Source organism: Tinamus guttatus, unplaced genomic scaffold (assembly GCF_059628265.1).
Source record: "Tinamus guttatus ecotype Peru unplaced genomic scaffold, ASM5962826v1 Tinamus_guttatus_pri_ptg000288l, whole genome shotgun sequence".
Lineage (NCBI taxonomy): Eukaryota > Metazoa > Chordata > Aves > Tinamiformes > Tinamidae > Tinamus > Tinamus guttatus.
Genome location: NW_028288822.1, coordinates 4,233,846 through 4,349,476, shown reverse-complemented (window position 1 = coordinate 4,349,476; position 115,631 = coordinate 4,233,846). Strand labels below are relative to the sequence as shown.

The window sequence follows — 115,631 nt, the reverse complement described above, 5'->3', positions numbered from 1 at the left end:
GTAATAGGTAGTGCTACACCTGCTCAGCCATGGTGTTCCATTACTCTGCTTAAGCAGCTCTGTGTGCAGCCATATCTTCACAAGGGCACCGTCATTTGCATGTCCTAAGCAAATTCCAGACACAATGGTCAGGAGGGAGCTGCTGCTATCCGGAAACATGGCAAGGGCAGGAAGGGCTGCCCAACCTCTGGGAGCTGGTGGGATCACTTTGCAAGGTCTGTGCCTGACTTTCATCCTATGAAGAAAACCAGATAAAGGCAGGAAGGAAAAGCAAGAAGCAGCAGTGGTGTCAGGGACCAGTTTGTCCAGGGTTGTGGAAAGTCTTGATACAGAATATAAAACTTACTTTGCTACAGGCCTTCAAGTTATTTTCTGCAGTGATCTCTGAAACATTTAACATTTTAGGTCTGTTAGCTTTTTGAGTGCCCTTAGTGAGGCTGTGTGGCTTTACCTGGGATAAGCATGGACTGCCAATAGTGTGTGCTGAGGGTAGCAAAAGAAAATCCTGTGTTAAGTGTAATGGAAAAACTAGGTCGCTGGGATTGGAGAAGGTCACCTCAGCTCATCAGTGGAAGCTGTTCAAGCTCCAGATTACATGCAGGTTAAATGGGTTTTGAGTGTCAGCTGCGGTGGTGCTTCACCATTTTTTGTTTCCAATGAATTTCCATTTTGTCTTCTCTGGAAAATAAAAAAGTTGAGGGAAACATTTCTCATTGAAAGGTTGGAAGGGTTTTGAGCAGTTCTGTGATTTCATGTTAGAAGGTGAAAATCGGCTCACAGAATCTTTGAAATTCAAAGAGGCTGCACCTAACTGAATTTCTGTAATGTTGGGATAACTGGGGAGATGACATGTGAGTGTTTACTAAGGTTATCTAACCTAAGTGCCAAGCGTTTGCTTTAGCTTCTGTGACTTAAACCCTGTGACCAGCTTGTTCATAACAAAACAAAAGCCTCTATGTAGGTGGGAGAGTGTTTTCTGCAACTATGCGTTTTACAAATGTTGAACAAAAGGGAAGGTAGCAGGGGTCAAAATCTCTTAAGTAGTTTGAGAGTGCAGAACAGGCTACTTTTCTTTAACTGCACTAGTATAGAGCATTCAAAATGCTGGAAGTTTGATGGTGAAGAGCAAACTTGCTTCTCTGGGAAAAATGGCCAAAAGCTCATATACTTGGAAGAAAATGAAATCATGGTATTTTCAAGAGCACCTGTTTTCACTTAAGGAAACCCACAGCGAGATTATCCAGCTGAGCTTCCTGCATCTGTTCATATATTATTCACAGAAATCATGAAGAAAAGTTGTAGTCAGCGCAGCAGTTTTTATTGTACACACATCATCAGGCCCTTTGAACAAAAATGCAAATGGCATAACATAAGATAGTTCCACCTCGTTAGAAACTAAAAAGGCCTGCTGTCTGCATGAAAACAATATTGTAACATTTTCAAATCTACTTATTAAAGCATCTTAGGAAAAGAGCAAGCAAACTAAGCAAAAGTAGCAAACTACTATACTAAATCTTAAGTGATTTACTATGCTTCATGTGCAGACTTGGTTTTTTGAAGTATAATATTTCTGCAGTGTAACTTTTAAAAGCAAATCATGATTTCTCCTTAACACATCACACACAACATATTGCACTATATAGCCTACTTCACAAGCATCAAAATAGCATGCCTTATTAAGCAAAGTTTTGATGGTACAAGTAGATTTTCTTCTGACAGATGTATTTCCTCTTCTATCATTTTAATTAAGAGGTCTATAGAAGCAGTAAAAATACGAATGGATTTAAAATTCACCAGCAGTGTTTCATATGGGTCTGACAGGCGGTCATTGTACTGTGATTTTTATTTTAGGTTTTTAAATAAAATATTTCATACTATTCCACTAGTGCAGAATTACAGAAGGCTTTAAATATGGTATAAAAGCACCTCATGTATTCTAGCTTAGCACCAAATCAACAAGGTATTTAAACTAGTCATGGCCCTTGAAAATCACTTTGAGGTCTGGAGAGAAATTGAGGACCAAGTCTTCAATCACATGGGATATTACAAAATTATCACCATTTTTTGCCTACAAGCTGCTTTGGCTAGAGTTTTTGTTACACTGGAGGGGCATGGAAGCATACAGAAATGGACGGTAACCCACTTAAAATGCGAACACAAGCATCCCACTTTGTGCACAAAAGGCTGGACAACACTGTCAGAGCTGGAATATTTGGGGAAAGGAAATGGAAAAACAGTAGCTGGTGGTCACAATTTGTACAGTTGCATACAGTATGGTGACACAACTGCACAGCTGCCACATCTTTCACACTGGAGTGTTCCTTGGCCTGCAAAGCATTTTTTCATCTTGAAGCTGGTCAAAATGTAGTACACAGAGTACATTTACAAATAGTCAGAATGGCCTCATGAACAAGGGTTGTTGGTGTAGCACTGATGCGTCCTCTGTTGACTGTGGTTCTCGGATATTTTTGAGATTAACTCATTACCGAGCAGTGTGTCCTGCAAACATAATTACTTGTCTTTCCCATGATAAAAGAATTTAAATGGGATAATTCTTTCTAAAGGACTACTAAATAGTTCTTTAATACATCTCATGCTGTACTAAGTAAAAGTCACTTTCTATCAGTGTAATTTTATAACAAATGATTAAGGTTTCCATAGCCTTGGGAACAGAATCTATGAAATGAATTGACAAAGGGAATCAAGGTATGTTAAAGTTTGCCCCCCTTTATTTATTTATTTTTTTAAGAAGTCTTTGAAAAGTACCTTTTTATGTTAAATATTGTTTGGAATGTAAAAGGATGCTTGGGACTGTGTAGCTTAAACTATTTTTTCTTATAGCATCATAAATTACAATGAGAAGGGTGAGTAATTGCTAGATGAAGGATACACAAGTATTTTCCAGATACTGATTTTGGGTAGCTCTGCCTTTCTGGTCAGGTCAGATTGAATTGGTATTCCACCTAACAAGATAGAATTCCTTGTTTTATATAACTTAAATTTAAGATTGTAGACCTTTTAAGACGGGTATTAGCTTAACATCTCTAGTACTTGCATTCTATATACTTACACTTAACTTCCTTGTAGGATCAGTAGAGGTTTCTGATGTCACTTTAGTGAAGCCCCCCCCCCCCCGAACCAGTCATCTATGAACTTTTATTGATTTTTTTTTTTTTTTTTTTGGAAATTGGATTGTTTGAGGGCTAGTGGCAAGTAAAAAAAACCTCAATGATCTCCAAAATGTTGCATGTATGTTATTATGTGCATGTGCTAAAAATGAGGAGGCGGCAGGGGCAGGGTCCCTCTGGATAAAACGCATCGTCTTTCTGAAATTCAAAGCAGGTAGTGTTTTTGATCTAGCTCATGCAACTGTGCAGGGTTTTTTGATGAGAAAGTAATTGCTTCCAGAGTCCTGTCCACTTTGCTTGGGAATGTGCTTTAGAAGCTAGGCTGTGAGAACTGTTTATGAGAATATCTGGGATTTGATTGTTTTCCTCTAACATTCTAATGCCTACACAGAATCATCGCCAGGAATTAACCTGTGAGTGATCTCATCAGCTGAATGAAACATGAGACAAAGTTAAAGGACTTGAATATAAGACATAGGAATAATAAATAGGGAAATTAATTTTGAGATCTGTAACTCCGAAAAAGCTTGGAGCGTGAATAACTGCTACAATAGTCGTCTGTGAACAGTGAATCTTGTAGTGGACTCTCTTTAACGTTAACACTAAGGTAGAGTTCACTAGATTTCCTGGTAGATTTCCATTATCTACATGGAAATTTGTTCATGCAGTATAAACTTCCTCAAAGGGATTTTGTCTGCATCGTAATCCCTAGCTGGAAAGGTTGTGTGTATACAGCTTGGATTTAACAGAAAGGAAGACACATGAATTGTGAAAATGTCTGTTCCCATGTGTTGTGGGACCCAGCTATGCACTGTTTGTGCTGTCATAAGCTGTGCTACCTCGAAACGTATTGCCACATTTTGGTTAGGGACGTTCATAGTTTGGTCACGCTCTTTATCCAGGGCACAAAAGATGCGACTTTTGTGTAGACCCCCGGCGAGTCTTTCACTCCGCAGCCGTAGCCCCACGAGGTCACGCCGTACACGGCCCAGCTCTCGCCGGGGCGCTCGCACACGAGCGGCCCGCCGCTGTCCCCCTGGCAGCTGTCCACGCGCCTGCGCTCCCGGCGGCTCCCCGCGCAGAGCATCCTGCCCGTGAATCGTCTGCCGTAGCGCTCCTCGCACACCTTCTTGGGAAGCAGAGGGATGGCCGCTTGTTGCAGGGTTCTTGAATAGGCCCGCCCTGGAAAGAGCACCCCAGTGATTGTCTTGCGGTGCTTGGTCTCAGGAGCATGAATACAATTTCATCCAATTTATACTGTTAGCCTTCTTGCCATCTTATCATTAAATAAAACGACTTTAAAGAATACTAAAATAGCACTGAAAATCCACTGCACTAAAATAGTGCTAAATAGATTTTTTTAAATATGAAATACAAATTGAATACTTTGAGAGCTTAACATTTAAATAAGATTTAGTTTTACACTTTACATATGCTGGAACTGTCCAAAGCTGGATTTTTTGTTTGTTTGTTTGATAAAAGACAAAAGTATGTTTTTTAAAAAATATGCTATAATATTTAAATGGTGTAGCTAGTCCTTGGAGATGTGAGGAGGAAAGACTAAAATTGTAAGATACTTCATTTCTAGGTCACCAGTTCAAGTCCCTCAGCTTCATCAATGGCAGGTGCTGCACCCTCCATCAGCTTCCCAGCTGGAGCACCATCATCATTAAATACTGTAAGTATATGCAAGCTGTTGGTCACCTTGGCTGCAGAGTTCATGCTGCCGAGCTTCAATTATGTTTTGTTAGAGATGGATAATATTTTACAATCCTGATACTTCTATACACCAGAAAATAAATAAATGTAGCCACAAGAATGCATCCCTCCAAAAATCTGTTTCTTCACCTAATCCATTTTTTTCTGGGAATAGAACCTGCCCTTGTATTCTTTTTTTCTGTAGTCAATCCTGCACTGCATAAGCAGGAATGTACATGGCTTATTGCAGTACTTTCTTACTCCTCTGTGTGTTGGTTTTCTGCTTGCTACTGCAAACTTAGAAATTTTCATTGATGCCACGATTAGAGCACCTTTCCTTGCTCTTAATATATGGGCCACAATTAGAGCACCTTTCCTTGCTCTTAATATATGGAGAAAGTTTGGATGATTGCTGTCCTTGGGTGGAGAGGGTGGGGCATGTTTTACCAATGATATAATCGAGGAAGTAAATTTGTTCCAGCTCTTATGAGTAATACAGAAGGATGAGAGTGGTGGGAAGGCAGGTCGAGCTGGGACTGGGCAGACATGGCATAAACATATACCTCTCAGCTTCAAAATTACCCATATTTGAAAGTGTGATGCTACTGTGGTTATACTTTGCCTATCATCGGGCTCTTTTAGGAATAGTTCCTCCAACATAGAGTTGAAAGAAGGCCTTTTTAAAAAACAGAAAAAAAAATGTAATGTATACTGTGTAACACGACATTTAAAGTTGCCAAGCTAGCTTGTTTTAGGAAATGTTAACACTAAGTAAAAGCTGTGCAAGAGACAGTATTCCAAACCAGTAGTATTTCTATGTGCTTTCAGCATATGCTGAGCATGTGTGCTTAGTAGTAGAAGACAAATTTTCTAGTTCCTTTCAAGATTACCTGCATGTTTTTAATGTTATAAACAGTTATTTTCTATTTTTTTTCTTCTATTTTGTTTTCTACAAGCAGCATCAGGCACTATGGTCAGTGGGTGGGAATCAGGGAAATGCGTTTACTTTACCGGTGTCGCCCCAGCCGGTGATGTAGCACTTGGGCGCCGTTTTCTGCGGTCTCTCTCGCCGTAAGGGCAGGCAGGCGGGTAAGACGTGGGTGCTGAATCTGGCACACTGCTCCTCCGGGCCCTGCAGCCGCACCAGCGCGATGTCGTAGTCGCTGCTCTCGGGCCGGTACTCTTCGTGCATCACGATCTGCTGGACTCCGATTTCCTCCTCATACTCTTCGGGTACCAGCGTGTGATAATCTCCAACTCGCACGACGTAATTCCGAGTGTTATTGCCATACCTGAAATGCAGGTTAAAACAGAGAGGGCTCACTCACGCTGTTCGCATCCTACACACACTGTCAAATTTGATCAGTGCCTTTTTATTGTTCGGGTAAATAACATTGCCAGCAGTTTTTTTACAGAGCAAAACTGCTTTCTCAAATAATTCAAATGACATTCAAACATATCCTAAACATATTCACGCATCTTTTTCTGCAGTTTCAGGTAAAGCAAAGTTACTTTAACACGCCGTCTTCATAGGCAGGGCTGCTTAGGAACACATGCTACAATTAAGCCAAGTATTCAACCAAATACATTGCTTATTTCTTCCCCAGAAAAAAAAATTGTGGATCACTATTTTTATCTCAAAAATATTTATTTAAAAAAAAAAACTATTGTGTCACATTATTAATAATGTATCTTTCTGTTTTGGCTATAAAAGTGCAAAAGTTTTATAGCTGATGACTGACTCAATTTTTATTAGAAAATCTCCACAAGAGCTTGAATAGGAAAAGAACATTGGAAAAACACAGAATTGTGAATCCTGACTCTTGAGGCATTCTCCAAGTTTCTAGAATTGAAGTATTTCTTTGGATGTTTTTTTAACAGTACTTGAATTTGTCACTAATAGTTAGGCAATACTAAATAGGTTAATAATTTTTGCTATAGTCATAGTTTATAATTGTTAATTTTAATTGCATTTAAAAGCTATCTATTCAAAATGGAATTCTGTATGCCACAACAATCCACTAGATATACTAAAGGATATTATTTCAGCATTTTTTGATATACATCTTGAGCATCATCCTATTAGAATAGGAATATATGTGGTCATTAGCATCAAATATAAATGCTTTTTGCCTGCCTGGCACACCTGAGTTCACCTGACCATTCCTGCGAGGCTTAAGAGACGTGAGCTTTAATGTCAGTTTTTCCTTTGGTCTCTGGCATGTTGCTAGCTAGTTAATACCCCCACATCTCAGACTTCTCAGTTCTAAGCAGGTTTGCCTGCACTGTGCTGAAGTGTATGTGGGCGTACAGGTGTGCTTAAAGAAGCCAAAAGAAGAAAATTTCCCTATAACTGTCAGAATGATTTAGCATGAAACCTGGTAACACAATGGGCAGGTTATAAAGGAAAAAAAATAGCTTCAAATATTGCTACAACTTGGCATGAAAATCCAATTCTTTGTGGATGAATTAACAGGATCCAGATAATGCTGCTATCTGCTGGGGAACAATTCCTACTGTCATGTGTAAAATTGTATTTAATTCTTATCCATAGTATAATTGAGCCTACGTTTATTTAAGCAGTACTCTGGTTTTCAGATAGCGAAAATGGTATATTCTCTTTGGTCAGTCTGGAAAATATGTGAAGAAGGCACTTGATCTATAGATAGGTCCCTAAAATCATTCTGAGATGATTAGGAAGTTCAGCCCAGTCGGTCCAATGACAGATCAGAGCAAAAGGTGCCTTCCCTCTCTTACAACAAACTTGAGCGCATCTACAGGCTGTGTGTTGCATGGTTAGTTTTATGTTGCATAAATTGCAAGCCCAAAATCAGCACAAATAACATTGGTGATAGGTTTTTTTTTAAAAAAAAAAGTGTGCCTTTCACTAAAAGTTCAAATTCTTAGACTTGATTAAGCTGCCTTTCACAGAGGACTCTGAGGAAGGAGCAAATGTGAATCTTAAAATCTAAGTGGGGGGAAAACAGTATTTTGGCCTTAGCAGGTGGAGTAGTTGTAAAAGCCCCTTGAAAGGCTGCCCAGGTGTGGGAGTATCAGTGTGACAGCCACGCTGCTCTTGTCCTCTAACACTCCCTCAGTATGTAGGTGTTGAGAAAAGTATGCAAGTGAACTGCTCGTGTCAGAAATACTGAAGAGGATGGACAAAAAAGCATTTAGTTTTTTTCACAAGAACTAAATAGAATCATCAGTAACAAAATAACTGTTTATGCAAAAATGGGAGAAGACATTTAGAAAAGCCATATTGTACATTAATATAGAGAAATGTGAAAGAAATCAGACCAAGTAGATCACTTGTGTTTGTAAGGACAATGTAAGTTGCAAATGCGTTGCTAAACATATGGAAAGAAGCTGAATTTGAAACAGTTTATTAGACATCAATAATAGAAAATTAGACAAGTCTAGCAGTTGGACAATTATTAGCTTTGCTGAAGGTGCTAAAGGGGACAGGATCTTATTTACATGGCTACCAAAACATATTTTTTTGTGTACTGGGAAATTACAGAGTAAAGCAGTTGCTGTAGCTTGTTTGTAAAGAGTAAGCAAAACTGCTCAGTCTGAAGAGCATCCGGAGTACAGATTTACTATCCTGTTAAACTCAACCGAATAATTAATAATGCTGTGGCCTAAAATGGGCTTTTGTTGACCAGTTCAGCTAGTCGGTAAAGTGATACGATAAAAATATCCATCCGTTGCCTATTGCCAGAAAGAACATCAGAATATAACTTATGGTCCCTGCTTTTAGGATACGCTCACTTGTCCTCGCTGTAACCTGAAAGCCTAGCGTGTGCAGAAGGTTTCTTGGAAGAGAAGGCTCCGTTAATATGTCAGAGGTATTTATATCTTTCCTTGGAAAAGCTCAAGTTTTGGATATAAATCTGCTGAATGATGACAGCAGGCTCTGTAATGTGAAAATGAAAACCCAGAATAGTTTCAGTCTATTAGTGTTTTTTATGTATTGTGTATTTTGGGAGGAAGAAAAAAAAGAGGGTTTTTTTTTGTTTTTTTTTGTTTGTTTGTTTGTTTTGTTTGTTTGTTTTTTGTAATCAAAATCCAACTCTGCAACAATTTTCAGCTGGGCTCAGCCTAGACTATTTTGCCTATTCCCGTAACAGCGACATAGCTTGAAAATGTGGCTCATTATTGAAGCCTGAGCTACCTCTTAAAGCAGTGGGCAGCGGTGAGGACCCAGCAGCTGCTGATGAGAGTGGCCCCGCACAGGAGCCTTCCATCGCCGTGAGCGGACTTCAGCCGCAGAGCGACCTGCCACGGCCAGCCGCCCCTGCAGAGAGCGCCACACGGTTACTGCGGGGAGCTGAAACAGGAAAGCTGGACAGTTTGTCAGTTACCTTGAATGCAAAGCCCATATAGTTTTTCAGCTGGAATAGCTTAAAATGTTGTTTACAAATCACCTTTGATACTAGGGGAAAGGCGAAAGAAGGGAGGGAGGGAGAGGGATGTGATGCATGTTTGAGCAACAGCAATGTGCCGGAGTAAGCAAGCAGGTAGACTTAAGTCCTTTCTGGCTACTGTCAAACTAGCAGGTAAACTGGAGTGCTAGAGCTGTGAGGTCCAGCATCTCATCTCTCATGGTCAAATGTTAAAAAAAAAATGGAGAAATTTACTTCCCCTAAAACAAGTTATAGATTTTCAAATTTGGGAAAATGAGTTTTAATATCTCGTTCCAAAACATAGAAATTAAAACAACTTCGTATTTTCTGGTATGCATACAAGTATGCAGTTCCTTTCTGAGCCTTATCAAGTTGTCTTAATGATTTCCTGTGGTAAGTAGTCCTTTTCTGAATTTGTTCATGTGGTTTTTGTTTGTTTGTTTTTTGAATTATTTCTAAATGGTGCTATATTGAGTTTCTCTCACCTTTTTACTTCTTCTAGTGTCCCTGGTGGTTTATTATGAGATTGAAGTTCTTGCTCTGACTTCACTGAAGACCTTCTAATTTCATCCCTTTAATAATTCCTTTAATAATTCTTTATCTGCTTTTTCTATACAATGCTTTATTGTTATTATTTGTCTCCTTTTTAAGAGGAGCAATACTATTTTGCTCTATCTGGCTGAATTTCTGTGCCTTTTTTTCTGGGCTATTGCTACTGTTCTTTCTTCCATTTATATGGTATCTTTTTTTGTGCCTATGCTTCCCATTGTAGCAGCATGTGATGAGGGCAAAGATGGTAACCGTACATAAACATACGTCACTAAAGGTTAGGAACAAAGTTTTAGCAAACAGCCCAGTTCCGTAACTATATCATAAGAGAAACATATTTTTGAAGGAAAATCACATATTGGGCAGGGAATAATAATCATCATCCATACATAAATTAGGCAGTTGGCTTATGGCAAACATATCTGAGGCTTTATGTTGAAAATGACTTGTCTTTACCAAATATTTACCGTAAAGAGTTTTTCCCACCAATGATTCGCTTCTGTCGACGATGTAGTAGCCTCAGTCCACAAACAGAAGCAAGAGAATCTAAACGAGAAAGGGGAACTTAGACAGCATTAAACTCACAAAAAGTATCCAATTTACAATGAGACTTGACTAAAAAACAAGGAGGCTGAAATTATTCTGTGTTTCATGGCAGTTTTTAAAACTCAGATTTTGCTCTGGGGAAATATGCTGGATTCTCTCAGGCTTAGTAGTTCTGGTTAAGATTTTTTTTTGACTGTGATCACAAATCAGTTTACACAGTTGTGCTCTGCTTTTCAAGTCTAAGCCTGGAGGTATTCCTAGTGTTTTTAAATGGGGCTCTTCCTTACTTACTTCGATGTAAATAAAAGCAGCACTTGACAGCTAAAGACAAACTGTGCCCTGAGAAGTTAGAATTTCAGAATCTGCTCTTCTGCGAGTTGCCTTGACAGACGTCACCTTTATTGCTGTTTGTGGGGGCCTTCTTGCCCGGGTGCTCACAGATCACCCCAGCGTCCTCGCTGTGGCGGCAGTTGTGGGTCCCGATGTCCTCTTTGATGCAGTCTGCCAGGGATCTCTCACTTCCTGTGCACTTCACATTATCCACGTGGATCGGACCTTTGCCCTCCCCGAAATAGGCCATTGTCCTGGCTCTGGCTGGACCTCTGGAAACAGGACATCGTTTTGTAATTAAAACATTTTAAAGCCTTATTCTACGTTTGACTCACTTGACTTGAACTGAAATACTCCAGTGTGAGTGTGAGCCGTGAAATTAAGACATCTGAGGTTTCATTTCAACTCCCTCATTCATTTGCCTGATTACAGTGTTTCTTCTTGTTGCCTATATTAATCTGGTAATTGGAAAAAAATAGTAATGTAACTTTTTTTTTTACAATTCACTAATGTTCTTAAAATGCCTTTATGTCCTTACATAGTGCTGTGCAAAGTATTTTTATTGTAATAGCATTACAAATATCTACAGCAAATCAAAGTATGTGGAAGCTGCTTTTTTCATAATCTCTTTAATCCTCTCATAAAATCACATCTGTGAATGCTAAAAATAATTTGTTCTGGTCTGACTCCCTCAGAAAGATAAACTAGTTAAATAAGGTACACTTGCAGTTTAGTTTGGACTATGATTTACAAATCTTTTAGACATTAGTAATAATTACATATTTCATAGTACTTGTTACAGAAAATAATGTGTGCAAACTATATGCCATTTTAGCGTGTCTCCGTAGTTGAGCTCTAAAACTGTAATGTAATTGGAAAAAGACAGTAGAATATCACTAATACTACTGCAATAATACTTATGCAATTGCATTACATTTGTTAACTTTTGTCTCAGATGTTTATATTTAATTACTTAATGCTTTGTAATATATTAATGGCAACTTTGTTGGATATAGTTGAAGAATAATGAAGAAACTAGTGGCACACCACATGGCTGTCCTTACAAAGTAGAACTAGAAGCCGGAGCATCTTCTAGGTGTATCTGAATTACTGTTAACAGTTAAGAGTGATTTACTGAGATTTTACTGTGATAAAAATATTGTGATAAAATTATACTGACTACGATATAACAGTAGCGTGTTAACCTCCTCCATGAGTTTCTATTTTGTAAGAGTATCTTGCAGATATACACTGTAAAGGGCAGGACTTCTGTGTATATGAAAGGATAATTGCACATGCAGTGAAAAGCTAGAAACAGTTTAACAATGAAAATATACTAGGCAAGAAGACACTTCTTTTTATACCTCTTTTTTTATACCTGCAATGTTGGATAAGATAAATGAGAATGCCATAAAGAGTTTGTGGCTTTTCCTCAGCTGGGGATTCTCTGCTGGGAAGGAATTTTGATTTGGCTTACTGTTTTTAAAGCTGGATCAAAGTTAGAATATCTGGCCTTGAATTGCCCATATCCATATAATTTAAACATGAAAATAATGCATGCAAACTGCTGCTTTTTTCAGACATTTCTATGAAGAGCCTTGGTTATTTTTTAGTTTTAACAGGTATTGAAGGGGAGGAATGGACAAGGTTTCTAAGCAGGGAATGTTATTTAGAAGATACGAATTGTAAAGAATCCAGGAAAAAAAAACATGCGAAACATGTGACAGAGTTGATACAACAAGGTCATTTGTCCGTGGACATTTTAATTTCCATGGCTAGCACGTATCTCCCAGATAATCCAAAGCCTTAACTGACTTTGGGAGCCACATAGGGACAATCTTGCCTAATGGATTTAGTATGATTTAACTTGTTAGCTGCAAGCGATGTGTCTCTTCTTGCTCCAAATATTTTTCTTTTGTGAATGATGCTCTGGTGACAGATAACAACAAAGAATGTCCTGCTCTCTGATAGCCACAGGCAGCTGCTGTGTCCATGTATGCGGTGTTACAAAACAGTGAGACAGAGCAGGCACTGTTGCAAGATCGTACCTGATTTTTGATCGCCCGTGTCACAGAGCAGTCCCTGATGCTTGCTGAGTTTCTGCTTTAGCACATTGCTCTAAAGCTCCTCAGGATATTCAAAGTTACTTTGTTGTGAATCACAACAGTATTCTTGCTGTCTGACTTCCCAGAGAGGTATTTATTGCTGTTAGCTGTATGTTTGTCTCGACAGTCTTTTATCAGATAGGCACTGTCTCCAGTGATCTGCTAGATAAATCTCAAAGACTGTCAAAGATACATGTGAGTTTGCATACTGTAAGTGTTACAGGCGAGAGAGATGCAGAGAGCGAAGATGAAGGAAAGAACTTAGTGCATATAGATTGCAATCATGCTTTGACGTGAGCTGAATCATGATGCTGGAGCTTCAGACAGCTCCTTTTTATCTCTTTCTGTGCATTGGTAATTTGTCAAGAAGTCTCTATTCAGTATACCAACTTTTAACAGGAACTCCCTTAAACCAAAAAAAGAAGTATTTTTAAATCAAATGCCTACAAGGAAACAAATGTAAACACCATGTTCTAGAGCAAGAAGTCAATCTTAATAAAAAAGTAGCTCCATATAACTGGGAGATCTCTAATGTAGAGATGTTAAGTTTTGTGTGTTTTTTACGTGTTTGAGTATGATCTTACAACTGGTTTTAGTCCCCCTTTACCCAGTGGTGCATGTATCACTTAATTGCAGCTTTTGGAGACGGCTATTCGTGCACAGATGGCCATGCAAGGAACAGCCCTCCTTACTTGCCCAGATCTTTCCCTAGGAAGAAAGGAGAGTTCGAGCCTTATACCTCAACTTGTCCTTTCTTGGACACAGGACTGTGCACAGTAATATGCTGAACTCTTTAGAAGCAGTGCTATCATTATTCATAATGCTGTTAATTGTAAAATCCTGTTGATTAGCACAGAGGGCCAGCTACCATAGAACACTTTTTTTTTTTTTTTTTTTTCCTCCTGGAGTAATTCATTTGCATGGAGCACTAGCTGTGGGGTATTTGTACATTTCATGGACATCTGTGTGTGCCCCTATGTGCTCTTAGAAGTTTATTCTAAATAAAAGGAGTCTGGCATAGCCCTAAAATACTCCTTTGTATGCTGAACCCTGTCAGATATTAGCCAATACTTCAGAAAATGTGCATGTTCCTTCAGGTCTTATTCTGCTACAAATATACTTTGATTAGGACATTATTAATTATTATTAAGGGTTCATGACTGGTTTTAGCCTATTAGTAGGCCTGTTCTGACATAAAATCAGAAACAAAACAGAGAATTTATATAGATCACAGAATATATAATTATCTGTGCTTATCTAAATGTTATATCACTCCTTCCCTCAATTTTTCCAGAATAGAAATTTTGGAATGTAACTATAGATTTTTATACTTTCAGAAACCTGGAAACGAAAATTCACAGATGTAAAAAAAGAACGGTCGAAAGAATGAAGAAGAGGGAGAAAGAGAAGAGAGCAGGTACTCTAAACCAAGTTCTCTGTTACATTAGTGCAACTAACAAAGTGTAAAAGAAAATATTTGGTGTAGTATGTGTATATCATATGATCATAAGTGGCATAGAAGCATAAGGGACAAAATACAGTATTTATTCTGCAGTTTAGTTATTTTGGAGTGATTAGCTTTAAAAAATAAATTTTAATACTAACATTACTCTGCTTTACGGTTGGCAGTGAAATACCGTTTTTGTGTGTGTGAAATGCCTTTGAATATTGAATTTCCCAAAGGTATTTATTAACATATACTCCCTTTGAAGACATAGCCTGCTGTTTCTTACTAACAGTATAAGTGTGCTTTTCTAGAGCATACCAAAAGAATACCAAACAGATAGCTTTTAAAAGGCATATATTATGTGTTCGGCATAACTTGAGTGATACTCCCTTGCACAAGCTTGATGTAATCAGATCTAGCAAACAGCTAGTGAGATGGCTGGGTGAGTTCTCTTACTTGTAGCCAAGCTGTCGGCAGACTACAGCTGCATCCTGATCAGACCATCCGTCATCACAAATTGTTCCCCACTGGCCATTGATAAAAATCTCTACACGTCCTTCCTTCTTATTCTCACCATCCATCAGCCTGATGGGAGGGCCTGGGAATAAATTGCCATTGTCAATCCACAAGAACAGAAGTACAAGAACAAGTACATCAGTTCATTTTCATCACGTTCAGGGTGAAGGGTCAACTCATGTTTATGTTCAACAAGCCTGAAATTGGTTGTTAAAGTAGTTGCATATTCTACCCTGGCTGGCAAAAGAAGGCAGTGTTTACCAGTTACAATGCAATATGAAACAGTACGTTGTGCCTGCAATTTGAATTTCAGAATTCATCTTGTAACACCATTTCATATAAATATGGGGCATAGCCCAGAATTCGACTGAAAAGACACAGACCAATTCTCTTACTAATGGCAGAGAACACCTAAGGTGTATGGTATCTTTCCAGGCTGAATACACTTTCCTTGCAGCAACTTTATGGATGATTTTAGCCATATTTCACTTCATAAATCCACGTGCCAACTGTCTACTGTCTCTCCTCTTCCTCCTGTCTCAGCAGAACTGTACAGCTTTGCGTCTAACTTTTGCTTTTGGCTATTTGTTATACTTGATACTTCGTATCATGTTTTGTGTGATAGCATGATATTCTAGATATTCTACAACATGTTATTCGAGTATATGACATATAGTTTGCCAGTATTTATAATTGAATACTTTGTCAAATATAGTCAAAAATCTCATGTGGATGTTTATGTTAAGACTCCTTCATAGCATGTTAGCAATCCAAGTGTCCTTAAAACAGTTGTGAATTACTTTGAGGACTCTTTAGAGAGTTTAAGTGAGAATCAGCTTCTAAGTCTTGTAGTATGCCATACTTTATAATCCTTAATACTCCAATTAAAGCTTCTTTTCCTGAATAATTTAAAAGACTGTTCCTCATCATCTTCACATAAGTGGAAGATAAGTAAGTTCATTACCTAATGAAATATTATTCTAGCCCCGTAAGGATGAGAAATTATTTAATCCTGCTTTAAAATAAAGCAGCATTAGGAGACATTTGCATTTGAAATTTAATTCAGATTAAATCAGGTTATGAATAAATTTTGTAGACCTAACCTTATTCTGGAGTAAAGCTGGTTGAACATGGCTAAATTCATTGATTAAAAGAAGAAGGGCTTTAACATAAAAATACAGTGCTTTTGCTTCAAATATAACTTACAGTTTACACTGTAGTTTATACTGTCTGTGCTGTTATATTTATTAATTTCTCTAACTTTCTGTTTAATTGTAATTTCAGGATCTCATGGTAACATATTTTGTCATTATTGTAGTGGACTGTATTTCATTTTTAGTATTCCTTAACATTTGCATTTCCTGAAGTTATATCGTCTATTAATTTCTCATATTTTTCTATAGAATTTATCTTCAAAGGGAGAAAAAAAATGCTTTTTCAAGTATTGTGAAGTAAGTAGTAACAATAGAGTCCTTGTCCCCTGTCCAACCAGAAAATTTACAGGAAATGTCTTCAGCATCTTCACTTTCCTGTTGAAATGCTGTGGCTTTCTGGAAGAATATTTGGGTGTAAATTATACTACCCATATAGAGCCACAGGATATTAGTGGTACAATGTATCTATTATTATTATTGTCTCTTTTTTAATATATCTATCTGTGAGCAGGAAATAAATATGATTTTCTGGTAATCAGGGATATGAGAATGTTACCATATGGATGCGTTTAACTGAACCAGACCTCCTTCAACTAAGATTATGTTTTATAGGAATTTGAGCAAGCAGCACAGATGGTTTGCATCTGTAAAGGCAGCAGTCATAATGTGAATCCATGTTATTTTGGGTTTGAAAGAATTCTTTTTACCAAATGTGATTCCAGTTCATCTACTAATAATGAAACACTATTACAATATAAAATGTTCTTTGGATGGTTAGAGGTCAGAAGGCTTTAAGGAAGAGACTAAAAAAGTGTGCATGCAAGTGCTGGCGGTTATAGGAACAGGTAGCAATATAGTGAAGTAAATTCATATTTTAGATTGCAGGATAAGCCCTCAGTCTGGGAACCTAGCACAGTACTAGGACTAGGTACAGAACCTAGCACTTCTCTCAGATCTGCATCCACAGCAATACTCATGTTGTGAAATTATCAAAGAGATACTTTACCGAAGGAGAGTTTATGGCTGTCGTTATCTGGATGACAAATTAATCTCACATCCTCCTGATGGCTGCAGTCATGCTTTCCCCACTCCCTTTTTGAGCACTGCAGAATGTTTGACTCCTTCCCTGAGCAGCTGACATCATCCAACCAGATGGGCCCAGAACCTCCTTCCAAGTAGCTCTCGGGACCACTTTTTCCATGCCTACATAGACAGCAGGTATGCATGACGTTTTGATCTATAGTGATCAGAGGGTTTGTGATACTCAAACACTAAAAGAAATAAATTATTTCTGAAAAAATAAATATCTCAAACACAATGTGAGCGGTATTAACAATGACTAAGTACGTTCAGTTAGCATTAAAATCAGTGACAGCACTATATGCTTCTTCCCTGGTACCTTTGATTAAGGCTTTAATTAAACCAACTACAGGTTTGCCTCATTGATTTTGGGATTAAACATTCTTAATATTACACAATTGAATGTTGCATCTGGGATAAATGAGACAATTCTCTGATTATGATGGGTTTTAGCATGAATATAGTTATTACGTCAATGGATTGTGGTATCAGTGAAAGAATAGGCAAGAGAAAGATGGCTTAGTGAGAGCATGTCTTTGTAAGCAGAGTGAGTAGGAAAAGAAGTGAAGAATGAATGTATGGAGCTCTAAAGGGAACTTTTCTAACATATATTTCAAAAAATAAGAGTGTTCTAATTAGCGTGACCATTATGATTTTTTTAGCTAAGTCCAGTAAGCCTGATACCTTCAAAATGTCAGTGTGTTTTAATGGCTATTCCACAGAATAATTTGAAGAATTAAACTTCTAAGGATAAAATTGAATAAAACGAACCAGTTTTTCTGATATGCATTAACCTCAACCAAAAAGATAATTGGAAGGAACTCAGTGAATAAACACTGCTGAATCACTGGCTGAATCGATACAGAATCTTTCTTCTGTGTAAGTCTCAGTCTCATAAATACCTGAGAGAGGCTGAGTGAAGCAGGCTTTAATATTTTTTGATCCAGTAGTTTCTGTAAAAACACTCAGCTAATACATAGAAGAAAAAATGTAGGATTGTATAAATGTCTATCATCATTGCCAAGTCAGAGAGTCAGATACCTAATATCAATGAATCTTACTTAAATCCCAGCTGCCGGCAAACCACCTGTGTGTTCAGCTCGGTCCACCCGTCATCGCAGATCGTGCCCCACTGCCCGGTATAATAGACCTCGAGGCGGCCCTCGTGACTGCCTTTCCCACTTGCTAGTCTTAAGGCACCATCTGTGTCATTGACAAGTAAGGGAAAAGAAAAACAAAAACAAGAATCAGTTTTCCTTAGGTTCTACAAAAGATAGCTAGCAACATTACATTTACTGCATTGGATCAGAATATTTGACTACAGAACCTAATACTGATCCCTTAGGTTGTGTTTGATCAGAAGATGAAAGAATTGTAATGCTTCCAGTTGGTTGTGCAGTGTTGCATAATGCAGTGGGGAAAGTACAAGGGGAAAGTGCAAGATGACCACCCCCCTGGCCCCTATTACATGCCTGGTTCATGGGAGAGGACTCTAGCTGCGTGCTTTTGTTATATAAATGCCTTAGCTTTTGCTTCATATATTCTGCTTATTTCCCAGTGTTTGTATTGCTGAAATGTCTATTGTCATTGGTAAGTACAATACAGAATTATGGCAGCATGTGTAATTGTCCTACTTGAAAGAAAATGCCCCCACGTGATAAATGGCAATTAGCAAGTTGATAACGAAACAATGAAACAATAACAAATGTTATTCTTCTGAATAACAAGATTTTCTGTAGTTTTAAAATTTCTATAAGCAGCATCTAATTCTTTGTAATACTGCCAGAACGTTTTACTCCTGTGGGGCTTTATGTGCCTGAGGACTTAAAAAAAAAAAATCTTTCCAGACCTGTAAATTCTGGGCAGACACTTACCACTATTTTCCAGTGTGATTATTCATCATTGGCCTACCTGCAAGAGGTATACAGGAAACACCAGCATCTTCTTTGTGGCCACAGTTGTGTTCTTGCCAGGAGCTTTTAGGACACTGCTCTATAGATAGTTCATTTCCTGTACAACGCACTTCATCCAGCAGCACTGGGCCTGAGCCCTCCCCAAAGCGGGCCTGGCTCCAAGCCTTGGCAACCCCCCTGCGCAAACGTAACAAACACCGAGTCAAGCTGCGGAGTCCTGAACGCAACGGGAACAGCTCTAGTGTTGCACAGCCAGCTTCCAAAATAGCAGGCGGCATTGCCCGACTACTGCCCGCACTGAGGGCACGCAATGCAGCCCATGTTATGTTGCCTGATAAATGTGGTTCTGCAGTCAACTTCTGTCTCTGCTGAGACTAAAAGAGTGGACTTGAAACATACTGTTTCCACACTTCCACAATCTGAATATACTTATAACATCAGAATCTATTGTACTGGATTTAGGACATTTTCCTTTTAAGCATTATGTTCCTAGAAGAGATTATAGATGTACAGATGGGTATAAGAGTTCTGACCTTAATTTTCATTAATGCTTATGTACAATAATAATCCTATATCTTTCTATAGTGACTTTCATATGTTGAACTCAAAGTACCTTAATCAAATACCCAGATGAGGCAGATGAAGGTTATTTTGCCATTGTCTTTAAATGACGAAATTAATAAAGAATATAAGTGACTTGATAATGTCATATAGTAAATCAATGGTAGAAATAAGAGCAGAAGGCAGACTAACATCTGGCCTTGTGTTTACTGTAGAATAGGTCTTCTCTTTATGTCTACATAATGGATTCTGAGCAGAAAAACCTACATAAATTGAAAAAGCTCTATTGTTCAAACATTACAATAATTATGTAGTATTTTACACTTGATAATCTATCAGGATTTTTTTTTTCAATTCTTAGTCATTAACTTTTCTTCAGAATGACCTTCTTAATTCCAAGTAACATTTTTAACAGGTAATGTGTTCTACTACTGGGAATACCAAGAAGAATTCCAGACAGTTCGGAAATAGTATTTTTCCCTGAGATTTGCAAACATTCACTTTCAATTCCAGATAGTTCGGAAATAATATTTTTCCCTGAGATTTGCAAACATTCACTTTGCCCTTAGCCTCCTTCGATTTAGGCTGTTAGGTAACCATGCCTTCTTATATATGGCATTGATTCATTGAAGACTTACAGTTCGCAGTGCTGGTCATGGGAAGAGACAAGCCCTCCCTCGCTTCTATTTCATTATGAGCTGCTTTTCTGTTTGGAATTGTGATAATATGCTGTGACTACATGGTAAAGTAAGAAAATATAAGGCACAGAATGCACAAAGGCTAATACTTATTTTGAAGGCTAATTCCTATTCCAAATGTAGATATCAAATATAAGCATCTAAATAAAAAATCTCAGTTTTCAAATGTTCTCTGTATTTGCATTCCCTAAGATAGGTTCAATAAATTCTCAACACTGGGCTGTTTTAGTAGGAATGGATAAATATGGAATAAAGAGCCTAGTTTCAAGATAACTTCTTTTTATCAGTTTAACCCTAGATATACTATAGGCTTATTGCAGAATGCCTCATTTAGTGTTAGTTGTTTAGATAATAGTACTTTGAAAAATTCATATGTATATGGTACATATTCATATTATGTGAATATGATACCATATTCATATGCATATGATAAATTATCTTAAGCTTATAGAGTAGTATTTGCATGATGCAAGCTAAGCACAAAAGGAAAATTCTCATACACAGCTTCCTATTTCTTGTATATTTTATTCTGCTGCTGTTGCAGATCTATAGATCAAGATAGAAAAAAAAATCTTATCCATTAGGAACCTGATAGAAATCAAAGAAATAAGGCTTTACTACCCTGAATGTGGAAGACAAATTATACTACAATCTAATGAGATTCTCTGGAGTTCTAATAAAACAGATACCACAAACCCATTATAGTAACAAGGGCTGTTTGCAACTACCAGAAAGTATTTGTGTAGCCAAATAATAAAATTAATTATAATTATTTTCAGCCATTATTTGAAGAGTAGTATTTGGAAGTTTTATTTTGTAGGGTGCTACAGGATACTTGGAAGTATGTGGGAAGTTATTTGCTAAGAAGCCTTATTTTTACAATTTGTCGTATATTTCCAGATTGATTACCAGAATGTAAATTCAGATTGTTTTTGTTACTTCATGACTACTCTACTTTGTCACTGTTGGTAAATTTCAGTTCACAGATAAGGAGTGTTCTTGTCGAGACATCTTGATTACTTAAGAACTGTTCCAAATCTCTGGATGTATTTCAAAAAGACTTAGCACTATCTTAAAATGATTTAGCCACCTCTACCTAGAAAACAGAATAAAATTAGAAGAATCTCAGAATTGCAGTTTCTGAATATTAAATCAAAGATTCAAATGTTTTACTGTAATTGGTAAGGAGGCAGGTTAGGAGCACTGCATTTATCATTAGTATGGAGAAAATTAAATAATCATTTAGAAACTGCTATAATTATTAATAGTGGCCCAGTAATAGGCTTTTTCTGCTATTGAAATATGATATATGCTTTTTATTAGGTACTCCTAATTGGATATGCAAAGGTATATAGAAATACCCTTATAGCCATTCTACACTAGGACTGAAGGATGTACATTGATTTAGTCCTGAAAGAACACGTTGTACATTAAGGATACAAAGAAATACTAAACAGCACTAGTTATTTGGTGCACAATAAGGGAAAGTTCCTGTGTGGGGGGAAAACAAACAAAAAATCTTTAATTAAAGATCAATACCTAAAAAGCATTAGTACTACTTTAAAGAGGAATATTTTGAAATCTCAAAGCCGTATAGATTACTAAGTTTTCTGCTTTGCTACTGAAGTAGAAAATGTTAGGAAATACCCTAGGCCAAGCTGCCGACAGACGACTTCAGCATCTGCATCATCCCACTGATCATCACAGACGGTGCCCCACTGGCCAGCGTGGTAGACTTCCACTCTTCCTTCATGAGCGTGGCTCCCACCCGCCAGGCGGATCGGAATAAACACAGAGGCTGTGATCAAATGCAGAACATAGAAAAGGGTCATTTTTTTCTCAAAATGTTATCCTGATAGTAAAGAAGGAAGAAAAAAAAAAAAAAAAAGGAAGAAAGAAGAAGGGTGTGTGTTGCGGGGATTCGAGGGAGCACACAATCGTACTTTTACAGATGAGAGTTCCCTTGGGGGATTTTTGCTGCTTCACCCTTTCTCACAACCTGGATCTCAAAGCAACACTTTGCTTGCTAACTATGAAAAAGAAAAGAGCGGTGCCACTAGTAGCTGCTTTTGTGGTGCTGAGGAATTTGATGTAAATGATACTATGAGTCAGGCTTTTTAATTTCCTGTTCTAAGAAGTCTAATAAAGTGATTTTTTTTTCTCTAGTTTAATCATCAGCAATTATGACTACTTTTATATATATAAGTTGAAGAGGTAACCAAAACATTTTTTTTTTTTTTTTTTTTTTTTTACCCAAGGAAGAGCTACATGAGACAGCAGCTGCCATTTTTTGAGGACATGCTCCATCCTGCCAGATGTCTTTCTCACATAACAGTATATTTTCTTCATCACCACGGCAACGTACTTCACTCCAGTAAACAGGGGTAAGGCCCAGTCCAGCAAATGGTATGTGTTTTGCTGTACCTTTTTCACTGTAAGAATAAGAATAATCAGGAGAGGACATTAGGAGGGGTGCAAGGAAAATGAAATATTTGTTCCCGAAATCTGTACTTTCCTGGTTCCATATATAAAACTTGGGATAGAAAGAATGGGCTTTCTTCAAAAGGATAAAGTCATTCCATTTTCATGCAGTTGAGCATTGTCATCTTCACTAAGTACCAGATGTGACCCAGTTCTTGCCATTGTGTTGTGGGATATTTTAGTACAATGGTCTGCATTGCTGTAGGGCCAGTGATATTCCTGTTTCATTTGTTCTTAAACACAAAAATCAAAAAAGAGATTTCTGTATAAAGTCCATAGGAGGATCTACAGTACCTTTCCACTGCAGAGGGACTTTTCACATTCCTCTTCTGTCCGCTGTTAGCATTGGCCAACACCCTGCCCACACTCATGTCGTGCAATACCCTTGTATGGCCCTTAGGCAGTGAAGCCGCCTCGTACTCCATTTGGTCAGGTCTGTTCCCTGTTTAGCCATTGTCATCCATCCCCAGCATATTTAAAAAGAGCTTCCTTTACATTTCAGACTGAGTCTATTATAAGTCAATTATGGACTTTCTTAGCCTCCATATAATGCCCAGTGAAATTTAATTAAAAGCAAAGCTTAAATATTGTAAGAACAAAGGAACAGAAAGATGGAAGCGGCTGAAGAGCTCCAATAATACCTACTGAATTCACCTCATAGGATATAGCTCCAGATAGCTGCCAAACAGGCATTTGGCAGTTTAGATAGTTTGGCAGATAGTTTGGCAGCTCCAGATAGCTGCCAAACAGGCATGGTAGCATAAATTGTTTTGACTGTCATTTAGGAGAGCAGGAGGGGTGGCCTGCTCTGATTGAAGTCATGCCCTGCCATTCCCTCTTTATCAGTGAACTCCTTTTGCTACTAAGAGTCTAGTTCAACCAAAATATTTAGGATGTGGAAGGCAAGAAGAACTTAAATGAAAATGAGGAAAGGAGACTTATATAGAGACAGCTGAAGGCATAAGCAAAACCCCAGTCTCCAGATGGCTGAACTTTTATCTCATCTAATCCTCATATTTTTATGAGTTGGCTTGGTGTGTCCAGATTAATACTGAACACTATAAAACAGCTTAGATTTAATTCTGGCTAGCACTCTTAAAAAGTGGAATAATCATTAGGAATGCAAATACAGTACTCCAGCCCTCTAGTGCTTGTAGAAGACAAAATCGCTTCCTTGATGGAAAACTGAAAGAAATATCAGAAAGGCCTGTGGCCTGTGGAGAAACTGCAAACTGAACTGAATGCTAAGAGTGTATTCAGGTTAATTGGGTTGCCTAACCTGGACTGAAATTGTGTACTAGAAGCTGAAATTGTATTTGATTTTTTCAAATCCCTATAGGTGGGGGTATTTTCTTCATTACCAGAGTTTCATCTTACTATTGCAATTACACTATTGCTATAGGTATTATCTAGAACTAAATGACCAAATTATTTTAAAGGATCCTCTTAATTAACTCTGTTCTGACAGACAACAAACCTTAGGTAAGAGGGGAGCATTTTCTTATTTAGAAATTCTTACTTCAATGACAGCTTAAATATTACTGTTTTTGGTTATACCCTCCAAAATAATTTCTTTATTTAAATAGAACACTCCCTACTTGTCAGGTAAGAGGCAAATTATATAGGTAGTGACAGGTAAAACTTAAATAATCAAACAAAAATTTGAAGTATTCTTTTCTCTGAAGTTTTGGAAAGCAGTAAACAACAATGGAAAGCTGTGGTCAATGGAGAGAGTGAGTAGTTAGCATAATGGTGCCTTTCAACCTGTGCAATGCTACTCTAACTTGCAACAATGATTCCATGAAAACATAGTTTCAAAATTTTTCTGGTTTTGGGATGCATTATCATTGTGCAACTCTGAAAGTAAATCATACAAATCATCTGGTTGCATGAAGACAGGCACGGCAAAAATACTACATTTCCCCAAAACCTAGAATGAGTTTCATGCTTCTTGACAGGAGAGAATAGAGGATTACCAAGGTATCCTTATGTTTCTGGGAACCAGGAATATTCCTGTGATTAGAATCTTGTCTTGAGTCTAATTTTGACCACCTTTACCTTTTTGTAGATTCAGTTACTTCACTGGAGCTACTATTGATTGACACTTAGAAAGAAAAGATGAGAACAGAAACTGAGAACAGGATCAGACCTTGTATTTCTGCCCTCATGGACATGTTCCTGATGCCTATTAAAACAGTCTGCATTTGCCCTAAACGTGTCTGATTAAGTCCCAGTTTTTCACATTGAATGAGGATCTACCTTTCCCTGTTCCTCCCACACGTAGCTTTCAAATCAGATTCTGACTCTCATAGTGACTTCTGTGAAATACAGCAAAATTAAGCAAAGAGTTTGAGGGAGAACAGCTTTAAAATGCAAAACAGAGAAGGCAAGAGCCTAAGACCAAAAAAAAATCAGGAGTTGAAAAATATATTGCCCTTTGCACTGTAACATCATTAAAATAGGCTGAATGGTTTTCTCTCAGACTAAAACTTACCCAAGTGCAAGCTGTCGACATACAACTGTTGCATCATTATTATCCCAGTGGCTGCCACAGATTGCTCCCCAGGCTCCGTTCAGATAAACCTCAACAGTACCTTCAAACTCATTCTTGCCACCTTGGAGTCGCACTGACCCTAGTTAAAAGAAGTGAAGATGAATTCTGCAAGAATTTCCATGGCTAGATTAGCTTATGTTAGGCAAAACTTAAATTCAATTTTCCATCTGCAAAGAGAATCCCTGTTTCATGTATTATCATCTTACTTTCTGTTTCTTGGGGGAAGCAGTCGAATAAGCAGTGCTCTGTCATGTGCAACGTTCTTGCACTCTGAGGTACAAAAGCAGATAACCTTATTCCTTACATGGCGAAAATATTTTGATATTTTCACTGAAGTTGCATTGCAATTTGATGTTTGTATGTGTAGACTACATAGTTGCATCTACCCATAGGAGAAAAGATTGTATAAATGAGTGCTATATTTTTTATCTTTAATATAATTCCATCTGATTTAGAGGAATTAGAAAACAGCCACATGGATTGCATAGCTTCTGCTCTGACCCATATAACATGTCGTGGATGTCAGCAGTTTATTTCAAGCCGAAGAATAAATTTGTTCATACTTGCTCACAGACCAAATACCATTAGATATAAATTTGCTAGGAATCTTTATGCTATTCCCAGACAAAACATTGTGAGTTTTCTTAAGTCAAATAGGTCTGCCAGCAAACTGTTTTGAGAGCTGCACAAAACCTAGAAAATTATTTTTTATATTCCAGTAAGTAAGTAAGCTGTTGAAGGTAACCGAGTGCCATTGATAAAGGTGAGAGTCAGTAATATATATAAAAGCAAGATAAAGGGTGCAGTAATTCAATAGGAAACAATGCATTTCTGTTAAAATACCCAATATAGCATAATCCTGTGCATCAATAGTGCCTGAAATCTCAGTTAATTTATCTGTCTCTGCTCTGCAATCTACTTAAAATCAGATGCTATACCATCATCCAACTTTTTTTTTAGCAAAAGGGGGAAAAAAACTGTTTGTGTCCGCATTCTTTGTCCATGTGTTCACATGTTTTATATGTTCACATATATATAATGGCTAGATCCATTTATTCTTACCCTTGGTTTTCACTCAGACTATGTTCTGTTTTTAATTAAGTTCAATATAGTTTATAAAACCACAAGTCAAATGCTGCCAAATAACTCAAGGAATTAATTAACCTTAAACTTGGGTTTTATGTTCCTTTTTGCCTCCTATTTATTTTCTCAGCAGTAACTTAATTGTGCAGTAAATTACAAACAAAATTTATTAAATTCATGTTACAGACTTAGCTATCATTCATAATAGAGGATTATTAATACTAATAATTAAAACTATACTGTATATGCTTTGCACATTCTTTTTCTGTCTTTCTATTTTTATTATTTTCCTCTCCATGCTTTTCTGCAATATATAGACAGATAAGACTCTGGAATTTTGTTTTTATTCTTTATGAGATGTTTGTGGGGAAACAGTGAATATTGAAATAGTCCTAGCAAAGTGACATACCAGAGTGTTTTAAAGTAGCTGTCTCCAAAATAAGTGTGCTTTTTGTACATGATTGTTTACAGTGCTACATGACACCTATTGAAATCAACACAGTGTTTCCTAAATATACATTACCAGACATTTGTATTCAAATATTTGGATAAGGGAGTACATGAAGGATAAAATTCACTTCTCATGCCTCCATGGTAGAAACTGAGCACTGCTCTTCCTATATTTACAGAGTTCAGTGTCAACAGTACAAGACTTTCCCCACAAAGAGAGGATGGTATGAGGGAACTTCAGCACATCGGAAGTTTTTTTACCAACAATTAAAAATGAAAGAAATAAAAAATTCTTTGTACCTCTAGTAGAAGCCTCATGGGAGAAGCCTAAAACACAGATCTCACTGTGGACACAGAACACTAAACAAAGAAAACAGCTTCCCTCTACCCTCTTTCCCCACTTTCCTGTTCCTTGTCCTCACCTTACTTACAAAAAAAAAAAAAAAAAAAAAAAAAAAAGGAAAAAGCGCGTTCTAAGTAACTTCTGGTTTCCCCTTGGAATAGGAAACAGCCTGCTATAGAGAGGTATCTTTTTTTTAAATTGTGTGTTGTCACCACCAAATGTTTTAGTTTGCCCTTTTCCTTTAGATTTACAGCTGCTTATAGGAACACAAACATCTTCTGAAAGGTATTAGCATGCCTAACAGACTTAGTTCATCTCACAAGAAAATGCAGTGAAGAACTGGCCTTTATCAGATGGGAACAAAAAAGACACATAATGGTTACTGAAGGCAATTTTTAAGACACTTTAAATATTCTCCATTTTCCCCTGAAAAAAAAATCCATAAAGAAATAAAAGCTTGTTTTTACAGATAACTAATATTAGATCTTTTACTATGACAAATGTTTAACATCTATCTGAATACATAGCATAACTCAAATATGCTCTTTGCACTGATGCATTATAAGACAGTGATGATAACTACAGCTAGAATTGACACACTACTGTTTTAAGAAGGTGTTGATACCTACCGTTATGAATAATCTAAAACGTCCGGGGCAAAATCTACGTTTTTTTATTTTTTAAGGAAAAATTTAAGAATTAATGAAAGGTGATATAATTAATATCTTTTTCTAAGTGTTTCTAGTTTGGTATTTCAGCACTGAACCCAACAAGAGTAAAATGATACTGTATTTTATGTGCTTAATATGCATCTTGAAGTATGTATTAGCATATATCATGTGGCCTAAGTCATAATTATGTTGCAATCAAATCTAAGAGCAAACTAATGAGAAAATTATTGCTGCATAGTTTATTCAAATTTTTGCAGTATTTATACCGATAGTTTCTTTCCCAGATTAAGAGTTAATTTTTAAATACATTAATTGTAATGAAACAGGTACCTCATGAAATATAACATAGTAGAACTTGAGAATATAGAATTTCACTTCAGTAGATTATTTTTCCTTTCCTACAGACAAAACTCTTGCTTTATAATGAAACATACATTTATGCTTCATGTGCTAGTTGAAGTTGGAAATCGCAAGCTGACAAATATAATCTACAGTCAGGTATGTTTATATTGTATTACCAAGTTTCTGTTTATTATTCATGACTGTTATTAGGATCTTCATTGCAAGATAATTGGTGGTTACATTGTTAGAGTGAGTGGGAAACACTCTTTTCTTCACAGAAGTAAATAAAAGAAGCAAGAAAATTAATATTTAGCATGATAAACTTTGTTATTTACTTTTCCAATTATATCCTAAACTGAATGCAGCTGTAGTCTCTCTCTCTTAGTAGTTAGAACTGAAAGCCATAGGGAAATTTCTTCAAAAGCAATAATTTCTGCTGGATTTTTTTCAGGATTCTGCAAACATTACCATGGGCTTTAGATTAAAAAAAAAAAAAAAAGAAAAGAAAGAAAAAAAAATTATCTCCCAGGTTTATGTTGACAAAATCCTTTTGGTACCAAGTGCTGTTATCATCAATTCTAGTAAAACTTGCTTTGAATTTTGCTTAAGTAAAAGTGAAAGATTTCAGAAATCCTAGAGCAAGTGTTCACATTAGGACTTTATCTTATAAACAGGTATGTGGATTTGTGGACAGCAAACTCAGCAAGGGGAGGATGTGAATGCAGGGAGGCTGGCCAAGCCCCCCCCTTTCCCACTCTTTCAATGCCTTTCTTGGCACAAGTCAGAAAGGGGCAGGATCCCCTGTAGGCGGGTGAATTGGCCGTACTGGATGAGACAAGGGCACAGGACCACAAAGCAGGCCCGCTATACATCTGTTAGGACCCATTGGTCTTAAGACAGTCCTGAATATATATATATGTATATATATTTTCAGCCTTATAATGAAGAATGCAGATCTATTCTCTTGACAGAAGCTCATTCATATATATAGATACTCCAAAGAAATTAATACTTACTTTGCACCAAGGTTACTGACGGTCAGTTCAAGTTGTTTACAAAGAGTTTGGTAATTTTAGTTGCTCTGGGATTTGCACGAGTCACAGTCTTTCCTATCTGCTATTACTGTTTAGAAGAGATTAAGTTATACTTGAAATGAAAGGAAGAAAGGGTATCCAATGGTGCTGCTGAGACTTGCTCTGCAACACCTGCCATATAGGCTCAAGATGAGATGCAGAGGGAAAAAAAAAAAGGAGAGGAAAACCTCTGAGCCAACTTTTAATTAACTCCAAGAAAACAGAAGAACTTCAAAGGATTTGCACTGAAAACAATGAGAGCATCCCACTTTCACTATGCTTTTCCCACATCTAGAGATGCTAGGTAACTTCAAACCCTGTTTTATTTTCCATTTTTCACTAGGAACAAGCATTGTCACGTTGTGTGGTTGAATTGCAAATAGAACGGGGCTCGCTCACACTTTTGCTGTATGTATAAATACTGTATTGCTTTTTCCTGGTGTTGGCTAAGGGTGTGCGAGTAATTTCTTTGTAAACACCTGCATTCAAAGGTCTGCAACTTGGCTGTAAATGTAAATTTCAAAAAAAAAAATGGGATGGGAGAAATAAAAGTTACCTCTGCCTTTCACCCTAATGCTGAGTATTCTGAAATTAGTTTTTTTTTTCTTTCTTTCCTAAGATTGTAGTTGACATTTGGAAATCTGAACAAACAGCTAATGTCTTTCTTTCTGCTTTCATTTGCAAGGTCTTACAACATGGGATGATTTAATTTTGTTAAGACTTCTGGAAAAAAAAATCAAGTGATAGAGGAATGCCATAGAAAAGTCTCGTGCTGATATTTCATCTCTGAAGTTTTGGAGTCAAATGTTAGGTAGGTCCAGGCTTTATATCTCAACTAACCACGTAACTTGCAGTATGTCAGTACAAGTTCAAATTGAGAATACATGTACAAGAGCTTGCTCCAGTTAGAGAACGAAATTAATTCATTGGTTTGCAGGAGGCACTTGTAAAAATCTACCTGCACTACAGGCCCAATCTAATACCACTCCAAACTGATGGAAGCTTTCCCTCTCTTGCGGGATCAGGCCTGGAATCAGAGAAATGAATTCTGCTGGCTTCAGCTAAAGTATGCTGACACTCTCTGTGATCAGTGCTGTTGTCCGTCACTTCCCTGAGCAGTGCTCTCAGCCTAAAATTACATCTATTTTCTCCAGGTAGTTTAACCTTGGGAAAAGGGTGCATCCATTAGAAGCACTTTTTAAGAACTATCATGGGAGTGTTAGTAGGTAACATTAGGGCGCATCCAAATATCCTTAAAGTGGAAGTTTCATAAATATTGCATGACCTGCTTGCAACGTGCTGAATTGGTTCCTCAGCAGCATTGAAGTTAATCATGTCAATGACCAATGGGTTAAGACTCTGAAAAAATGAAGTGATAGAAATGTAATAGTCTCTAAAGAGCTGTAGAAAATCAGGGAGTCTCATTATGTGTAACTAATCTCTTAGTCTAAGGGGCAAAAAATAGATGTCTTTTTTTGTTGTTGTTTTTGTATTTTTTTTTCTCTAGCCCTATGTTAGTAAAAACCAACCCCAAATACCTTCCACTAAATGTCTGGACTGTAGTATTACAGGGATGGAGAATAACCGAGTGTTTAGATCATGAATCAGAGGCTTGATTCTCCTCTCAGAAGTTTAATGAGTTGTTATTTGGTTGCTGTTAATGGAATTACCCTGTGAGATTTAAATGGAAAGACTCTACAGTCCTGGCATCCTGGAGATCTGTGTTTTATTACTTCTTATGCTGCTGATTGGTGGTGTGACCTCTGGCAAGACACTCTCCCTTGATTGGTTTCCCCATTCGTAACATAAAGAAAAATAGCTAACTCACTCAAAGCTTTAAATTACTTATGTAATGAAGTATTGTAAACGACATATTATGAAAAATACAGTAACTCCAATCCAGGTAAACATCATGGAGCGCTCGTTGCTTTTTAAGCCTTGAGGTGAGTCTGTCTTTTGAGGCATGAGTACATAACAGTTCTACAAGATACCATTATAAGTTGTTACTAACAATGCCAAAATACTGAATTCTGGTGGACTTATATTGGCTCTGTGTAGAGGGTATGCATTCATAATTTCCTTGGGTAATCATGATACCTTTTATGTGATAGAGAGATGCATTTAGTTTACTTGCTTCCAGGGCACAAATAAGTAATATTACCCAGATGTCTCTCATTTTAGAAGGAAATGCAACATTCAGATATATTATTTTAAACTAGAAAAGAGCATTTAAACAGGTATTGGATAGTATAATTGCACAGGCATATTTTTTAAGTCAGCATTAATATCAAAATATAAAGCAGTTAAAATATGCACATGCACAAAGTTAAACCAATTAATTTTGCAGGTAAGTCTTACTATTAAACCTAGAAAGCCAGAAGGTTTACAAATAAACTTTGCATATGCTACTGTATCTAAATATCACAGGTGCCTAGTGACTGAGTATGCGCTTCCTTAGCAAGAATACAAAGCAGCAGATGCAGGGAGATGACCTCTGAAAAGTCTGTCCTTCTCTAGGTACAAGTGTCATTATAACATTGCCTTACTCGTATTTCTTTGCTTCTTATGAGAGGAACATACTTTATTGCTGGGTAAATGGGCTGATTATCTCCATGTTGCACCCCAGGCACCCTCACACACGCTCTTCCTGGGGTGCTCCCTTCACAAAGGCTCCTGGACAGGTTTATGGACTATTGAGGTCACTGGGAGTTTAGCACCAAGCCCCATGGAAGCAGAGGACCTTTGAGCTCTAGCTGTGGTTCAGTAGCTATGGTCATACGGCCACCTGTGCCGGAGTTGTCCTTGCCTACCTTCTTCTGGAGAAAAACCAAAACAAACACTCTAAAAAGACTGAAGAAGTAACTAAACTCAAATCATGCAGTATTTTTGGCATTTTCCACTTTAGTTAGGTTCTTACTGAGCTTAAGGGAATTTTGGAGCTGATTTCAGTGAGAGCAGAGCTCGGTTCTGCTCTCAGCAGCAAAATGCCCTGTTCTGCTGAGCTGGTTCAAGATCTTTACAAACTACTTCAGGAACAAGATTGAGGAATTTTGAAAAGAGCTATAAAAGTGGTAAACCAAATAAGAGAGCCAACTGTGAGACCCTTTTTAGGAGGGTGAGACCTTTTTTTAAGCTAAAGGGTATGAAATCTTCCCTTTTTTTTTTTTTTTTTGTCTGTATAGTCATCCTCTGTGGCATCAGCTGCCTGCTGTTCTTTCCAAGGAAACATCTGTAGTGCGAGACATCATTCTGTCTTCCTGAAGGGATACAACACATGACTTTGAATGGGGCTCTGGTAGCTGCATTTTTCTTGATGCGTAAAGGAATAATAGAGACTCTGGTGCTTCCATATGCTCCTTGTTCTATTTTATACCAGTCCATATAATTATCACATTGTTCAAATTATTGTCCTTTTTCTGTTCTCTCTCTGACATACCGCCTGTGGTTATTGTTGGCTGACTAAGATAACTGTTCCCATCGGAGATCTGAAGGGAAATTAATCCAGAAAGGAAAGAAAGACCTCCGCAAGTAGAAAATTACTAGTATTAGCGTTAGTAATAGACTAGACTTCCTTGCTGACCTTGTGCTTTTGCAAAAGATGCAGGAAGAAGGGCATGAAAGCTGACAGTCCTTATCTTCCTTACAACTATTCCATTTGAGCAGTTTCAGTATGGATATAGATAGGAGTATATAATTCTTATTTAAGTAGGAGGTAATACCGGGGGGATGCAGAAGGAAACGTATCCATCTAGTGAAGTCATCCAAAGGCAGACTGCACATAAGTACATTTAACCCCATGGATTGGTGCCAAGCCTGATGAAATTTAAAGCTGATGGGCAGCTCCAGGGCTCGATGCCGAAATCGCCGTTCGGTCCCTTAGCAGCAAAACTTCCCCGCCGTGAGCGGGGGACACGCGGCCGCCGCCCGCGCCCGGGAAGAGGAGGGTGAGGAAGAGCCGCCCCGCGCCCGCGCCCGCGCCTCACCTGCCTCGCAGCCCGCGCGGCCGCGCTCGCTGCCGGCGCCGCTGCCGCTGCGCGGGGCGCGCCAGGGCGGGCAGGGGCTGCGGCGGCCCCGCGGCGCCCGCCCCGCCGCCCCGCGCCGCGGCTCGGGGGGCTCGGAGGCGGCGGGGCCGCCCGGGAGGGCGCCCACGGCCAGCGCGAGCAGGAGGGCGGCGAGGGGCATCGCGCCGGTGTCGGCCGCCCGCCGGGTCCCATCGCCCGCCGGCCGCGGGGAGGCGGGGCCGCCCGTCCCGCCGCGCCCCCGGCCGCCCCCGCTCTGATTTCGGCTCTGCCCCGGCGGGGAACAAAGGGCCGGGAACAGCCGCTCCGCCGGGAAGCGTCCCCGGGGCCCAGCCGTGCCCGGCCCCGAGCGGGGACCGGCGCGTCCCCGGGCGCCGCGGAGCTGCCGCTGCCCCGGTGGCCGTCACCCAGCGCTGCCTTTTTGTCTCACGTTGTTCAGTTGTTACTTCGGGTTGTATTTTAATTACCCCTGTTCTTAATCCGTGCTGCTTGTATTCTGTAGAGTCTGATGCTGCCTGATAAGAGTGCTCACTCCCTTATTTGGCAATTTGTCTGGAATGAAAGCCCTTAGATTCACTTCTCCTGAGGGTCTTTTTCCTCTCTAAGTGTCTCTGTCTGAGAAGCATCACTCTGGCTTCTGAGTGAGCACATCAGTATTTCCACAAACTTGCATTGTGACCAGGGGCAGGAGAGAGGGGGAGTGCGGGCTTCCTCCTCTCCCTGCCTGATCCCATGCACGTCCAGCAAACAGCAGCCTTCCTTGGGGAGCCTCCCTTCAAAAGGACAAAATGCAACTTTACGGATTTAGGCTCCTGTTTGCAAAGAAACTCGGTTGCAGTCAGGTGCTACAGTGTTCAGTATAACCTGTGATCATTTTAGCTATGCTGATCTGTTACGGCTTTGTTATCACACCTCCATCCTTGGTGCTTCAATCCCAAGGGAAGGGAAGGGAAACTGCACAGGCTCTGTGCAGCCACGCTCTAGCCGTGCCCTCACGCGTCTCCGTCTCGCCTCCTTGCGTGTGCGAGGGCACGCACGCCTCTCGCTCTGGCCTTTCTACACATCTGCATAATGTGTATGCATTAGTTCAGTCTCTGTTGGGACTAGCAAGAGTTTAATTTGGTTTTGAAAAAAATAAATAGGTACAAAAGACGTTAGCCTGAAAGCAACTTAGTATGGCCGTTTATAAATTGCTTGCAAATCTGTCACTGTCATGACAAGTTGGTTGCTTTTATCCCTTGGTTAAAACCATGCTTAGTCTAGCTGGTTAAGGCTACCGTCATTGCCTAGTAAACGTTTTCTGGAATTGTAATAATAGCAATATTTCATTTTTCCCCAACCTAAGCTCTTTTTTCCACTCAACCCAGGAAGAGCCTGGGGTTCTGCTCATCTGACTGGGAGGAGGATGATAGATGATTGTGATGAATCTTGCAAAACCCTTCAGGCAAACCTTTGAATCTAGTACTTATTCATGTATTCTGATTTAATTTGCTCCCCTAGGTGTGTGTTAATTTGTCTCCTCCAGGTGGGTGGGCCTGCCAGATCTTCCAGGGAACTTTCTTTGACTATGTAGGGTGGCAGAGTTTGTGTTTGAGGTTGCAGAACAGCATTAAGTGGGGGAAGAGAGGGATGCTGCACAGGGAAAAAGGTTGGGAAGCAACTTGAAATTATAAATGAGGCATTCAATAAAGTAGTTTTCACAGTGATCCTCTCTCCCCCCCCAAGAGTTTAAGTTTAATCAAATGATGATGTACAGATAAAAATTAAATGTTGAAGATTTAATCATGATTGCTATTTTCTCTGTAATCACATAAGGAGAATGGGCCACAATTTGTTTTAATAATTGTAAGTTAGCCCTCAGTCTGATGATGTGATGTCTGCTAATGCCAAGGGAAATACTAATTTTCTTAGAATTTATGAATTAAGAGCTTACTGTGGCTTCTGTTTACAATACATACCAGTAACAATTTCACTGTAAGTAGTAGGAGAGACCGTTTTCCAAAACCACTGGAAGTGATGCAGCGTGGCTTCCTCGGGGTTCGTGCTGTGTGCCTTGATTGCAGGTGTTTTTTTTTGTTTGTTTGTTTGTTTTTTTTGGCTGGACCGTTTGTGAGGTGTCTCCCCAACACAGTTCCTCTGTGCTCGAATGTCGTGAGCTCTTGTGCAGCCTCTGCCCAGGCTGGAGCACCTGCAGCTGCCCTGTGTGGTCACTGCCATCTGCCCTGCTCCCTGCTCTCAATACACTTGCGAGAAGCTCGGTATCCCCGTGACTTCTGCCATGACTAGTGAGCAAATTCACAGGTTATTGGGGAGGGCAAAGACAAAACAAGTTACTTGGGCAGAAAGAGCACTTTGAGAACCTTGATCCTTTTGGACTTCATACTTAAAGTAGCAAAAATAATTACAAGTATATCTACAATGAAGCTTCATTATGTTTTAAGGATGGACTGTACTGTCGCCTTTATAAAAATAAGATATAAGGGTTTATTACTCTCACATAACCTAACCAAGATCCTCTTAAAAACATGACAAATATGAGACGTTCTTATTGCATTTGGTTTGCTTAAAAAGAACAAGAACTGTAGGAAGTCAGTTGCTAGAATGGATTTTGATTTGTGCATTTCACAGGGCTGGCTGTTTTTTCCTCTCCTAATATTCAGTATCCTGAATACAAAATTATTGATAAAGCAAGGAATAATAATTTATATGTATGAACTGTATAATCAAAAAAAAAGCTTTTTTTTATAGGTTCCTCAGGTTACCTTGAGAAATTATGAAAATATTAGAAAATACTCCCATAATTCAGCAATGTCATTTTTTTTCACATATACTAGTGATAAAAGTAAACTTATACTTCAGCTTCTTTTACCTATCAGCTTCCCTAAAGGCACCCTCCTTTCAGTCCACCTTTAGTTCATTCTTATCACTGATTCTGATTTTGCATGGATTAGATAAGGGTGCATGTTGGCAAAGGACTAATTTCCAACGAATGGTTATTGTAAACAGATGAAGGTATCCAGTGTGGGGGTTATGCATGAAAAAAATGCAGGAGTCCTCCTGCATTTGGAAAACGTTTAATACCAAGCATCTAAAATTCAGCTGGGGAATTGGCCTAATGCTGCTCTTGTTTAAATCAATAGCAGAGCTGGCTCCTTAGCCTCTTCCTGTGGTCAGTAAAACCTCATACCTTTGGTTAAGAGCTGCTCATACAAATTGCACTCAGCAGAGAGTGTGGAAAAGCTGAGCATTTCCAGCTTTCTGTGGAACTGAGCTAAAATACTATTGACAAGTGAAGCCCTGAGTCTGTTGCAGCCTAAACTAAATCCCTCTGGTGTTCCCTCCTGACCTGCTTAGAGCAATCTAGATGTGAAAGGGCAAGCATTGACCTGAGGCAATGCGGAGGAAAGCTCAATACCAATATGTGAGAAATTCCCCCAGGAAATAAAGGCAGGTATAAAGCAAGGGGAATGTAACCAAACACGCTGATACTGTGCATTGGGCTGAAACAATATGCTGAATATCTTCCTAATAGTTTCTTGGTATTAGTTTTTCGTGTAATCAAGTATGCTGGGGCCAACAGATCAACCACTGCAATCAAAGGAAGAACTTGTGCATGTGACTTAGTGGGCAGTGAGTGACATCAAATAGCATGAGACAGGGTTTAAATCAGGATTAAATGACGAGGAAGCAAGACTTCACACAAAGGAGTTTTCCATGTTGAAAAGAGGACACAAGTGCCGTAATGAGTCAACATTTTTCAGATATAAGTCAGTGCTCTTGTAAAATAATTTTATTCATTAAATTCATTCTTTTCAAAAAACACAGGCAGCAGAAATTTGAAATCCTGCCAAGTCTGAGTCAAAATTAATTTGGGTTCATGCTTATATGGAACAGAATAGGCTTTTTGTATGTAATTATATATAAGCTCTATAGGGTGATCCTGCATTATACAGGATGTAACTGAACAGTCTGTAATTGATGAGGTTTCCATTACCACATAACACTGTGCACAGGAATGAGATCATAGAAGAACCTTTTTAAAAGTGTTAAGTATTTTCTTGTACAACAAGCTAAATTCCTTTTACAAGGCAATATGAAACTTGACTTCCTGGAACCATTTAGTAGTATATGTGTGCCTATAACTGGCTTATACAGGCATGCATGAAATAATCCAATTTAAAATGGAAAGGTAAATTGGATCATGCAGAACTAGTGAATACTTCTTGTTTAATATGCTGAGTGAAAAAAATGCTATTTCTTCAGAGATAATTTTAACCTAGCTGAAGTAACTAGGTATTGTTTTAAAAACCCAGAAAAAAAAAAGAGTATTTGAATAACTGAATGAAACATGGAGGTAATTCCATTTGACAAATGTTTTTAAAACAGAAAAAAGTACACTTATTAGAAGTTATACAGAGAGAGAATGCATAGTGACATTTGAAAAGAAAAGAAACAAACAAAATACCCCAAACAACCTTGAATATCAGTACCAAATATTTGTACCACTTGTTTTACAGCCTTCTCAAATATAAAGTCACATTTGGAAAATAGTGTGAAAATGCATTCAGTAAGGACCCTAATTTTATAAAAATGTATACTCTGCAATATATGCATATCTCCCTGCTGTGCCGTCTCCTTAGGTAATGCAGACTGCGTGCGAGTGCCCTGTGCGGAGTGTCCGACAAGGGGAGCCCGTGTGTCTGTGCCGTGGGGCTGGCAGGGCGCGCAGCCCGGCCGCGCAGCGCGGCGGGGTTTGAGGCTGCGTTTTGCACTGCTCTCAGGAGCGATCTCCAAACACACCTCAGCGTTCCCGTCCTGGGAAGGCCGCTCCGCAGGCCTCGCGCGTGCGGCGGCGCGAGACGCGGGTGCCAGCGCGGCCGTGCGGCCGTGGCAGAGCGTGTCTGCTCCCGCTTTGTTTCCTCGCGCCGTGAGGATGAGCTCCACATGGCATCGCACGTGCGGCAGGCTGCTATCTGGGTGAAGGGTGAGTTTGTGTGGGCACTCTATAAATAAGCATATTTAAAAAGGCGAGAATATGTGGAAGGCGGATGTTGTGAAGAATCAGAGTAGGAAATGACACGTTTTAAACAAATAGTCTTAACAAATATTTGCTAAGAAATGGGATGTTAATTCATTTCCTACCATGACTACCTGGTGTGTATGTGAGTTTTTGGTACTTAGATCAGTGAATCTGTCTGTTAGAGGAAGCTCTGTAAGTGATTTACCCTGTGCTTGTGCTGGAGAAACAGCCTACTCCAAAAGAAAAAGATCAACGGGCAAGATACACCTTTGTTCAAATATTTAACATTTTTTAAAAAGTTTAACATCTTGGTTTAAATCCCATACAGATGAGCTGAAAAAAACAAAACAAAACAAAAAAGAAAAAAAACTCTTGGTGTCTTCACTGTCCTAAGACATAGGTTTTGGGCTCTTTTTCACGTAGAAAGAGGCCCGTACAAATCAGCATTAGGTTAGCCTGCCACAGAACAGGGTGAAGCCTTAATCATGCAAAACATCCACTGTCAGTGAGGACAACTGGTTCGCCGGGCTGAGGTGCATGACCTTCTACAGTTTCCTCTGACATTCCTGGTGCAGAAGGTTTCCTGGGGTAAACAATGGTTTATAAATGTAGTTGTTTAAAGAAGTTCTTACCTTACAAGTAATCCAGGTAGTCTTACTCCAGTTATTTCTGTCTGCAATCATAGCATGTGTCTTCTCTATGTTGAGAGTTAATATTTTGAAACCGTTCCTTAATTATGAGTGTGATGTTGAGTGTTTATGACCCATGTCCTGTTTGCCTTATTCTTTATGCATCTTATTGAAATCAGCGTGTGTTCTCATGGTAGTGAATAGGTTTTGTGCATTATGAATACAAGCATCAACTTGCCCATATGCTTTCCCATTTTATAAAATACTAATCTCTGATACTTCTAGTTTGATTTCACCAATTTATACAGAGCTGGAGCAACTAGCTCCAGCTGTTTGCTCAGTATATGGTCAAGCTCAGTATATGGTCAAGCTGGTTGCTTGGCCAGTGTATGCATAAAGATGTGTTCGATATTTGTGCCTCCTTTTGATTTTTTATTTGAAATTCTCAAACATAACTACATAAGCCTTAAAGTAAATAAGGTGAGGATATCATAGCAAGTGGGAGGAGAAACAGCACAACATGGGATCAGACCTGAACTTGCACTAGTGAACCGTGCCCCTTGTCCTTAGAACAGCAGCAGCCTTGTGCTGCCATAGACATCTGCCCCAAGGTTGCCTGCATTACCACAGAGTGTGGGAAATGTTTGGCTTTGCAAAGCCAGCAAAGAACAGGGAAAGAGGGCAGTGAAGGAAAAGGACAAGGAAGGGAAGATCCACTGTTGAACTGCTGGCAAAACAAAGTGCTTTCTTATTATCTTCATTGTTGGCTTAACTATCCTTTAATCCTTCTTGATTTGTGACTGATATCCCTTTCTTATCTCTCCTCTCATGATCTTGCCTGATCATGATAACTTTCCCCATTTCTACTTTTGATAATCTAACAGCAACATGGAATTACTCATTCCAATTTAATATTTTTGTATTCTAGTCTTCTTGGCTGAGATAATGATTAATCAACTAAGAATTAACAAAATGAAAATTAAACCTATTGGATTATGACCATTCATGATTTTTATATTCAGTGAAACAAAAGATACACAGACACATCAGCTCAGCCCATCATTTACTTATGTGAATAAAGTAAACACTATATTACTGTGCACACTACCTTTTGTAGATTAGATTTCTAAAGAATGTTATTTTTTATGTTCCCTAACATATTCTCATAGTGTGTAACTAAATCCTATTAGACTGATTCCCTAAGTTTCATTAAAGTATTGATATGTTTGATAGTTTGGAGCTCTGTTTGGAGCTGTACAAAGTAGAGTTGCAATCTGGATCACGAATAGTCCATGTTTATTCCTTTTTTTTTTTTTTTTGTATACATATGTTTTCCTTCTGAAGTGAATTTTCCAGACCCAAGAAAAGTAAAAAGCAGCAAAACAACTCTGGAAAACATGTAAGTAAATGAAACACTGGAGAAGAATTTAAACAGCAGATTCAGGAATTTGTTTTTAAATGTTCCGCACAAGTAATATGCTTATGCAATATACTCCATCACAATCACTTATGGAGTTATCCAGGAAAACATTGAATTGTGCTGAAAACAAATGTAAAATGGAAGAGTGCTGATTATATGAGGTACTGGATGAGGATGGATTTTATGGAGCCCATACTTTAGACACATTTTCAGTATTCAATGCTACTATGTATAGTAATATTCTGTAGGGTAGGTTTATCTATTAATTTTTATTGCAACTTAATTAAAAAAAACTCTGAAAAAAGTAATAGTAGTATATTCACATAAATGGGCCTAAATACATTATTTTAAACATGAAAATGTATAGGATTGTTCTGTAATCATGACACTTTTTTGCCAGTAGGGTCAAAACTGGTAGTGTATTTTTAATGTCTTATGTGAGGAAGGGAGGGAGAAAGCAGAAGAATAATACATGGAATGTTTTCTCATCTCAGTGCTGATGGAGTCAAGTATGAGAGTCGGGGAACACTGAGATGTATAGAAATATGCTTCTTTGTTATTCAAAGCGTAACAAATTCACACTTCTTTAACACTTTGAATTATAATAACAAAGCCAGCAGATGTCATATAATCAGGTTTAAACTGCCCTTGAGGGGAATGGATCATATTCTGCTCAGTGTTGAGTTCAACAAAGAACTCAGTTTAAGTTCCTGTAGTTACTTGAGATTTGCTCCTGCCTCATTAAAGGCTAATTTTGGAATAGCATTTTTAAAACGAGAAGGCAATAAATACAAGTCTATATGTAATACAAACATCCATCTGTTTGCAACACAATCTGCACCCCTTCACGTTCCAGTTTTTGAGGCATGTATACAGATATTTCAGTTAAAATGATTGTTGTATTTTAATACAGCTTCTGAACATGGTGAGCAGCCAGTAATGCTTGATCTCCAGCTGACATTCAATTTGGGTGCTCAGGGAGCTTTTTTAGTTAAGATTTTCTGGCCAACTTAAAGGAGGGGTTGTTAATTAATTGCCACAATTCACTAAATTTGTCAAAATAAGTAATGTGTTAATCTATTTATTAAAATAAATGTAACTGATGACAACTTATGTGGATGACTATAGTAGATAAGGTAGCATCTCCTTGAAATCACATATGCCTAGGGCTCAAGTCTTTATAGTGAGGCATGCCCAGGGATCCATCATTATAGTTGCAACTGAAATACAACATACTACTGTGATGAAGGAGAGTTAGGGGCACCTCGTGATACCTTTATTCATATTTAACAGTCCTGTACTCTATTCTTGGTCAATCACCCCAGTGACTTCAACAGAGCTCTTAACAGAGGAAAGGATCCTGTGAGCTGGGAGAGCTGACAGTAACCAGCTAGGGGTGTCCTAACGAGTGTTACAGTGCTCTGCTGCCCAGGAATTACAGAGCAAAAGCAGAGTTTTGCTGCTGCATGTGCTTTACTTAGAGCATATGTGCAAGTCACTCTTTACATTCTGGAATGGCTAGCAAAGAAAGGAGGTAGCAAAAGAAAACATTTTGCTTTATTTTTCCCCAAATAAAAAGGCCATATCCTACCTTTTGGTATGGAAATTAAGGCAAAGAAAAGAAGGGATAATGGAGTTTCTTTCACACAAGAAGATTAGGAAAAAGGTTTATCTGATTACCACATGAGCAAAATCATATTTTAGCATACAGTGCTTCAGTGGCATAGTGATAAACCTACATATAGTTAACATTAAAAGAGCAGGCTGCAGAAATTGCTAGCTCAAATATCCCTGTAGTCCTGTGCAGGAAGGAAAAAAAGTCTGTTCCATTGTGCTGGTTTCAGAATAACTTATTTTTCAGTTTAGTTACAGTGGGAAAGATGAAACAAGGGGGCTTTCATTTATTTATTTATTACACTTAATATTTATTCTACTGTTTATTTATTTAAAAAATAGTATCAGTAATTTAAAGTGAAAATTTCAGAGGATCAGAGGTGAACTCAGTTAACAAAATCATCAGCTGTAAGAAAAGAAAAGAACAGGGCACAGAGATTGATGAACGAAATAATGTTTGTATTTCACACAGCATTAGGAAGGCTTCATCTGCAGCTGAATGCCTAGTTTTGGGAACTGCCACTCAAGAAGGATTTGAATCAATTAAATGTGATTCCAGGAAAGAGAAAGATCAAGTCTTAGTCTACAGAGCAACAGAGTGAGAAGAGATGTGACAGGAGTTTTCCAGGGCATAAAGGAGTGCTGCACAGAGGATTCTGCATGTTGTGGTGAGCTATATGAAATGTATTTCTCTTGCTGTCCATATGAAGTAATGATTGTAAATTGTAGCAAGTGCAATTTACAAATGGTTAATTGCAAGCATAAATATTTAGACTGGGCTCTAGGAAAAGAAAACTAAATGTAAGAACACAGAAACTCTGGTGTGGTCTCCCTGAGAAGGCTGAGGCATTTCCAGCACTACATGTTTATAGGTTTGACAAACATGTCAGGGATGATATCAGTAAAGCAAACCTTGGCTTTGGATATGAGAATGGATTAGTTGAACTCTAGAGTTTCCTCACAGCCCCATTTCAGTGATTCCATGATAAGGTGCAAAGCCACAGAAAAAATCATGTTGTAAATAAAGCACTCCAATATCAGTGATCAAACCCAAAGTCACAGAATGGATTCTGGCATGGTATATACATATGTATAGCTCTTTCTCACTCCGGACTGGCAGAATTTGGCTGTATTTTTATCCTAACAGAAAATAACTGACCCTAGATTAAATGTAAGGCTCAGACTGCCAAAACCTCAGCAAACACAGAGAAGAAAGCGGAGGACAATTTTGCAAAAATACTTTTTATTTTGAAACAGTGTATGCATATAGCATGACATCTTTCATAGACGTTAGTGTTTGTTAAGATTAGCTCATCTTAGCAACCAGTTCTAAAAACAGAGCGTGGGCTCACACAACCCTCTTCCTCATATCACACCCCGGAGGAAGTGATTTTGTTACCGTGCAGGGACTTCCACTGTATTCATTACAGCCCTCAGGACCAAAGATGCGTACAGTACTTTGAGATAGCATTTCTTTTTCCATAACATTTCTGTAGATAGGACAGTGTAAGTAAGGAGATAATAAATCATTGGTATTTTGAATTTTGAACATTTAAGAGCCTGTTGCTGATGTTCTATTAGTAAGCAATGTCAACAGGTGAAAATACTGTTTCCTTCCACATTACTGTACATTGCTGTAATTTCCTTGTCTTTGTCTGCCTTTCTCAGTTTTAGTTTTGACCTTCTTATTTTGTTGAAAGATATACTGTATTATAAAGAGAGTAACAGTTTGTATCTCAAAATTGTGGGATGGTGTCTGGCACTAAGATGCAAGTGAAGGAACACATATGTTCTGTACGTAAGAAAAAGAACTAAATGTCAATGTTCAGCTCTTCCTTTCCACATGTTTGGGTCTGACAATTACAGAAAGATCAATCTATTTCAGGAAAGCCAACATTAACGTTAATTACATGTGCTGAGATAATTTACAATTTCTTTCTTTTTTTTTTTTGAAGTTTTCCTTACTGAAGAAGTTCTTACTAAGAAATTAAGTTTGTTGCATTTGACTTTTGAATCAAGATTGTGCCCCTGCAAGTATTCATTCTTGTTTTAATACAAATGGCTGATGGAATAAAAATCAGCATATGATATAAATTATACATTTAAAGACAGTCAGTAGAAGGTGAGAGGGAGAAAGGGAAGAGACCAAAAATCAGAGAAGTGTTCTGACTCCCAAACAGATTGACAGGGAAGCTGCTAGATGTAAGAGCATGACAAAACCTCTGCATATTGCAGTGAGCCGTCACAGCTGTGAAACATTTTAGAGAATAAATCCTGCTGGAAAGACCTTTCCAAAGATTTCGCGCAGTTGCTCACCTGCAGGAAGTGATGAAACTCCTATTAAACTGGTTGAGTGAAAATTAACATCTATATTTGAAAAAAGCAAAGGCAGGTTTTCTGCTCAGTGACTCCAAGGGAACCTGGGAACCAGATTTCCATCAGTGGGAGATACTACTGGTCAGAATCGGTTTGTCTGGATGTGGGAGTTAGCTCGTTCCCCCTAGGATGTTGGGCATCATGCAACAAGTCAGAACTAAGAGATTTACAGTGCACCCATGGCAAGAAAGTTGTATGTGTATTAGTGTGGGAAATCACCTCAATCACAATGATGTTCCCAATGCACTATTTTAGCACTTGTTATTATTAAAAGAAGTTTTATTATTATCCACTTCCATTATTATTCCCTAAAATATTTTTCTTCATTAACTCCTTTTCAGCCTCCCTGGGGCAGCATGCTCATAGTTTGGAGTGCTCACGTGCTGCTAGGAAAACTGATGCTTCACTGCTGTTGGCCACACTGCTGGCTCAGGTTAGTCTAGAGAACCACTTAATTTTCCATTTATTATCATTATTGTGATGAAATCCTAGTAATTGCCCATGTGAGGATGCTATTGAGCAACAAGCATCACGACAGCGTTTCCCTGAGGGAAATGCAGAGCCTAGAGGGAACTTATAAGTGAACATTTGTGAGGGCCAAGTACCCCCCGACACCCGCCCGGGAGAAGGCAAGCGCAGACGCGCAGCGGTGCCGCACAGGGCCCCGTTAGAGGAGGCTGCTGTTGCGAGCTCCCTCCGCGCTGCCCGCGGCGCTCCCCGCACCGCCGCCTCCGCGCTGCGGCCCTCACCAGCCGCCGCCACCAACATGGCGGCGCCGCCCTGCCCTCGCGGCGCCGGCCCCTCGCGGCCGGGCGGCGGAAGTGACGCGCGGCGCGGGCGCGGGGCGGCGGGCCATGAACAGCCGCCTGCAGGAGATCCGCGAGCGGCAGAAGCTGCGGCGGCAGCTCCTGGCGCAGCAGGCACGGGCACGGGCACGGGCACGGGCACGGGCACGGGCACGGGCACGGGCACGGCCGGGCCCGCTCTCATCCCGGGGCGGGAGGCGGCAGGCGGCAGGCGCGCGCGCTGGCCCGTTAACGGCCTCGGCGCGGCCGTTGGCGGGGGGGAGGGCGGGGCGCGGCTGTTGGCCGTCCAGGGGACCCCGAGGTCGCCGCCGGCAGGTGCGGGCGGTTTGTGCGCGACGCGGGCGGGAGGCGGCGGCTGCGGGGCCGCAGCAGCGCCGCCCTTCCCGTGGGGAAGCGATGCTCTGGGGTTCGGGTTGCCGTTGGTTTTGCGCTTAAGGAGTGGTGGTCTCGGTTGGAATTTACTTCGCTTTGCCTTCAGCTAGGAGCTGAGAACGCGGACAGTATCGGTGCTGTGCTGAACAGCAAAGATGACCAGCGGGAAATTGCTGAAACAAGAGAAACGTGCAGGTCTGTATGGGCATGTGCCTTCTGATAGAAGTTTGTGTTTATTACTAGTTAAAAAACCTTAAAAAGAGGAAGATCATTTGTTTGCTTTTTTCAAAGTAATATTGTGCTGTTTGTGTTGAAAACATGCTATGTGGTAAAAGGAAATGTTTTAGTTGATCCGATCTGAACTTAAGACGAGAGGGATTTTGTCAGCAACTTGTAAGAACAGTTTGGAAATATGAGGTTTGGAAATCAAGGCCAGCTTTTGTTTCCTTTGTTAAAAAAAAAATTGGAAACTTATGAAGCATTGTGCAGAAAGAAACTGCTTTTTACTAGATTTTTTTTTCTGTGTTTACAGGGCTGCTTATGATACATCTGCACCAAATGCAAAACGCAAATATCCAGATGAGGGAGAAGCTGATGAAGAAGACCTTGAAGAATATAAGGTAAGAAAAAAATGGAAGGTGTTTGTGACCGTTTCTCCTAGTGCGCATTTGCCACCAAGGGATGTACTTTAAAGCATCTGGATTAGGAAAAAAATACACCCATATACACACACACCTGTATGTGACATACACATACATGTATACATATGTGGATAGTTTAAATTCCTCTTTGATGTCTTCCTCTGCAAAAATCTGAGAGAGCTGGAGTGGACTTCTGGTGACTGTCTTTGGATGTGGCTTAGGTGCCTGAATTCAGTGTTCACCAGAACCCAGTATTTGTAAGCCTGATTTAGCTGCAGTTCATTGAAGAAAGTACATTAAAAGCACCAGGCCCCAAAGGGCAGGCTGGTGTGTGCCTTTACTGCTTCTCTTCCGGGGGATGAAGTGGTAAAGTGTCTACGTGCTTGGGAACACAAAAAATGTGTTGGCGGAGGTTTCTTCTTATCAGAAGAAAACTGTGGATTTGGAAAGCTGCAGGCTGAGGAATGGCAAAGCTTAGCTGACCTTCCAATTTCCCCATTAAGTGCAAGGATGCACTTTAGCTGTCAAAGCATGTGACTCCTGTCATCAATAGGTTCTCCATTAAGTTGGAGCTTACCCCAAGTCATTACAGGGTAATGACTTAGAAGTGGCCAAGCTCTTATTGTATTGTTGTATGTATTGTATTAACTTCATACATATATATATATGATTTATATCAAATTTATTTTATATACATATATATATATATAAATATATAAAAATATATTCAGTATAAATCTTGGATCAGCTTCAAACAAGCAGGTGAATGACGAAACTTGAAACCCACAAGTGGAGCAGCTGTAATAGAGCTATCAGCTGCTTTCTGTAGATACTACTGATTCCCTGTTGGCTAAGAGGTAAGAACCTTTTTTAGAAAGATGCACTCCATTTAGTGTTTATGTAATCTTTTCATTAGGAATTTGAGCCTGTTTAAGTTTAGGCTTGTAATATGAACTGGTTACAAAACCTGGCCTGTCTATGTTCATAGACAGCTCATTTTTTCATTAAGAAACAGAGTAATAGTGAGAAGAGAAAGAACATGATCCTACCACCTATAAAATCTGCTTTATTCCCAAGGATGAGGTAGAACTGCAGCAGGATGAAGAGAACCTACCATATGAAGAGGAGATTTACAAAGATTCAAGTACTTTTCTTAAGGTAAGCTATTCCTGCAATGCAAAGACTTTTTTTGCGGGGGAGAGGGGGGGGATGTTGCTTATAAAAGGCGTCTTGTGGAGGGAGGGGGAATCAGACTAACCCAAATGAGGCATATGTGTGTCCAGATATTCTACCTTTGCTGTCACTCGAGTCCTCTTGTTCTCTAGGGCACTCAAAGCTTAAATCCCCACAATGATTACTGCCAGCACTTTGTGGATACAGGACACAGACCCCAGAACTTCATCAGAGATGTGGGTATGTCATAGTAATTGATTGAAGGTATCTTATTTTATGCAATTGCACTGTTGTTCTTCCCCTGTGTACTTCCTCACACTAACTGGAGGGTGTAGATATGCACTGTCTCATGCAGGTACATTATGGAGTTTTGTCTCTGTGTGCAGAGCCTGTGAAAGAAATAATGATGTGGGAATGAATCTGCCTGAAGCAGTTAGTGTAGCCTGCTATTAGAGATGAGGTAGATGAAGCTGCATACTGGCTAGCTAAATGTTAAGTGTATGTGGAGATCAAAAACTAGGTGCTCGTGTGTATTTGAGTAGATATTAAGAATCTGGCTTGCACCAGAACAGGTTAAAATTACGAACCGAAATAAAAATTTGGTAACATTAGCCATAGTGAACTGGGTGGAGGCAGGAGGCTTTTGAAAACTATGGATCCAAAAAGAAAAAGAAAAAGAAATGCTTTGAAGAGTTCTTACAAGAATGAAAGGAGACTCCGGACTGTTGGGAGGAGCAGGTCGAGGGAGGGGATCCTGCCCCTCTGCTCAGCTCTGGTGAGGCCGCACCTGGAGTATTGGGTGCAGTTCTGGACTCACCAGTACAAGAAGGACACGGAGCTTCTAGAGAGGGTCCAGCGGAGTGCCACAAAGATGATTAAGGGACTGAAGCATTTGTTGTATAAGGAAAGACTAAGACTAGTCTGGAGAAGAGAAGGCTGAGAGGAGATCAACATGTTCAAGTACCTGAGGGGTGATTGTAGGGAGGATGAGGCCAAGCTCTTCTCCGTGGTGGCCAGTGATGGGACAAGGGGTAACACGTGCAAGTTGAAACACAGAAAGTTCCATCTCCATATGAGGAAGAACTTCTTTCCTGTGAGGGTGACAGAACCCTGGAACAGGCTGCCCAGAGAGGCCGTGGAGTCTCCTTCTCTGGAAATCTTCAAACCCTGCCTGGGTGCCAGCCTGTGCCACATGCTGTAGGTGCAGGGGGGTTGCACTAGATGTTCTCTAGAAGCCCTTTCCAACCTTAATCATTCTGTGATTCTAAGACTGAGTATTATCATTTGGACCTATTCAAGATGCTGAAGAATGCATATCTGATACAGACTCACTCTCTAAGTAGTTATTAACTTCATGTTTTCTTCTCCTTAGGCTTAGCAGATAGGTTTGAAGAATATCCAAAACTTAGAGAGCTCATCAGACTGAAGGATGAACTGATATCTAAATCTAACACTCCTCCCATGTAAGTGGAAATGCCTTTGTCCTCCAGATCGGTTTGTAATTAGCTGTTAGCTTTGCGTATCTTTTCATCTTTAGCACCTGTTCAGAATTTACATTTTCTATTTCTGCTTGTATATACAAATCAAGTAATTGAACCTTCAGAAGAATCAAATCTATTTGTTTTGGCTAGCTTAACATAGATGTTTAATATAGTGTACAAACTAGATTCTTTGCAGTGTATGGTTATTTATATGGTGTGAAGCTTTGGTTTTTAAGACAGAGCTGTTGGCTGACTGAGCTACAAGCTTTGTTCTGGGAATCAAAAGAAATGTGCCACATGATCATGAGTCTTTTGACATCCTGCGGTTTACAATAACAAGCCCCTGAAAAGTCTCTTAATATAACCTGGAATTGTTCTCGCAAAAAGCATCTTGTATAATGTTCAGCTGTCATTTTAGCATCCATTAGCTCAATGTTACTTTTTAGTTTAAGGCTGAAAGAACAGTTGAGGCTAAAGTAATGTGTCCTCTTACTCTAATTTTCTGTGGAATGTTATGTGCAATATAAGCATGTGGCATGTTACTGAATCTAATATACTGTAGTTTTAATCTGTACCCAGAGAAATATTATTATTTTGTAATAATCACATGAAAACCCTGAAGAAAATTGTGTGAAAAACTGAGGTATAAACTGCAAAACTCAGCTTGCTATTTTCAAGTTAATTGTATAGGCGCCTTTTTTTTTTTTTTAAAAGCTACTTATCTTTTGTTTAAAAAGGTACTTACAGGCAGACTTGGAAGCTTTTGATATTAGAGAACTGAAGTCCAAATTTGATGTGATTCTTTTGGAACCACCATTGGAAGAATACTATCGAGAGACTGGCATTACTGCCAATGAGAAATGCTGGACCTGGGATGATGTAAGTCATGTAATTTTTCTCTTATTGTGAAAAAATTCATAGATGTACAACTAGCTCAAGGACTTAATTCAGTAGCAAAATATTTCATAGGAAGTGTTTGAAGAAAAAGTGGATTATATAAAAACAAAACTCTTGCAGACATATTTTTATATTGTAGACTTTTATCTCTCAGACTTATATTTTGTGCCTGCACCATTCGTGGTGAGAGTAATTTTTTTGTTTGTTTTTAAGTTTTAATGAATTAAGGTATACCCTTTTGCTCTCCCTGAGCCTGACTGGCTAGTTAAATAAGGCAGGGTGTTAAATGACAGGATGAAAACCTACTACTAATCCAAGTTCTGTGGGTTTTTTTTTTGGTTTGGCTTTTGGAATATTCATTGCATTTTTTTTGACTTCTTCACGTTTTTTCGGAGGCTTCCAAGAGCCTTTCTAATTTATTAGCCTTTCTAATATGTGATTTCTAGATAGAAGAGCTTTTGTTAGAGACCATATCTGATCTGTATGCAGGATGATATCTGCCTTAGCAGCTACATTATAATAAAAGGAGTGAATCGTTGGACTGAAGCAGTAGGTGCAGAAACTTACCTCATCTCTGCTCTATGCAGTTGAGGACAGGGGTACTTTAGTTTGTCCCCTTGGCTGAAACTTGCAGGTACATAGCTCCAGAAGGGGCTGAGCTCAAGAAAAGTATCATGAGAAAAAGGAAACTTATTCTGTTTTAAAGAATAATTTTGAAAACAAAACATTCGTGTCTGTGATAAGAAATTAGGTAACCTACCTGTAAGAGATAGACAGGAATCTGTAGGTAATTTTTCTATTAGTCACATTGTGTTACCTCAAGCCAAAGCAGCACTTGTCAGTGTTGTCTGGAGGATGAGAAAAATGGGGGGGAGTCCTTAGTGGAAAGTTGGGAGGTGTTTGAATCAGGAGTCTTCAGCCTCAGTGTTCTATATCCTCTTAGAATGGCTTCTGCTGCATTTTTTTTCTTCACAGTGGCACTGAATGAAGCTTGATTGGGTGTGTTAACAAGTTACAGATGAATCTCTTTAACTTGTAATGAGTAACAGATGCTTTGCATCGGAAGTTATTGTGCCCTGAACGCTACTCATTTGTCATAGTTGAAGCACTCTCTTAATATGTTCTTAATTTTTTTTTCCCCCAAGAGAAAATGGAAAGACTTTTCCTATACAGTAATGGTAATTATAGTGATGGTTTGTATGTGCATCTTCTCCAACTTCAGATAAATAACCTCAGAGTGAAAAAGAAAGAGGATGTTATTACTTCATTACAATTTTTTGTTATTACTCAGGAAATAACAAAATGAAGCACATCTTTACAGAAAAATAAGGATGCAGCATATATCTGTCTTTAAGTCTAGAATATTCTAAAGAGAGGCACTGTATGAATGATCAAGTTCGTTATCAACCATGCTGAAAGCGTGCTTAGGTATTGATGAGAACCTTTACAATATGCTTGCTGGTGCACAGATTTGAAGCTATGATTTTGAGGAGAGTGGTATCTAGGCTTGCATCTGTAATAAATGTGCTTCTGGAAGGTTCCTGTGATAACATCTTGGTATTTGCTTGGTGCTCTTCCTGATATAATTTGTGATTATGTTACATAAAGCAAATATTTAATTTGGAAACACTTTTATTTTTTATAGATCATGAAACTAGAAATTGAAGAGATTGCAGCCCCAAGGTCGTTTGTATTTCTGTGGTGCGGCTCAGGAGAGGGTCTAGACCTTGGCAGAGTGGTAAGATGATGTTTTAATTTAATTAATCGGGGACAGGCTAAAGCGTTTATTTTTATCATTGACTTTCTCTGCATAGAATTCTCCATTCATGCTGAGAGACTGTGCTAGAGACTATGTAATTTCAGTGAGTCTAATCTGGCATTTACTATTTAAGATAGAGTTATTTTCTAGATGGGCTGCTGTGGCTGTTTGAGGAAGTATTGCTCTGTAGTGTCTGGAAACTTGTACTGCTGACTTATTGTCCTGTATGCGGGTTGCTGTAAGGAATCAAGGGCCACATTTAGTGCGATTCCATCACTTTTTTTTTTTTTTTTTCCGCCCTTAATGGATGTCTTAATAGTTTTATCCAGAAACTGTCATCTGAATAGGAAGGTGCTGCTGTTTTATAGTGTGATAAAATTGTGTTTCGTTGCATTAAGCGATCTTGGAGTTCTAAAATAATGTGCTGTATACTGTGGAAGGGCTGTTTGTGTTGGGAGCACTGAAATAAGAATGTCCAACATAACAAGAGCCTGCTGGAACATTTGTTTCTTCGCTTGCTTCAGTGCCTCCTATGAAAATAGCAAGATGCCATTCATTACAGGATGACATATGGTTGCCAATGCGTTCGCTTTATCATCTGCTTCTTATTTTGAGGTTGTTCTGATTTTGTCATGGACATAGCTGGACAGTTCTTGGAAAACAAGAGAATTGATCATGAATGGCAATGTAAGATGCCACTAGCAGAAATTAAGAATTAAAAACTAGTCATATGAGTTCTAAACAAAGCTGAGGAAAGCCACAAAATGATTGCACAGGCTTTTGGTCCTTTATCAGCTCTTTTTTATGGTTTCACTTTTCTGTGAAACTCTACCAGAGTGCAGGTGCTAATGGAGATGAGACCAAGACATCTGGTGATTACATTGGTTAGACTGACTCTGATAAAATTTTAATTTCTGTAGGGGAATCTATGTCATTTTTTTATGCATTAAAAAAAAATTAAAAGCTTAAGTTTGACAAATGATTGCACAGGCATGCTTATAAACTTACATTTCATATATCTGACAGGTTCATGCTTTATGTTTTATTAGAAGTTTTAAAACAAGTATTTTGCTGTTCAGTTTAGGTTTTTATTTTCTGGTATATTACAGACTTTATTTTTGTCTGTCCATAATATTTTAGTGTCTACGCAAATGGGGTTACAGAAGATGTGAGGACATTTGTTGGATTAAAACCAATAAAAACAATCCTGGAAAGACAAAGACTCTAGACCCTAAGGCTGTTTTCCAAAGGACCAAGGTAAAGGTTTGGCTTGATTTCTATCCTCCTCTCCCCCATCCCTTTCTGCTAATTAAACACCAGCTGTTTCACTGCGCCTGCTTTCAGTAAAACAGACATCTCAAAAGTTCTCTTCTGCAACGTGTGTTACATGGAGAGAGGATAGAGGACTGACTTCTGTCCCCTTCTTGCTTTACTCATTTGATGCAGTGTAGCAGTATCATCTACATTTAGCACTGCTGGATATTCCAGTCTGCCAAACGTGCTCCTCATTTAAGCCTCGCTGACATGCAGAGAGCTGAAAAGGGGTTGCAGGTTGCTGAAGTGTGTGTGTGTCAGGGGGAAATCCTGAGCATAATAATGGAAACAGAATAGAAAATGTTACTTTATGTTGCAATGTTTTAGACTTCCTGATTGTTTTGGTTTAGGGGGAATAGTAAATAAGCAGTTAGCCTACTAGCAATACCTCTTTTATAGCATACAAGCCTTTTTCCTGATGAAGGTGTCAGCTTTTTAGTGTAGGAATGCCTCCTGATTGAAACTAAGCTTGGAATTAGAATTTGACTACACTTGATGTAAAAATAAATCTTAAAACTGTTGATTAGGAGTTGACATAATTAAAAAAAAAAAACCCAGATGATTGGCTATTGGTTTTGAATACAGGTGTGCAGGTATTTGCACAGACCTCAAACCGGCTGGAAGGCTGTTAGGGACAGCAGGTCAGTGAGTGTCGCCGTCTTTCTGAAAATGACTCTCGCGCACAAGTGACAGAAACAGCTTGGTTTAAATTAAGCAGTTTCTTAGGGATGTGTTTTAGAGGAAACGTGTACTGAAGGAGGTACCGTGAGAGAAGAGTATTCTGATTTACAGGGCGTAAGGTATGTTATTCATGATCCTGGAGGAAAGAAGTAGAGTGGAATAATAAAGAATTGTTTGGGGCATATGTGGATGCAACTCTGGCAATTAGACCAAATGCAAAGAGTTGGCTGATAGTAATTCAGACTGTTGTGAATCTCAGGACTCATTGCACATTCATGAATTGTTTGTTGGGTATGTGATGAGTGCTATATGTCTTAGGCTCTGCCTTCAGTTTGCCAGTTTTTACAAGGTTACACTTCCCTTCAAGATACTAGGAATCATTCTTTGATTTGCATTCACTTTAATCCAAAGGTGTTTTCTTGTTTGTTTTGAAAGTTTGTTGCATTTGTTATGAATCTAAATATGTGTGCAGCTTGAGAAGGTGATTAAAGCTTTAGTATAGGAGAGTTTGGGGGGACTTAGTAGATTTTACCTGATGAGTAATGTCCTTAGCAGTATTCTCTGTTTTATTTAGTTACAGGGTTCTCAGATCTTCAATTTAACAGTTGATCAGCTGCATATATTTGATAGGTCACTATTTTTGCCTTTTATATTTATTCACTAACTTTCAAAGCCTATGCCAAAAATCTGGAGATGATCATATACTTATCTGCAAATTTCTTTGAGCCATCTGGTGATGCTTAGTAAATCAGTGTTTTATGACCTAAGGAAAATTGCTCATTTGAGCATAGTATTCCCAGAAACAGAACTCTGAACTCAATCTGTAGGGCCCTCATTTTATTCTGTACCCATTATGGTGATTCTTCATTCACAGATACACATTAGTCACTTCCACTGCTCTGTAATGTCCTAGAGGAAAGAGGCGCATACTGCACTTAGCACTGGCAGAATTGGTGCAGAGTGTACTGATACCTTGAGAGAGATTTTACTGCTTTGGATGCTCTTGTATTTCCTAGAAAGGAATTTGGAGGTGAAGGCTACTTTCGTACAAGAGGTACGATATGAGAAAATGCATGTATTAATATACATGTATTAATAGTTTTTCTTGCTTTCACTGACAGGCTATTTTATAATAAAGCTATGACGAGAATGTTGATACTCTGCCTATTGCCTTACACTCTGTCTTTTCCTGTGATGCATTCTCAGACTCTTTCTAACTTAAGCTTCTGTAACTTCATAGTAACTGGAAGAAGTCCAAATATCTTATTTCTGTCTCTAAATAATTTTTGGAGCTTAGAGCTTTGAAGTGGAGGTCAGCAAATCAGGTAACTTGAAGTACTGTCTCTTCCCTCTGTTTCTGGAAGGTTGTCTTGGTGGCTTCAGCTTGTCCAAAATTTAGACTGTTATCCGTTTAAGAGCAGGTTTTAGTCTACCTAGAATTTTCCTTCCTCTCCATAGTGCGTGAAGCTGCGATGAGCCACGTTACAGCTGCTGTTGTGTGTGTTGTGCCCGCAGGAGCACTGCCTCATGGGCATCAAGGGAACTGTGCGTCGCAGCACAGATGGGGACTTCATCCACGCGAATGTTGACATTGACCTCATCATCACAGAAGAGCCTGAAATCGGCAACATAGAAAAACCTGTGGAGATTTTTCACATCATTGAGCATTTCTGCCTCGGGCGACGGCGTCTTCATCTTTTCGGGAGGGACAGCACAATCCGACCAGGTAGCTGTTCCCTTTATTTTGTCTGAGTTAAATTTAGCTTGTTTTACTAACCCTGAGGCCACTTGATGGATTCCAAAGGAAGCTGAGACAAAACTGCTTTTAATCCTAATGTATGACTCTCCTGTTTGCGCTAGCTGATCTTAAGTTCAGAGGTCACAGTAAAGTACTTTCAGCAAGTTTTTTGGATAAGGAGTTGCATGGGATGGAGTGTCTTTCCTGATGGCTTGTCTGTGGTGGAGATCTGATAGGAAGAGAGAAAAGGTACTGGACAGAGAGGTTTCCCAGGTTTCCCTGTCCTCTCCCTCTCTCAGTCTGGCCCACGTCCAGCAGCACAGGAGGAATGGCCTCCCTGGACAGTTCTCCCAATGCCAGGACAGCATCGAAGTAACTTCTGCCAGTTAATGCCCTGTCCCCCATGACCGATAGAACAATGATCTTTGTGTGTGTGTTTGTGGTTTTTTTTTTTTTTTTTTTTCCCTCAACAAAAAGTCCCCATCTTGGGATGAATTGTCAGCCTAACAGCCTAAGTTGCAGGAGCTGTTGCTAATTGTGTGTTTACAGAGCAGTTCTGATTGTGTGTTACAATTATGGTTATAATTTCTGCTATTATTACTTTAGCAGAAGTCCCAAATCCCATTTACTACTGCCTACTGTTAAGCTTTATTTTCTAAATATTAATTTTTAGAGGTGAATAATTGCTTAAACAGTAAGACATCCAGGCTTCTTTATCTCTAGTTGAAGGTAAATCCTGGAATTGCTCAGTAATTCAGTGGAATAATGAAAGGCATGGTCTTGTCTTTTTAAGGTCTAATCCCATGTGTGACCTTTCTACTAAACTCTTATTTTTGGGCATAATGCACTAAACTCTACAGTAGTTTTGAAAATCGAAATATCTTTATCATACACAAGATAAAATAGCAGAATTCTGTGCTGGCTGTAGGGTTCACACGAGCATCTGGTGAAGAGCTTTCCGGAGAGATGCTGCAGGTCAGGCAGTAAATGGGAGGGATATTCTCACTGCCTCTGTCCGCTTCCTAGGAAAGGGGCAGTAACGGCCTCGTGGCCTGGCTTTTGATGACTGTGGTTTTTTATTCTTCAGGCTGGCTGACTGTAGGACCCACCCTCACGAACAGCAACTTCAATGCAGAAACCTACGCCTCGTACTTTGCCGCTCCCAACTCCCACCTCACTGGCTGCACGGAGGAGATCGAGAGACTGCGGCCCAAGTCACCGCCGCCCAAGTCCAAGTCTGACCGGGGCGGTGGGGCCCCCCGGGGCGGCGGCAGGGGGGGGACGGCCGCAGGCCGGGGAGAAAGGGGCCGGGAGAGGAACAGAACTAACTTCCGGGGTGAGCGGGGTGGCTTCCGAGGGGGGCGCGGAGGGACCCACAGGGGCGGCTTCCCCACGCGCTGATGATGGTTAAGGAATTGCTTCCTCCTGCTCCCGTGCTTCATCTCTGACCCTGGTCTTAGTCTTGTTCATTCTGGGGACTCAAGCTAGATGACTTTGAACGTTATTTTTGGTGCAAGCAGTTCCAAATGTCCTGCCTTCCTGAGACTGGCCCAACGCAGCCCCTCGCCAGCAGGCAGGATCCTGCGCCCGGCTCGGCCTCCCGGCAGCTTCCGTTTGGCAAAACGGAGTGAGCCGTCTCCTCAGGCGGGGGGTAGGATGGAAGTGAAGATACTTGCTCCTCCCCTCTGAAACTTGCAAGCCGTGGGCTTTTTTAACTGTAGGTTTTTCCAAATGTGGATGGCTTTTCCTTCTTTATAGGCCCAGGTATGGACTGACTTGAGTTAGTATGACCTAATGGGCACAAAATGCAGTTGGGAGTTGCATGGCAATAGCAGTGTGTCTACAGTGACACTTATTTTACCTTCTCTTAAACTAAGAAGCTAATTGAATAAATTGAATTCTATTTTTTTCTTTATCTGGCCTAAATTTTCTGAATCATCCAGGATTCAGAACAGGGACACAAATCTTTATTTTTTCCTCCTCTGGCCTTTCCTTTGTGGTGTGTATGCCCTCACTTCTCACGTTCATAGTGGGGAGAGTGAATATTCTTGCCCAGTCACATGTGCTTCATGGAAAGCACAATCTTGTTATGCATTTATACCTGTTCCAGATGTCTGCATAGATCTGGATTGTTTCATTAGCGGGCATTTGCATCCAGTGTTTGTTAATAACCTTGTTCTTTAGTAGGGAAAAACATTTTTATTGCAGAACAACTGCAATATAAGTAATAAAAAGACCTTTTTGGAGGCCCTGTTGGAACTGTTCGGATGTTGCCGAGGGAATGATCTCGGATGGGTGTATGGCCGGGTAGGGAGGGCGCCGGAGGCAGCTTCGCTTCGGTATGTACAGTGTTGGGTTTTATAAAATGACCTGGTTCTGCATTTGTTGGAGAATACTTGGTAGAGTGAACAAACCTGACCATGGAAGTCGTCCCCAATTCTTAGGCATGGGTTTCAGAGAATTGGCTTTTAAGTCTCATGCTCTGTGTTGGCTGAAGCCTAGTTTTTATAAACTATCTTGTAGAGAATTAAACTTGTTTATCAAAGCCAATGTTGAAATATTTTACTTAATATTTTGTGGGTTGTAGAATTACACTATAATTTCTTGTCTACTGTTATAAAAGTGCAGATGGAAACTGTTTTTGTGGTGCATGAAATCTGAGCACAGAAGAGTTTGCTTGGTCGGAACTGGTCCCCGTCACAGCCTTTGGTAGTATTTCCAGCAAGGGATCAGCAGTGAGTGAATAAAACTCGTGCCTTTGTTTCCCTTCCTGGGTCAGAGCTGTCACGCTGAGGAGTGACCTGATGCTTGCAGGATGTTTTTAATGGTACTGCTCGTTTAACTGTCGAGGAAAATTGCCTGTTTTCTCCATTTTTATCCTATTCGTGTTGTTAGTTCAGAAGTAAATACGGGAAACACTTTGAGAACAGGTACTTATTTTGGCTAATGGTAAAACATTTTTCTTTTATTTTTTTTTCTTTTTTTTTCTTCCCTCTCCTCCTCACAACTACTAGATTCCAGCTCCCTTCAAATTCCCTGCTGTAACTGCCTGGGATTTGCATCTCCTCCAGTGTTGCAGAAGTCAATGATGCTGCTTGAGACTTCAGCAAAATGAAAATGTGAAATTAATTGCATATGGTCTTGTAAATAAGCCATCCTATTTGGATGTGCAGAAGGAGTTATGTTTCTGGGTTTTCCCTTAAGGCTGAAAGAGTGTAAGGGAAATTAAAAAAAAAAAAAAAAAAAATCACTGCTAGGGAGAGTGTTAAAGGAGCCTGTCTTTGGCTGGCCAGCTCTCCTGAAGGTCGGGGAAGTGGAGTGGTCGCCAGCAAACCGCTTGCCTCGCTCATCCTACTGAGGTTACCCAGCGGGGAGTCGTGACGTTGGCTGTGGGGAAGGACCCCGGCTGGGCCTGCTCTGAAGCTGCGCTTTCCATGATGACTTGGAGCTGGTTGCCCGAGAGGTAAGAAAGAGCCAGGTGCAGGCTGGGGGTTCCTGCACGGGCCACGGGCCACTTCCTCGTGGCTGTGGAGGCGATGGAAGTGATGCTCACAGAACACTGGGTTGAGGCTATATGGATATTTAAGTCACATTAAACAATAAAACCCCTGGTTACTTTTTTAATCACTGTTGATTGGAACCATATCTGGCATGGTGTCTAGCGATGAAAAGCTTTGGATTTCATTAGTGGTTGTCAATTAGCTTCTCAGTTTTAAGACTTGAACTGGTGAGTAATGTGCTGGTTCAGCCCTTGGTTTGTCCCCGTAGCTGGAGTTTACCGGAGTGAAATGCCTCTCCTTTGGTGGCAAGCAGCGCCAAGCGGTGGGCGGCACTGGAGAGGGCTCTGCTGAGCCGAGTGGGGGGCTTTGTCACGGGACCTGCATTTGTTTCATGTCTTGATGTCATTACAGAAAAGAGTGGAAGAACCGTAAGGGAGAAGGTAGGTTAAGTAATGGATTTTACCTTGAGCAAGACATAACTTTAATTTTGTTGATTTTTTTTTTTTTCCCCCTCCTACCCCTTACCTTCAACATACTGAAGTTTAAAGAGTTTGGTTCCATTTTTAAATACTAATGCTCTTCTTTTCTGAAGAGTCATTTATTGATGAAGTAAGTGGCATGTTTTTAAATTTTCTTGACACAAGAATAAGTTGGCATCCAGTCTAGACAGCCAGGACAAATAAATCTAGGTTGAAAACCCATGAAAAATTTTATCTGGAATTGGGATTTAAATGCCACTAAGTCGAGGTATGCCTTTGGGACACTGTTCAGATGTCACAGAATGGGGGAGTAGGGACTAGAAGTATCCAGAGTGCCCTCTGGAGAAAAACGAACATTTTAAGCCTATTAAGTCTTTGTTCTGTAAGTATGGCTTTTTTTTTTTTTTAAAGGGAAAACAGTACTTCAGTAAATGAAAACCCCTAGATAATAGGGGGAATAGATAATAACACTATCACTAGATAATGACATCCACTCTTCATTTAAGCAAAACTCCTAAGAGACAGGAAGCTGCAAGTATCTGGAATCACGGGTAAGTGTCTTGTCTTTGGTTGTTGCAATTTTAAATTTTGAGAGCTTCTTTCCTCATGCCTAAAATTAGAGAGGCCTTGAGACAACCTTACAGTGGCAAAGAAAGTGCTGTGCTAGAAGGGTACACTGCTGGGGGGCTGGCAGCATGGACAGGGTGCAGAGGGGGCCCAGAGCGAGCACCTCCTGCTCGAGCAGCTCGCTGCCTTCCCACCACTGAGGGAACATGAACCTTCTGCAGCAGCTGCAAACGATATCTCCCGTGGTACAGGTCTTGTTATGTGCAAACTGCACCATCGGCGAGGCTCTTGCTTGATACGGGTAAGTGGGGTGGTGTTTTTTTTCTTTTTAAACGCTTCATCTGCCATCAACCTCCCACAGGTTGTTACAGACCATGGACCTTATTTGCCCTTCTCGAGGGTCTCTCTCTCTCTCTCTCTCTCTCCTCACTGTAATCAGGTTTGGTGCTAACAAACACAAGCGTAAATCAAACAAAGCCCGGTGATGCTGCATAAGCTTCCCTTTCCTGCAGGAGAAAGTGACCTACCCCTAGGTCACTTTCAGACCCTCACGCCCAAACCCCTAGGACTTACTACTTGGACCCACACCAAAATCTTTACGTTGTGCAGAAATTGCAATTGTTGTTGCTAACGCAACTCTGCCCTGTCTCTGGGAGCTGCAGGCGCCACAAGAGGTGCTTTCGGGGAGCTGCACGAATCCCATTCACCCCACTAGCTGCCCTGCATGCACAGCGTAGGTCCTGGAGCATTAGGTATTGGCAGCTTAAAAAGCCTGATAGCCGCTCTCTGTCCTCCACCCCCAGAAACAAAGCACTTTTAGTACATGAAGGAATAAACACTCTATCCACAACATTGGTCATGTCTTTATATTTAAAGTTGCTGGTGTCTTTTTTTACAATGTAACAATGATTGGGAATGACAACGAATACTGTACACATTAACCTTATCCTCAGAGCTAGTGTGCTGTTCTTGAGCTGCACAACTCAGTCCATGTAGCCCATGTAAGGTATCCACTTGTACAAGTCTGTAGTGATGGACAAGGCATGCAGCTGTTTCAATTAATCTGCCAAACTTACCTGCTAGTATTGATCAATACTAATCAGTGACACTGCTGCTCTTAAAAGGCACTTTTTATTATGGAGCTCAGCCTTTGCTGTTTGAGGAAGGATTTTGTCTTCAAAATGCTTATCTTTAGCATAAGTAAGTTTTTCAAGTTTAAAAAAGTTCAAATCTCATATGAAGAGACGTTGGTCATAAAGAAATGAACAGACTGAACTATGAGGTAAACAGCTCTTCCAAAGACTCTGGCTTTCTAAGTCCTACCTTAAATAGTGTCAGAGGTTGTTTTTTAAAAGCAGTGACTCTTGTAGGGAGAGTTGATCATTAGAGAAAAAGGTCACTGTAATGAAGCTCATTAAACAAGAGGCTTCCTTTTATAGCACCACAAAAAACTTTTTAATGTATCTGCCATCTTAAGGGTGACTTGTTGCTGATATCTTGAGGGGCCAAAGGTGGATCTAAATAGTGCCGTGGGAGTATTCTAGTTAGCATATGGACTAAACAAAGCCTAAGAGATGTTCAATTCTAAAAATGTAAATTAATTAAATAGCTAAATAATTACTGCCCTTAAGATAAAAGAATGGTACCATAACACTGTGACATTAATTGCAAAACCTTAGAATAAGATTTGTTTAATTGCCTTTCTACCTGTGGTCCATTATTAAATGTTCAAGTCCAGTTAGGAGCTGAGGTGGTTGGTTGAGCCTGGGCAGCTGTAGCTGTGCCAGGCTGGCCAGAGCTAGTCCTGGAGACATTCGTGTTTGTACCTTCTAGGAGAAAAGGGACTACTTCCTAATATACTTTAGGAAGGGATCCTAAAGTGTACATGAAGGCCCTTAAGTATTCAAACTGAACTGCATGCTTACTGTGAAAACAATCCAACTATATGTGTTCATTGGCCAATGCTTTGCCTTTTTTTTTTTTTTTTTTCTTCCCCATTCTATATAGATTTTGCTTTTCTTGGATATATTTTCTGGCTATCATATAATTTGTAGCTAGCAAAAGGAATAATGAAGAAGTTTTCTAAATTCTAATTTGTTATTAGAAAGTGCATACCATATGCTCTAAAGCTTTGACAGTTTGGAATTTAACAATTCAACTTGGAGAAAGAGTCAAGCTGCTCCCAAAAGATTTAATACCTGAGTGCAGAACTTCCTATTCTACAGATTAATAGGTAAGTAAACAAAATGGAGAGAGGCTGCGTGAAATGAAACTGTACAAAAAGAGCACTGGGAAGGTTGAGTAAAGGACAGCATAAGGCCGAGGTATGATGGGGCTGTTGGCTGCCCTGCAGGCACCAGTTACTGCCCCTCTTTCTTTGCAAATTAACCAAACCAAAATAAAACCACCACCGATGACACTGGAGCTTCCTTAATTGAGCAACTGGCAGATCTCTCTGTGGACACAGCACAGGAAATCCACATAAGAAGCTCCTCCATAAATATTCTTGTCTTCTACTAGGAACTGTCGGAAAAGCATCTCTGGCTGCTCCCGTTGTTTCACTATCATCAGCTGGAGAGAGAGAGAGATTTTTTTTTTTTTTTTTTAATACACCATCACTAAATAGCAGTGCTGCTTTCCTGTATCACCAGACACAAACACTACTGAGGGGCACCTCCCCCGCTGCAGTGGCTGTGACTATGTGCTAACTGGACAGTTGTATGTGCATGTGTTGTATATTTTTATGGGGGAGGGGGGTGTATGTATGTGTATATTAAAAATATGTCCTTATATCAATATAATGTACAACATGTGTATTCTATATAAATCATTGTTTTTGTACTCTACTGAACACAGACACAGGCAGTTCTCTAAGGCAGATGAGAGCAGAACCTTCCCCATTCATCTCCTGCATAACAGTTCCTAGAAACATTTAGTCTACTGCCCCTTTCCCTCCTTCCCCTCTGGCACCTAGTTGGGAGTAAGATGCAGAGCTAAAGAGCAGCCTTGGGGTTGGCTGCCTCTGAAGATCTCCCCGTTTGTGCCAGGATATCTAAATTTCTGAGCGAGAGCAGAGTATATTTGAGGTACTTGTGCTCGACCCCCCCATGTTGGAGCGCATCAGCCTGTGGCAAAACTGATGCTGCAAATGCAAACCCTTTTGCTTTGACAGAGGACACCTGCAGCTGTACAAGCCAGTGCTGGTGGGGTTTTTTGAGCAGGTAAGAGGAATGTGTTGCAGGACAGGAAGCTCTTACCTTCATGGTGTAGGGCTTTTGGCTCTGCATATGCTCCATTATTGACCTCAGTTTCTTTGAATAGGGATTGTCCAGGTCAGGCAGCCGTGTCTGTTAAATGGGAGTGTTGCAGAGCTGTTACATTCAAGTCACATCTCTTACGAATTCATACAAGGCAGGAAGTTTACCATGGATTTCCTTATGAACAGGGGAATTGTGATCTCCTTCACTAAAGCAGGTAAAGTAACTAATGGCTTTAAGCCATTTTTCAGTTTAAAATAATCACTATATTAAGATTTCTTCACAGAAATAGTTCAGGATACAGGAGCACCTCTAATTACAGCTAAGTTGGAGCAGCACACATTCAACGGGATTTTAAAAGGCTGCTACAGTAAAAATTTAAGATGTGAACGCGGTTAAGGTTTTGTTAAAGGTTCTCTCCTCTCCTTGGTCAGAGGGTAGCAGCTTGTTTAGGCTCTATGTATCATCTTTTCGTCCTTTAACACATTTTCTGCTTTTAAAGATGAATGTTGCACAGCTCCCTCCCTAGTTAGCCTGATTACTATCCTAAACTATAGCTGAGTTTTCCCTCCTACTCACGGCCTCTGTGCTGATGTGTGCGAAGGAGGGCACATTGAAGAGCCCCTGGATGAGCTCGGGGGCCACGCTGACCCCCAGCCACAGGAACATGTTGAGACCGTTGGCCAGGAAGAAGGCGCCTCCCTCAGAGAGTCGCTCCTCGGAGCAGCGCAGCGGGGCTGGCACCGTGTCGCTCTTCAGGTCCAGGCTGTGCTGCAGGGAAAAACACCTCAGAGTTGCCAACCTCATCATGCTGAGGGAAAGCCCTTTCAGTGTTGCTTCAGGACCACACAAGTACCCCATCAGGGGCTGAAGAAGCAACTGCTTTAACAGTTATTGTGGTTGTTCCTTTCCGGAAGACATTCAGCTTAGAAGAAATAAAACTTCTTTTAGCTAACGCAGGGTGTGCAACAGAAGGCCTATTATAGGAGCGAGGACACTTGTATTTCCTTAGCCCGCATAAGGGCCTTGTTAAAAGAAAGGGAGCTTTCTACCAAAGGCTAGAATGCAGCGATGGACACAGTATGTGTTTATGTTATCTCCTTGTTTTTGTTACCTCCCCTCCTCCTCACTTCTTCACTAGAGTTCAACTAGCAGCTAGGGAGCAGGAGAAGCCTAATTAAAGTAAGTAAGTCATGACATGGAATTAGAAGAAAAAAGAAAGGAAAAAAAGCCTTCCTTTTGCATCTACATAGCCTTAAAAGTCTGCTTAAGTAAACTTCTTGAAGCCAAGTTTACAGAGGAATGTGCAAGTCCTGTACTTACAAGGGGCAAGAGCTGGGGGTAGAAGAAGAGCTGTGTGTCAGCTACCCCCATGGCCATGAGCAGCTGCCGCTGGAAGGCTCTCTCATCCGTTGGGATTTCGGGCCTGCCCAGGAGAACACAGCTCTTCAACAGGCAGTTCAGGTAGACAGGCAGCACCTTCATGGAGTCGGGAAGGATGAGCTGAGAGGCAGAGAAAGCTCCTGAGTGAATTGATCCTGTGTCCTGGGCAAAGACACTTGGACTTTGAAACACTTACACTACAACTTGTTTTCTTTGATTAAAAACAACAAAATAGAAACAAACTTTTTAAATGTTCTGTTTCAAACCAGATGTGGCAGTTGTGAATGGCTTATCTAATGAATAACAAGCATAAGTTACTTGGCACAGACAGTAGTCCACTTCATCACTGTTTTTGTTCTGTAACTTATTTTTTGGGCACTAAATTAAAGCCAGGTCACAAGGGAAAAGTGGGTGGTTTTCCTTTGAACAATTTAGGAGGGAAAAGGGGGCGGGGGCAGGGCAAGTCCTCTTTGCATTATTCCTAACAACTTTGGTTCTCACTGCCCAGGCTTGTGATTAGTAGCAGCACAGCACAGTATGTAAAGCCTTAACATATCTAATACGAGGGTGAATAATATAAAAGGAAACACTGTAAAGTCTCACAAGCAAAATCAGTTACGTTTTGAGTCATGTAATTGGGATGTGTTAATTCTAAACTGCGAGTTACATTCAAGAAGAAAGAATTAGAAAAATGCAATTAAAGAGAAACCAAAGGAAATAATTATTTAAACTGAATGTTGCCAAAATGGTGGGAATCCTGATTTCTTCTTGTCATTCGTTCACGTACAAAACCTCATGTTGTAATTCAGAATGGAGGGGGGGGAGGGAGCCAATCAATCCTGCTCTTCTGAAGTACCTCATAATTTAAAAGAGCATGGAAATATATTGAGGTGTGCCAGAAGGAGGGGGAAATGCTTACAAGATTGAAATTCAGCCATCTTTGGGTATTTGCTTGAACTAGGAATACATTTTTGTCAGAAGTGGTTGCTGGAAGGCTGTGAAAGCACCTTTCTATTTAATTCAGACTCTGACACGTTTTCTGACTATACACAGTAAGCTGATAATTAATGAAGTACTCATAATTTGGGGTAGAAAAAAAAAGTTTTTTTTTTTCAAGTGGTAGGGTATAAAAGTGTTAGGATAAATACAGGCTCTTACTAGCCTTTAGTAAATAAGCATTAACAGACTGTCTTATTTTAAAACCACCTTGGATTTTTTTTCTTTCTCCTAGGAGTTGGGCCCTGGTAGGCATCAGTTTGTATCACTCCAGCACGCCTGAAAAACCTATGCGCAAATTTACATTGTACTTAGCAGCAAGATGTTATTTTCATCTTTTGAGAAAGAGATTATTTGTTGAAAATTAGAATATTAAAAAAATGGCACAGGAAAAGAATGGAAACTTCTGTAAATCAGCACACCATTCCACCAAGCAGAAAAGGGTTGTCTAGTTTCCTTTGTATGAGCATCAGTTTCCTCAGCGCCCCTGCCCGTTGTTGCAGTTGCCACCCGTGAGCCCTAGTGCCACGCGGGGTGCGGAGCGGTGGCGGGCGGCGGTACCTGGCTGGGGGCGGCGGGGCTGGCGCAGTGCTTGCGGTAGCTGGCCAGCACGTGGGCCGCCTGGCTCACCAGCAGCTCCCTCACGGTCTTCAGCGGCTGGCTCAGCACGGCTCTGAACGCTGCGGGGGAGAGCAACAACAGCGCGCTCAGGCGGGCACCTGGCAACGTCACCACCTGTCGCCCTTTGCTAAGGTCAACACTGGCCTTGCTTTTAATCCCTTTTAAGCATTTTATAAGATATATTCATCTTTCAAATAAAAGAACAATGCCATGTCCGTACCATGCAAAAAGAGCCATATAGTGTTTGCATTAGAGTGTAAGGGGAGGGAGAACTTCACAGCAGGAACTGAAGCCTGTGCCTTTCTCCTATTGCACCTACACACCTTGCTGCATTATGTTTTTAACTACCTCCCCAAGCACGACACTTGAGGCAGATGCGTTTACAATGTTCTTGTGTGTACAATTATCTTTTCAACTTTACCATGTTTAAGACTCAACAGTTAACTCAGGTTCGGAGCAGCAATTTGCAAAACACCTTTTCCCACTAATGGAATGATTTCATTTTCTCCCCCTGTCTCTGCCCCAGAGAAAAAAAGAAGCAAAACTGATTTGCCAAAACTTTACCTGACTTAGCAAAGAAGTTGATAAGTGCATCGGTCTCACAAGTCTTGTAGACATCAGCTAACTGGAAGCTACAGTTTAAACCTATATTGTGTATGCGAAGTCTTCTTTGCCCGCTTATTGAAGTGTAAAGGACAGCACACTGTGAAAACAGAAACAAATTCCCCTTCAGTTTTATTTTAGAACAAAAAGTTGACTTTCCCCATGAAAGAACCACATATTGTACGCCTAGAAGGCCATCTGAAGACAGCTTCACTAGCCAGGGCTCATTCAGTGCTTTGAGCTACAGGAACAACACGCCTGTGGTTCCTATGAAAGGTTGCTAGACACGTAAACACATTTGAGAAGTTAGTAGCCTTAAAATTTGAAAAAAATGTGACTAATCGACACACACTAACAGTATCATCTAAAAAGAAAGGTAGCTTAACTTTGTAAATCAAAAATTTCAACTGTGTAATATTTAAGTATTACCAAAAGCAGTTGGTTATTACCAAAAGCCAGCAAACAAATGCAACTGAAAAGACATTACAGAAATGGGAAGCTTTCCGAGATGTACTCTGTCCATCCCTCTATCTTACACCAACCACTGCCGAGAAAAGCTGGCTAATCCTGAAAAGCCGAGTGGGACTTTCACAGAATCAGAGAGTTTTTGAGGTTGGAAGGGACCTCTAGAGATCATCTAGTCCAACCCGCCCTGCTTCAGCAGGGTCACCTAGAGCACATGGCACAGGGTGGCATCCAGGTGGGTTTGGAAGATCTCCAGAGAAGGAGACTCCACAACCTCTCTGGGCAGCCTGTTCCAGTGCTCTGCTTTGACATGAATAAGAACTTTGACATGACTTTGCCACAAATAAGAACACACTGAGAAAGTCAAACTAGCTGTCCAACCAACCCTGTATCTTGCATCTACGACTGGCATACTGGAATGTGAAGGGTAATTTAAGAGTTTACTTAAGACTCCAATTCTCTTTTGTTTAAACATAATGCTGGCATCTGGGAAACTTTTTACAAGCATGAAAAATAAAGGGACCAAGAACAAGATCTCCTGTCTGGTAACATTTTTTTGGTACTGCATTAATCAGGCTGGTACATTTTGTTTGTTTCCTAGCACTACAATCAAATATGAACTCTCATCATCTTATGAGAGCCTGCCAGGTAAACACAGACACTCCAGATCGCTGTAGTGAGCCTCACATTAGATCTTTCACTAGTATCTTCCATGTGAAGGAGATGTAAATGTAACACCTACAAGGCCTATACATCCCCTGTCACTACTGCACCACGGCTCTAGCAGATGACTTCAGACGTACCAATCTGGATGCTTCACAGTACTGTAATCATACAAGGATCAACTGCTATTAAGTATATTTATAGGGACAAGAAAATCAGGCAGAGCAGAAACAAACGTTCAGACAAAAAGTTCAGGAGGATACTTCATTGCATAAGGTACTGTTGCTGGCAGTTACCGATCACTGCATAGGTTTGAAAATCATATGCAGCTATAGAGAACTGCTCTTGAACAATGAATGCCCCTGCAGTAATGGTTTCCATATAATACTTCAAAGATTCGTACTCATGTAAATAATAACTTATGCTGTAAAATGGAGAAATCACTTGCAAGGTCTCAACCCAGGTTCACAAAGCACTGTGGTACCCCCCCAGGAGGACATGCAGCGCAGATATGGCTGCACAGGATTATTCCCACTCCTCCTGCCCAGCTCAGGCAGACCCTGGCTGCTCAGCTCTCTGCTGCATCCCTGAGCTGTAAGAACCTGCATGCTGAGAACAGCTGCTTGGTTCACAGTTCAGCTGCACGCAGATTTACGTGACATACTTGGAAAGCCTTCTAGTTTACTAGTGAGATAGACTGCAATAACACATGCTTCCTGCTGTGTGCTTTTTGGGTACGATGCAGCCTTTGGTCAGATAATTAAAATCTTATTCCGTTAGGGTACTCCGTCACCAGAGCTTGGGCAAGCTACCTCCGCTTCCCACCAACCCTACACCATGACTGTTCCATTATGGCCACAAAGGTTCTTGCACATAATTTAATGGAATGGCACATTATTAAAGTTTTGTACCTGAATTAAGGCTCCTGTATCTTCATTCAGTTTGTCATCGTGCTTGAACTCCACTGTCACGGCCTTGTCACAGTCAACTGCAGCCATTTCTACATCTGTGGTGTTGTTCATATAAATGTCACCAAAGAAGTCAGTAGCCCTAAACCCTGAGTCAGATAAAGAGTAATAAAAGATAAACTTTTATTTAACAGTTACAAATAAACCTGACATTTATTCACTTACTTTATTGATGTTCATTAAATTTTGCTTACTGAGAGGGGCCCAGCTGACGGCACTGCCCACCAGGCAGGTGGCAACAGGAAGAGCCAAGCAGCCCTATGAGCCACGGGGCTCTGATCTGAATCAGAGACACTCAGAAGCTTTTGGGCCACTGACCTGGCAACTTGTGTGTGTTTGGGTTCCTCAAATACTTAACTTGAAGTAAGAATGAGTGCTTGGAAAGTGGAAGCAGTATTTTCATTTGAAGTATTTAAAGAATGAGGGAACACAGAGGTTTTTACACAGTCTACTTGCAGCACAGGATGCCTGACAATGATGAGAAGCCTTACTCCGGAGTGAAAACTGGGCACACATAATAAGGGCATACTCATCTGCTCTATCAGCCTATCCAATTATTTTAAGAGGTACATACTAAACTTAAAACAGGAAGCCTGGTTAGGAAACAGAAAAACAGTTTAGCCAGGAACTAAAGATAATCTCTGTAACACTTCTAATAACTGTGTTATTAATATTATGTAGTATCGTATTCATTCATGTTAACTTTCCTCCCCCCGAAGGCCCCTTTACCTGTACTTGTCCGGACCCTCATTATTGCATCAAATCCGGGTTTTTTTTCTATGTCTCTCCTGAGGTCACTCAGGAACTGCGGACTATCAGAACTGAGCTAGACACGGAAGGCAGAAGTTGCAGTTCACCACTATGCGGCAGCAAAAGAGCAAAAACCCAACCCTTCCCCTCACAGATACCCAGGAAGGTCTTTCCACATTTAACATTTCCTTTAAAATTGCATAGAAAATAACTGATTGCTACCTCATTAACAGAAATATGTACATACAAGTACTTTCCAATTCATGAGTAAGCCTGGACATCTCAAATTCCTCTTCAACCAAATCTCTCTCCAGTAACTTCACTTATGCTGCAGGCTAGACAGACTTCTAGGGAACTTCTAGAAACCCAGGGCAGCCTTGTGTACTTCACAGAAAATTTGATGGCTGGTCAGTTCAAGTACAGAGAAAACCTCTTATTCCCCATAAAATTCCCAAGTAATTTTGAACAAACAAGTTGAAGTCCTTATGGTCTTTTTTTTGGTCTTGATCATAAGTATTTTTTATCTGTAAACACGGGAGTAATTGACTTCCCTACTCAGATGTCAACTTATTTAACCAAGTTGGTTAAATAACCAAGATATTATCTAACTAGCTTCCTATCTAACTAGCTTATCTGTAAGTACCATTAATGTCTGAAGATTTCTGTTAGAGCCTGATCTGTCATTCCTGGTCTGCATTTTATCTCCTGGAGATTTTAAGTGCCACTTAGGTGCCACTTTTCTAGAGCCACTGCACTTCTATGCTAACACATGAAAGCACACTGCAAAATCAAAAAAAAAGAGGAACAACCACCCCCCAGGTGTTAGTGTGACAGGTGAGGAACTTGGACACTTACCTGGAAGTTGTTGTACCTGTAGAGCGTTCCCCCGGTGCACATCGTGACAAGACCCATGGAAGCTATGTCCACGTACTGATTTGGGAAGAGGAACAAATCCACGCAGCAGCCATTAGCCACACAGTCTCTGGCTAAGGTCTCATAAGTATTTACCTGGGGCTGGAAGAGTGTCTGCACAGAATTAAAAAACACAAATGCCGTAACATTAGATAGTGTTCATAATCTGTCCAAACCCAAATGCTCAACTGAAAGTGAAAAAAAAAAGAAAAAAAAATGTTTTAAATGAGACATGGCTAGGTTGTAATTTATGTTGTCCTTTATACATAAAACGATTCAACTTGGTACCTTCTTAGAGGACAAAATCCCTAAATCAGCAGAGATTTTTGTTTGGATGGAAGTTTTTGTTGGATGGAATTACTTTTGCAGCTGGGGCATTTCCTTTATTGGTGGGCAGTGCAACTTTTCTTTAGTGACCCAGCAGAACCCATACTAATACACTTGTTCACTACTGTATATCTGAAATCCTCAGGCAAGGTGAGAATGGAAATGCAATTATACAACTAACCTTTGTACAAGAAAATAAAAAAGATATAGGCACTACTAAAGAAATTCAGCTTAACTTAACAGCAGTCCATTTTGAACTCTGAGTAGAAAATACCTTTTCTTTATCTGTATTGAGTAGCTTTTTGTCATCTCTGTTTCTCAGCTTCCCCGGTGCTTCTGCAGTTGGCAATGAAGAATGGAAGATAAACAATTTTCCAGCACATTCTGCAGCCTGTTTCAAAGACACCATATTGGCATTTTATTCTTCTGCTAGGATCAAGAGTTGAGCCTAATTCTCATATATTTTAAGAGTCTCCAAGTACAGAGTAAACTTTCCGTAACTCTTTTTAAGCTAAATAATTCATTTAGAGCCTATACTCTTGTTGGAAATGAAGTCTCCAAAAGAACCAGGAGTTTTATGACAGTAACTTAATCTAGCACAGATATGTTGGATCATTCACCATTGCAGTAACTTCTACACAGGAATCTAAACTCCTAATGGGCAAAACTAGGAGTATCAAAATTTGCAATTAACATTTCCTCCTGCACCATGAAATGAAGTAAATGGCAGCTGTATTTGAATATTCCATTTCTAGTTAGAACTGTAAGGAGAAACATATTTGCTAACCAAGAGGGCAAACTGATGACAGCTACCCTTCAATTCCAAAGAACAGCAGCAGTACCACAGGCATCTTTGCATTGCTAACACTTTTCTACCAAAATTTAGAACATTTTATTGCTCACTCTTGCTCTTGAGACAGCTAACTGGAATAAAAAGTGATTAGCAATTTTGAATTCTTCAGTAACTTCTGGACTATGAATAAAAAAAACAAGAGAACGGATATTAAGTGAATTTTTAGAAAACAACTTTGAGAGTTGCTATATATTTTCAGTTCAACAAATGCATCTACTCAAAATGTCTGCTTTACTTGTATGCAGCTCAGGGAAAACTCAACTCTTAAAATCCCTCTGGCTGTTTTCTACCCCAGCAAATCCTGTGTTGATCCATACTGTCATTCATTTCCTTGGCAGAACTCCACAGAAATGTCAGCACTGCAGGGGATGTCCCCGGCGTACAGAAAGTGCTGGGGATGCACCTTGACCCGTAGATTCACTTTCAGCTGTATTCAAGCTGTGAAAACTTGTCAGTTAAAGGGATCCCTGCACCCCTACCAGTTCCATGGTAGAGGAATAAATATCTCCAGTTCTGCATGAAAAGTCAGCTGAAGTTGGAGGACAGGGAGGCTAAGTTGCATCTTATGCTTGTCCTGCCCTTCACACGTACAAGGATGAGATGTCTGTGCAAGCAGCCAGGGTGGCTAACAATTTTGTTGCAATAGCTAAAGGCCTCCCTCTCAAATGCTGTCAGGAAGAGGCTGACTCCTGCTCCCCATCTTCTAACCATGTGGAATAGACTCTAGGGAGTGGTTTCCCTTAATGAGCAAAATCTGGAAACAGATGCTTGCCATTTTTTTTTTTTGGACCAAAGCAGCTCAAACATACTGTGAGAATAATGGAACAAAAGTGCTGGAAAGGATCAATGATTTCTGTCTTGTTTCCCATTGTCATTTGTACATGGATTTGGCACCACCTTCAGCAAACGGAATTTCTGTAGCTTATCAGGTCCTGCCCTCATTAAAGAGTCGGTTCCTGTGCAGAAGAACATTCTGACCTTTAGCGCCTCCATGCCGGCCTGGATGACGGGAGCAAAGATGGTCTCGCTCTCGTTAGTGTCTGCAAACATCTCTGGAATCTGGTCCAACAAGCTAAGAAAGAGGAAAGCATCAGTGTTAGCATACTTGGGGTAATGCTGTTACGCACCGAGTCTTCACACAGCAAATTGGTGTTTAAAAAAAATAATGTTGGTTGTTCCGTTTCTTAAGATCCCGGCCAGAATGAAACCAAATAGGAATGTTAAAGTTCTAGGAACTGCATGGCTTCGCAAGGGGCAGCATGCAGGGAGCTGGTACTGCTTTTTCTTCGTATCAGAGATAGAAATACACGACCTGAAGCAGCTGCTTGTTCCTAAGGCATTTTGATAGGTACATCACGCACAAAGCTTCTCCCCTTCCAGAGATCATAGGACACCGTTTACTAAAGGTTACCATATAGCACAAGCATTCAACTCCTACTCGGGAACAGAACTGTTTTATCTTACTTGTTAATGACAGATCGTGATTCCTGAAAGTTGACAAGGAAACCATCCAGCAAAGGAACAAAAACTTCTCCAACATCTGAGACAACCATCATCTGAGGCTGGGCTAAGTTGCTCTTTACATTAAAGAAGTGAAGGACCTTGTTGTAAGTGACAAAACCAACTCGAATCGCTGAGGATTCTTCTTGCTCTTCCCTACAAGAAAAACAAGGACAACGGCATATAGTTTTGAAACACTGACCTTGCAATAAAACTGTTGCTTTGAAATGTGCAGCTGCTTTCGGATCATTATCCACACTGTGGACTAACAAACCAAATACCAAACAACTAGATGTAATGACCCCAAACTCTGCCTTAGGTCAAATTAAAACCACCTAATTAAATCAAGCATTTTTTTTTTTTAAGAAAATCAACCCAATCAGCTGCACACTCTATCCCTAGGAGTCAAGAGTCCCTAAGAAAAGGAATAATATGTTCACAAACATAGGAAAGGGAGAACAGGACAATTAGTTACAAGATACAATCAGAAAGCCAGCTTGCTTTAGTCTACATTATAATTTAACAATAGTAATGATGGATGCCTAATTATAAACATTAGGGTAAAAAAGTCTTAATTACTTCAAAAATCTCAACTTAATAGGAAGCTCCTCTTGTTAATGATAAACAAAGCCTTCAGCACCAAAAACGCCACATGCCAAGTCTATGGAATCAGCCACTATCAAACATCAGCCTATGTTCTCTGTACTGCAGCGTTACACATTAAGGACCCTACTTCTTTCATGGGGACATGGCACTGAAACAGAGTTTGCAGCCTAATGTATGCTTGTTTTGCAGGGAAAGAGTTTCATATTTAAGGCACTGAAACTTGGAAACACCCATTTAATTCCCAGCTATTCCTCTGATTTCATATATAAAAGATATTTGATTTCTCTGGACCTCGGTAAAAGGGGAATAGTAGAAATCAGACAGGATGGCAAACAGGACAATCACCAGGTTGTCAAGCTATTTACCTACCAGTGGACCCAAAGCTCTTGGAGACTGCAGAAACTGGAAGCACAAAAGTAGCTGGGCTGATATTATTGCTTTCTTTAGCTTACAAAAGAAGTCACCCAGTGACAATTTACAATTACAAAAAACTTAACGCAAATAAATACGCTAATAAGAGGACAGGATACCAAAACGTCCAGAGACTCACACAGATGTTACTATCATACCAAAACATGGGTAGGATAATAGCAGTATTTCCAGTAATTAAGTAATTAAGGCAGAACTACTTCACTCTAGTCTCTGAAGTAGCAAGGGGGGGTTAAATCATCCAGAACTCTGATAAACACACCCCAGGAAAGAAGCCAGTGTCTGAAAATACTTTCCCTGCTACTTAAGGAAAAGCCTTGGCCGCACCAAAGCCAATGACCAGGCCTCCATCCCTGGAAATCAACAAGACTGCATCTCATGAGTGCACAAATGCTGGCAGGAGCAAACTCAAACCTGGGAGGGAAACAACACAGACAGACTCTCCCCGCACTTGCTATCTCTTCTTTCCAACAGCAAATAGAAAATACTGTTGCACGCCTTCATGGCTATCAGCTCTGCTTCTTTTCAGAGTAAAAAATAAATTGCCGCTGGCAGTTCACAAGCTTCATCTAAAACCTCAGGCTTGGGAGAGAAATCATTTTTCTTGTCTCAAATCTGTAACTCTCATGTCAGCCAGAATGTTAATCCCCCATTCCTGCTTTACAGGAACATGGCTGGATGAGATAGGGGCTACTTTGATCTAAGAGAAAGCAATATTCTATATGCTGCAATACTCCGTTAGGAAACATTATGAATAATTTCTCCAAGATATTCTAACACCTAGATAGATGCAGCACTTTCTGAATTTACATTTAGAATCATTCCCTGCCACTCAGACACTGCTATTTTGTTAGTAACATAATTAACAGGGAGCATTCAGGATTTTGAGGAGGACACGATATTACCAGCTTTCTGCACACACAGCACTTTCCTACTTTGAAGAGAAATACATACATCCTCTTACTAGTCACAGAGTTTTAACACGGAAGGCATTTGGGACAATTTTATCAGATCCTGCTCTTACTACCACCCTTCGTAAGATCCAGTCTCTAGAACATTTTTACAGATTTGGTTATGAATATGGGAGCCAATAGCATATTTAGCTCATACACTACTTAGTTCTTTTAAAAATCTCAAAATGAGACATTTGAATCGCCAAGAACAGAATCGTACTCAAATGTTTTTAAATTATGTATCTAAATATTGTACTTGCTCAACTGGTAGCCTGGTTTTCTGCCTTAATATCTTAAACAAGCAGAAAATGTATTTTCTGCCATGCTTTAAGTCTACAAAAGCACAAAGGCCCTTTCAACATGCAAACTTGGGATACCTTAATCCATTCTTTGTCAGCTTAAACTTCCCACTTCTCAGTCATTTTTACAGGTCTCCCTGGCACAAGCCTTTACACCAATGGCCTTTTTGTTAGGACGACTGCTTTCTTACCCAAAGCCTTTCCTGTTACAGATTTGGGCTCCTGGAAAGCCAAGCACAGGGTGAATTCCCAGCACAAGGCTTTCACCTCATGTGATAATAGTAAAATATTTTTCCAGGTGTCAATTTCCAGCAACAGAAAAGGAACACACAGCAAAGTTCATGTCACTGTGTCAAAATAAAAGTTCTACTGCAAATTTGAGCAATTGCCTTACAGCAAGTTTTGTATTCCTTAAAGACAACAGACTAGTTTTTGAAGAGAATGAATGGTCTATCATTTTTTTTTCTCCATTTTTTTTTCAGTGGACATGAAAGAGCTTAGGCCTAGCAGACAAATTTGCCAGCAGCACATCTCTGCAGAGTCCTTGCAAGGTTGGAATTAATATATGTCTTCTTTGTGATGGACATGCACTTGCCTTCATTATTCTGATCACTCTCTCATTCAAGTCTAAGTGTTTTGAAACTGTTAACTACTTTTTAAGACCACACTCATACCTTTTATCATCTTCACAGTGATGTCCAATCCTGATGGAAAGCTTTGAGACATGATCAGGACAGTATGAAATGCTTTTGCCCCAGTTCTGTCTTCAGTAACCACGCTCTTGTGAGATGGTCTAATGTGGGCAGAGGATCTGACAAACTGCGCCCCCTGGGCTGGAATTTATTTTACACTCTGATCTCCAAAGAGGAAACACAACAGAAGGGTTTATCCTACAGCCCAGATTACCTCAAGGATCTTGTCTCCTGCCCTTCCTCACTTTGCTCTCTCTGTGTTTAAAAGCTCTTTTCTCCCAGCAAGTACTGTTAATTCAGAGCCTGTTTTCTTTCTCTATGCCATTCAATGCTTTGTATGTTCCAAATGAGAACCATCTTGTCTACTTATTTCCTCAGTCCAGCTCTCACTGCTTTCATTTAACTATGTGCCTGCATTATTTACATTTTAATGAAAGTTATAGAAAAGAATATACTGCGCTAATATTAATCACTACTAATCACACTCGCCAAGTAAACATGCCGTCTTTCATACATGATTTGTGTCCCCTCTCAGACACACACCAGGCAGATAATTCTCACCAGAGCCAGAAGCTCTAAAAGCTGGCTAAGTAATGACGAGCAGTTATAGATACAAACCACTAACATTTTGGCTTTAGAGAAACTTGACATTTTGGAGCATTCTGGCATGTTAAAGCGATACTTTCTTGATTGATTTCATGAGAAAAGCAGCACTGCAGTAAGCAGAACTATGGCAAGTGAAGGCAAGCTACAAGCTGGGATATAGATGATAAAACCACTAGAGTTCACTATAAGAAAGGAAAAGAAAGATTGTTCTATCTGTGATTAGAACAACACATCCTTTCTACCCATGTGGTACACCTAGACAGTATTAACATTTGGTCACCATCACCTCAACAAATGCCTGTGTTGTAAATTTTGACATTTTCTGGTGCCTTCTTGTTATCACCTCTCAATGTGCAAAGTTTCAAGGAAACTGTAATGTAGCATATTAAGAAAACCACAACTATGTTTCTTTACCTTGGAAGTTTATCTAGCAGAGTCTTCAGCTCATCACATATAAGCTTAACAAGGCCACTGTTTATGTTTCTATATGAAACATCAATCATGAAGATATAAGCAGGTGGTTTCGGAGGCTTGTTGTTCTACAGAAAAAAAAAAACCCACAGGAAAAATTAGACAGTACCCTATTATGTCCAATAAATACAATTCAGAGATTGTACCATCCAGGCAATCTAAAAACTGCGTTCAGTAATGCTGTGTATCATAAATAGTAATTATTACAGTAAGATGTTTCATGGGTTGAGATGGGTAAAGACCATCCTTAGAATAAAACATGATTACCAGAAAATAACATTCTAATGGAATAAAATATGAAAAGAGTGACAATTTACTAGACAAAATGAAACGCTAACATTTTCTGTAGGAATTCAAGTATTTAAATAAATTTTTCTTCTGCTCTTTTCTGTATTCCATACTCTTTTATGATTCCCTGTATCCTTACATATCTCATTTTGTTAATATGAATATTTAATTTTCACTAGCATTTGCCTCTAACTACTGTTAAATGATTACTAAACTAAACTGAAAACAGAAATATGGCTTAGCTGTTAAACCAAAGTTAAAGTATCTCAGTCCTTTGCAGTGCTAAGAGGCACTCATCAACATTGTGGCTGGTTCATGCACCAGTGCACCATGGATATCTGAGAAAACTATACTTTTAAGAATAAACTCTTCTTCCATAAGATATATAAAGCATGGACTAACGCTCAGTGTATGTAGCTGCAGAACACACAGCAGTGACTTGGAACGGTATGTATTCCTTTGGGCATAACTTCTTGCTCATAAGCTCTTACTCAAAATGCAAGTGGCACTAATCACACACATGCAGTACTGTGACAACTGTCTATAAATAACAAGCAGCAAACTGTAGTTTTCCTTCCTCAGTAAAGTAACGTAACACAGATGTACCCAGAAAAACCAAGAATAACAGCAATCTTCATAGGCCTTGCTATAAGCCTAAGAACAGTTTTCCATCTTTCTATTAAACAAGTAGTGGTCATTAATTGGTGTCAAATGCTGGTCAACTTGCCCTTACAGTCATGTAAACTATTTCACAGCCTTCACGCAAGTTCTGGCCACTTGAGTTATACTTACTATAAATCAAACCCAGAAAACTAACCTTTTAATTATGACTCATCCACAGTATGCAGCACGCTTTACACTAAATTTCATATTATATCCTTGGTCTCACTTCATTTGAATTGGGTAATACAAGATAAACTTGAGTGAAATAAAACCAGGTGTGTTTTTTTTAAAGCTATTTTCTGTATTTGGATGCAAATTTCAAAAGCTGTATCAAACATTATTTTCTAAACTGACATACCACACCACCATTTATAAAGAATCCTAGACTAATTTCTGACATACATATGGTAGAAAAAAGAATTGTGCTCTTGCAACATCCGCTTAGCAGAAGCACAGTAATGCAAAACAGCTGTTATTTGCTAATTTTTGTAGCTGTTCATCCTTGTCATTTGATAAGCACAAAAGGAAATGACTTTCCAGTTTAGGTTTTAAACTAGATGTAGAAAAAAAATTAAAGTTTGCTAACTTAGAGCAAAATAAAAAAAAATTACAAAATAACCAAGATAATATTGCTAACTTTTCTATAGCCCATGACTTTGCACTAGCAGTGGAAGTCTCTACTTATTAACAGATTTAACAGATTTCATTCTCTCTCTCTCTCTTTTTTTTTTTTTTTTTTTAAGCATTCTGTAAGTTTATACAACAAGGTCTTTGCAACAGAAAGAAAGACTGTGCTGGACTAATCAAATAAACTCCCTGGTTTGAACTGTATGACAAAAGCCTCTGCACTGAAACCTGCATTACACAGGATCACGCTCTGGAGCAGACAAGAAGGACTGTCAAAATGACACGGAGCCTTCAGCACACTTGAGTTCTCCAAAGCTTCACTGACTTTTGGTGGCACTACACCAGATGAGCACTAACCAAGGGTCCCTTCTTCTACTTCTGTAATGCCTCACTACAACTCCTCAGTTCTCTCCTGCTCTGGGGTTAATCCAGACCTCAAAGAAATCCATAAAGCAGATCTTCATGATCCCACTGGACTTTACACCAGTCCCCTTCCGAGAGACCAGAACTAAACAGCTGTTCATTTCCTATGGAAGAGCAGTAACTTGCTGGTCTGAAATCTGTGGATGTTACTGGTATCTACTTCAAGACTTCATAGAATACAACTGCCTTAATTCTATTGCAATCTCAATCCATTGACATTTATTGCACTGACAGGAAGAAAATTCTTGCCTGTCGGCAAGAACTGAAAAATACATCCATACTGCAGAGAGACAGTTACACTTACAATCTGTAAGCCAACCTAAGATTTCTAAAGTAATTTATACTTCAGGAAGTATCAAATAAAGTTCTCTAATAAAATCATTTACAAATACTTGCAGTGACTTGAGCACTCTTTGGACAAAATCCTTAAGTGAGTTTACAAAAAAAGAAAGCAAACCCATGCCACTTGAACTTAATTTTTGGTCAAAACATTAAAACTACACATGTCAGGGAGGGAGAAAAAAAAAAAAGGGAAGTCAAATTCCCATGCTAAGGTTTCAAACTTTAGGTAATTTAGATACGTATCTGTCTTCAAAATTAACAAAAGACATGCAGCTAAAATTTAACATTGCTTTGGAATTTCAGCTATATCCTCTAGACAGTGCAGCCACTTGCAAGGACACAAGCAATGCCCCAGCTGAACACCAGCGACCCATGGCCTTGCTGCACTGTTATTCTGACTTAACAGTCTGATATCAGTGGCATGAGAGAGCAAAATGCAGTATTGTAAGCTTGAACACTGTACATCTGTGTTTTCTAAAATGTTCCTGGACTGTGCCATTCAGCTTACAGGTGTGTTTGTTCTAATGCTGGTATTTAAAGGACTTTGTTTGTTTAGACCTAAAGTTATAATTTTGCATATTGGAAATACTCACCCGGCAATAATCCAAGGTAGCAACATATTCATAAGATCCTAGAGATAACTCAGGCCTTTCATAGTGGTCCACCCGTTGGCCAATGTGGTCCAGATGTTGAAAGAAGAATGGAGGGACTAAAAAATCAAAATGAGAGGGTAAAAAAATGATTTTTGCTTTGTGGTGAGGAGAACAACCCAACAATTCTTTCAATAAATGCAGTGAACTAATAAAGGCTCTTCTTTTGCTGATGAAAGGATGTGTGTAAATGCTTAGCAATTGATTTTAGATCAATTTGGTTTATGGAAAAAATTAAAACACCATAGTAATGTACTCTCCTCTTGAATGTGCAAGACAAGCCATATTTCCCTATAAATGGCAATGTTCTTCCAGTTTTACATTATTCAAACCTAAGCAGATAGAATGTACAGGTTATTTCCACAGGCAGGAGTCTGCCATTCTCAGGTTATAGGCTAACAGCAGCTACTTTGTTAGGAGATATGCCCATTCAAAACTTAATTCAGATCTCAGAAGTCTGAAGAGGAACAGAGTTAATTGCTGGACTTTTCTGCAACTTGGGCCACATTAACCAAAATATTGCTTCATCGGGATTAGTGCTACAAGGTTCACAACCCTGCCTGCTCTACAGCAAGCTCACCCAGTCCATCATACTGGGATACCTCTGTAACTGCAGACAAAATATACAGAACTCAACTCCAAGGAACCATTAGGAAATCAAGCAGCTTTGCCACCAACAACATATATGCAGCTAGTCCAATGGCTAAAGTCAGACTGAGGAAGTCACCTCTGGATTTTAACCCCTCATTCCTTGACCAATATGCATTTAAAATATTTATTTTTTAGGTTTTTGCTGTCTGTTAAAAAAACAAGGGGGAGGGGTACTTACCTAGTTCATAGGATATTTTTAGGCCTTACTAAAGTTTTTCTTTAAATGCTTTCATACTTAGATGAATGGCACTGTACAGAGCAAGATTTAAACTGACACTTCAGTTAAAATCTGTTACTTAAAATGCCCGTAACGTATTCAAACTTATGTTTACAAGAGTTTAAATCACTAACAAATTATGAAATTTGTTATCTTAGACAAGCATTTGGGCCTCAGGCAGAAAAGAAGTTGGAATGAGTCTGTCAAGGTTCACATTTCAGAGTTGAGAAGATTACTGTATTAGGGAAAGCACTTACTGCTGGGATCCAGCTGAGGAAATCCAACTTGATACAAATGGCTAGAAAGGCTAGCTCTGGCAAAGATTTGGGACTTAGCCAAAAGCACAAGAGCACTTATGAGTCACATGCAGCACACTTGAACAAATATGGCATGGTATCTTCTGTGAAAACCAACACGTGTCACTGTAAGATTAATAGGCTATTTAACTGTTGAATCCACAGTCATGGACAGGACTATTCTGATACAGTTCTAAATATTTGGTTCTCATTTTAACAGTTAAATTTCTTTAAAGGAATTCATGTTTCTACACAAAAGTTGTTTTCAGTTAGCAACATACAATACAGCAACTTTGTAACCTGCGGTGACATTGTTTTTAAATAACATTTTGACCATATCAGACTGGACTTCATGACTCAGCATTGTTATTTTTTCTTACATTTCTTTTTTAAACTTGTACAGAACAAATGTTTATAGGTATCTTCTTGGCTGTTATTTTTTTTTTCATTTTAAAATAGGCCTAGTTACTGCGTCACACTGAATTACTTTCAAGTCAGCAAGTCAAGAAAGTCATTTCATGGATAATAGTTTCATTTTAGCTTTACTATACTTCAGCATTACTATGGCATTACTATGAATCATAGGTTAGAGAAAGGACCCTTACCATCATTTACACAATTGCAAAATCCACACTGGTATCTTCTTCCACCTTCAATGAACTGCATGAAGGGACACATATAAGCTTTGCACCTGTTGCATCGGATCGGTCCAGTCTCCCCATGGTTTACAAGATATAGAGGTGTCTAGATAAAAAAAGTATACGATGTTGTAAGAAGCAATGCAAACTTGAAACCAAATAAAGCCAGCTGCTGCTCTGACTTAACTCTTATCAGACACCACCTGGATCAAGAGATCACTGTTCAGCATTTTCCCAAATTCTGCAGTACGGTTGGCTCAAGCCCATAGGTCTCACGCAGTCTGTAGGAGACAGAATATTCATATTTGGCCATACAATAATATTTTTCCCCCTTCAGCTTTATTTCAGATCCTGAGCAGGATTAGGTGAACTGTTGCAGCCAGACTAGAAAGAGAACTTGCCTAAACTGCAGTAACCCTCTTTTCACTTAAATGAACAATGCATCTTGCTTAGGAAAAGAAGAAACAAAACGTCATTGGCACCTTCCAGCATGAATGACAAGAGCTAAACTGAGCGCTTCACAGGCCTATTCTGCTATTTATCACAAAAGGAAACAAGGATTCACACCAAAAACTACAATAAGAGCTCATCTAGCTTTGCAGCAGTGCCAGATAGGAGCCAGCCCAGCCTACAGAACTGTGAAGGCTCTGGAAATTCAGCACTCTTGGCTGGCTGCTTCTCCAAAGGGGTTCTACAAGTTGCCAGGAGAGCTGCTGGCCTCAGCTATTTCGCTCTATCGGGCTGTACCTTCCCCAAGGAAGTCTATCTGGTGCTCATCTGTTGCACGTGCCTCTCTCAAACAAGCATTTGCTAAGAAAGCTTCTACTATTTTCTCCTAAGTATCTCCCCTGCTAACAGTGCCATGTTATGTGCTCTGCTAAGGTTTATATGTTGTCAGGGTTACCAGCTGGAGAAGATTTAGAAGCAATACTAATATTTATTGAAGGAGAGAACATAGAGCAAACAAACAGAGCATCTCAAACGCTCGTCAGTTTAATTACATTGACCACTCTGCTTGCTTATAGTCCCTGCTGGAACCACAGCTCACAGAGAACATTTCCCAGATGGCTCTTTCACTAATAACTGTGCAGCACTTGGAAGATTCCTGTGATTATAATTCATGTGTATGAGAAGTCATACTTAAAACCATTATACAAATCGAAATTTTTGATCATCTCTGAAGCTTTACTAAGCACAAATGTTTTCTGCATTTGTTTTTTTTTTTTTTTCCTTAACTCCTCTCCATCCCCACTAAACACCTCTGAGCATAAGAATAAAAAATTAAATCCAGATTTGGAACACAAGACAGATTTCCACAAGAGGAAAAATGCTGACAGTCTCTGAATGCTAAAACTTCCCACTAGCATATTCATTTATTCTTTTTTTTAATCTGCCTCTTCTTATAGAACACACATATTTCATCTATTATACACTTTTATCTTTTATTGGACCATAACAGTCTCTGAATAACTAGAAAATTGTACCTGTCCTTTTAGCATTCGCTGGTTACAGCACATTTTATTGTTTGTTTATACTTTATGGAGACACTTATTTTACTCCTTTCTCTCTCTCATGGACTTAATGCTTTTGCCCAGGATTTTATACATAGGAATAGATTTTACTGCATAGGTTTTAAGCGTTCCCTCCTGCTCTGCTGAGGTATAATTTTACTTTTTGCCCTTTCTTCTCTGAAAGTCAAGTTTAACACAAATTAACCAACAATGTCAGCTGGTAAACTATCAGGGTCACTTCTCAGATATGAGACTCCAGGCTATAAAACCTGTTCATCAGCCTTGATCATTTAGTAGTACTTAAAACTTCTGGGTTTTGCTCATTACTAGGCAATTTTCTGCTTATCATTCTTTTGTATTAGTTTAATGAGGCCTGGATCTTGTTTGCAGGTAATGTTATTACAGCGTCTGAACTGGTACAGAAAAACAAAGTCTATTCCTGATGTTATTATACACACTGTTTCAGTAATTTTAAATCCAAATTTGAAACATTTAGTATCATCCAAGAACAATTTTTACTATGCATTTAAAAAATAAACTTTTGGAGACAGCAAAAAGATTTTTTTTTTCTTCTCTTTTCATATTTGGAGTGGAAAATTTATTTTCCCTCCCTCTTTAAGCTTTTTAAAAACAAACCAAAACAGTCAATGGGAAGTTCCTTTTGAATATGCAGGTTTAGAGCCCCAGTAAACAAAGGCTGCAAAGATTTATGTACATGTTTACCTCTGTGTATCAAACGGTTGTCTTCAAGTCAGTCAGAGTATGTACAGTGCATAAAGTTAAGTCATGTGCTCAAGGCTTAAAAAAAACAGCAGTATCCGCAGGCAGTGTTCTCTAAACTTTTACTAGGTTGGATTCTGCATTGTCTAACACAGAGAAATAAAGGATGAAATACCAATGAAATCAAATGACTGCAGCAGGTTGTTCTGATTCCTAAAAAACTTGTAAAACCTTCAAAGGAAAATGCAACCAAGAAGCATATGCAATAGAATTTCCATCTCTATGGGAACTTAAAAAATTAAATAATGCACATGCATAAAAAAAAATAAAGTGAATACATAAAAAGAAACAGCGCCACCACCCAAAGCCAAAAGCAATGCTGCTAAGTAAGAAAGTCTTGTTTCATGTGCTCTACTCTCTGTAGATGTCACTGTATACCAGAAGACAGAAAAGATTTGCTTACGCTCCCCATCGTACTGAGTAGCAAACTCCCAGAGAAGTGGTGGAATAAGAAAAAAATCCAAAAATCTTAGCGATTCCTTTTCTTTCTGAAAACCAGTGCAACATTCTTTTACTTTTGCCTTTCTGCCTATTAGGTAGGCAGTAGAATGCCTGAGCATTCTTTCATCTCTTTCCTTAAATCTCTAGTAATACAAACTGACTCAAGTTATATATCTATTAAATTATATATAGCATTAGCTATGCTTGGGTGTTATGTCCTTATACATCTCTTCATTCTTATCTCTTCACAACCCTTTTCTATTTGGAAAGCCAAAACAGGAGAGAGGCAGAATCTCACAAAAACAGACTCTTAGATACTGTTTGGTGATCTTACAGCACTATCAAAATACGAACTCTTGCAAAAACAATGCTTAAAATAAATACATGATAGGCAAAATCTGAACTGGACTGGACACATGTAAGGGGTCCTACTACACCAACTGGAAGAATCAGTTCTGCTTGGAGGCAGGACATTGCAGTCTTTCGTTAAAGCAAATGGGGATTGGGCCGGAGGTGGGAAATGCTCTGACACACTTGCATAAACTTTCCCTTCTCTGGAAGCTCGGGGCCTCACTGTAGTACAAGTACTGAAAGCTGATCCTATAAACCATAACTTATCCCACTATTAGTCCAAATATAGCAGGGAACCCAAGAGTTTTATTTTGCACATATTTCAGTGAGAACATCTTTTAGGATTCAGTAAAATATCAAAAAGCTATTGTTTAGATATTGGTGGCACAGCTCCAAAATGAAACACTTCCATATCATTTACCAAAAGAACTGTAACCTATGCTTTAATGTCTCAGAAAGCTGAATCACTAAGTGTGCTATTAAAGTAAAGATCTGACCCACTCCTGAGGGTTCCCTGCGATGCGAGCGAAGTATCACCTTATTCACATTGCAGGATCGGGGCCACATCTGGAAACAATTATTAAGTGTAGAAATAAGGCTGTGATAGAGCTCTAGATCATCATGGCACAGCTCAGGAAATGTATTGTAATGGTAGATCCAAGAAGAGGAAGAGCCTCTTGTCTAGAGAAAGAGACATACACAAATGCCAAAGAAAACGAGCCATTTATCATGCATTTATCATGCAGCAAAGCAGTAAACCCCGCACACTATCTGTCTGCATTGCTGGCTTGCATGTATAGACCATAATGCAGAGACACACTTCATATTTGTGCTGCAGGCTGCAGCTCTGCATGGGCTCTCTGGGCATTTGCTTTCCCTGTGTGCCATGGCCAAGGCAGATCCCTAGCTGCTTCTCACCATATGCTCTAGCAGTGCAGCAGCGGGTCAGCAGTAGGGACCACATTTTTGCCCTTTGTTATACACTCCATCGCCATTCTGGTGCCTTCAACACTCCAGGATTCAAATGACAGGAGCACTATCACACCGAAACGTGGCCCACACAGCTTTCCAAGTCTGCCTGCGTCCAAGGGGAAAGCACTTCCAATGAGCACCATTTTCAAGGAGATCAGTGCCTGTCCCTCATACCCCTTCTTGTCCCTCCAAGAGGGGCAGTTTGCCACCAGTTGGTCTCTGTATTTGTGAGGATTGGTACCATAGCAAGCCACCTGGGAACAGTCCACACAAGGTAACGTTGCACACTACACATGGCAAGCTGCCGGCAGATTATATGAGGAGAGAAATGATTATGGCAACATATCCAACCAAACACCCAGATTGAGAAGATCTAAGATTAAGATACTACCTAGCAGCCATTTTTAGATGCTGGCCATTGGTTTCCAAAGGAGATTAAATCTCATAGGTTTGGGGAGCTACAAAGAACCTCAGAATCTCAGGCTGGTAAACCTGTCTTTTGATGATTTCAGCTATGACAGTTGCTTAAAACTATACGTAGCAATACAAAACATTCTCTAGTTCGGATGTATAGTAAATATTAAACATTGTATTTGTACCTTTCAGTATCAGAAAACAGACATAAAACTACCAGCTATTCAATCCAAACAGCAATTCCCATCAACAAACTGTGCAGTTTGCCAGCTCAATGAGTAGCATTTCTAGAACTTAATAATTAACACTGTCAAGCAAGTTTCTTTATTAAAATAGTTATATGGAGAATTTTAAGACAAACCATACACTTTCTGATGATCAGAGGAAAATAGCTGATTGAGTGTAGTACCACTGCTTTATCCAAATCTTACGTTTAACTATTACAGTAAATAGAGGAGGAAAAAATTCTCAGGATAATCAAAGAGGAGACTGAAATGTAAAATTTATGGGTTTTGGATTCATGCTATAGGGTTTTGTTTCTCTCCACGCAACAGTCTTTCTCCTAGTACTGCTGCGTTTTTTTTTTTTTTCTTTTTTTCTTTTTTTTTCTTTTATTACATCATGATACACTTTTGGGAAAGATTAACCAGTCTACAAATAATCCCTGGGTTTTGAGCTGCTTTACTGATTTTCATTAAAATGTCAAGTAATCTTTGAGATCTCCCTACAGACTTTTATCAGAAAGCTTTCCCTCTGAAGTCAGAAATGACTTTGCCTATTCTAAGTTTTTATATATTAAACACTATCAGTCTCCTCAGCTGATATAACTCAAACCCCAGATCTGTACTATCTCCACTGCAAGGTTCACAGCAGGTTCAAATCCTCTCTGTAACCACTGCTTTTTCATCTCTTTTCTTCTTTGCTTTCCTTACTGTTGCACACCTGAAGCATCAACCACATCATGCAGCATCTCTTGTCTCAAACCTGATCTCCACAGACCACAGGATAAAGAAGCCCATTGAAACCTTCCTGCTCAAATGCTCAGTGCAGAAACTACTGTGCATGGCTGGTGACTCTCAAGTCAACATTGCACAGGGGACAAGATCCAGTGTGTACTGAAATAAACAGACACTTACTGATATCTGTGAATTCACCTCAACCTTTCTGCACAATCTTTATCCAGACAGCACTCTCTTTTTATTCAGCTGGTTGCAAATATTACTCTGAGAGTAGCAGTGTGAAAAGTATAAATACAGACTACTCTATTCAAAATGGGAAAGATTTTTAAAAGCTCAAGGATGGGGGAAATGCATGAAATAACAATACAACTTTGGCATAGAAAAGCTACCCTTCCTATTAGCAAAGTAAGAACCGGCTTTTAAAAGCCAGGAAAGCTTATTCTTTAAAACTACCATACCACGCAACTGAAAGAGGACAAAAAAAAAAAAAAAGTTTACTATCCATGCTCAAGAGAGGCAGTACACGTAGTCCTGTCATGGATTGCAGGCAGGGAACAGCAATGTTGACAAGACTGCTCTCTCCAGCCCTCCAGAACTTCCCAGCTTTGAAGTGCTGCTTGTTATTTGGCTGTACGGAAATGCTGTATCTCAAGTGAAGGTCAGCAGCCAGGATTAAGCGAGGATATAAGCAGGAGCATGAAACTGGATAGTCAACAAACTGTGTGGAACAACAGGCTTCCAAAATGTGAGCACTTTAAAACAATCAGATCTCAAACAGGACCCATCTCAGTTCAGTCCATCCCAGCAAAAAGGGGGACTGGTGCAGCAGCAAATATAAGGGATGGAATCAGAGAGCCAAATCTCCATATTACCCACACCTCTCCTGTTAGCACTCTTATGTGTGATAAGCACATGTTAAATCACATGAGGAGTCAGCTTCATGCCTGTGTTAATGCACAGCTCCACTTCCCACACATCAGTACCACAAACGGTCCATCACTGCAGTCCTTGTCTGGCATTTTTGGCACTACTATCATACTAACTGTAAAACCATAGAAAAATAAGAAAGGCAGCTTTTAAGAAGCCTCTCTACAAACATGGTAAGTAATAATTGCAAAGGAGATAGATTAGCTTTAATGGTCAAAGGAGTTTCACAATAAAACTAGAAGTCTGATTTTCAGTGAGATGGCATTCTAGTATTTTCCTCTGTCTGGCTTGACATTCCTTTAGCACAGAATGAAATAAGAGATATTTCACATCATATTTTTACAGACATAATAGGAATTAGAAAAGATGTCTTGTTTAGGCTCATTTTTATTTTTTGCAGACTATGGTAGGAGAGTACTAAAGTATTTTCAAAACAGCAAAGCAGATTTTGGGCTCAAATTACTAGCGCTATTGACTTCTCCTTGACAGTCCCAGTCTTTCGCATGTGCTGAACGGCTACATCAACATTAGTAAATCCTCACTATTTCTCAAGGTTGCTAAATACCAAATTCAACATCACAATTTTAAATATAGACACAGCCTACTGATATACAGATATACATATGTATGAGCCTACTGATATTCAGATATAATGGATACACCAGCAGAACAATTCTGTTTTAAAAGGCTTAAGACCTCTCAACACAAACACAGATGTTACCATTTCTGACATGCTCTAGAATATCCTTACGATAACTAATCAAGCAACACTGCAAATAGCGCTCGCAAAATGTGCGGCTCAAGATTTGGGGAATAAACATTAAAGTTCTTAAATAAATGTGAGTGTAGCAATGTGATTTCTGAGGCAACACTTCTCCCAGATAAAATGCTGCAGCAGGAGAACATCAGCAAGGTTTTTCATACTTCTGTAGCATGAGGAAACCCAAAAACTAGGTTGGGATTTCAGGATTGTTTTGGCCTGTAGGGGCTATTGTCAGCTTAAGAGGCCAAATATATATTTTTCCATGTGCAAGCACATGTATTTATCTTCAAGATTTGAGAGAAAAGTAATTACTGACTTAAAATGTAAAGCATGAATAAATGGTCTGATGAATGGAGTGTTTTCTCCTCCTAAACACACAGAGTTATTTCTCTTCTGTTACGAGGCATGACTGAACCTCTTTAAAGCAAGTGACAAGCCACGTTTGCATGTCTTTTTACAACAGAAGCACTCTTGCTTATATTTAAGCACAACTAAAGAAACTTTAAGAAAACTTAAGATAAACTTTAATTAGGAAAAAAGATCAACTGGTTTAAGAGTGTTGTAAATAGTTTTGCCTACATTTGGGCCTCCTTGAAAAACGTTTATTTGTAATCACACCTCTAAGGCAAATTCATTTATTTCCACTGATATCAGAAACAACTGGGAGCACTGAAAGGCTCTTGCTGCATGCACAGCTGTAGCTACCCACTTGCCTCTACCACAGGAGTACACAGCAAGAAGATAATTTTACATATATATATATATATATATATATACACACACACACACACTCTTTAACATGAACAAAACGTAACACAGGATATCCTCTTCTCTGAAGTAAGAAGATTTGCAATGTCCTTAGTGTCCTTTTCAAATGAAGGGTCATTCCCACATAATATAGAAGCTTACTTTTAAAGATCAGCAACAAAACTAGCTGTAACTTTAAAAACACCATATCGGGCAGGAATGTCCATGTACATCAGGGAGAATGTTCACATCCCGAGTCTCCCTTCCACAAATACTTTCACTGCTATGATACCTGGATGCTTCAAGAAGACTCTGGGACCTCCAAATGCTCAAAACATTTTCCATGTAAACATCTTCCTTACTACACAGTCACTCTCCTTCCTATTCTCTTTTATTAAGACTGGGCATGGAACAGAGGTGTAAGCCCAAAGAAATGATGTTGGGACATTCTGGAAAAGAAGGCTTAGTCCCTCTTATTTTCCTACGGGACACTGCTAGAGCCTGCTATGTTAGAACCTAGATGTAATTTGGTGTAACATTTGTTTGGCACTATTCTAAAAATCAAAATCAGTTTCCTACTCAACTTAAAAAAGAGAGAAAAAGAATTATATAAAATTACATGCTTCCACATTGTTACATTCAGAATTCTGTATGCACCAGCAAATACAAAAGTATGCAGGAAAGTTTCAAAAGCAAAAATAGAAACTCTTCATCCTGAACCTACTAAACAACAGTGTGTTCTGAGTCTGTCACGTTTCCAAGGTAACAGAGTAACATCCCTGAAGTCTTAATGCTAGAGTTTGCATAGTCTTCCTATGTTTAATTTACTGTTGTTGCTGTGGTTAACTTTGGCCAGAGTGTAAGAGGAGAAAATCACCATTTCAGGAGAGCAGTATGCAGTCTGTAAAGCAAAATGCACACACAGAAGGACAGATACCTTTTAAGCATCTATTTTGAGTTACAGATCATACCTAGCAATAGATAAAGTAATCTTCTACTTGGGTGCAGTTTTTGTTGGCAAATGCCAGCTAATTAAGTAGATATGAATTTTGTTTTCCTTCTGTTTCCCTTCCCTATTTACTATTGCTTAGACTTTTTTTTTATTCTGTCATTACCATTCTGAAGAACAGACTCAGTTCCTAATTTATCTGAAAACTAATTGTAGCATTTGAACTAAATCTTCAGCATACCAGTCTCCCTTCAAACTTGCATATATTAATCAAGAATTCTGATTACTATTTGAACAAAAGGCATTTACAATTGTCAGTTTTCCAAATCGTTGTTCCTCTCTCTCAGAATTACCTCCTTACTAAAATCACAAAGGGGCAATAAATAACTTAGCTACAGAAATAGGAAAAGTATTTTTAAAACATAAAATAAAAAACAGAAAAATGTAAATCAGTACATTCACTCAAATTAGTAAAAACTCTACAGACAAAGCCTTTGCTGGCTTTGGCTCTGACAGTTCTATCCTAACAAAAATGTTCGCCTACATGAGGAAGTCTTGGGAAACAATTCAATTTTAGCCACTTTACTACTAACTGCAGCCGGGCCCAGGACACACTCCATAAAGAATGCTTTATCTAAGGCAGGATTTATGCACCTTCAGTTAAGCACTGCAAAGTCCAGCTTACAGGCACTGACCTCCAGAGCGGTATAAAACTCTCTGGCAAGACATCTGGACATGGCAAGGAGCTCCGAGAGAGGCAGCTATCCCAGAGAATCCATGCAAAGCCTAGACATCAACCTGCAGATAGCTAGTCCAAAAAACATGTTTACTACGTTTGTAAGACTCCAAACTATGATATCAAAGTCTCTTGGTCCTCTCCCAAATGAAAGTGTCAACAAGGATGCTTTGAAACGTGTTTTGCTTTAACACCTGGAAAATGAAGGAATTTGGCTTAGGCTTGCACTTAATGGAGTGGGTATACAGCAATGAGTTCAAGGTATCACTTCCTACTGGATCCTGGACAATCCAGGAATCAGGACTGTAAAGCATGCAAAGCTACCTGTCCTACTTACTATTCAGAGTTAAAAATACCTACTCACTGGTCTTCAGCTGCTGTTTTTGTTCTGGGGTTCCCATTTAATTGAGGAAGCTTTTGTTACCTGCACTGAAAAGTCTTCTGTCTTAACAGGATAAACTAATTTCAAATAACCTAGACCTAGAGGGTCACATGAAACCTGCACAAAGGAAAAAGGTCAGATTATCTTCAACAACATGAAGCTTGTCAGAGCTTCAGAAGCTCTGACAAGTAAGTTCTGACATTTCATTTCCAGTGGTGTCGGATGTGAAGAGGAATCTCAATGATGTTAAGTCCCAAGTACATATGGGGATTACAAAGCTATAAGTCAACCTGGAAAAGGGTCTGATCTTTCAAAGCTGATACAGTAGAGCAAAACTGTTGCTAGCTTCTCTTTCAGAACCTTTTCTTCAGAAAGTTTTCTTAACCCTATCACCTTCTGCTATAAAACAAAGTTTTCAAGTAGTATAGAAAATTTTACTAGCTCCCCAAGCAAATCATGTCTAAAGAGACTTGCCATGTGAAATTGCTGAACTGTGTAAAAAACAAAACAAAACAAACCCCAAAAAACAAACAAACAAAAAAACACACTGTTGCTCATATGAGCTCCTCTGTCCAAAAGAAAAGGGTCCAGCAATATAAAATTAAACTTTATTAAGATTTTCTGGGTGATGCTAGAACTAGTGATCAGAGTCCTGCTTCCACAGAAAGCAAATTGGTAGATACTACAATGGAGGGGAACATAAAAAGACACACAGATAAGCAGTATACACAGGGTATAGTTGAGATGACTCTTGAGGAGCAGCGTCATTTCATATAAATGTTCTGAGTGTTGTCAATAGCCTGCAGACAGACAAGCCTGACCTAGTAGACAATGTACTTTGTTTTTGAAAAACATCTTTTGACAGAATTCCTCATCAAAAGTCCTTTAATTAGCTAAGCTCTCATGAAATATAGGAGAAGGCACTATGGTAAATAAGTAGGTAAATAAAAGACAGAAAACAAAGGATAAAACACAAATAACAATTTTTTTTAAACAAGGAAGAGAAGTTCTGTTCTGCAATCTGTGCCTTCTAACATCCCTAAAGTGATCTGAGCAACAGAGCAATCAGTAAGATGTTTAGTTAATCATTTTGTATTTTCTGTAAACCTCATGTTCCAGAAATATCTCAATCTACTCAAACCCAAGAAGGCAAGAGTACATAACTGCTAATAGTTGTGTATGCCTATATAAAAATTTGCTTCAAGTCAAAGCTAGAGCTAGACATACAATTCTGTACGTCAACAGCAGAACCTCTCCAAGTCCTCACTGAGATGAGGGTAGATAATTATTGTGCAGGGATTTTCCCAATTCTTCAGATTCATTTAGCATTTGTATGACTCATTTAAACCCAAAGGAATAGCCAGGTTGCCAATATCTATCTCACTCATTATCTAGCTTCTGTGAACTTTACAGCACTGAGATAGATCTACCTAAGAAAAGTGCCAACATCCACATGGAAGAGGGGGAAGAAAAAAAAAAAAAAAGCCTTTCCAAGAAAGGTAAAACAGCTTTAAGCTCACGAATATCAGCACTTGTCAGAGGTTTTATCTTTTTAACCAGTTAGAGAATCAACTGAGAAAAAAATGGAACTGAAATATTACATTTCAATTATGACTACTTCTACAAACAAAAATCAAATAAGTCTGAAAGAACAGTCATCAATAGATTGATGACACAAATGCTAAGAAGTAGCAAACAAGGTTACTTCAGAAATTTAAATATTTAAAGACATAGATAATCACTTGGAGTTATTTATATTTGCTTTTAAAACATGAAATACTCTTTAATTAACTTCTGCTAGCAAGCACTGTTAAATGTTAAACAAAGATCACATGATTTATTCTCTCTGGAAACATTCACACATCTCCAAAACAAATTCATGTAGGGCTTTGTCTACGGTGATAACTGTGAGAGCTAGTTTATTTTTATAGACAGTTGCTAAAGCAGTGGTGCACTAAAAATAAGTTCTGTCAAACAATGATACTGTATTCTCAAAATCTATAACAAATACTTTTCATAGATCATCCAAATCAGGAGAATGAAGATGAAGTATTATTTCTGAGCAATGATAAATAAGGACTTGGTATAGAGAAGACTCAGAAACGTCTTTTCTTCTAATGCTTTTTCATCTAGTGACTTATAGCATTTAAGTAAGGGTCACTAGTCAACAGTTTTCCAGATTGGCTTTAAACTTTTTTTTTTTGTAGTGATATTTGAGAAACTTGGACTCTTGTTAACAGTTTAACAACTGAACTTGGAATATAAAGAATATTAGGAGGTACTACCAACTAAGAGTTTTTTTTTTCCTTCCTCTTTTTCCCCAGCCAGAGCACTATGGATTCTTCAGTCAAATCTTAAATTGAAGACAAGTGAAAACTATCTACTTTGCAGAACAAAATGCTGTATAACTTGTAGAAGCTACTAAGTTATTTAAGAGCAATAGTTTATCCAGATAAAACAGCTTATTTTCCGGTAAGCTTTAAGCAGAACTGTATGCTAGTACAGCTATACTAATTTTCCAAATGTAAACTCTCTTGGAAATGTTTTTGCAAGGTTTTCTTGTCCATGAGTAACAGAACAAAACAGGTCTGACTGCAGAGTGATGCCCTCAGTCTCCCTTACACATATATCTCTGCCACTTCCAGCTCCCCAGTTACCTTTGCCTGCATCTCCACATGCAACTGCTAGCAACGAAGAATTTCCCTGGGACTCCTTGCTGCCTGCACAAGTAGGAGCAATTCAGTACATTGCTCCGCTGGTCAATGCTTAGGCGACACTAAGACTCCACAGCCTCCCACCCATGCTACAATGAACACCACTGCTTACAAATAATCCACCTAATCAAGTAAGGAAGAAAGTAAGGGGTGTGCACTTGCACTCTCCCTCTCATGCACACATCTAATTTACCAAGGCCAGTAGACTCAGTTACTTCACTACTTTATTAATTTTTGCTGCAGTGCAGCTCAGACCATCTGATCAGAACATGACACTTCATTGATGCAAACCACTTTCCCCTCAATGAAATCAAAATCCATGTTCAAGGCAGTCATGCCCAGAAATGAAGAACAATCCACCTGGAGATTGGTACTGTATCCTCAAGTTACTTGAAAGCTGCTAACCAACCCTCACCCTTTACCTTACAAGGTAAGGGTTTCTTTACTTCTAGCTGCCCTAATATAGTAACAGCAGAGACAAAGTATGACAAGAATTCTAAGGAAACAGAGACTGAAAATGCAGATATATTTCATATACTATTTAAAATTACTTCTCAGATGTAAGTAATGGTCAGAGCACAACCCCAGTTAATTAAAAAAAAACTATATGGGGGCTGTGCACGTCTATGCATGTGAAATTCTCACCATGATAATAAAAATATATATGCAATATTAAAAAAAGGCCAAATGCCAAATGCATCATTGGTTTGATGAAGTGAGTCTGTAATTCTAGTGAGATATGTGGTTAAGAACAGCTCAAAAACCTACATAAGCAGCTGCACAAACCATTCATAAGCATTTCACAGCCATGGTTCACTAAACCCTTGTAATACTTGCTTTTTTTCTTCCCCCTCTAAAAAGAAAAGGAACTGAAATTCTAGAGGTGCGAGCACTTAGTACATCAGAAATTACGGAAATTGAGACCTATCTGCAGCTGAAGCCACAACAAAGATGAATGAAAGGAAAATATTCAATACAAGGCTAGAAATAATCACAATTTTAAAGTTACTATGTACAATCTACTATTTATCAAGAGATAAAGAGATTAGACAGATTCCTACTCTGCACTGAACTCTGTAACATGTGATGAGAATCACCTGCTGGTATCATTAAAAGGCACTTAGAAGCATCCATAAGTAAGAACATTTTGTGCCTTGTAGTCACTAATTGCAGGCATAAAGTACCATAGTAGGAATTCAAAAGTACAAATAAGCTCTTGAAATACATTCTACCTCTACAAAGAGCCCAGTTCTTTCAAATTAAGTATCTATACAGAATTAAAGCGGTTATAAATTCCATACAGAAGACTGCATCTTATTTTGGCAGCAGCAGTGAAGAGAAAGAGCACACACAAGGCTTGGAAAAACTGCATCAGCTAACACTGCCTGGCACTTCCTACATTAACACCCTCTCTTCAGGCCTTGATTTTACCAAGCTCTAGCTGTTCAGAGCGAAATTTTCCACACTGGACTTTGGCCAATTCTGAGACACATTTTTCAGGCAGAGATTTTTAGCCTCTTCTGAGAGAGAGGCTAGGGAAGAATACTCTGCTCTGTACAGATTAATGAATTCGGCTGATGTTTCTTTTGAACAGCTTGAGAGCACCAGCACTTTGGAACTGGTGGGTCTCTGAGCAGTTATTTTTGCCAGCCCTGGGGAAACCCTCCTGCACTTGGCCAAGTACAAGTGTTTGTACATGCTCCTAATTTACATATACAAAAGAGATTTAGATTTTAGCAACTCATCGATCATCCTATCCAAACACTGTGTGGGAGAGAGGGAATGCATGCGTGGGAGGATAAATGACAGGGTGCATACTGAAAGTGAAAGACTGATGCGAATGAGGGGCCAGCAGGAAAGCAGACCCCGTATATCTCAATGCTTACATAAAGAATACTAGGGAGTAAAGCCTGGCTTGTAAAGCAGAGGGGTAGGGAAGTAACAGCAAGAGTTTCATCTGTGAGGAAATGGGAGAATGGGATGGGAAGGAGGACACAACAGCAAAGTCTGCATGTTCCTCTCAAGAACTGGGATGAAATCTAAAATTTCTGCAGACAAATGGCAAGATTCAGGATCTGCAGAACCACAAGCAGTACACCCCATCTCCTTGTGGATCTTGAATATAACTACATATTATCCTGCTAAAATAATACTCTTAACTGAAACTACAGAGGTCTGTTGGATTGGCAGTTATCCATCCTGATAAAGAACATCTGTTTTTCTCCAATATGCTTTTCCAAAAACACAAGAATTTATTAGTAATAAAACAAAGAAAATCAAAGTGTGCAAGCCTAAGCATTGAAGGTCTTTGCAAGCTTAATTGTTTCTTCTGCGAGTATGTTTTATAAAGGAGTTTTTGAAGGCATGATCATCTACTATTATTTCCATGAGAACTTGACTTTTCCAGCAAACCATGCTCAAAGTAAGTTAGTGTGGCACTTCAAAAGGAAATACTGCCGGCAGATGTGTGTTGTGGAATTCAGAAGCCACGTAAAGGAGGAGGAGGATGGCCACGAACAGTAATGGATGATCCTCTGGCTGTTGCAGTTTAATGCTGCACATGAGAATTAGTTCAGTCCCTGCCTCTGAGAAGATCCTTTGGTGATGCCAGGAAATTCAGGCACCCGACATGAGACAATGGGCTACTGCAAAATTTCAGAAGCACCATGCAAGTATGGCTATATTTGGAACACGAAGGGCTATTAGTGATGGTAATATGAGAGAAGTTAATTATGTCAGTGTGCATAAACAGGTGCCAAAAATGAGTGGTTGGTGTTGACTTGTGCTGCCACAACCAAAAACAATTGTGACATCACCATCCTAGCGCTTCAGGTAACACAGTGGTCACTGTCATACCTTTTTTAAACAAAGATTTTTATCCTCAGAATTCACATCATGATAAGAGTACATATCGTTCTCTTCTGCCACCTCCCCATCCTCCCCTAAGTGAAGGAAAGTCGGGGTAAGGTCCTTCACCCTCCCTCTCACACAAGAACTCCCAGGAGAACAGTAATTCAGCCTTTACCTCATTTGGTGGTACTATAGCAAATGGCTTGATGACAGCTGCCAGGGGGATGCGAGCCTGTTTGGCCATATCTGAAGAACCAGGGAAGCAGTATGTTGTACATCGGATATACCGGGGGCTCGCATGGCCTAGAACAGCCAACAAAACACAGTGACAGTATGGTGACAAAAGAAATGTGCCTGTTCCAAAGATACACCAGAAAAAAAAAAAACAAAAGAGCACAAAAAACACGTGCATATGCTAAGTTAAATACATTTTTCTTTTCTCCCTCATGCAAACTTCTGCACAAATCTCCTTATATATGTCAGGCCATTGTCCCACCCTGCAGGTGAAATTTCTCTTGTGGTTTGAGTTTAATGCAGAAATTTAAACATACAAAAAAAAAGAAAAAAAAAAGTGTATGTAATAAGAATCTAAACAAAAGTGTCTGGTTTGAAAACAATCATATCTGACAAATTAAAAGAAAGTAATATAGATTTTCCCCAGTGGAAATGTCAACACTATATAAATGTTGCAGATTGATCCTTAATGTTGAGACCACTCTAATGAACCAGTTCAATTGAGAAAATACTGTACCTGAGCATACATTGGCATGATCATTTACCTTGTAAAATATAGTGTGCTAAGGTCACTACTTACGCTACGAGAAAGTTTTGTGCATTGCAGACAAGAGCACTGAAAAATAATGGGAGTCCAAAAACTAACTTAATCATTCTCCTTTTTAACCATCAGGCTGCAGCTCTGCTTAGCTTATTGAAAGCAATTTCCTTGTACATCAGAACAGCTCTATTCCATTCCCAGGTAATGCCAAAAAATTGATGCATTCGTACATTTTGTTCAGTTCTTCCAAGCACTGCTAAATGAATGCTATACTGAATGAGACCATCAGTTCAATCTATATGAAAGTACCAAGAAATGCACATGGAATATGGTATTGACAGGCTCTAAGCAGAGGAAATTGAAGACTGGTAAGAGGCAAATGTAGATACACTAGCCAAAGGAAAATATTAAGCTAACTAAGATAACTTGAACTCTACTCCTGCAACTTGAATAGAAGTTTCCAAAATTCGTATCTTAAAGACAATGACATTAGTCTAATTGCTAATTTTAGCATGGACATGTTTCTTCCAACATTCATCTGAGAGACTCTGAAGAGAGTTTTCAACTTGATGTTAAAAAGAAGGGTCGTCTCACCTATTATTATTATTTTAAATGTCAGCAATGGTTGAGGAGATGCTAGTAGTCTCAGAGCTTTCACTGAAGTTAACACAAGGTACAAAAATTCTCATCTCCCATTTGCATTTGTCCTCAATCCTTTCTTTTTCTAAGAGAAGTTTTCCATTTCATGTCCAATTTAGAGTAAGAAACATAATTTTAATATGAGAAATTTGAAAATTTAGTATATTCTTTTAGCCTTTGATTTTGCCTAACAAGATTCTCACAGCAGTAAGATGGACAGTTACCTTGATCTTGGATGACGCAGTCTGTGGTGACAAGAGGAGGAACCTGTCCTCTTGTGTTTGTAGCATAGATCTGTCCTCCCCTAGAAGCCTTATCATTTTCAATTACTTGAATCTGATGAATAAGGAGGAGGACAGTATGAGAAGGACAAGCCATGCATTCAGTTACTTTCATAAACAGTTATGCTATCATTTACACCAATAACTGTCCTATACTGAGGTGCTATAAACCAGAGATACATGTGTTTCTAAAACAGTTAAACAGCTTGAAAACTCTACAACATACTTGAGCAGTGTAACTCATTTACAAATTGAGCTGCTTGTACACAAACTGCAGGGGTCACACTATACCTATGGGCAGGTGAGACCTATACACAGAAAGGAAATATGTTGTTCAGAGCAAGTATACTGTCTGCTAGGAGGACACACCTCCCCCAGACTGGTAGTAAAACAGGGAAAATGGATTTAGCTTTCCAATCTCCTAGATCAACCTGAGGTGAAAACAGGTTGCATCACTGTATGTGCTGATCTGAGAAGCAAGAGGACAGAGAATGGGAATTTCTGAAGCTGGCTTTGCCACTGAAACTGGCATCCCATGGCATTGTATCTTTACACTGCATCTGACTTTTTAATAGGAGCTGGAGAACTTCAGAAACCTCTGTTGAAAGCAGAGGGGAAAAACAAAATTAATTGCATGGATTCCATTGATCATTGTCCAAGGGGTATTTCCTAACATACTGGAAATAATTCATGACCCATAAATTATAATACAGAAACTTTATAGGAAACAAAAGTTAGGTACAATATATTCCTTTACTTCAACATTATTATTGCTTTTCTCTGACTCCTCAGCTTGTATACTTATTGCTATCACTTGCATTAGAAAGAAAAAGGTCCATTGGCTGAAGAAGCAAAGCACTTTGAGACTTAGATCTGCTAAGCATCATGTACCATGGTATTCTGCAGTTAACTGACCTAGATATATCATTGCTCTTGGAAATAATTGTTGACAAAGTCCAGACGCTAGTTTTTATAGATGGTGTCAGAGCACACATCAACCTCTAACACATATAAGAAAATATAAATCAACAATGGCTATAGATAAATTTGCTTCTTATCTGGCAACACTACTGTAATTATATAATGTAAATATAACAAGAAATGCACATGGTGATACTTACTCCTCATTCTGAATTAGCTTTTTGCCCTTTGCCAACATTGACCCACATCATGTTTCTTTTAAACATGTCATTTTGGACTTCGCTCTGCTGCTAAAACAAACCTTTTAGCCTATTTTAAGATCACTGTCACAGTTAAGCCTGTTCATTCTACATACGTAATTGAAACTAGACATCAGTCCTTGCTTTTATGCCAGATCTCCTCCTCCATTTTTTTAAATCAGGCTAACTATTTTATCCTTATGTAAAAGCACCCATCAGAAACATACAGGTGAGGGCATTACCTACATCTGCTAATTATATAGATATTCGCTTTAATTTTTAAACAATAGTTTCCAATTACATTAAACTTGAGAATTTTCTCTAACAGAAGGAATCGCAGATGTTTTATGGACTGTTAAGCAATCATTAAAAATCACTTTTACAAGATTTTATGAGTCTTATACTAGAATGAACACTGGATAAAATAGATACTCTCTTTTGGAAGTTAGAAAATAGCACTGCATTACTTACGGGGCTTGGAATAGAGTCAGGATCAAGCTTCTTCTGCTGGGGACCCATGAGCTGTGCTGGACTCCCAGGGAAGGCACCAGGATAAGACAGCTGAGCTCCTGCCATCTGAGGGCCGTAATTTGCTGCAGAGTTACAAATGACCACTGATTTAAGTATTTTAACGTATCAATTTTTAACATCATATTTTGCCATACAACTCCTTCTTACTGGAACCAAATGCCACTTCCCTTTGCCTTCTGTTTTCAGTAGGCAAAAGAAACCAATTACTTTAGCTCATAAATTCTGTTGTTTTAAAAAGCTGTGTGTGACAACTTTAAATCCAAAAGTTTTCAGGTATGTACCACCGAAACAAGAGAATTAGCAGTGATTCCCATAGCTACTCAATCCAGGTATTACTTTCCTTCTCCAGTAACAGTCAGTGCAAACTGCTCTAGTTAGTTTGCCAACTAAAAAGACAGTTGCCTGTTTTACTCACCTGCACCAAGCAAAACAAAGCACATTCTTCATATTCAATTCCAGTTACAATTCTTTATTGCTATTAAAAGCATTTTGAAAGCTCCTGATGGCACGCAGTACCATAAAGTGGAGAGTTCCCTGCACCTTTTGTGGTAATGACAGACTCTGTAGTATGTTGAACCATCACTCATTACCAATCAAATAATTCTGCTTCTGGCACAAATTAATCTACTTCTTGCTGCATTCTTTTCCAGAACGCTAAACCTCTCAGGAAAAGTATAGATTGCCTTCAATGCAATGATTGACAATGGGAGTCTCCGATTGCACCAAAAAGAGAATTTTTAAAAAATTTTCTAAATCAGCACAACGTCATCCATGACTGGTTGCAGTTCCACCACTGATTCCTAAAGCACATTTTGTTTTCAGTTAAATATCAAACATTCTTCCTTACCTTGCTGAGGATGATATCCAGGCCCTGGGGGCTGTCCAGGAAGCTGCTGCAAGTTAGCATTTGGGGGGCCAGATCCAGGGATCCCATCTTGTCTGGCCATTGGAGGCAATGATGGTTGAGCACAAATGCCATTTACATTATTTGCTGGTGGAGGAACCTGTGATCCAGGTGGCAAAGCCATTTGCTGCTGGGTCAGTGGTGGTGGCAGCGGCAGCTGTTGACCTTGAGAAGGTGCTGGATGCCCAGAAGACATGTGAGAGCTCTGAGGAGCAGTAGGACCTGAGTGGGAAGCCATACATCAGATAAGCCAAACCCAACAACACACTATGTGTAAGGCAAACTATTTTAATTACATACATTGGCAACTTGTATGGAGATACTGCATCTTGTATCAATAATGCTTTATTACAGGAGTTCTGAATGCCCTTTTGTGTAACAATTTGGACTTAACGTTTAAGTCTGAACTGATTCTAAAGTCCATCTATTCCTCGTGGCTCTATTTCCAATAAAAACAAAGAAACTAGATGGGAAAGGGGAGAGAGAGTTCAGTCTTTGACAATACTTGATTAAAATACACACAAAGAACTACTTGCTTTGAAATAATATTTTATTTCATAATGTGAAATAATATCCTTTTGAGTTAATAATTCATTTCTTCTATGTGACAAATTTTTGTTTGGTGCATTTTACTACGACAGGTGAATTGTTCCAACTGGAAATAACAGAACTCTGGAAATATTTACTTGAGTCTTACAATCTATAAATGCTGGTTGATTCACAATGTATTTCTAGTCAAAATCCAAAAGAACTACAGTAAAATAATTTTCGTAAAAGCTAAGACCATAACCAAAATTAAGTTTGGAACACAAGTCCAAATGTTAAATGTGTTTGTCACAGCAATGCTAACTAAATTCCACTCCTTTTCAATTGAATAGTAAATTTGATCAGGCCTTAGCAAATATTCAGGAAAAGCAGATATAATATAAAAAATAAAACCAGTGATGGCAAGTCTAATTTACGTGGAAGAATTGCACTACCACATGTCTTTATCTGATTGTCTGGTTTTTGTGATATTTTAACCCCAGATAAAATGCAAGTAAGAGTCTAGCTTTTGGGTTAAATTTAAGTTTTGGACAAGAAAAAACATGTTTCAAAACAGAGAAACTGAGGGAAATAAGCACTATCTGTATATTACTGTTTCTACCTTGCCTGTTATTGACAGGATCAACAGAGAAATCTGAGAAATGACTGATAAGGTAACTGATCTTACTGATCTGTTGAAGATTCAACAAATACCAATTCACAACTAACTCAAGGACATTCACTTAACTAATGGGATGAGATTAAAGATCTTGAGCAAATTATAGTGGTCAAAGACTTTATGTAAGTTCAGTAAGGTGCTAATTATCGTCAACAGCTTTGACGAAAAAGTAAATAAAATTAGGTAAAACTAATTACCATAGCTATTTATCTGCATAGTGTTGAGCTGGTTTGCAAGTTGTGTTGTGGACGAAGTGGATGCAGTATTTGGATAGGCTGGTTGTGACTGATGACTGTAGGGAGGATAAGAAGATCCTGCATGGTTTGGAGGTGGAGGGCCTTGAAACCTGAAGGGAGAAATTAGTGCAGTTATAAAGAGAATTACAGCAACCAATAAGAATTCCAGAAGGCCCAATACCTTCTCTAGGGTGACATGGTCAGCTTCTGACCATAAAAAAATGTATACTCTTGTTAAAATACTCTTGAAGAGAGAATAGACACTAATTAAAAGACGACAGCATATGATTTTTGGCACACACCTATTAGAAACAAAGAAGTGCAAGTATGTTTTGGCATATTGAGAAAGGTATTAATTAGACAAAAGCTTGGTCTTTAGACAAAAGAAATCTAGGCTTCTGAACATTCCACATCCCTCCAACCTCTTTCCATGCTTATACAGGAAGCTTCTCTACTAAGAATGGGTGAGAACATTGGGACAGACATTAAGGCAACCTCTGTGTAATGAGGCAAGTGAAGAGGGAGACTGCTAGGGAGTTCTGAGCAGTAAGGGCAGAAGGAAGACTCAGGAGGAAAAAAAACTACTGTGTGGAGATAGGAAAACATAAAGGCAAGAAAGCAAATTGGATGAAAGGAAAAGGTAAAACACATAACCTGTAGATTTTTCCTACAAGGTGCTACCTACACTTTGGAAAAGTGGCAGGGCATCTTCCACAGAAGAGCTACATTGCTTTTCCTACAATCACTTCTAAAACAGAGGAAGGTCCTATGTATGCTAAGGGGAGTACAATTCACTTTCCTTGAAATTTTGTTAAGATTGTTAAGAAAACAAGATCAAGCAAAAACAGCAAACAGGCAGCTGTCCGAGTGATGGCTGGAAGTTAGTAAAGAGAAACAACATTTTGCTGAGCTGGTCAGCTCAAATCTCTTCATTGTGTTTTTCCACTCTTCATTTTTAGTTCTCCAGGACAACAGCCACTTTTCTCTAGACATTGTCTTCTACGAAGAACTACTAGGTTCTGTGAGTCTTCTACACACAGTGATAACACACAGACAACAGGCTTCCCTATTCTGATGCCTAATAAAATATACATAAGGCTTTATTTGAACTATCCAACAACTAAAAAAGCAAAAAAAAAAAAAGATTAAAACTTCCTCCCACTCCTTCCCTTTCACTTCTTCCTGTGATGTCTGGAGGCAGGGCAATACCACTTCAGGTAAACTCTTTATAGTCTTCAAAAAGATCAAAGATTATCTCAAAGATTATCATAAAACTGCATTATAAAATATTGTTAAACAGAACAAAATATTGTTAAAATTGAAAACAAATAACCAACTACAAACTCTTGTCTGTGATGCCACAACACTGAACAGACATCACAGTATAGGGAGAAAACTGCAGATACGCACGTGCACCAGCTTCTAGTCAAAATTCACTGGCAACTGTTAATCATTAAACATCACCACCTTGATACCTCACAACAGGAGAATTAAGACATCAGGAAATGAATAAAAGAGACACAAGCCCTACAACAAACAGCAACTATAACACCTTACTGCAGCTAAGCAGTGAGTCTAAATTTAAGCAGAAAGAATAAAAAGAAAACTAACACATGATAAAGACCTAACTTGCTGTAAAATGTAACTTAGACTGCATTGTGCGATCCATCAGCTTAACATAAGAACTTTATGATCCAGTTTAGAATTGGAATAGGTCAGAACTGTTGAAGTTAGAAGGGATGCAATACTTGGATGCCAGCAAAGCAGCTGAAGAGAACAAAAAGTAAACGAACAACCGAAATCTCATGTATAAATTTGTGAAGTCACCTATGTGGCTGTTGCCCGGGTGCACTGGGCCCGTTTTGGAGACTGGTCTGGCTGAACTGATGTGCAGCAGGTGGTGGGGGTCCAACGGGGGCTGGAGATCCAAAAGGCACAGTTGATTTTGACATACCTACAAAACAAAAAGTACTGCCTGTAAGGAAGCACAAGACCATCAAGAAATATAAAAGCATAGGAATAAGAAAGGGTACATTTATGCATGCATAGAAGCAAACACGAAACAGAAGATATAGTTAAAAACGGAGGAAACAGTAGTAATTTTCTAGTGAAAGAATACAAGTGGGCAGTAAGGAAGATGCAAGAATAAGGAAACAGATCCTCCAATTCAATTTGTAATTTGGAAATTCCGTATTACTCACTCATCGTTTTAGGGAAAAGCAACAGGTCCCTTTGCTTTCAGAAATAAAATCTGAAAAAAACTTTATAAAATTGCCTCCATATACAGAAACTGTAAACTTATGGTAAGAATGGTTTTTAATGCAAAATTATCTAGAAGACTGACTATAAAGAGATTGCAAATGTATGTAAACAAAAGAATTGAATAAACAGCTTTTCAACCTGTATTTGTTGAATTATTTTATATTTGTTTGCTGCCAAAACTGGTATTATTCCCAAGTATTCTATTAACCAAAGTAGTTCTATGTTCTGATTGCATTCAATCATGGATGCAACTAACACAACTCCTGCAGTCTTTAGTAAGTTTTAGAGAAACTGGGCAAACAAGAAAAATCAATTAAACAAATTTCATACCTGCTTGAGATGCTATGTATGAGGAATTAGGGTCCCCATAATGCCCATAAAGAAGTGAAGAAGTAGATGGTCCAAAACCTGTAGAAAAGCCTCCTATTACTGGCTGAGACTGGGAATATGGAGGAGTTGCAACATAACCCTGTTGACTCATGATGGCAATTGACTCATTCGAAGCAGATCTTCTTTAAGAATCTGAAAAAAGAAAAAAAAAGAAAAAAAAAAGTCTTTTTAAAAGGCTGAGAACTGTACCTCCTGCAATGGAAGACAGACCTGGAGGGCAAAAATGCACCTATAAGCCAAAAGAAAATGATTTTGTTTGTTTGATTAACTGCTTGCTTAATTTTGTCAACACTACCACAATCTTACTGCATGAATTAAAAAAAAAAAAATCACTGAATTTATCTGAAGAGCATTTGCCTCTCCCAGACCCAAGAAAAAAAAAAAAAGTGAAGAAAGTATAGGTAAAGGAAAACTCAGAAATTCTCAAACAGATCTCTTTACTGAGGGAATCTAGACTTCTACATCTGAAAAAAAAACAGACTGCAAGTCCTGCTCCCCAAATACCAAGTATTAGAAAAAAATTTGAAAGGCACAGTTGTCAGAATGCAAGACTCCTCCAGCAACTCTCCTGCCCTAAGAAAGCCAATATCATGCCAGTCTTCAAAAAAGGCAAGAAGGAGGACCCAGGCAACTACAGGCCAGTGAGCCTCACCTCCGTCCCCGGAAAAGTGATGGAACGGCTCATACTGGCCGTTGTCTCCAGGCATGTGGAGGACAAGAAGGTGCTCAAGAGTAGTCAGCATGGATCCACCAAGGGGAAATCTTGCTTGACTAACCTGATAGCCTTCTATGATGGAAAGATCAGCTGGAAAGATGAGGGGAGAACGGTGGATGTCGTCTATCTCGACTTCACCAAGGCTTTTGACACCGTCCCTCACAACATCCTCCTGGGCAAGCTCCTCAAGTGTGGGATAGATGAGTGCACAGTGAGGTGGATTAGGAACTGGCTGGATGGCAGAGCTCAGAGGGTGGTGATCAGTGGCGCAGAGTCTAGTTGGAGGCCTGTAGCTAGTGGTGTCCTCCAGGGGTCAGTCCTCGGTCCAGTCCTGTTCAATTTATTCATCAATGACCTGGATGAAGGCACAGAGTGCTCCCTCAACAAGTTTGCTGATGATACCAAACTGGGAGGAGTAGCTGATACCCCAGAGGGCTGCGCTGCCATCCAGAGGGACCTGGACAGACTAGACAACTGGGCGGTGAAAAACCTCATGCAATTCAACAAGGCCAAGTGCAAGGTCCTGCACCTGGGGAGGAATAACCTCAGAGACCAGTACAGGCTGGGGACTGACCTTCTGGAGAGCTGCTCTGCAGAGAAAGACCTGGGTGTCATGGTGGATGACAAGTTGACCATGAGGCAGCAGGGTGCCCTCGTGGCCAGGAAGGCCAATGGGATCCTGGGGTGCATTAAGAAGAGCGTCTCCAGCAGGTCGAGGGAGGGGATCCTGCCCCTCTACTCAGCCCTGGTGAGGCCACATCTGGAGTATTGTGTCCAGTTCTGGGCTCCACAGTACAAGAGGGATGTGGAGCTGCTGGAGAGAGTCCAGCACAGGGCTACAAGGATGATCAGGGGCCTGGAACATTTGCCCTATGAGGAAAGACTGAGAGAGCTGGGCCTGTTCAGCCTGGAGAAGAGAAGGCTGAGAGGGGATCTAATCAGTGTACCTCAAGGGAGGCAGTGATGGTGCTGGCCTCTTTTCACTGGTGGCCAGCAACAGAACTAGAGGGAAGAGCCACAAACTGAAGCACCTAAAGTTCCACAGGAACTTAAGGAAAAATTTCTTGACAGTGAGGGTGACAGAGCACTGGAACAGGCTGCCCAGAGAGGTTGTGGAGTCTCCTTCTCTGGAGATCTTCAAAACCCGCTTGGATGCAGTCCTGTTCCACGTGCACAGAGGTCCCTTCCAACACTAGGCATTCTATGATTCCATGCCCTAGCATGCCTCTTTTAGAGGAGGTGTAGAACACAGCACAAGCTCCCATCACACCTTCTACATCAGCCACATCCCAGGCAAGTGAGGGAGCAGTCCCTGCTTTCAGGCACGCTGGTAAGAAACAACACTAAGTGCACAGCTACTACTGTCGCAAACCTATCCCTGTCACACAAGCATCGTACAAGAGCTGCTGGCTCTTTTCAAGGTTCAGTCTTTTAACTAAAGGAACCTGCAACGTGATGAAACCAAATCTAAGAGATTCCACACATATACACCTGCGATGATGACAGCATTGACAAGACATTTCATTTCTTTGTTGAAGTCAGATTTTGCTAAGTAGGATAAAAGAAGCTTTAGCTGTTCCAGTAACTGCAATGATTTAAAATTAAGACTAAAAATCTGAAGAACACTACAGTATCTTGAAGTTGCATATTTGGCAGCCATCGAAGTAGCTACATCTACATAAACTAGCATTTTATTTGACAACAGAAGTGTTCTTTTGAACTAGCTCTCCCAGCCATCTTTACTTGACCTGCTTGGGGTTGCAGAGTGATCTCTGAGCATGCAAACTGGATGGGACTCTCTCAGAAACTGTGCTCCAGGAGCATGCCTCATGTCACCTAAAGAGATGCAGCTCCAATATCATGCTGTATCGCAAACAAATTCAGGCTTCATGAGCACACGCCAGTAGAAGGAAAAGGTACTTCTATCAGAAAAGTCATCTCTAGGCTTTTAACTTACAAAGCAGTGAATGTCTGCTGGTAACCATATTTTTGCTCTCCAATCTCACTTTTATTTCCACTCTTCCACTCCTCCCCTCGATATGATGAAACAACAAATATATTTCTTTTAATGTGAAGCCACAGCTACGATTTAAAAACATTGCAAAGTCACAGTTCTAACTAGGACACCAATGACTCAGACCCCAAAATACATCTTCTCATAGAGCTCTGACTATCCTAATGTGAGATAAAAGGTATGTTAGATTTGTTGCAGCTTTTCTTTTCTTCGGAGCACCATTCAATGCTGCTCCTCAATACTTCATGATAGACACACATTTCAAAAAAAAAAAAAAGTTTTACTAATGTGGCACATCAGACAGGAAATCCCTTTGAGATGTGTGACCTCGCACATTGCCTATCATACTAAGCTATATTCCTCAATGTGGCACAACATTTCTCAATTGCCTAAGAGATTTTTATGTTTTTGTTTCAGATATAGTAGACTGGAGAGCTGGCTTCTATGTTTTAGCTAGTGAGGTAAGGACGAGAAGAAGAAAAACATCCGCCCAGAACAACTTCTGGTTACCAGCCATACTCTCCCCCTCAGCAGAAAAGATGTGGCACCACAAGCTTTAGATGCTCCACAAGACAGAAAATCAGCACTAAATAATCTACTTGCTAGCACGTTCTTATATATATCTATATACAGAAAAGCACATTTACTTTGAGGCAGCTGCAACAACCGACACCTTCAGCTGTGACAGCATCCAGGGGAAACTACTTCCTCCACAGTTCACTTGGAGAGAGAAAAAAGAATCTTGCCACGTCAAACTTCCCACAGACAGCATAAACACACAGGGCTGGGTTGAGGAGGGACAGGAACTCTAACCCTAAGCCCAATAACAGAAATGACTTGAACTCAATTCCAGGTTCTATTTACCATGCGGCACATTTAATGCTTTTGCAAGATATGCACAAATGCAAACATTTGGTGAAACTGGTTTGGACAGCACCCAAACTAGCAAGAGAAACCGATAACCTGCTACAGTTTGATTTAACAAGAGACATACAGAATCACAATGGAAATTGCATTAGAAAGATGGAAAGATCTGCTAAGCCAAGATCATTTACTGGGTGTGCTTACTACCTTTAGTGCTAAACAGAGATGAGAAAACATTTTCTCTTGATCTCTCCTAACACTAGCTTCCCGCACACTCTTTTCACTGAAATTTAACATCACGATTTAACTTACTGCTAAAACAAAACTTGTTATGATCTTTTTTTTCCCCAGCTTAGTACTGTACCTGTTCATTGCTTTACTGCACTGATATCCCTGTGAAGATGTAAAACTCCATCATGTGCATAGAAAAAGTAGGATAAGAGTTGAAAATACAGGTTCTCTGCTACCTGAAGGAAAACTATTAACTGTTAACTAATGCACAGTTTAGAAACAGCGGCACAGTCCCTCCCAAGTTCACGCTCCAATCTGTTTGGCAAATAAGACATTTGCTGGGTCCGCGTGCATATAGATATGCAGACACACGCGCAGGATGCAATACAGCCGCACATATCAGACTTTCACGCTAGGTTGATAACGCACACATTTCAGACAAAGCTGCGGAAGCGCAAGCCTCAAGCCCCCTCCAACTCACGGCCACGACTGCAAACGGCCATCGCTCCTTCCCCCGCTGACTGACACCCTCCAGGCAGTACCGTAACGCCGCGGCGGGACAGGGCTCCGCGGCGGGCTGCCCCGCAGCCCCCAAAACGCCCGCGAGCGGCGGCGCCCTGCGCCGTTGGAACCGTTGGAGCCGTTACCTGGCCGCCTCGCGCAGCCCCCCGCCCGCCCGCCAGCCCGTGCGCGCGCGCACGCGGCTCCGCTTCGCGGCCGCTCGCCCAAGTGCCACGTCTGAGGGCGGCCGGGAGCGCGCCCAGCGCCGCCGCCTCCGGCGCGTGCGCAGTGCCCGCGCGGCCGCCGCGCCGCGGGGGGGCCGGGGATACAGCCGCCAAGCGACGGGGAAGGGGGCGGCCGCGGAGGCCTTAGGTTGGCAGTGGAAATAGCCAAATAAACCAGAAGCCTGAGAAGTAGTGCCCAAAGTGTTGTTTTTCAAACCGGCTCCTTTCAGGCCTTGTCCGGACACGGGGCCTGTGCCTGGCGGGAAGGTCGCGCTAGGCCACGGCAGCCAGGCGAGAGAGACGAGGGTGACAGAGCCGCCGAGCCCAGGACTGGATCCAGCTGCTCGCCAGGGACAGGCAGGAAGCCCCGGAATGGTAGAGTCGACCTAAGGTCTCATGCAGGGCACCCGAGGCTTACAAGTGTTATTACTGATACATTTTTCCTTCTGTAATAAAGAGGGGGGAAATTCCCCTTTAAACAAAGTCCTAAAAATACACTTTTTCTTATAATGCACTTTAAAAGACATCTGTGGCAATGTATATACTTAGCTATTCATATGGCAAAATTAAAAAGTGTGAAATATGATTCAGGGACTTGTTTGCCTACTCTAGTCTTAGTTACTATTCAAGTACATTTACAAGTACTACCTTGGCTAGGGTCAATATTTTTCTAATTAACGAAGTAGAAACATGTAGTAACATGAGAAAGACCCATTGTAAAGCAACCATGCTTTCCAATCCAGAAACAAACCATCATCGACCTGGAGTTAAGGCTAGAGAAGTAGTTAAAAAAAAAAAAAAAAGGCAGAAAGAAAAGAGCAGAAAGTTTGTCCAAAAATAGTCAGTATTCAATCATTAGATTAAAGATTACTTAATAACTTGTATTTATCTGGAATCAGGCTTCATACTGTTTCTCAGATTTTGAGTGCTTGATCTGCAACCTTATGAAAGCTTTAAAGAGTAATAAACACTTTTATATGATTCATAATTGGAGCTAAATTGTAGTAATGGATATCTCAGAAAACTTAAAACATCATTACTACACAAAATAATTCTAAAAAAACAAAACAGGAACAACAACAACAACAAAAAAAACAATGCTTTTAAAGTATATATATAAATGAAAGTACCCAGGGGCCTAATTTAGCATGGAAGCAGCTCTTTACACTTGCAAGCAACACAAAGCAGGCAGGAATGACTTTTTGCCAGTCTTTATACTGCTATTAGGAGCCACTTGTTTACACCTTACTGCAACTATTACTGTTGGATTTGCCAGAGAAATTTTGCTAAAACTTTTCAAATCACACACACACCTATCTAATCAGAATAAGTCCATGAGGTGAAAAGTATTAGTTGTGTGTATTTTTTTTTACTGCAGCATTATCTGTTCATTACATAAACAAAACAACACATCACCGACATATTGGAGTTTCAGAGGTATCTGCTGTCTCTCTCCCTTTGGCTGGGCATATAAGCACACGCAATTACCTTCAGCTATGAAAAACTCCTCTAAAAATCCAAGCCACTGTCACAGACCTGCAAGCCACTCAGAGAAAAACATTTTGAGCATGGACATTCCATATTTTGTTGTGGAATCAGGCCAATCTCTTGTCCCACCAGTCCCACTGAGTCTTACTATTAACAGTAAGCAGCTGTGGATAATTCAGCACAGATCCCCACAGTTGGCTACTGAATATTTTCTACCCCATTTCTCCCTCTCCGAAATAGTTGCTGGTTAACCTGAAAGATGGGATGAGCAGAAAACAGAAAAGAAGCGATGCCACTGTCAGTTCTTCCCCTGTTGTAGGCCTGCTCGAAAATGGATCAAGATGCCTCTCCTGGAGGAAGCGATTTCACATCTGTTGTCTGTTAGCATGTAATACTGAGACAGAAAACACACAGCATATTACAGTATATTTTGAAGCTACAAGTAATATTTACAGTTTCCATCTGTAAACAGTAGAATGATTGTGTTCTCCAATTTCAAAAATGCAGAAACATCATTAAAGATTAAAGTGCATACCTGGTCTGGAAAATAATTTCATAAAAGTGACATTGTAGGATTTACTAAACTGGTGTCACTTTGAAAATGTGAATCAAACTTTATCATAAGATCTGATAGTTTCTTTTCTTCTTGCTTGTTATCCTCAATAATCCAGATCCTGCGGGTTAAATTACATCCCTTAGCAATCAGTTTATCACAGAATTGTACCTGGGTAATAGGAAAATTAAAAATTAAAAACTACATTTTAAACCTAATTTAGTATTACTGCTGAAGTAGAGGAAATTATCTGAATTTGTATGCTTCCATACCTAGATTAAAAGGTAGCAAAACTTCTGTCTCTAAAGCGTCACTACCGAAGTTCTCATTAGAAACTTCTCTGAAACAAAATGGCCTCCCACCAGCATGGGAGTCCACAGGTTACAGAACCAGTACTGGTTCTGCAAAAGACTACATGGAAATCTTTGGGAGATCAACATTCAATTATTTTTCTGATGACATTAATCACTTGGGAATTGATCTGTTTCCTGAAGTTACTACTGGTTTCTCTGTAAAGGCTCCCGATAAGAAAAGCGTATCTGCATGTATACATGTATGGTGTATATTGCTTTAAGACAATGCGTGATTTAAGGAAACCTATATCCTAATCTAAACTCTTCAGTTAGCAGATATCCTTAAAATATACAGCTTCAGCACAAGCTGCCAGTGCGAATCAGGCCACTGTGACACAGTTTTGATGCAGGCAGGTATTTCTCATGAGGGTAGTCCCACCACAGCATTTGTAACAGTTGACATTAATTGTGTTAACTTTAAGCTTCAGCAAGTAATTGTGGTTAAGTTCAGCACTATATGATGGCCTCATATCAAAGTATATTTTAAACCATTCTGTAGCAGATGTGGGGAATGGTTTATAGAGCTCCAAATATTTTATATTTTCAAAGGCTTTTCTGTTGATACTGCCTTCCTAATTTCATATATAATTTCTGTAGACATAACAAGTTTGCTTTTGCACAACATCAAAAGGGTTCTAAAAGCTGTTTATGTAAAAGGATGCCTTTCTTTTCTTGTCTTGCTTATATATAATCACTAAAGTCATTAATGATGTTTTGTCTACTGTTATAATTAAGATCTATGGAGAAATAGTTTACAGTTTGAGGCACGAGAAAAGCCAAATAAAAATGAGTCTTTACAAAAAAACTTGTTTAAAATGAAAGTGAAGACAGACTTTTTAATAGAAGCAAACATATATAAAACACATTATGCATTTTTGAAGGAAATGTGACTGTGAAAAATGAGTTATTTCAAGGAACATCACTGTCCAATCACCAGTGCTGTGACTCATGCAGTTGCATTTCTAATATAAAATGCTAAACACACTAGAAACAAATATGGTTACAACAGAAGTGAATGCTGATATTTTGGTTAGATAATCTCAATCTCTAATTTATTATTAGAGTACACCCTTTAAACACTGCCCTATACAGAAAAAGAAAACACATATAGCAAAGTGTTTTCAGAATATTTTCCTGATACAGTTGCTATTTGGGTAAAATAACACTGAACTCCTGGGTATACGTTTATGCTAACATCCACTGCAATTCTGCTTTCTACCACTGTTAATACAGGAGGAAGAAATCCTCTACCTAAGCATACAAATATGGTAAAAGTTCTACATAGCAGTAAAGCAAATTGATTTCATTTATAAATATATCAGTACTGCTATTTCAGTATACCTGATATTTACTGATATATCAGTACAGAATATTTCTTTTTTCAAAATACTTACTAGTTTTGTGTTGCTTGGGTACTTCTCATATCAACTGAATCAACTCCCTTCCCAACCAATAAAAATCAGAATTAAGTCAATCACAATCAAGTAACCAATCCATTTATCTGAATGATAGAAGGAAGAGCGGAGAGGAGATGACACCAGCATCCAAATAACAGTCGACACGACTGAAATTCTATAGCATGCTTAAGCTCACACGGACAGACTGGATTTGCTCTATGGATGCACAAGAAAATGCTTCGTCAGGATTTGCAGATAGTGGCAGTTGTCTAGAAATTCATGCCAAAACGAGCTATGTGGTAGATTATCACCTAAAAGATAGAAGAAACCGAGAAGTATAAACTGCCTCTTGGCAGTAAGATACAGCGCAACAAGAAAGTACGTAGGATCAGCAGGGGTTAAACATCAAGATGGTTTTGGAGGGCAGAATTTTCTAACATAATCTGCTCCATTTGAAAAGGAATTAGTAATCAAAACAGAGAGCTGGAATTCTTGCTCATATGGCCAGGAATTAGGGTATTTTGAAGTGCTTTTTAATCTTTGCCATTATTCACATGTAAAGTTTCATGCAGGGAGGTCCTTGCTATATCATTTTCACTGTTATGGTTTCTCTGGTCAGAATCCAAACAGAGCCATCCAGATGCAGACAGAGGGAAACTTTAGCCCTACGCAGACATAACCTGATGCTGTAACAACATTTACACACTGTCTCTTGCTAGATGCTGTAGCTCTAGCCACCAACATCAGAGACCCATGAGGGCAGACACTGAACAACATAATGGTATTTGTAATGTCAGTGTTAGAGACTGCTCTACAAAGCTTGCTGCTTAACTTGTTGTACAGAGGAGAGGTCAAAGAAGAACACACAAAAGGATACTAACTATCAAACTAAACACCAAGTATTTGAAAAGTGGAAACAGATTTCTCAAGGTTACACTGCAGAGTGGCCATTCCTCCTATTTTACAGGCCGAGACCAAAACTTATGAGCAAATGCGCACATATACAAGTTAAACCCAAGTTTCCCGAGACCCATGCTAAATTATAACACAATTCTTCCTCTGCTTCTATCTTTCTTGTTTTCACTACTAAAAGTTAAATACTATGAGCCTTTCAAGTAAAAAACAATGTCTGCTTTAAGTTACAATGCAAAAATGGTTGATTTTTATGCTGGATCACAGCCATGCATGCCATCAGTCACTGTGCTTCTTAAAAGCAACTAGTCAAAGGGAATTAATCACTTTTGTGCTAGCTCACATGAAACAAAATTTAAAAAGTGACATGAAATCTGATGCAGATGAATATTTACCAGACTAATGTTAAATCTGCAAGCTCTCTTCAATCTCCAGGTTCACGTTAAGCCATCATTTGAGTCTAATTTTTCACTAAACTATTTTTAAAGTCTTGAATTCTGCAGCTGAGTATGATATGATTACTCTGGATTTCTGCCACTGTAGTACATCAGGACAGACTTAAGCATGGTCTATTTGTTTAGTCAATTAGTAGGCATGAAATTTTTGCACTGGATTCTTTCAGTAGGAAAAGAGGAGATCATAAAGGCTGACTGCCTATGATGAATAAATAGATAAAATATCTTGTATTAATTAACCTCCACTTTTAAATGATAATTCAAAGGGCAGGGTGAATTA

General features: G+C 39.5%; 3 protein-coding genes across 3 annotated transcripts; 1 reads left to right on the top strand and 2 right to left on the bottom strand.

The window, feature by feature from the left end:
- Positions 1 to 3,953: 3,953 nt before the first annotated feature.
- Positions 3,954 to 44,977, bottom strand: PRSS12 (serine protease 12). The gene is made up of 15 exons (XM_088527698.1): positions 44,815 to 44,977; positions 37,951 to 38,153; positions 33,115 to 33,538; positions 25,110 to 25,248; positions 22,388 to 22,566; positions 21,782 to 21,932; positions 18,874 to 19,052; positions 18,024 to 18,165; positions 16,889 to 17,085; positions 14,669 to 14,810; positions 10,727 to 10,932; positions 10,252 to 10,330; positions 9,004 to 9,126; positions 5,838 to 6,118; positions 3,954 to 4,310 (listed from the first exon to the last, which is right to left on the bottom strand). The coding sequence occupies exons 1-15, from the start codon at positions 44,975 to 44,977 to the stop codon at positions 4,003 to 4,005; spliced, it is 2,916 nt and encodes a 971-aa protein (XP_088383824.1). The 3' UTR covers positions 3,954 to 4,002.
- Positions 44,978 to 45,063: 86 nt separating this feature from the next.
- METTL14 (methyltransferase 14, N6-adenosine-methyltransferase non-catalytic subunit) lies at positions 45,064 to 56,472 on the top strand. Its single transcript, XM_088527681.1, has 11 exons — positions 45,064 to 45,129; positions 45,494 to 45,582; positions 45,920 to 46,007; positions 47,106 to 47,186; positions 47,354 to 47,441; positions 48,574 to 48,664; positions 49,420 to 49,561; positions 51,225 to 51,317; positions 52,479 to 52,595; positions 54,849 to 55,059; positions 56,159 to 56,472. Exons 1-11 carry the CDS (start codon positions 45,064 to 45,066, stop codon positions 56,470 to 56,472), a joined length of 1,380 nt encoding a protein of 459 aa, XP_088383807.1.
- Positions 56,473 to 62,037: 5,565 nt separating this feature from the next.
- SEC24D (SEC24 homolog D, COPII component) lies at positions 62,038 to 105,756 on the bottom strand. Its single transcript, XM_010225946.2, has 22 exons — positions 105,585 to 105,756; positions 104,820 to 104,946; positions 102,954 to 103,102; positions 101,496 to 101,774; positions 100,589 to 100,710; positions 98,901 to 99,012; positions 97,438 to 97,565; positions 81,734 to 81,872; positions 79,908 to 80,023; positions 76,915 to 77,039; positions 72,880 to 73,071; positions 72,394 to 72,487; positions 70,837 to 70,953; positions 70,179 to 70,349; positions 69,303 to 69,399; positions 68,517 to 68,662; positions 66,439 to 66,577; positions 65,815 to 65,933; positions 64,198 to 64,377; positions 63,454 to 63,645; positions 62,875 to 62,964; positions 62,038 to 62,188 (listed from the first exon to the last, which is right to left on the bottom strand). The coding sequence occupies exons 1-22, from the start codon at positions 105,733 to 105,735 to the stop codon at positions 62,048 to 62,050; spliced, it is 3,126 nt and encodes a 1,041-aa protein (XP_010224248.2). The 5' UTR covers positions 105,736 to 105,756; the 3' UTR covers positions 62,038 to 62,047.
- Positions 105,757 to 115,631: the final 9,875 nt, after the last annotated feature.

Bases quoted from the DNA above. Each gene is read 5' to 3' on its own strand.
- METTL14 (XM_088527681.1), top strand. From the start codon at position 45,064: ATGAACAGCCGCCTGCAGGAGATCCGCGAGCGGCAGAAGCTGCGGCGG. The intron at 46,008-47,105 runs GTAAGAAAAAAA...TTTATTCCCAAG, and splicing joins AAGACCTTGAAGAATATAAG to GATGAGGTAGAACTGCAGCA. The intron at 52,596-54,848 runs GTAAAGGTTTGG...TTGTGCCCGCAG, and splicing joins CTGTTTTCCAAAGGACCAAG to GAGCACTGCCTCATGGGCAT.
- SEC24D (XM_010225946.2), bottom strand. From the start codon at position 105,735: ATGAGTCAACAGGGTTATGTTGCAACTCCTCCATATTCCCAGTCTCAG. The intron at 103,103-104,819 runs GTGACTTCACAA...TTCTCCCTTCAG, and splicing joins CCCGGGCAACAGCCACATAG to GTTTCAAGGCCCTCCACCTC. The intron at 101,775-102,953 runs GTAATTAGTTTT...CTTCCCACTCAG, and splicing joins TATGCAGATAAATAGCTATG to GTCCTACTGCTCCTCAGAGC.
- PRSS12 (XM_088527698.1), bottom strand. From the start codon at position 44,977: ATGTTGGTGGCGGCGGCTGGTGAGGGCCGCAGCGCGGAGGCGGCGGTG. The intron at 19,053-21,781 runs GTATTTCCTAAC...ACGTTTGCGCAG, and splicing joins TGTCGGCAGCTTGGCCTAGG to GGGGGTTGCCAAGGCTTGGA. The intron at 14,811-16,888 runs GTAAAGTATCTC...ATTTATTCCCAG, and splicing joins CAGCCATAAACTCTCCTTCG to GCCCTCCCATCAGGCTGATG.